General features: G+C 46.5%; 1 protein-coding gene across 1 annotated transcript; it reads right to left on the reverse strand.

The window, feature by feature from the left end:
* Positions 1–32,049: 32,049 nt before the first annotated feature.
* On the reverse strand, positions 32,050–109,018 carry LOC144772350 (immunoglobulin superfamily member 3-like). Its single transcript, XM_078656607.1, has 10 exons — positions 108,842–109,018; positions 97,018–97,395; positions 89,312–89,719; positions 62,181–62,570; positions 58,667–59,059; positions 54,894–55,286; positions 42,692–43,102; positions 36,630–37,022; positions 35,330–35,746; positions 32,050–32,544 (listed from the first exon to the last, which is right to left on the reverse strand). The coding sequence occupies exons 1-10, from the start codon at positions 108,882–108,884 to the stop codon at positions 32,279–32,281; spliced, it is 3,492 nt and encodes a 1,163-aa protein (XP_078512733.1). The 5' UTR covers positions 108,885–109,018; the 3' UTR covers positions 32,050–32,278.
* Between the last annotated feature and the right edge of the window lie 35,161 nt (positions 109,019–144,179).

Genomic DNA, 144,179 nt, shown 5'->3' on the forward strand with positions numbered 1-144,179 from the left:
GCACGCAGGGCTGCGAGCGTCGGGACCGGACTTCGCATCCCAGAAGTCCCGGTAACCCGAGCCTCCCGACACCTGGCCGCTCTCCCTGCTCGCCACGCCCCACCTCCAGCCTGAAAAGGACTCTGCCTGCTAACTGCCCGGGACATCCTTTGGACCGTGTAGTGGTTGCTGCTGCTGGCTCACCTAGCCTTCTCTGCCACAACTCGCGGTACCCGCTCCGCGGGTCCTGCAGCGCCGTGCCTGCCTTCTAGGAGCCTTGGACTGTTTCTGTGGGTGCATTGTGTGCACGCAGGGCTGCGAGCATCGGGACCGGACTTCGCATCCCAGAAGTCCCGGTAACCCGAGCCTCCCGACACCTGGCCGCTCTCCCTGCTCGCCACGCCCCACCTCCAGCCTAACAGCCCACGTATAATTACAAGTGTTCTTTCCGCGGCGCGGGAGCGCGCGGGAGCGTCCCGGGAGAAGCCCGGGACAAGGGCGGGACCGTCTGTGGCCGTCAGGGGCCGAGGGAGGCCGGGCTGGGCCCGGTCCCTAAGACTTTGCACTTTCCCTCAGTCGTACTCCGGTTAGTTTTTCTCTATATCTTCTATTACTGTAAAACTCTTCACAGAAATGTCTAACTCCTTACCATCCTGTGTCGGAGTCCCAATTTTGGGGCCTCTTGACAAATATTTTGAGAAAGCCAATAAGGAGATAGATAAACAACTCCTATTAGAAGAGAAACACGCAGAGCGACGCAGATCCATAGAACATCTGAAACAGAAACCCTTACCCTCCATGGTTGATAGAAATATTACTCAGGACACGGGAAGCTCTGGTAGGTCGGATAGAGATGCTGATCTTTTTTGTACTGACCACCTCCCTAGTATTTTTCGTGATCTTAATACTACTGTCATCAATTCAGGCAATAATAATGTTGACAATGGTACTAGTCCACTCACTGTCTCAAACAGTCTAATAGACTTAAATACCCCTGTAGCACCATCTATAGTGCCCCAATTACACTCTTCTCTGACAAACCAATCAACCGATAGTATAGTTCCAACTATGCCAATTCTTAAAAATAAAATAACCCCTAACTATAGCAAAAAAGCTATTGTAACCAAGCCTATGAATCTACGTCGGGTTCATCATTCCCCGCCTAGAAAAAGGAGAAAAACAGGGGGTGTTAAAAGGAAAACCCCTACAAATCAGGCCCCCCCATCTCCGTTGGGAGAAACACCTAAGATAAAAAAAGCGTCCCCTCAGTGAGGGTGGATTTACCAGGTTCTCTTATCCAATCTACTCCACCCGGCACTGTTGAACAACTACATATTACAAAAAAAGAGACCATAGATCTTTTTGATAAAATTTTAAAATCGTATATGCTCCACCTTATGGAGAGGGTTAGAATCTTGGGGGAGAAAATGGATAACCTCTTAGCAAAAGCTGATCCGATTAAAACACTCAATCCAACACATTTAAAGGAACAGCCACAACCAAAGGTACAACCACCCACTTTAATAATGACCCAAACTACATTGTCTAAAACAAATATAAATCCACCCAGTAAAAACTTAACACCTAAACCGTCATTAGCAAATAAATCAGCTAAAGCAGTGTTTCCCAAACTGGGGTCCGCGGACCCCCAGGGGTCAGTGACACATTCCCAGGGGGTCCGTAGGCAGCAGTTTTAAAAGCACAGAAAAGTTTCTTGTATAATTAGCAGCTTTCCAGCAACAATAAAAGTGTCAAGATAATGCCAGTGATTAATGTACCTGCTGGAGCATGAGGAGAGTTTTGTTCAGTGGCAGCTTTGACTGAACTAATGTAGCACAGAGGGTTAATGTGCCTACTGCAAAGAACATGTAGAATGCATTTTAAAAAGCAGTATTTCATGTGCATAGGTTCGTGGTTACTGCTTTTGTCACAGAGATTCTTTCGTTACTGTGCACTTCATAGGTGAAAATCGTAATGTAGCAGAGGGACCTATAAACGGTCATCAAAGAGCTGCTTGCAAACTGCATGGTACCAGTTAGTAACTTATATTTTGTCACAGTTATTCATTATCCTGATGCTGCTAAAAAGATTTATTTGGGTGGAAATACATTTTTTATGTTAAAGTCAGTGCTAGCCACTGTGTTATGCTTTGAATCCTGAGTTTGTGCTTTTCCAGACCAAGCACTCTTTAAACATTTAATATACACACTGATATACATGTATGATTCAATGTCTCTATATGTGCGTGATGTAAAGTGCTCTGACATCCTACAATGGTATGAGAGATGCTACAAAACAAATGAAATACATGTGACAGAGGGGCTATTCAATTTAAAATACTACGGGCCAGATGTACGATCTGTTTTTATATGCGCAAACGGGTTTGTGAACCCGTTTGCGCCTGCAAAAACCTATTGGGCCGTGTACATTGTCTATTTTGCAAGTCGCAATTTGTTTGCAACTCGCTAAATAGGTTTTGCAACTTGCTATTTGGAAGGGGCATTCCCTTCCAAATAGCGAGTCTCAAAACCATGTTTTGTTACCGCAATACAGTGTATTGCGGTAACAAAACACTCACAATTACCATCTACTTCAAGTAGATGGTACTGCATTCGCAAGTGGGAAGGAGTCCCCTGGGGACCACTTCCCCTTTGCAAATGCATGCAAAATTATTTTTTAAGGGCAGGCAGTCGTCTCAGGGACCTCTGCCTGCCCTTAGAAAATGAAACGATAACATTTCATTTTTGTTTTATTTAAATGCATGGTAAACGGGCTGCATTTTTTAAAAAAACTGCTTGATTTTAAAGCTGTCCCAGACTTGGTGGCCAGCAGAGCCCAGCAGGCCACCATACCTAAGAGGGCTGGCATTCCCAATGGGCTCGCAAATTGCAAGACGCTCATTAATATTAATGAACCTCGCAATTTGCAACCACATTGGGAATCCCAAACAGCTAACTGTCCCAGGTTTATTACTGAAGTCATCTGACTAAGGACTTATTGTGAATTTCTTTTAATTAACTTCAAAGTAGTCTTGTATAATGATTTAATCTGGTCTTTGACTGTTTTATAATTATTCTCTTTTTTATGGAATGTACATGTATTTTAGAGATTTGTTTTTTGTGTTACATGTCTTTTATGATTTAATTATCGAATAAAGACTTTTTGAAATTGAATTGAATTGACTCTCTGTATGTGTTTTGAAGACAGCATATGTGCAGGACTGTATGGGTGGATGAGTGTGTATATGTGTGTGTTAGTGAGTGAATGACTGTCTCACTAGTGTCTTTATCAATAACTACATATGTTTTAATCTAATATATGTGAATATTGATGTATGTAAGTTAAGCATGGGCGTAAAATCCGCTCCGCTCGCGGATTTTTCGGATTTTCGGCAAATCCGCAATCCGCGAACGCTCGCGAATTTGTCGAAAATCCGTGAATCCGCTCGCGGCGGATTTTTTGCTTGGTTGCGGCGCGCGGCGTGGTGCACGGCGTTCACTTTCCGTCATTTTAGCGTTTGCCGAGTTGTTTTTCTTTGCGAGTGACGCGCCATTTTAGATCTTGCTGCGTGTTCCCGCGGGAGTTTGTCGCCCGCGAATACGTACTCGCGGCTTGCCACCTTGCACAGCACACCTCGCGAGAGTTCGCAATTGCGAACACGTAGTTGCGGCGGAAAGGAACAATCTCGCACTTGCGAAATAGAGATTTTGCAATTTCGCACAAGAAAATCACCAGCAAACAGGATAAACCTTCAGAAAATTATGATTTTTATCAGAATCACTCCTCAGGTTGACATTTGCATGGCCTTTTTTTTTTGCAAGGAGTCCATTTTGGGGGGGGGGGAGGAAGGAAGTGCCCCACAGTCTCCAACTTCCTGTTCCTGTCCAGCAGGCTCCTCCCAGTGCTTTGTCCATCTCCTGGTCACTTTCATTTGGATCTGGAGCTGGAAGGATTACTTTTTGTGGGTGCTGCTGGATATTTGGATTTGAGGCCTTTTTGACTGTCTTTGGATCACTTTTGGATTAGAAATCAACTTTCACAAGTAAGTTTGTTTGGGGCATTACAGTTGCTGCAAGTAAAATTTTGGAACTTTTTCAGAACATTAAATAAATTATATTGTGGGTAGCCACAGTATCCAGTAGGACCAGGGTTGGTTAGGGGTGCATGATACAACTGTTTTGTTGAATTTAAACACCATTTAGGCCATGGATGGGCTGGGATTGTGCTGATTTTTGTCTTTTTTTTGGGACTGCTGGTGGGGCCCTTTGCCCAGGGGTGGTGAGTGTTGCATGGGCCTAGTCTTTCTGTGGGGTGTCTTCTTAAATTTAAACATAATTGAGGCCATGGATGGGCTGGGATTGTGCTTATTTTATTGTTTTTTGTCGTTTTTGGGGGGCTGCTGGTGTGGCCTTTTGCCCAGGGGTGGTGGGTGGTGCATGGACTGAGTGTGCCTGTGGTGTGGTCTCACTCTCTTTAATGTAAACATCATGGATGGCATTGGATTGTGGTGATTTCTGGCTGTTTTTCTGTTTTTTGGGGGTGTACTGTTGATGTGGACTGGCCATGTGGGTGGTGGTGGTGGCCATCTTGAGTGCTGGCTGCTACAGGCAACATGTGCTTGGGGTGTAAGGGGCCATTTTGAGGAGAGGCAGTGTCTGAGGCCTGCACTTATTTTGCCTACTTTTCATCCATTATGCCCAGGGGTAGTGAGTGTTGCATGGGCCTAGTGTGTTTTTGAGGGGTGTCTTCTTGAATTTAAACACCATTGAGGCCATGGATGGGCTGGGATTGTGCTGATTTTATTGTTTTTTGTCGTTTTTTTGGGCCTGCTGGTGGGGCCCTTTGCCCAGGGGTGGTGAGTGTTGCATGGGCCTAGTCTTTCTGTGGGGTGTCTTCTTGAATTTAAACATAATAGAGGCCATGGATGGGCTGGGATTGTGCTTATTTTATTGTTTTTTGTCGTTTTTGGGGGGCTGCTGGTGTGGCCTTTTGCCCAGGGGTGGTGGTGCATGGACTGAGTGTGCCTGTGGTGTGGTCTCACTCTCTTTAATGTAAACATCATGGATGGCATTGGATTGTGGTGATTTCTGGCTGTTTTTCTGTTTTTGGGGGGTGTACTGTTGATGTGGACTGGTCATGTGGGTGGTGGTGGTGGCCATCTTGAGTGCTGGCTGGTACAGGCAACATGTGCCTGGGGTGTAAGGGGCCATTTTGAGGAGAGGCAGTGTCTGAGGCCTGCACTTATTTTGCCTACTTTTCATCCATTATGCCCAGGGGTAGTGAGTGTTGCATGGGCCTAGTGTTTCTGAGGGGTGTCTTCTTGAATTTAAACACCATTGAGGCCATGGATGGGCTGGGATTGTGCTGATTTTATTGTTTTTTGTCGTTTTTTTGGGCCTGCTGGTGGGGCCCTTTGCCCAGGGGTGGTGAGTGTTGCATGGGCCTAGTCTTTCTGTGGGGTGTCTTCTTGAATTTAAACATAATTGAGGCCATGGATGGGCTGGGATTGGGCTTATTTTATTGTTTTTTGTCGTTTTTGGGGGGCTGCTGGTGTGGCCTTTTGCCCAGGGGTGGTGGGTGGTGCATGGACTGAGTGTGCCTGTGGTGTGGTCTCACTCTCTTTAATGTAAACATCATGGATGGCGTTGGATTGTGGTGATTTTTGGCTGTTTTTCTGTTTTTTGGGGGTGTACTGTTGATGTGGACTGGCCATGTGGGTGGTGGTGGTGGCAATCTTGAGTGCTGGCTGGTACAGGCAACATGTGCCTGGGGTGTAAGGGGCCATTTTGAGGAGAGGCAGTGTCTGAGGCCTGCACTTATTTTGCCTACTTTTCATCCATTATGCCCAGGGGTAGTGAGTGTTGCATGGGCCTAGTGTTTCTGAGGGGTGTCTTCTTGAATTTAAACACCATTGAGGCCATGGATGGGCTGGGATTGTGCTGATTTTATTGTTTTTTGTCGTTTTGTTGGGCCTGCTGGTGGGGCCCTTTGCCCAGGGGTGGTGAGTGTTGCATGGGCCTAGTCTTTCTGTGGGGTGTCTTCTTGAATTTAAACATAATTGAGGCCATGGATGGGCTGGGATTGTGCTTATTTTATTGTTTTTTGTCGTTTTTGGGGGGCTGCTGGTGTGGCCTTTTGCCCAGGGGTGGTGGGTGGTGCATGGACTGAGTGTGCCTGTGGTGTGGTCTCACTCTCTTTAATGTAAACATCATGTATGGCGTTGGATTGTGGTGATTTCTGGCTGTTTTTCTGTTTTTTGGGGGTGTACTGTTGATGTGGACTGGCCATGTGGGTGGTGGTGGTGGCCATCTTGAGTGCTGGCTGGTACAGGCAACATGTGCCTGGGGTGTAAGGGGCCATTTTGAGGAGAGGCAGTGTCTGACGCCTGCACTTATTTTGCCTACTTTTCATCCATTATGCCCAGGGGTAGTGAGTGTTGCATGTGCCTAGTGTTTCTGAGGGGTGTCTTCTTGAATTTAAACACCATTGAGGCCATGGATGGGCTGGGATTGTGCTGATTTTATTGTTTTTTGTCGTTTTTTTGGGCCTGCTGGTGGGGCCCTTTGCCCAGGGGTGGTGAGTGTTGCATGGGCCTAGTCTTTCTGTGGGGTGTCTTCTTGAATTTAAACATAATTGAGGCCATGGATGGGCTGGGATTGTGCTTATTTTATTGTTTTTTGTCGTTTTTGGGGGGCTGCTGGTGTGGCCTTTTGCCCAGGGGTGGTGGGTGGTGCATGGACTGAGTGTGCCTGTGGTGTGGTCTCACTCTCTTTAATGTAAACATCATGGATGGCGTTGGATTGTGGTGATTTCTGGCTGTTTTTCTGTTTTTTGGGGGTGTACTGTTGATGTGGACTGGCCATGTGGGTGGTGGTGGTGGCCATCTTGAGTGCTGGCTGGTACAGGCAACATGTGCCTGGGGTGTAAGGGGCCATTTTGAGGAGAGGCAGTGTCTGAGGCCTGCACTTATTTTGCCTACTTTTCATCCATTATGCCCAGGGGTAGTGAGTGTTGCATACTTGCATGTCCGTAGTCTTTCTGTGGGGTGTCTTCAATGTAAACATCAAGGATGGCATGGGATTGTGCTCATTTTTCTGTGTTTTGTCGAATTTTTGGGGTGTATAACTGAACTGATGTTCCTCTGTCTTCCATTGCTTTTAGGTGCACAAGAAGACTCAAGAGAACCACCAGTGCCAGGAAGAAGTCCTGCAGCGGTGTGTGCAGCATAACGTCACGCGACATCACGTCTGGACACAGAACCCTCTGCAACTCGTGCAACTGCTGCCTGCTGACCTGCTCTGAAGAGGATGGCCCCAAAAAAAGTAACCCGTAGCTCCTCTAGCAAGAAAGGTGCCAGTAAGGAGCAGAAGAAGCAAGTTACCAAGGAGACTGGTGTGCCGCCCGCCCCTTTTTTTGGGAGTAAAAAAAAAAGTATGCCTGCAGCAGCAGCAGCGGGATCTGCTGGGGACCAAGCTGGCAGCACCCCCCCCCCGCTCCATTGGGCTCAGTGCCACCACCACCACCACGCCAACTTAAGTCCAAGCCCTTGAGTGCTGCAGAGGCAGCCAGTATAGTTCTTCAATCACCATCGACCAGTGATGTTGGCTCATCGCAAGAAAGCAGCAGCAATGTCCCTCAATCAACACAGGTTGTTGTAGCTCATCTGACGAGTGTTGAACAACCACAGCCGCAACAACAATCACATGTGCAAGTACAAGCCCAAGTACATGTGGAAGGAGAGGCAGCGCAAGGAGATGCGCAAGCAGAGGTGCATGGAGGGTCACAAGTGCCCACAATAGTTGTTCCTCCCGAAGTAGGGGCACATCAGGAAATCGACAATCAAGGCGAGGTATCATTTGAGGAAGCCACTCCTCCTGCTGATCCTTCATTGTCTTCCACAACCCTAGCAAGGAAGAGATCAAGGGTGGTGTCTACATCCTCTTCAAGCACACCTCCTTCTGATGATACGGATCAAACTTGGGAACAAGCACCACAGCCGTCTGAGAGTGAGGCACACCATGATCCAACAAAGGTACTTAAGCGTAAAAGGAAGCTCGTCCAAAGTCTCAGACTTATGGAGTGTGATGAGGCTCAACAAGAAGTGGCGGATACTGCTGCTGATGAAGACTCTGCCAACGACGACCCAGTCATCATAAAGGTCACTGCAGCCCCAGCGGGCATGCAGCAAACAGACATTTTGACCCTAGCCCGAAGAGCTGCTGCGCGTGATGATGATGATGATGATGTTGTCGATGAGGAGGCAGTGGAAACACCACAATCATTGGAGTTAAGTAGTACACCAACTCGTCCCGCTTCCATATTTCTTTCTGGCAAGAAGAGACCTGCGTCAACCTCGACCTTAATTAGTGGCGGTGAAAGTGGAAAACGTACAAAAGTTGGGCAATCCAGATCCTCCACTTCATCTGGCATTAGCTTCATGACCACCACCACCAGTATCGCCGCCTCCTCCAGGTCCCACAGACACTTCAAGTCCCCAGTTTGGGACTTCTTTACTGTTTGTCCCAAAAATCCAAAGTTTGCCATTTGTACCCTTTGTAAGCTTGCAGTTAGTCGTGGTAAGTCAGGTACCAACTATGGTACCGGCGGCCAGAGTGGTCATCTTGAGAGAAAGCACGCTGTCAAATGGTTTGCGCACCTAGCTGCGATCAAGAAAGGCCAAAATCAAGGAAACGTTGATGTTTCATCTGATGTTGACGAGCAGGAAGAAGACGTGTCAAACACTTCCCTTACACCCAGTACCCCTGTCAGCAGCACACCCAATGTGAGGCACACTAAGAGTGTTGGAGCGAGTGAGACACCAACGCACAAAAGTTCACCAGCGAGCAAAATTGGGTCAACGAAGTCATTATCAGCCCGTAAATGCTTGGTCCAGGGCAACATTAGAACAATGCTTACTTCAGACGTGCCATATGAACGCAACCACCCACTGACGCGTCTGTATAACACTAAGCTGGCTAAAATGCTAGCTGTGGACCTTCTACCTTTTTCTTTTGTAGAAGCGGTAGGTTTTCTTGAATTAGTTGCAACGCTCTGCCCTAAATGGAAGGTTCCGAGCCGGTTCTATTTTGCCAGAGTTGCGGTTCCAGCACTACATGAAGATGTGCTGCAGGCGATTGGGGCAGCTTTGCAGAAGAGTGCTGTTCACACAATACATCTGACAACAGACATGTGGACCAGTGGCCCAGGCGATGATTACATGTGCATCACTGCACACTGGGTCTCTTTTTCAGGTGTTATAGCAAAGCTAAACGCAGGTGTTGACCCGGACCAAGTTTTCAAAGCTGCTCGGAAACATGCAACACTAGCCATGTTTGGCTTGGAGAAAAGTCACACAGCAGAAAACCTTTTGGAAGAGTTTGACAAAAAGGTCTTGACAATGCTATCCCCCCTAAAACGCAAGATTGGTTATGTTTCCACGGATAATGGCGCCAATGTAGTTAAGGCCATGTTCCTTGGTGACCATGTTAGAGTGCCGTGTTTGGCGCACTGTATCAACCTGGTAGTTCAAAAATTCTTGAGTGATAAAGAGAGTCCAGCGTTCGAGGTAATGGCCACCTGCCGCAAAATGTGCAACCATTTCAGCCATTCTTTTAAGGCCCGGAAGCATCTGCGGAGACTGCTACTTGAACGTGGAATGCCAGTGAAAGCACTCATCCAGGAGGTGGCAACACGTTGGAACTCAACCTTCTACATGCTTGAGCGTCTGTATGAGCAGTATACGGTACTCGATCACTATTTCTTGACAGAGGCTACATCTCAGAAGGAGGACCTGCGGATGAGTAAGGCGCAATGAGCCATAGTTAAAAGCCTGACAGACATGCTTCGTCCTTTTGAGTTCTTCACGCGTGCAGTCAGCCAGGAGGACTGTAATTTGGGAAAAGCTATCCCATTGTTGTGCATACTGGAGCACCAACTGATGGCGGTTTCTTCTGAGTTTGGAAAAGATGAAAAAAAAAAAAAACATTTCATTTTGTCTGAGAAATTATTACATCGCCTACGTGGTGATGAACGTCTTAAAAACATCAACTCAGATCAGCATTACATTTGTGCTACTATTCTGGATCCACGCTACAAAAAGGCGCTGGCAGACAACGCATTCTTTCCTTTCGCTGATGCAGATGTTCAAAAGTACAAACATTGGTTAGCCTGGTCAGCCAAGAGGTTTGAAAAAGAACGGCAGGTTATTGAAGGAGAAGCCAGTACATCAGCATCAGCATCAGCAGGCCATCCGCAGTCACAAGAATCCACTTCTGCACCTGTGGCTGGGGCACAAGTGACCTCTCAGCCGTTAAAGACACCGGCAACTGGATCATCTGCACCACACACAATGACAACACTAACAGTGGCTGGGGAGGAGGATTGGCTAAGTTTGATGGGGTATGGTTCTCGAAAAAATGTCACAGGCACAGCAAAAAGTAAGCAAAGTGGAGGAACAGTTGATGACCTTGAGTCGATGGTGCAGGACTATCTGAATGACTCAACAGAGGTCTTCCTTAATGATGAGCCATTGCAGTATTGGCATGGCAAAAAACAATTGTGGCCACAGCTCTTCAACCTGGCTATAAACTATTTGTCTTGCCCACTCGCAAGTGTGTCTTCTGAACGTGTTTTCAGTGCTGCTGGTGGTATTGTAACTCCCAAACGGAGCCGCCTCTTGCCCAAAAATGTGGAGCGGCTGACAATGATCAAGATGAATCAGCACCTCATACCACCAGATTACAAAGTACGAGAAAGCACGCCGCATGAAGACGAGGAGGACAGCAACGTAGATGAGGGGATTTTTTCTCTGTTCGGTGCCACTGACCTCATCTAGCCTGAATTCGCAGAGTATGATGACGAAATCTTGTTCTTATTCCCTGACACCGAGCCCTGAAAATGAGACAATCAATCAAGAACTTTCTTTTTCGTCCTTATTCACTTTTATTCCTGTGTGCTTTGTGTCTCTCTTTCTTTGTTTTGCACAGTTAATTTAATTCAAACTTTAATCACCTAATCCCAAAAACAAGACCATCATCAGAACTGTCTTCACTTGTTTGCTTATTGATTTGAAGGTGCCGCAGTCTACATTCCTCAGGTTCACAAGTTCTGAAGAACATGCTCCTCTATCCTCCTCCTCCAGACTGCGATTTCCCTCCAAGCAGAGTGCTGGATTACGCACAATGAAGAAAGACTCAGCACTTGTGGGGGTGTTGTACTTCTTTGCGGGTGAGTTGACGGTTTTGGGCCCATTGCTGTGAAGCTCTAATAATGGACAAAAGTGTTTTGGACCAAATATGAGGTGGAAATTTCTTGCCGTTTTTGCTGACTTGCTTGCCTTTGAGGTGCTCTTTGGCGGGGTTCCGGGGGTTTGTGTGTAATTTTTGGTGTCTGTCGAAGCACTGCTGCGACAGTCTAATCTTGATTGCATTTGCTTTTCAGGAAATCCGTGGTGGAAAACAGGAGTTATGATGATTGATGATGATGACGACCTAGCTGCACAGCGCCGCGTTTGGACCGAAGGCCGAGAGACATTGTAAGTATGAGATTTAGCTTTTCCGCTGTTTGGGGGTGTTGTGTCGGGTGTTTTTTTGCGGGTGGGTTGGCGGGTCTTGCCTGGGGCATTCCTGGGAAGGTCTAATACCGGATAAAAGTGTTTTGGACAAAATCCATAAGGAACAGCCTTTTTTTTGCCATTTCTTCAGACATCTTGCTCAATGTAGCGTTTTGGGGGGCTTCCTGCTGTTCGTGGGTGGGTTGCGGCCGGGGTCTCTGTCGAAGCACTGCTGCGACAGTCTAATCTTGATTGCATTTGCTTTTCAGGAAATCCGTGGTGGAAAACAGGAGTTATGATGATTGATGATGACCTAGCTGCACAGCGCGTTACTTTGGACCGAAGGCCGAGAGATATTGTAAGTATGAGATTTAGCTTTTTCGCTGTTTGGGGGTGTTGTCGCGTGTTTTTTTGCGGGTGGGTTGGCGGGTCTTGGCTGGGGCATTCCTGGGAAGGTCTAATGCCGGATAGAAGTGTTTTGGACAAAATCCTTAAGGAAAAGCCTTTTTTTTGCCATTTCTTCAGACATCTTGCTCAATGTAGCGTTTTGGGGGGCTTCCTGCTGTTCGTGGGTGGGTTGCGGCCGGGGTCTCTGTCGAAGCACTGCTGCGACAGTCTAATCTTGATTGCATTTGCTTTTCAGGAAATCCGTGGTGGAAAACAGGAGTTATGATGATTGATGATGATGACGACCTAGCTGCACAGCGCCGCGTTTGGACCGAAGGCCGAGAGACATTGTAAGTATGAGATTTAGCTTTTTCGCTGTTTGGTGGTGTTGTGTCGGGTGTTTTTTTGCGGGTGGGTTGGCGGGTCTTGCCTGGGGCATTCCTGGGAAGGTCTAATACCGGCTAGAAGTTTGTTGGACAAAATCCATAAGGAAACACCAGTTTTGGCACTTTTTGTAAGTTAGGGTTCGTTAGGGTTAGCCCTAGCAGCAGGATTGCATGTGTTTAGGGGGGTTCTATTGCAATGCGGTTCTGTTGTTGTAGAGCACTGTTGGAGCGATGCTGGCTATGGATACTTTTGCTTGCAGGCAAGTGGTTTGAATACAATCCACGGTCTGTATTTGGGTCTACTGTTACTTTCAAAGTATGTTTTGTAACCATTTTTCTGCTAGGCATCGTTTTTGGAGATATGATTGGGTTCTTCTACATTTTTGCGACTGGCTTTAGTAAGGGTCTTGGTGGGAGCATTGCTGGGAAGGTCAAATTTTGTTCTAAAACACAGTAGTAGTAGTACACCCACCTTGAGGGGAAAGATCCGCTATAATATTTTGGCCATACTTATTGATCCTTAAAAAGGTGACTCAGACAGAGCACGCAATTTCAAAAATATTGTACTGTCTATTAGGGAAATCAAAGTGTCACTTTTTGAACCACACAGCGTACATACCTTTTATTTATTTATCAGTGGTATTGTAATAGCACTTCCTGTTTTCCGTTCAATAATTACAGGCCGGGTTTCAGTCAACATCCGCCAGGCAGGCAGTGGACAGGGTGTCTCTTCTGTCAGTGGTCACCACCACATTGATGGACGAAGCGTCAGCTGGAATGGAGGAGTGCCGCCAATAAGAGGAATTGTTTGCTGCATGCAACTTACTTACCAATTTCAACAGGACAACTCCAACAACATACGCAATACAGATACAGTATCCATTGTTGTCTTTTATTCTATGAGTGTGACTGCATGTGCTTACCTTTAGTTTGTAACCAAAGATTGTCTGTAAACTCTGTATCTTCAATTATTGTTTGTCCATGCTCTGCTTTTTTTTTCTTCTCTCAACAAAACCTACCCAAAAAGAAACCCCCATTCCCATCCATTTTACAAACCCTAACCCTCTTCCCCCGGGCTGTGTTGTTTTGCTTGATGTCTGACTAAAATGACATCAATAATTCCACACACTTGCTGGGGAGGATAAGGTGATAGCAGCAACAGGCTGGTGAAGGAATACGAGGATATCTTCTAGACTTACTCAGCTTCAGTACTATATCTTCTAGTAGTAGTAGCCAATGTCAAATAAATTCAACGCAAGTACTAGTTATACTTGCAATACTTTACCATTTGTTAGGCTACATTATGGCACTGTTCTAGTGTACTGTCACCTGCTATTTTCTCGATCGTACCGTAACCGTTGTAATGCTACAGTAAGGAGTACAAACAAGGTTTCGTTTTCTTTTTTTCCATAGGCATGCAACTGCCACTGTGTCACACCACTAGTACCACCGCAATGAGGAAATGTCACCCGCCCAGGATTGACAACGTTAATCCCCATTTCACCTGGAGCCAGCCCTGGGCCTAGCCCTAATTTCTAACACAAATTACAGGTAAGATAAGCGTTTGGTGGGAGGTAGTATAATGGAGTATTATTTCGGAGTAGACAAGAGATTGACGGTTGTACTACTAAAGTCCTACGACTGTTCAGGAAAACAAAGTTACTGTTACACCCCCGCCCCCCACCCACCAGACTGAAAAGCAGTAAAAAACAGGTATGGTCAGATAAAGTTGAAAAATATATTTATTTAGCCCTAACAAAATAATCTCCCTCACCCACCCTAACCCCAACGATTGTCTCTGAAACGTCCCAAAACGATCCCAACTCCCAAATCCCACCCCCCAAAAGTCTATAAAAAAAGGGCAAGGGACACTCCACTACTGGAGGGTGCTGGTGCTGGTGCATGATGCGGCATGGGCATCATACTCCTTGCGGAGGGTGGCAAGCTCGGAGCGGAGGCCCTTAACCAAGTTCTTATACCTCAGGACCTCCTGCTCCAGGTTGGACATGCGGACTCGTAGGCGGCGTTGGCGTTCCTTGCAGCTCCTGTGGGGGGCAGCTGGTATTTCGGTTGCTTGGCGGTGGCGGTCGGCTTTCTTAGCCCGGCTCGGTCCCGCTGGCTTAGTCACGGAGGAGGATGCAGTGGTCACAGTCGAAGATGTTGCCCCGCTCGACTGCGTGTCCTCCTCCTCCTCCAGGGCCACCAGCCGCCGATACTCGGCGACTGTGGCCTCCAGCCTCCGTTGCCGGGCCAATCTAGCCTGCTCCCTCCTTGTTGTTGATTTGGAAGGAGCAACTATATGAAGAAAGAAAGACATAGTCTGTAACCAATGCTCCTTATTAATAACACAAAGTGATTGAGCCGAAAGTTGGGTCACAGAGTACAAGTAGCAAATTGAAAGCACAGTACATAACTATTGAGGACAGTATCTATGTAACCTCCCACTTCTGCATCCTTGCTCTAACAGTAGTGGTAGTTTAATGAACTAATTCTACGACCACTATGGACTTCCATTACAGTCGACTATGACAGTACACCAGTCTTATTCTTCTTCTTCTCTCTTGTTTAGGGAAATGGGTACGTTATCTTATGCAAGCCGGCAGAATGACATGGACACAGCACAGTGAAGTTGCACCCGAGAAAAAAAGTTGCACACCATGATGATGGAGACAGACTTGCGTTACTGTACCGGTCCAGTACATGCAGGTGGTGAAGCTATTACTTTTCTATTACGGGTGGCACTGAGAATACTCTGTTACAAGGGCTACTGCTTAATTAATTTACCTTTCACCCTACAGTGCAAATGAGTACTAGAAAAGGAAACTGAAGAAGCTAACTAATTTGATTATCTATCACTTCACATGGGACGTATTTAATGACAGATGAGATGACTTTAGGTGCTTTGCTTAATATTGAGTGAACAGTGATACACCCACACATGAATGACGTACTACAAGTAAACTAAAGTTATTAAGAGAGGTACGGAGTGTCCACCGTAATAACCAGATATATGCTGTGAATGCAAACGCAATACAAAGTACTGCTACTATTCATGGTAGTATTGGACACATTTACAATTTCTTTTCCTTGCCTTCCCTGCACTGGGACGGACGTGCGGGTGCGGTGGTACATGCTCTTCAAGGTAACACTTACTTCACCTGGCGACCATCTACTCTCTCTAGATACACATGTGCTATGTAAGAGTCAGAGAATACCATGCTCCAGGCATCCATTCAGTCAAAGTATACGCACACATACAGTTTCTGTTTCACCCACCCAGGCTGCTGTCCTTCCACCCATCCTTGCTTCATCATTGACCCAGCCATGCACCATACCATATTCTTTCCTTCCCAGCCACCTCTGGGTCCAAGCAAACACATATCGTTCTTCTTTGCCAGCCATCATACAAGTTCGCGTCCCACTTACTTACACCCTTCTTTCGCTTTTCGTTCATTCCATCCATCACGTTCGTCTAAGAACTTATTGGGATTCTTCTCACCAAAAACTTCACAGCTAAGTCGAAGTACATTTCGAGGAGGCTACTACCTGGTTGATTTGTAATTGTAATACACCCGTGCAGAAAGCACACTATGCAGTCTTCAATCTCAATAAGTAAGGAATATATAGCTTACCTGTTTCCGCCACCACCGTTTGATCCCCCACAGGAACGGCCACCAGCTCTTCTACCGCCGCCTCCTCCCCAGAGGCCTCCGAGTCCAAGTCCAACACAGCCACCTCCGCGCTGGCCCAGTCACCAGATGTTACACCTACAAAGTACATTTAAGAATGTTAGAATACACCACTCACTACTATATAATATTTGGTCTAGGAGAAATGTTAAAAAAACAGAATACAATGTAATAATTTGTGACTGTCTACTCCATAGTAAAAATGTCCCATTTTCCAGGGAAGGCTGTTGTCTTGCTGCACTTTTATGCACAACTGATGAATGCTTGCTTTTGATTTTTAACACGCACCACTTTTTCTCCTAACAGACAGAAGCTTGACTCCTGAGTCCTAAGAACACGACCAGGATCAAGTTCAAACTAGGTGAGAGTTCGGCTCGACCACAAGAAATGTGTCCAATTAATCGTCAGCACTAACCACTTTTCCGTTTACAGTTAAATAGTTTTATGACAAAGTAGATTTTAATAAATGTGTTTACTTTTAATAAAGCTTTTACACTTAAATAGACTCTGTGGTTTTTGTTCCTCTAGACTAGAGTGGATGAGCTAAAGGTTTTGGAATTTTTGCAAGCATGAGTGCCTCTGACACTTCTTGACTGTGCTGTGACTCCGTACTACTCTCTTGTCCTGCGTACGATAATCTAGAGATCATTGGGGATCTATAATCGGTGACTTCGGGAGCTGAATGACTCTGCCACACTATCTAGTCAGTAAGGAGACAGTGCATAGAGGTATTGCTGAATATAATGGGAGTCCAATGGAATTGCCAAATGTCCAATCTTAGTTAGCTACACAGACAGACTAATAAGAATAGTCTAGTAATACCACAGGGAGTCATATTCGAGGCAGGATAAGAATTTATATCCAGTCTACAAGAAGATCAAAGACGATTTAGAAAAAATCGAATGAGGAACGCTAGGAAAAAATATGTACTGTTTATTAAAATGTAAACTTACTGGGGCCAGCAAAGGAGCCCTCGCCTGCCCGATCCTGGCCTGCATCCTCAGCACCCTCCTCCTGTGTCCTCTTGCCCTTGGGGGGAGCTGATGTACAACATGAAAGAAAGAAAAACCAGAAAACATGGATGAGATTTTTCAACCAAATCAAACATTTCAAAAGAACAATAACAACATATTTTGGAAAAATAGCAAATAGATAGACAACTATTCCACGGGATCTATCTCATGTGGTATACTACGTTATTCGTATTGCCTGATTTGCGGAACGTTGACTTAGAAAGTTCCTATGTAACTCAATAAACAGACTACTAAAGAGGTTTGCCTAGGCCTGGCACTGCAGGCAGCAGTGCGCAACACGTGACAGACAAAGTCCATCCTGCTTGCAGATCAGTGAATACTCAAACTATCAATCCACCCGCCACCACCGCCACTATTTCTTCTGATAGCCATGTGACTGTCTAAAGGAAGGACTGGACTTCAGTCTGTTGGGGCTGATTTATAAGTCCCTTGCGGAAGTTGCGGCTGATTTTCCTCCATTGTTGCGTGCCTTTTCTGACGCAGCGGCAGAACAAAAGACTCGCCATGGTGTTGGTGCGGCGTATATATTAAAAAAAAAAAAACATATGGGCATATGGGCGATGCATCACGTTGTAAAGCCCTGCGCCATCAGGGGGCGTTCCGGCGCAAGGGAGGGCGTACCTGCGCAGGAACGAATCCTAAAAGTGGCTGAGGGAAATCTACAAGATGTCAATCAGTCACTTTTAGGACAATGATGCATGACTCAAACCCTGCGCGCTTGAAGCCGACGTACGGCTTGATGCAGCATTGGGGAGATAGGGTACCCCAGAGCATTGCTGGAGCTGCGCCATCGTTGGCACGCAACTCCAGCAATGCGCTGCCTTTACGGCACAGATGCGTAAGGCTTCTGTGACGTTTTGGGCCAATGGGTGGTGGTGGCATGGCACACAATTACTGCCGCATCCCTGCTACTTTGCAGGGATGCGCCGGTAATTGAAAATATGACCCTTACTGTCTAGCATTACGCAGTTCTTTTCTTTACAGTACACTCATACATAATTTCTCAGGCCAATGAAATGCTTCTGAACACAACATACAAAACAAAGAAGCATAGTAGCAAGCAAGGCTACTGAGAAGGAGAGCAGTGCACCTGAAATGCATAGAAGATTTTGAAATATAATTTACCTCAATGTAATCGGCAGCATTATTGCCCTTGGTAAAGAACAAAGATTTGCAAATAACAGAGCAGGATAAAACAGAGTAGTAAATGTACTACTACTACTACTCACCAAGCCCGGGGACCTCTACGCCGAGCGCGTCCAGCAAGTCCCGCTCCCGGTCCATGACATCGGTCCAGCGGTGGGTGGCCTGGTTATATGTGCGCCGGACCCCAGAGATCTTGTACATGGCCCGGCACACCTTCTCCCACCGCTTGCGACGCTCCCGGATGCCATAGCCGGTCGCGATCTTGCCGCCTCCCAGGATCGTCTTGGGGAGGCGGCGCTGGACGTGGAAGATCAGTGCCGCCACTTCCTCCGCGCTGAAGATCTCCCTCGGGACCACTTGCTCCCCCCTTAAACGCCCGCACGGGAGCCGGGCACGGGGTGCGGGACCCTTCCCCTTCTCAGGGTGCTTCCCGGCTCCCTTTACCATGGTCTGGGCAGAAATAAACTTAAATGATAAAGAAGAAATAGAATAGTGAAGAAGAAAAGAAAAGAGTTTTAAAAAGTAGTTTAAAAGTAACTAAAAGCTGCAGAAAACACAAAAATATAGAGCTAGAAAAATAGAGGGTTAGATAATAAGTAAAATTAGATCAAAAAAACTTCAAACAAGCAAAGGATGGCAGAGATTGAGAGAGGATAGAGAAAGCATGCCCAGAACCATAGCAATGAATGAGAAACAAGATGGCCGCGCCCGTTCACGACCGCGTGGGTAAGTTCGCGCGAGATTTTCCTTGCGAGTACGCGCGAAATTGTACTAGCGAGCAGCACACTTTGCGAGATTACACATAGCGGGCGGAAACGGAAGTACGTCACGCCAACAAGATGGCCGCGCCCGTGTACGACCGATAGGGTAACTTGGCAAACGTATAGCTAGAAGCGCCTCGCGAACACGCGCAAGATCACGCGAACATACACGTCGCAACAAAAACAATTTTATATTCGCACGTATTCGCGGCTTCCAAAATCGATCTCGCACGGATTCGCGCCCCAAAAAACGCGCAAAATTGCAGAAAAAACGATTTTAGCTAAACTGAAAGCAATGAGCAGGTGCAAAAGTTCAAACTTAACATTAGTAACATTCAAGGTAGTGCTTCCTGATGGGCCCCTCCAGAGTTTGCAACTATTCTATGACCCTGCTATGACCCAAACAGCAGGCTCATAGAATAGCACCATAAAGGTCCTGTGAAAAAAAAATTTCACTGCAACAAAAAGCAAATTACAGATAAGGAAGGAAGCAGGTGCCAGCCAGACTGGAACTTTCAAAATTACTGACACATTAATGAAACACAAATTAATTGATGGCAGTTGAAGAAGGGCAGGTGTGCTTGCTTTTTTCAACCACCATAATCTACAGTGATAAATAAACCTAATAGGTGCCAGTGAGGATGTACTAGAGGGTGGCATGGGTGTCCCAGAGGGTGGCAGTGGTGAAACAGAGGGTGCTGTGAACATGTGATGATAAACCAGACGTAGAAACAACATAGTCGCGGCCGTTGCAAGCCGAAAAGTAAGTTCGCAATTGCGAACTTGTCCCAAAATCGGCGCGAACACGCGCCAACACAAAAAACGGAAAAATCCGCAAATCCGCTAGAGTTCGCGGATCTTCGCGGATTGCGAATCCGTAAATACGCAAATTCGCGGATTGCCAATCGCAAAATCCGCCCATGCTTAATGTAAGTGAGTATATGTGAGAGTATGAGATTGTAAGAGTTCCTGTTTAAATAAGTATGTGTTTCTATAAGTGATTGTTTAAGAGAGTAAGTATGTGTAAGTTTCCTTAGAAGTAAGGTGGTAGTGTGTGTATAGCTGTATATGTAAATAAATGGATGTTCAATAGTTTATTTGCATGTGTGAGTATGTGTGAGAGTATCTTTTGGATGACTGTCGGTGTGTAACAGGATGTATAGGTGTATCAGTACATATGATGATTGAGTATATGTATGAGTGACTATATAGAACTGTTGGTGAATGAGTGGATGTGTATATAGATGGTGGAATTACTGATTGTTGTAACTGATATGGGTATCTCAATTTTTTGGGAAATTTTAGTTTCTATTTTTGAATATGTGTTTCAAGGGTTACATTACAGTGAAAAGAGGTCTGTCACTGTGTCACAAGGATGGTGTCATCAGTGATGTCATGAGTGATGTCACTGACCATGTCATGAGTGATGTAATATCTGACGTCATCAGCAGTGCATTGCACGCGCAAGTTATAGTGAGTACAACTAACTATAACGTGGGAATTTCAATGGTTTTATGCGAGTAAAATTTCCAGCTAACTATAACTGGTGTGAAACCTATGTTTTTTTCAGTGAATAGATAGATAGATAGATAGATAGATAGATAGATAGATAGATAGATAGATAGATATAGATATAGATGGGAGTGATAGACATATATATCTATATATATAAAGTGGTTGCCAAGTTATTTATGTCAGGAAGGAAAAGAGCATCACTATTAGTGAGGGTGGTCAGAAAGAGTGTTAGGGTGTCTGTAAGGCAAGAGGTTGTTGGGGGTGGGTCTGCTGTACAGGGTAAAGTATGACCAGACAAGTTTTATTGGCACAAGAGAATTTGATGGTTATCTGTTGTTGTTGTTGTTTCTACAACTGTTAGTGCAATGGTGAGGATAAGCAGGCCATTAGTAGGAAGGTACTGTCCTTGTGATTAGTGATTTGAAATAGTGCTGTTTAATATAGTTTAATTAAAAAAGGAGATTATAATATTGTAGATTAATCATAGGAGATATGTCTTAGTGTGCTAGTACAGATGAAGAGGGAAGGTGGTGGCAGTCTCTGATAATAGGGCATTAGTGCATCTGGAAGGTCCTTCATAAATGTTTCCATCCCCATTGGTTCATCAAAGATTATTGGTCTCAGGCTGTGTATTATTTTAAGTTTTGCTGCACCTATGAAGGAAATCGTCCGAGATCTCTGTTAATTTCTAAGAGCCAAGAAGCCTTTTCTGCGTGTTATTGTGGGTTTTGAATAGTCTTGGAAAGTGCCAAGTTTATGGCCTTTCCAGAGATTTAATTTTTCTCGTATACCCTAGTATTTTTTACAAATGATCATCATGAAGTGCTCTGAAGCTCATTGGCCTCAGATTGTGGGGACACGTTGAGCTTCTGGAGAAGATTCTGTGGGCCCGTTCGATTTCAAAATCCTTGTCAAAGGATGTTCCGAGGCTTGCGGGATCTATGATTCTAAACATGCAATGTACACTTTCATCACTTCTTGCTCTATATTTTCTGGGAGGCAAAGGATTCTCAAGTTTTATTTCCTGTGTCTGCCTTCAAGCTCTCTAATTTGCTTTTCAAGGTCATCCATATTTTTGGGTATGATATCTATTTTCTTCTATAAGGCATTTTATTGTTGTCTGCTTCCCCAATTCTTGCTTCCGCTTCTTCTATTCTGCTTGTTAGAGCTTTAATGTCACCACTTCAGTCCCTTGTCTCTGATTGCAGGAATTCTATGTTGCATTGGTGCTCTGATTGGAATGAATTTAAGCATTGTAGCATCACTTACACATTATTTGTATTCTCTGATTTCCCTTTAATAGGGGTGTCAGGCAGCAGTGGTTTTTGTGTGGATCTTTTATATCCAACCTTTGTTCTTTCTAGTCTTTGATTCTCTTTATGGGCCTTCTCTTTCTCCTTAATCTCTGCAATGTTGGTTAGTAGAGTGAAGAAATACCACAGTGTTGGAATGGTAAACTAGGACTTTAATTGTGTCCCTTATAGAAGGCATGGAGTCTTCGAGAGCCGAACATGTTGCCACAGTTTTGATGATGTTGATGCCGTTGTTGAGTGAATGGGGCCTACAAGATGTGGAAATCACTTGTTGAGTATGACCAGTGTTGAAACCTAACAAAACACTGTTGAGTGTCACCAGTAGTAAGGGCCATCAATTTTTCGGGTACTATTGGCCCGAGTCAGTGGTATTATTAATTGATGAGATAATTCTGTATGAAGCTCCCGGAGAACGTACCTGGTGTTAATCACACGTCTTATGCGCCATCAGGGAGCTGTTGCCGCACAAAGGATGCCCCATGGTCTGAAGCGTTTGGGGAGATCGGTGTTTAACCATAACAGTAATTACCATTGAGGTTATAACAAGAGTTTATTTTCCCTGACTTTAAAGGTAGATGGAGCCTTCTACATGTCTAGCTTGTGAAGCGTTTGTTGTCTAGATTCAGTTCGGCTTGAAATGAAAATAGAACTTGCGTGGTCCTCTACACCCCGCAAGCGGCATGTGGCGTGCTCTGGCGTGTACATAATGATTGCTGTGATGGAGGAATTGAGCATTGGTTAAGGTTACTTTTGAGAAACACTCCAAATTCTACAGGTAGTGGGCAAGGAGAGCAGTCAGGTGCCAGCCATTGTTGCAGGCGGCGCCATGTTGGGTTACTTGAGAGCCGGTAAGTGAAGCACTTGGGGGCATATTATCAAGCAGGGCGATAGGCAATTATTGCCGCTTTAGCGGCCGTTTTCGGCCGCTAGGCGGCGATAATTCTATCGCCCTATTAGCAAGCTGTCGCTAACTGATGTTAGAGACAGCTTTTAGGCGATAGCGATCGGTTTGGGGCCCGCTTTGCATGTCAGTGATGTTTATCGCTAATGACATGCAAAGTGGGCGTACCCAACCAGTTAGCGAATGAAAGCAGCCGCTAACGTCGCTATCGCCTATTAGCAAGGCAGGCGTAGCGATGGAAATATTCGCGCTAAGCGCGAATATCTCCAAATACTAACACCTGCCCAGACCAGTTCTTTGCCATGTTATCCAATGGGAGGTGGATAACATGGTTAAGAGCATTTCGTCGCTAATGCGTGAATATCGCTGTATTCTCAGCGATATTCACACATTTCGCCGCTATCGCTGGATATTTTAGCACAATGTTTTGCGATAAATATCGCTATTCCTTGGTAATATGCCCCTTGATTCTACATATTTTCCATATCAGAGATTTACTATTCTTCTTTTGCAGCTTTAAGAGAGAGAGAGAAAGAGAGAGAACGAAAGAAAGAGAGAGAGAGAGAGGAGAGGAGGAAGAAAGAGAGAGGGGGAGAGAGAAAGAGAGAGAGAGAAAGAGAGAGATAGGAAGAGAGAGAGGGATGGAGAGAGAGAGGAGATGGAGAGAGGGGGGAGAGAAAGAGAGATGGAGAGAGAGAGACCCCAAGGAGAGATTGTGCACTATAAATCACCAGCGTTATATATATCTTAACATCTAAGCACTCAACAGACTCTTCATCCTTTCTTCCAGAAGGAATTAAATTTAATAACAAAATAGAAGCCATATTTTGTGTTTTATCTTGTTTAACTTGTAGAAAGGAATCATGTAGTTCATGCACCTAGTCCTCTTCTGGTTGCAAATGTCACAAGCTTAGGAACTTCACTCACAGAGGCTAGGTATTACCAAGGTAGCCCTCCCAGGCTGCCAGGAAGTGAAGAATGTATAAATATAGTCTCTGCACATTTTAATCTCACAAAGAATCACCCAATAAATGCCTGTGGGACTGAGTTCCACATGAAACCACTGACATTTGGATGCTTTTCGCTTGTACGCAGGGCTTTCACTTGATAAAACTATGATCTCCTATTGTACATTCTGTACCCATCTCTGTCCTTCCCCAGCCAGGGCTGGTAAGTAGTTTGTAGTCAATATTGGATTTTCAGCTGAAACAAGCTTTCCTAGCTGACATTCTGAGGCACCAGGAGACAAAGTCTAAAAAAAAAAAAACTTGACATAAAATTAAAAAAAAGATCAGTCAAAAGAGAGTGGGGGTGGCTCTTTTCCAGATCTGGGTTGACTGGCACGGAAAGATGAGACTTGATGTTAGCCCTCTGGGGCGGCGCCTGTTTAGACCCCGCCCACGTCATCTCTGTCATACGGAGATGCAGCTCATGGGAAGTTCTGTTTCCAGTCTGATGCCTGGTGATTGTTCTGAGGTGGGGATTCTGCAGCTAGAAGTCTCTATCAGATTCAAAGATTGTACATCCCCTTTAATGAACATGTACCTTAGGGTCTGATTTTCCCCTCTCTCCAACAAGCAAATGTGTCTCCAGGCCTGGGAAGGATTCTCCCTCCCCCACAATGGCGCACATGGGGATAGGAACAATGTCACGACTTGTCTTATTGTAAAAAGCATTTCAGACTTTTTCCTTTAAGGTTTTCAATATAAAACAAGCATTTACAATGCAACGGTTTCGCTTGCTGCTATCTGCCTCTATTTCCATTGATGCTGACAATTTGAGATCACTAAAGGACAAGATGGTTTTTAGTGTTAAGACGTGTGTAAAAAAAAAGCTTTTGCATGATGTGCACCAGTGTTTTTTAACCTTAATTTTCCCGACGGCGCCTAGAGACCCTTACGGGTGATTGTTTGCGCTTTACAAATGTGGATTATTTAGCAGACATATATGTTGAACTGAAGGCCAGCTAAACAAGTCTCTGTCCAATTAAGATTGAAACACGATGTGCTGGTGGACTGTGCACTAAATTATCGTTGAAAATTAAGAACAGTTGTTTTGCTGTAAGCAGTTTTTAAAAAACTACCCTGGGAGCACTTCCCAACGCTCCTGACCTGCCGCTCCAGGAATAAGTCACCAGGGAATCGCTGCTTCAGGACACTCAGTCCAATGCCTCGCCTCCTCTTTGCAAGCCCCGAGCGTTTCTGGGCAAACGTGAGTTTTAATAGTATTGAACACTCCTTGCCACAGGAACGCTGCACATCCGCAGCACACCAGACACTTGGTTAGTTCTGTATTCTTCCTTGGGAACGCTGCCTATCTTGTAGCACTCACTAATCACTTTAGGCAGTTACCATATGCGATTAGCATGACACATTTTAACATGGTTCTGTACCCAGTATTAACTCATGACCTGCCAGTTATCTTTACTACGGTCTAGTCTGTAGGTCTGCGTTTCTTAGTGTGTGAAATGTGCGTGTTATGAATGTTTCCTTAACTTGCTGTGGGACTTTGTGAATGCATTCCTGTGAGGTGGACTGCCTGTGTTCTACAGTTTATGCCCTTTGGATTTAAGTGTCAGCGGTCTAGAAGGCCTAATGCACATCGCGACTGATCAATGCAATTTGCATAAAACACACACTTCAATGTCCGACGAGAGACAGGGGTCTTAGCTGGTCTTGTACATCACATATAAACGATCACAGTGATGTAACTAATAAAACAGCATGTTATATATAATTTCTAGGGTGCCCGCGCACTGTAGCGTCCTGAAATGTCAATATGTGATTATAATGACTTAAAGGCTGTGTTTGTGATGTCTAAAATGACAACATAAGGGGAGGTAACGGGCATCAATCACCCAGCTCTTGACCTAATTTCCCCTATAGAAGGCCGTGTTTCAAGTAGAAGCATAATAATAGCTTCTACTGTAGCAAAGATGCGAGTGCGGTGTGTCATCCTATTCCAGTCAATCACAAGGATAGAAACACTAGGATGTGAACTTTCTCATGAAGTCCTGGGAGCAGGTGGGGTGTTATTGAGCCTTGTATCATCCCAGACACTTGTTAGACAGCATACAAGGAGTCAGAAACAGGACATTTGCCAGCACACGAACAGGTTGTGGTGTATTTGGTACCCCTTGCTTTGAATAGAAAACACAGCTAGCTTAAAGTATCAACTACAGATGGCTAGGGTGTCAGTTTACACACAAGAGAAGAGATGGTATACACCATTTATCAATTCATACTGTGACAGGAGCTCGTGCCAGGACCACACAAGAATAAAATAAACAGGTGGATTCAATAAGGTCTTTCATTACTCATGCTATTTTAAGGAAGCGTTGTTATAATGAACGCTACAAAGTCAACCATATTTGGGGGTTTAAAGAAGTGCTGGTGAAAGGATGCTTTCTTTAAGCAATACATACTTTCACACACTGCCAGCAGTCACCAACTCAGTATGTCAAGTAAGGAGATCGTCCACAATCCATGTTTTCTCCAAACTAGGCTTCCATGCAGAGACACCTTTCATCCAGAAGTAGCACTAGGAATGAACAGTACAAGAGGCACGTGATGTGGTAATCTCGGGGACAAAGTGTTACTGGACTGTCTGTATCTAAGAGGACAGAAGAGTGAACACGGCGTCACCCAGAAGATACTCATATTCACATATACATACATGCATTTATAAAAACGAATTGTACCTAGAACACAAGGTGTCAGCCTGTACATGAGCACTTGGTTTGACATCCCTGTCCACTCTAGCACAAACCTCGACGTATATGGCAGGGTTTTAAGCCTTTGGTGAGAAATGTTCGTCCAGTTACTTAGTTGTCCTTTATTGACCTGTTAGCCCTCGAATCAACATTGTGGGATGCTAGAATTGCTTCAACAATCCTGTTGATCCTCAAATTGTCGTTGATCAGATAGAGCACAGTTCTGCTCTTTCCTGTTTATTTGGTAATGACAGGCCGGAACTGATACTGAGAGGGGCAGTAAACTATAGATACGAAAACAAAACTGGATAAACTACTCCACATCACATACTGAGGTTACATGTTAAGAGTGCTAGAGAGGACGTACAATTATACTATTATACTGAGTGGAAGCGCCTTACAAGCCTCCTCTCACTGCACAGTACACGGACAAGTCCCCTCACCTCGGAGCTGCGGCAGTGGTGAGAGCTCCACCACACTGCCCTAACATCTGAACTGCGACGAGCCTTGGGAGCGCTTCTGGCGCTGCGCCTTGCGCACAGATTTGCGCATGAATCCGTCCACCTTCTCCGCTGCAGAGATAGCCGACATGGCTGCGGCTATGCTGGCGGCTAGGTCACCGGCAGGGGGTGGCGCTCAAAAGCTGCTCTCCACCCCGTTCTCTCGGTCACTTCTCATCCCGCACATGCCCGGGGTGCGTTGATGTCCACCGAGAAACAAGGGAGCAGCGAGGGAAATTCGACTGCTGATGAGACAGGGGCAGAAGGTAGAAAGCGGAGCCTACCGGGGCGGCGGTGGGGTGAAAATTCGGAGCGCAAAAAAACTGCAGAGGGGATTAAGCGACGGGTGTCCTAAAGAATTAGGAAGAGCAAAGGATGCCGGCTTTAAGGAAGCTAGATAGGGAAATGGAGGGAGAGATTTAAATAAAGCAGTAAAATAGGGACACAGCAAAGCAGATAACATGCACTTTTAAGAAACAGAGGACGTACAGGGAAAATTGGGAAAGAGCTGAAACTGCAGAGGAGAAGGAGCGCAGAGACAGACAGAAGCTGAACAGAGACTGAGGAGAAAGCAAAGAGTAAACAAGTCAGGTCCCGGGCCGGCCAGCCAATCACAGCGCGGCCCGGGGAATGACGTCACGGGGGTGTCCCGGGCCGGCAGCCAATGACAGCGCGGCCCAGGACAAAGGGGCGGGACTTAAAAAAAGCCAGAGAAACGCCCCCGAATCGCGTTTTCACGAGAAAGCGTGATTGACAGCCTCTGTCTCCCAATGGCTAGCCTCCATTTATGGAGCTAGCCAATGGGAGACAGAGGCGGAACCAAAGCACATATGTAGGATCATGAGGTTTCGCCGTGGGCGGAGCAACTGCTATGCAGTTGCAACGCCCAGGGCGAAACCTAAAAATGAGTATAGTTTGACCATAGCTGTACATGTATACAGTGAGCATGTTTTCCTTTAGACCAACAATCCTACTGTACAGTAGTGCTTTGATGTATCACAAAGTTTACACTATTAGTAATAAAAATTCACTCTTGTTTACTACATTTACCTAGAGATATCAATTACTATCCTTTGGTCGACTTCTGTGAACTAATTGCAGAGTTGCCATTTTGTATCACTTTTCCTCTTTAAGTGTATGGGACATCGTGGGGCTATACTGGGTCTAACCCAAAGACTCTTAGGGCTTATAACAATGTCGGTCATAGTTTCCTCCGACCGACACCGTGGCGGAAATGGGACCAACGACCTCCGTCCGGCGTCCTGACCGCCTAATTACGATGCGACCGCACCATTCCCACATTTCTCTATGGGAGCATGTGTTACTGCCATAAACCAGCCGTAGCACAAGCTCCCATAGGGAAATGGGAGTTTGTGTTAATCCCTGCAGCCCTTGGCAGGCACCTCAAGGTGCCTGCCACAAGGTGCAGGGATTAACAGGGGGGCACCATAAGTTCCCCCTCGACCCACAACCAGAGGCCGCAAGGAAAAGGGGGCCCTGCTAGGGGTCCCCAAACTTGCTTTCTGAGAGGCTTTCCATGTCGGAAAGCCCGATATGGAAAGCCTGTTGGAAACCCAGCATTGTAATCCCGAAGGCGGAACGCCTTCCTATGGGATTACGGGCCGGTCTCCAACTGGCCGACTGACTCCTGGAGCCCATCAGACGGCAGCCAGAATGAACAGCCGGTTTCAATTCTGACTGGTTGTATTGTAATCAGGCGTCGGTATTGAAACTGACGATCTTGATCGTAAAGCCTCAGACTGAGACCAAGATCGTAATAGGCCCCTTAATAATTAGCTTTCGTTCAGGCCTAATCTAAGTGGTTTTGGTTGTTTTGCTTTTCTCAGGATATGTAATGACTGACGGGTCCTGATATATCTTTTGGCGTGACCGATTTGGGAGAGTCAGCGCATAATCATCCCTTGCATTAATACATTATATTACATCAAGTATCCATAGTTTTGTGCTCGGTGCAGGTCCACATCTTCAGTAAAAGCCAACAAATAGAACTGAAGATGCCAGTCAGTGTTTCAGGACTTTTCAATGACCGGTGTGGGTGACTCCTCGAAGGGTGTTGGGGAAACTTCTGAGATACATGACTCGCGTTTCTAACAGCTTGCTACCCAGAGGTGAGGGAACATCACCTGAAAAAGTCTCCAGCTATTTAATGGAAGCACCAGTGGGTTTGGTCTAGTATGGAGCCTGCCTGCCTCTGAGAGAGGCCTGCTGGAATTATCCCTGAAGTTGGAATATGCCGACATGAAGAAGCCCACTTAACCTCCGAGGGAAATGCCCAGAACAGTGGACTGGCAAACTGATGAGATGTCAAACTTGGACCAACAATATAGCAGACACTGTGCCTGCAACTGTGGTAGCTCCAAGTTGCTAAGGTCAGTGTCTGTGGCTACCCTCATTCGGCGCTTCAGAAGTTTTTCATCCTCTTCTCTAGCCTCGGATCAATCAGGGGGGTGGTCAACACAGGGCTTCATTTGTAAACAAATAAGTGTCAGGGCCCTCGTCAGAAGACCACTGCAGCGTGAACCACCTAATCCCACTTCCAGCACTGCCAATGTGTACATACACAACTATTAAATATCATACAGCTACAAGGGTGACAGTTCAGACTATTCAAGGTCCACAAAGCTATAAGAATGGCTTAGGCAGCAGGTATTAGTGGTTTTAATGTACATTGAATTAATAAACAACTGCTGTTCTGCTCATCTCTAAATTACATAAACAGCGCCACCATGTGGCAGTTGTCATAAGTGCAGGTGTTGACAATTAAGGGCCGGTGCCCAGCACCGCAAACCACCGGCTCAAATTAAGCATTGGGTCAGCATGGCTGTAAGAAGTCACACTGCTGGAGCCGATCCTAGCTTGATCAAAATGAGTCTCCTTGTACCCCCTGATGAAGGTGTGCTACACTGTGAACAAATGCGGCGACATCCCACGGACAGAAGTGAACTGTGGTCACAAATTGTGTGGCGCAAAACGGACATAACAAACCAACATCTGCAGACGTTGCTGCAACCAGACTGTGCTGACGCTGCTCTGTGTACCTTGTAATCTTTGACCCCCCCCAAAGATCCTTGAGCATGCGTCAGAGGGATCAACTCCCCCCCCTCCATTTGAACCCCCATAAATGTCCCTCAAGATCCGTCGCTGGGTTGTGTCGCTTGGTTTGGTCCTGGGTGTTTTGCTTTGGGTCTGAACAGCGTCATGAATGGCGACCGCTACTCTGCAGGACTGCTGATTATCTGAAACAACCGCTTGTGCCTGGAGGAAGGTGGGGCCAGACATCAGGGTCGGACTGCAAAATACCAAGTAAAACAGTGGGCCCAACGCCCTCCATGGAGCCTGAGTGAGACTGCGGATATTATCATCATGTCCTTCGGGTTCTAGTTTTCCGGCTGCGACGCTTGGCACTCTGTTGAAATCCTGACAGATCCCTGACAGGCTAATTTTTGCTGCAGGCTTTTAATTGACGGCATAATCTCTTAGAAACGTGTGAGGGACATGGTTTAAAGTCGACAGTGACCCTTGATGCTGTGTATATACGAGGACATCAATTTGACTGTTGGGTGCCAACTATCGTGATTGATTTAAGCTGGTGGAAGGAAGTGCACATTTGCTGACATGCTCTGGTCATGACTAGGAACATGCAGCATTTGGATTAGATCTAATTATATTTTAGATCTCATTATGGACCGCTCCCGAGTAGGAACTTGGTATAAAATTTTGCTGTCTATCATCTTTATGATTGGATTTATACGTCTGCCCAAGCATTATTACTACTCTTCATATCTCTGGAGGAAGTAGTGCTGTACCTTGTTATTTAGTTATCCCAATACAGAATGGGGAACCACTAATGCCCTGAAGAAGTCCGTTTCAGGGACGAAACGCATCGGCTGTGCCGTTGTGAACAAGTGATGCTCATGAATTTGTTTTTTAGAAAGTCTTTGATATTGGAATAAAGGAAATTTTGGAAGAACACTGTTGTTGGAAATAGACTTTATATCTGTTCTTCCTGGATACTGATAATGTGGTGCACCTGTGCTTTTGTTTAAAATTGCTGGGTTCCGTAGGGACTAGCATTGTGACAGTGGGTGCAATACAGTGTGCAGACACAACCTCACAAGTATAGATGAGGTCAGAATAACAGAGGGATAGCAACTCAGGTGCTGCCGATCAGAGGGTTCCACTGTCGGGCGCATTGTTTTTGCATTGGTGAAGGTACTCAGCCTTGGGTTTTGCAAAATTCATATATCGGACTTCAGTCACTTCCAAATTTACCTCCTGAAAGTCTAAAACCTAAAACTAATGCTCGCCAAAATGTTTATTTGAAAGAAAAACATAGTGCAAATTAATGAATTTAAACTATTCAGTCTTGAAAATGTCATGTTTCTGTTTAATTAATTTTTTTGCTTTAGTATGCAATTTATGGTGAACAAATATATGATGTATACAAGAATTGTGGGCACAAAAAATAAGGATAAATTGTATTACTTTAATAATATTTTTTTTCGTAATTTGGCTTGTGTTTGGCTTCGGTCGGACGCTTAGCCAACTATATGGCAATGCGCTGTACACCCAATACAACTGGTACACTTCTTAGGCACATTACTAAAACTGTGTCCCCTCTGAGGGGACACAGATTGGTAGTTCATGGGGCCTTAGGTGGTTGCAGTACGCGGACTGCAGGACTCTCCAGGTTTGGAAGCCTGGTGCTGGCTCTAAGAAAGCAGGCGCGGTGGCTCCGCTGCACAGGCAGACACAGCACCCTTATGTGCCTGCACTGGGGGACATTGACATTCATTGTTGAAAAGGTTATCCAGTTATTGGATAACCAAATGCATCCAAAAATGATACTGGTGCAGCAATTTTATGTGAATAAAGTGCATGGTACTCCTGCACACACAGGTGAGCGACTATGCACCACTGTGGACTCTAGTCTTGTGCACCAACATGGCCAATATATGCCATAAAGTGCAGGAGCCCTAGGCCCTTGTGTCTCTGCCAGTACCTGGTCTCCTTCCCCCCTCATATTCACCCTTCCACCTTGTTGTATTAAGCTTTTCTAGAAGTGCATAGACGTCTACCCCAGGGGTTTTGGTGGAGAAAGAGCCAGAGTCAATATGGATTTGTCATCATCAGAGCCATAAAACTTGAGAGAGCTAGGAAACAGCATTGTCTAACTCAATACAAATAAACAAAATTGAGTGCATCCTTCCTATACCACCAGACTCTACAATCAGCATTTTGAAAATGCATCTGTAGCAGGAGTGGACAGTGAAGCCGTGCCTGGCTTGGAGCTTGCTTTGGCCCCGGCCACGCTCCGCAGCTGTGTCCTCTGGCTTGTCCAATAATAAAGGTTTGCAGACAAAATTCCAACACATGAGCATCCTCAGAGGACACTTTTTTCTTCTGCTTCTCCTCCTTCATCTTCGTCTTCATCATCTCGCTTCGACCGGACACTGATGGACCGCACTGGCTCACCCGAAGCCACCCACAGATCTTTTTTCTGATGAAAACGTTGATGGTCAGAGCGCCTTAACTTCATCCACAGGACTACGATGACGATGACCAGAATGACCACTAAGATGATGGCAACGACCAGGATGTAGGTGGCCAACGAGGTTGAGGAACAGACCGAGGAGGAGACAGTTTTCTCTGTAGGAACAAAACGGAAATTGGATTTAATACAAAGACTGATCCATTTGTCAAATCTATACATTGTAAAAACAATAAGACAATTACTTAACTGATAACTCCTACAATAAATCACACTGACCATGTGGATTGTGAATTAGCCTTAGAGCGCTGTTGCTGCTAGAGCCGGCATCTGGATAGAGGCTTGATTTAGATCATGGCGGATGGGTTATTCCACTGAAACCAGGAAGACGGTCGCCCAGGCACTCGCCACCAGCTGAATGGACTACGGGAACACCCTCTACGCGGGAACCACAGCCAAACTTCAGAAAAGACTTCAACGCATACAGAACACCTCCGCACGACTCGTCCTGGACATCCCCCACCACAACCACATCTCCGCCCACTTGAGAAACCTGCACTGGCTCCCCGTCAACAAGAGGATCACGTTCAGACTCCTCACCCACGCACACAAAGCTTTCCACGACCTGGGCCCCAAGTACCTCAACGACCGCCTGACCTTCTACACACCCACCCGTCAGCTACGATCGACCAGCCTCGCCCTCGCCACCGTACCATGCATCCGCAGAGCCACCGCCGGAGGAAGATCCTTCTCCTACCTGGCGGCCAAGACATGGAACTCCCTCCCCATCCACCTACGGCTGACCCAGGACCATCTCTCCTTCAGGGAGCAACTCAAGACCTGGCTTTTTGAGCAATAACTAACCCCTCCCCCCCCAGCGCCTTGAGACCCTTCCGGGTGAGTACCGCGCTATACAAATTGTTCTGATTGATTGATGTATATCCTGTCTGCTGAAATATAAATCCCATTATATCCTATGGGATTTATATTCGGCGGACGGGATATCCGTCACCGTTGTGACAGAGTAACCCGTCCGCTGAGATCTAAATAAAGCCCTTAGTTTTATTTTAATCAATATATGTTTAGTCTTTTTACTAAGTAGTTTGGGAACTTTACTGTTTGGTTGGTACTAATTGTATCATTATGCTGATTTTGCAGAGGAAAAGCTTGACCCTTCCCAGCTTTCAGAGGTAACCTCGGATTGTCTCTTTAAAAACAAATTTACAGAGCAAGGCACTGGATTATCACGATGGTGAGAACATCTCTATCCGAGTACTTCTCTGGTTTCTTAAAGGAACTAAGGGGCATATTTACGAGTTCTGGCACATCTCTGCATATCAGCAGAGATACGCCAGAACAAATGCGTCACGCAACACTACCCTTGGACACGGCAGATGCGCCGCATTTACAATGCGGTGCGCGGTGGCGCAAGGGTAGGCAGATGCGTGACGCATCTCCTGACGTAAGGGCGCCGCATCGCTGGAGTCGCGTCGCAAGCGCGATGCAACTCCAGCAATGCTGACGGCCGCCCAATACTTAACATGCTGTGTCAATCCTTACGCCTGCTTCAAGCAGACGTAAGGAATTGACGTAGCAGTGCCTGCGTGAAATCTTGCAGATTTCACGCAGGCACTTTTGCGAGGCGCACAGGCGCCGGAACGCCCACTCTGCGTGGGAACGCCCCCATTGTGGCGCTGGGCATTATAACGTGACGCATCTCCCTTGATGCGTCACGTTGTAAATGCCTCGCAGGGATGCACCCCGTTTACGCCGCTGTTGCACCATGCAAGGCGGCGTAAACATGGCGCAAGGGGCTTGTAAATCTGCCCATAAGTGTGAATACACCTACAGGTGACCATAGGCGAAAAGAGGTTAACAGAGGCCCAGAGCAGTGTTTACCACAAGAGACAAACAAGGACCCTTCATGCTACTCAGGAATGGTTGTGTGCTTGTAAATCAGGGAGGAAGAGCCTCTAACATGCTTGAGGGATAAAATATTCATCTGAGTTGATCTATGTTCAGAGAGGTAGCCTGTTAAGAGCTACATCCAGGTGCATTCTGTACAGCAAGGCTAGAACCTCGCCCTACAGATCTATAGGGACAGCAAAACTGGACATCCTGTGATTCCCAGCTACAGTAAGGAAAGTCTCCCTCCATCAGGAACATGAAAATGGACATTGGGCACCAGAGCTATGAAGGCCTCCTTCTAAAACAGAGAATAGTGTATGTCCCTTTTACACATATACTACATCATCTCCTCACATGGTAGATTCAGCAACAGATCTTCAAACAGAGACCACTAGTACCGGATGCTCACACAGAACACTGGGGGGGGGGTGATTTACTAAGAATTTACGCCATGTTTGCATCACAAAAGAGACGCGATTCAGTGCAAAATCACGATTTACTTTCTAGTGCTAAATTTGTTTAGAGCAGGAAATACCGTGAAAGTAACGTGAAGCAGGGCATAGCGCTGCTTTGCATTTCTTAGCGCCAAGGGGGCATACTGTGGGTGCTGCATGGCCGTTCCCATGCAACCAGTCAATATTGCTGATGCTAAACCCAATTTACTCAACAAAGTAGAACGGGTTTAGAGTCAGAAAACTGCCCTTTTCAAGTTGGTGCAAGGAAGGAGAAATGCTTTGGGCTAAAGTCAGTCTACGCATAGTATTTTGTGCTGGAAGGGTACCCTTGCAGTGCAAAACCTATGCGAGACTCACTGATACACCACCCTTGAACTATGGCGCAAAGGTGCCTCCGTGGCGCACGGCAGCTGATTTCAGCGTCACACTAGGGAAAGGGGAGGAGAGTGTCATATTTCTGTAAATATGGCGCTCTCCTCTCTCCTTTTCACGCAGCTCAGCATTTACGGCTGCTGCACTGCATATTTACCACCATGATGCATAACAGTGACCAACATTGACCGAAAGTCCATATATTTACCTGCAGGTTGAAGGGTGACGTTGAAGTTCCCAGACCTCTTTTTGCTGATCCTGTACAGACTTTCTGCAGGGCTCCTCATCCACTCCTCCACCTGGCAGAAGTATATGCCACTGTCGGACGCCTCTGGCCTCATCACAGTGAGCTGGTACCACATCTCAGATGGCCTCTCAAACCTCAGCCTGCCTTCCCTTTTCTTGTCACTCCCATGGTTACTGGTGCGACCAAACTGGAAGACCAAATCCTGCCCAACTCTGAAGACCAGCTCCTCCCCTGTGCCTGAGACTTTCCACCAGGTCACAGAAAAGATAGAAGAGGGGCTGGACCTTGAGGTGATCTCACATGGTAAGATGAGGCTGCTGTGGTCCTCTTCTGACAGGAGAAGAGCCAGCTCAGTGGTGTTTATCCGCAGATTATCGGCTACATAGAAAGAGAAAATCTGTCATAAGTTTATCTTATAAACATACGTTTTACAATAACAACTCGCTCAATTATCCATGAAAGAACCACATTAAGGTGAATGAAAACACTACATGGATGATTGGAAGGGGTTATAATCTTGAATGTTACAATTAAGTAACTGTGATAGGAAGAAAGTGTGAGTGAGAGAGAAAATGCAATGCAACAGTGGTTGCTAAATGCCACCAAAGACAGATGATCAACAAGGGCCTCTGTGATCAAACAAGCATTTCAATCAAACTCCTCAGCAGTGTTTTGAGTTAATTGAAAATAAATTGCTCCCAGAATTCCAGGGGGACATCTATCCTGTGAGACTGCCCACAAGCCCCTTGGACCCCACTGATGTCAGGTGAATTTCATTGTCCTAGTAGGGAACGCATGCCTATTGCTAGGTGGAAACAACTAGTTTCACTGCACATCAGTGAGGATGGAGCACTGCCATCTCTCAAATTAGGAATTGTAACCTTCCTCCTACTCACCGATGCTGGTGACCACCTAGGGCCCGATTCACAGAACTAATTTAAGACAAAATCCTAAACTTACTACCATTTTGGTATTCACAGAAGGCACTTACTCATTTCGGTATTCACAGAATGCACTTACTCATTTTGGTATTCACAGAAGGCACTTACTCATTTTGGTATTCACAGAAGGCACTTACTCATTTTGGTATTCACAGAAGGCACTTACTCATTTTGGTATTCACAGAAGTCGCAGCTGATTGGCTAGGAGAATGTCAGTGAGTATAACTTACAGAGTAGTGGACTGTACCACCTGACTTAGTCCTAGGTGTCAGATCTGTAAGAAAAGAAGTTGCATACAAGAGACTGGATTGCAGCATTACCTGGTCGATGCACGGTGAGGTGTGTGAATCCTGAAAGATCTGCGCCTTCCTTTACCCATGAGCCCGTGGGGTCCAGTAGCCACTCCTCCACCTGGCAGTAGTACAGGCCTCCATCTTTCTCCTCCAATGCCTGCAGAGTCAGGCTGTAGTTCCCCCGGGAGGGCGTGTCGAAGCGTATCCTCTGCCCCTTCTCCTTGTCAGGATATTCCACCAGTATATGGTGGCCCATTTTAAGCAGGGTCCTTGATCGGCCGGGGTCTCGCTTGTAGAACCAGGTGACGGAGAAGAGTGAGTCGGGCCTTGCGGAACTCTCCAAGCCACAGTTCATAGTCACCTCCTCGCTTTCAGTCGCCACGATAGTGCTGTTGGCCTTCGCGAGCTGCAGGTTATTGTCTGTTGAGAAGGAGAAGGCAGGCAAAAATAATAATAGGTGACAAAGTCACATCTCTGTTCTTCCATAATTTTTAAAACAATATTAATAAAATATATATATTGTGAGCAGACCTCGCGACAATAGGCTGAACTGGGATTCATAACATTATAATACAAAACTAAAGTACATTTTAAGTATGTCCCATGAGGTCTGCCCTTTGGCGAGAATTGTGATTTTATTCTTACATAGGTGTGTGGTTGTCTAGATTGTTGCCACATTTTGGGGCAGATTTAGAAGAAAGTGACGCATCTGTAGAGATGTGTCACTTTCCCTGCGCCACCCTGAGAAACCCTTGCGCCACCATGGATGCACCATATTTACAACACGGCACACGATGGCGCAAGGATTGACAAATGCGCAAAAGTCATGCATTGCTGGAGTCGTGTTGCAAGCACGGCGCAACTCCAGCAATGCATGTTAACGCCTATCCTCATTGTGCTGCATCACTCCTTTTGCCTGCTTGAAGCAGGCGTAAGGTTTTGACGCAGTGGCGTCCTAGAAGTGGAGCTGTGAAATCTTTTAGATTTCACAGCGTCACTTTTACGAGGCTTTCCTGCATGGGAACACCCACCATGCATAAATTACACCTGACGCAGGTATAATGTGACACAGAGCTGTACAACATGACGTATCTCCCCAGATGCATCACGTTGTAAATGGGCTGCATTTTTACATCGCCGCTGCATCACAAAAAGTGACGCAAAAATGACGCAAGGGGCTTGTAAATCTGCCCCTCAATGTTGTGTTTTATGTTGCATTGTGAAGTTAAGGTTCTACGTTGTGTTGTTTTATTTTCTGCTGTATTTTATCTTGAGATGTGATATTTTATGTTTGGTTGTTTTTGTCTTGTGCTGCAATTCATGTGCTGATGTACACTGTGTTGTGTCCTGGGTTGTATTTTATTTTGCACTGTGCTTTATTCTGTGTGTGTCATGTGCGACTGCCTTCAGTGTGCTACGTAGATGTGTCACCACCCCCGGTAAAACACCACCGCCAGCCCTGCGGCTATGATCTTGTTTGCACCCAGACACCATCGTGTGTAGTAAGAAAGATGGTTGCGTAATAACCTTGTAATAGGAGGGATGGATGCTTAATATCACTCCCTCAGATCAGTGTAATAAGAGGGATGGGTGTTTCATTTTACTTCATAAAATTACATTAAAAATGGGATATGTGACTACTAACACCTTGGATTACAGTAATAGGATGCTTGTTATTACTTCTTCAGGTAAGTGTAATAAGAGGGACGGATGTTTCATTTTACTTCCTAAAATTACAGTAATAATGGGATGGATGGCTAATAACACTTTGGATTAGAGTAATAGGATGGATGGATGTGTACTACCACCTCCTCAGATTAGTGTAATGAGAGGGACTGGTGCTTATTATTACACACTTAGATAGGTGCAATAAAAGGGATGGATGCTTGTTATTACCTCCTCAGATTAATGTAATAAGAGAGACGGATATTTAATTTCACTTCCGAAGATTACAATAATAATTTGATGGATGGCTAATAACACCTTGGATTAGAGTAATAAAAGGGATGGATGCTTGTTATTACCTCCTCAGATTAATGGAACAAGAGGGGCGGATGTTTAATTTTACTTCCTACAATTACAGTAATAATGGGATGGATGGCTAATAACACCTTGGATTAGAGTAGTAGGAGGGATGGATGCTTGTTATTACTGTCTCAGGTTAGTGTAATAGGAGGGACGGATGCTTCATTTTACTTTCTAAAATTACAGCAGTAGGGGTTGTGGGAGCCTATTAACTACTTGCATAAGAGTAATAGGTGGGCTGGATGTTATCTAGTAACCCCTCAGAGGGATTGAAGTTTATTATTTCACCATTATATAAATCTAATACAAGAGGTGGGTGCTTATTATTATTATCACCCTATCAGATTAGTGTGATAAAAGGGATGATTCTTATTACCCCCTTAGATTATTGTAATACAAGGGATGGATTATTATTATTACCCCATCAGATTAGTGTGATAAAATGGATGATTCTTATTACCCCCTTAGATTATTGTAATACAAGGGATGGATTATTATTATTATTACCCCATCAGATTAGTGTGAATAAATGGATGAATTTTATTACTCCCTTAGATTATTGTAACACAAGGGATGGATTATTATTACCCCATCAGATTAGTGTGATTAGAGGATTGGATTATTTTTATTAGAGTTTAATATAGCGCAAACTAGACCCAAGACATTGGGTATCAGAGCGCTTTACATAGCACCAGTTTCGTTACATGAGAACACATTAATTTTTGTTAGGCAGGTGGAGATTACCTGATTTGCCCAGAATCACAGGATGTTGATTGTCGTTGCCGAGACTTAAACCCGGTTCCCCAGCTTCAAGGCCGACCTCTCTAGCCTAAAGGCAACATCCTCTTCCCTCTTAAATTAGTGTGATATAAGGGATGGATTATTATTATAACTAATCCTGGGTGTAGTTTGCGTAGTGGCGCTCTGCGTAGCTACGCGAAGTGCGTCGTGCAGTAGGGAAAATGCTGTTCGCACTGATAGCACAGTGCTGGATGCTTGTCCGCACTGTGCAATCATTGCAAACGGCATCTTGCACAGTGCATGCGGTCGTTTTCTGCAGCTTGAGTAGATTTGTACTCGCGCAGCAGCTTTCTCAATGCGGACTGGTAGTTTCTCATCATGAGCGGACGCAGAGGACCGCGAGCAAGCAAAAAATGCCTGTTACGCTACACGGTTTTGCACAGTGCTACGTGCAATTCGTGTAGCGCCTAGTAGCGTGAACTACGCACTCTCCACGAGCGGAGCGTAGTCCTACATCCAGGGTTAGTTATTACCCATCAGTTTAGTGTGATTAGAGGGATGTATTCTTACCCTCTTAGATTATCATAATACAAGGGATGGATTATTGTTATTACCCAATCAGATTAGTGTGATTGATTCTTATTATTACTCTCTTAGATTAGTGTGATACAAGTAATGGATTATTATTATTACCCATCAGTTTAGAGTGATTAGAAGGATGGATTTGTATAATTACCCTCTTAGATTATAGTAATACAGGAGATGGATTATTATTATAACCCCATCAGATTAGTGTGATTAGAGGGATGGATTCTTATTATTACCCTCTTAGATTTGTGTGATACAAGGGATGGATTATTAATATTACCCATCAGTTTAGTGTGATTAGAGGGATGGATTCATATTATTACCCTCTTCGATTATCGTAATACAAGAGATGGATTATTATTATTACCCCATCAGATTAGTATGATTAGGGGGATGGATTCCTATTATTACCCTCTTAGATAATTGTAATACAAGAGATAGATTGTTATTACTCCATCATATTGGTGTCATAAGCGAGATCGATTTGTGTTATTAGCCCCTCAGAATAGTGTTGTAATAGGGATGTATATTTATTATTACCCCCTCAGATGGGTCTAATACAAGGTATGGATTATTATTATTACCCCCTTAGATCAGTGTAATCCAAGGGATGGATTACTATTATTACCCCATCAGATTAGTGTGATAAAAGGGATGATTTTTATTACCCCCTTACATTATTGTAGTACAAATGATGGATTATTATTATTACCCCATCAGATTAGTGTGATTAGAGGGATGGATTCTTATTACCCCATTAGATTATTGTAATACAAGGGATGGATTATTATTATTACCCCATCAGATTAGTGTGATTAGACGGATGGATTGTTATTATTACCCTCTTAGATTAGTGTGATACAAGGGATGGATTATTGATATTACAAATCAGTTTAGTGTGATTAGAGGGATGGCTTCTTAATATTACCCTCTTAGATTATTGTAATGCAAGATATGGATTATGATTATTACTCAATCAGATCAGTGTCATAAACAGGATGGATTTGTGTAATTACCCCCTCACTTAAATGTTGTTATAGGGATTGTATATTTATTATTACCCACTCAGATGAGTCTAATACCAGGGATGGACTATTATTATTATCTCCTTAGATTAGTGTAATACAAGGGATGGATTATCATTACTACATCAGATTAGTGTGATTAGAAGGATGGATTGATATTATTACCCATCAGATTAGTTTGATAACCGAGAATGGATTCTTATTACCCCCCTTAAATTAGTGTAATCCAAGAGATGGAATATTATTATTACCCCTCTTAGATTAGTGCGATTAAAGGGATGGATTATTATTATTACCCTCTTAGATTAGTGTGATACAAGGGATGGATTACTATTATTACCCCTTTAGATTCGTCTAAAGCAAGAAATGGATTATTATTATTACACCTTATTAGGATGAGAATCCATTTTAAGGTTCTATGTTTGGCTTTTAAAATCTTGAAAGGTACTGCCCCTCAGATTTTGTCCAATCTCTTGTCTTTTTATGTCCCGGCACGCTCTCTCCGTTCCTTGGGCCAAGCTCTCGCTGTGGTCCCCCGGTATAAGCTTTGTCGTGCTGGTGGCAGATCCTTTCGAGTGAAAGCCGCGGCTATCTAGAACTCTCTCCCGGTTGAGATTCGTCTGTTGGAGGATCTCCTGCAGTTTCGAAAAGCCATCAAAACGTTCTTGTTTTAGCCTCGCCCCTTAGCTGTTCCTTTCTTTCCTTTTGTGTTGGTAGTGTTATGTTTTACCTTGTCGGGCGCCGGGACGCTCCTTTGCTGGAGCAGCTGTGCGCACAATAAATAATATTAACATAACACCCATCAGATTAGTGTGATTAGAGGATGGGTTCTTTTTATTACCCTCTTACATTAATGTGATACAAGGGATGAATTATTATTATTACCCCTTTAAATTAGTCTAAATCAAGAGATGGATTATTATTATTACTCCATCAGATTATTGTGATAAAATGGATGATTCATATTACCCTATTTACATTAGAGTAATACAAGAGATGGATTATTAATATTACTCCATCAGATTAGTGTCATAAGAGGGATGGATTTGTGTTATTACCCCCTCAGATTAGTGTCGTAGTAGGGATGTTTATTTATTATTACCCCCTCAAATGAGTCTAATACAAGGGATGGATTATTATTATTACCCCCTTAGATTAGTGCTATAAAAGGGATGCATTACTTTTATTACCTCATTAGATTAGTGTGATAAGAGGGATGGAATCTTATTATTAAGACCTCAGATTAGTGACGCAATAGGGATGTATATTTATTATCACCCCCTCAGATTAGTGTGGTAAAAGGGATGTATATTTATTATTACCACTCAGACTAGTGTGCTACAATAAATAGATTCATATTCATTCATCGGGGTTAGCTTTAAACAAGGGCGATGGGTTCCTATTAAGCCCTCAGACTAGAGTTTGAAGAGTAGGAGATGACCATTGTAATAAGAGGGTGTAGAGCTGTAACTGCGTCAGGTTAGGATAGTAATGATCACAGATTACCAATTATCTCCTCAGATTGTTGTAATATTTTTTAATGCTTAATAACCACGCAGATTATGGTGGTAGAGGTCAGAATGCCTATTTGCCCCCAGAATTCTCCAACAGCTGAATATTAACCCTTCAGATTAGTGTGTATGTGGGGAGCACCTTTGCTTGATAAGTTTCAGAGCTGGAAAAGACCCCAACTCATTTCAATGGCTTTACCTGAGCGTTGAAACTCCACAGTGGTTTTCCCTGATTCACGCCTTCCTAAGAAGGTCCAACCATCATTGGCCGGCCACGCCCATTCCTCCACGGCACAGTAGTATGCCCCCTGGTCACTGTGGTCCAACCTCAGGACATGCAGCTTGTACATGGTCTTGGAGACTCGTTCTGTGTGATATTTCGTCTTCACATCCAGCAACTCAACCTCCGGGCTGTATTGCACCACCCCGTCCAAGTCGGTACCCAGGAGTCTGCTGGGCTGTACGTTGCCTGATGGTGGGATAAGGAACCACGTCACATTGTATCGAGAGCCATCCTGCAGTTGTGTGAGCCGGCAGTCAACCTCAAATGTGTCCGTGGCGGGACCTATTTCGACGTGCCTGTTGGTGGTGTCGACGATCAACGTGCTTTCTGGTGGTGGAGAAATAGAGAAATTCAGTTACTTTAGGCTAGAGGTTACATATTCAATGTTGTATGAGCTCCAGTAATGACTGGTTCCTACAGTGGCCATGAGACGCACTGAAATAACTATGTGCTGTGGTAGAATTTGTTTTCAAAATTACATTTGGACGTTTACAAATGCACAATTTTGAGCACCCAGACAATAACAACATTACAGCAAGCAGATTGGAACTGAAGGGTGCATCTGAGCCAAGATTCATGAACTACTGGGAATTCCTCTGGGTAACATTCCATTCCATCATTTTACCTTATTTCTGCTCTTATACATGCTCTTATACATGAGAGAGATGCTCACTGTCCCATGTAAACCAGACATTAAATTGTCCCATGTAAACCAGACATTAAAATTGCATCCTGATCTGAGTGAAAGACACCCACTAGTCCCCCGTAAACCAGACATTAATGTGCCCCATGATCTGAGTGAAAGATGCCCACCAGTTCCTCTGAAAGAGACATTAATCAGAACCTGGTCTCCTCTACGAACCAGGTATCACTATCTTCTCTGGTCTCAGTGAGAGCTGCCCATCAGCCTTCTCTGGACATTTCTATGCGCCCTATTCTCAGTGAGAGAAATCCACCATTAATGAAACAGACATTCCTGCGCCACCCTGCTTCCTGGTGAAAGCATTGGTGGATTCCTCTATTAACTCCTGATTTTCGTGACAGTAAAACACCAGTGCTCCAAAAAAGAGACATTTCTCCCCACCCCCAATCTCAGTGAGAGCTGCTTGTCAGTCTTCTATGAACCAGACATCACTGAGCAACCTGATCTGAGCGGGCGATGCAACCAGTCCCCTGTAAACCAGACACTAATGTGCACACTGGTCTGAGAGAGACGCCCACCAGTTCCCTGTGAACCAGACATTATTGTGTGCCCTGATCTGAGTGAGAGATGCTCACCGTCCCTTGTAAACCAGATATGAGTGTGACCCTGATCTGAGTGAGAGATGCTCACCGTCCCTTGTAAACCAGATATTAGTGTGCCCTGATCTGAGTGAGAGATGCTCACCGTCCCTTGTAAACCAGATATGAGTGTGACCCTGATCTGAGTGAGAGATGCTCACCGTCCCTTGTAAACCAGATATGAGTGTGACCCTGATCTGAGTGAGAGATGCTCACCGTCCCTTGTAAACCAGATATGAGTGTGACCCTGATCTGAGTGAGAGATGCTCACCGTCCCTTGTAAACCAGATATTAATGTGACCCTGATCTGAGTGAGAGATGCTCACCGTCCCTTGTAAACCAGATATGAGTGTGACCCTGATCTGAGTGAGAGATGCTCACTGTCCCTTGTAAACCAGATATTAGTGTGCCCTGATCTGAGTGAGAGATGCTCACCGTCCCTTGTAAACCAGATATGAGTGTGACCCTGATCTGAGTGAGAGATGCTCACCGTCCCTTGTAAACCAGATATGAGTGTGACCCTGATCTGAGTGAGAGATGCTCACCGTCCCTTGTAAACCAGATATGAGTGTGACCCTGATCTGAGTGAGAGATGCTCACCGTCCCTTGTAAACCAGATATTAGTGTGACCCTGATCTGAGTGAGAGATGCTCACCGTCCCTTGTAAACCAGATATGAGTGTGACCCTGATCTGAGTGAGAGATGCTCACCGTCCCTTGTAAACCAGATATTAGTGTGCCCTGATCTGAGTGAGAGATGCTCACCGTCCCTTGTAAACCAGATATGAGTGTGACCCTGATCTGAGTGAGAGATGCTCACCGTCCCTTGTAAACCAGATATGAGTGTGACCCTGATCTGAGTGAGAGATGCTCACCGTCCCTTGTAAACCAGATATTAGTGTGACCCTGATCTGAGTGAGAGATGCTCACCGTCCCTTGTAAACCAGACATTAATGAGCACCCTGATCTGAGTGAGAGATGCTCACCGTCCCTTGTAAACCAGATATTAGTGTGACCCTGATCTGAGTGAGAGATGCTCACCGTCCCTTGTAAACCAGACATTAATGAGCACCCTGATCTGAGTGAGAGATGCTCACCGTCCCTTGTAAACCAGATATTAATGTGCACCCTGATCTGAGTGAGAGATGCTCACCGTCCCTTGTAAACCAGACATTAATGAGCACCCCGATCTGAGTGAGAGATGCTCACCGTCCCTTGTAAACCAGATATTAATGTGCACCCTGATCTGAGTGAGAGATGCTCACCGTCCCTTGTAAACCAGATATTAGTGTGACCCTGATCTGAGTGAGAGGTGCTCACCGTCCCTTGTAAACCAGACATTAATGTGACCCTGATCTGAGTGAGAGATGCTCACCGTCCCTTGTAAACCAGACATTAATGTGACCCTGATCTGAGTGAGAGATGCTCACCGTCCCTTGTAAACCAGATATTAGTGTGACCCTGATCTGAGTGAGAGATGCTCACCGTCCCATGTAAACCAGATATTAATGTGACCCTGACCTGAGTGAGAGATGCTCACCGTCCCATGTAAACCAGAGATTAATGTGCACCCTGATCTGAGTGAGAGATGCTCACCGTCCCATGTAAACCATACATTAATGTGACCCTGATCTGAGTGAGAGATGCTCACCGTCCCTTGTAAACCAGACATTAATGTGACCCTGATCTGAGTGAGAGATGCTCACCGTCCCTTGTAAACCAGACATTAATGTGACCCTGATCTGAGTGAGGGATGCTCACCGTCCCATGTAAACCAGATAATAGTGTGACCCTGATCTGAGTGAGGGATGCTCACCGTCCCTTGTAAACCAGATAATAGTGTGACCCTGATCTGAGTGAGGGATGCTCACCGTCCCATGTAAACCAGATATTAGTGTGACCCTGATCTGAGTGAGAGATGCTCACCGTCCCTCATAAACCAGATATTAGTGTGACCCTGATCTGAGTGAGAGATGCTCACCGTCCCATGTAAACCAGATAATAGTGTGACCCTGATCTGAGTGAGGGATGCTCACCGTCCCATGTAAACCAGATATTAGTGTGACCCTGATCTGAGTGAGAGATGCTCACCGTCCCTTGTAAACCAGATAATAGTGTGACCCTGATCTGAGTGAGGGATGCTCACCGTCCCATGTAAACCAGATATTAGTGTGACCCTGATCTGAGTGAGAGATGCTCACCATCCCTCATAAACCAGATATTAGTGTGACCCTGATCTGAGTGAGAGATGCTCACCGTCCCATGTAAACCAGACATTAATGTGCACCCTGATCTGAGTGAGAGATGCTCACCGTCCCTTGTAAACCAGATATTAGTGTGACCCTGATCTGAGTGAGAGATGCTCACCGTCCCTTGTAAACCAGATATTAGTGTGACCCTGATCTGAGTGAGGGATGCTCACCGTCCCTTGTAAACCAGACATTAATGTGCACCCTGATCTGAGTGAGAGATGCTCACCGTCCCTTGTAAACCAGATATTAGTGTGACCCTGATCTGAGTGAGAGATGCTCACCGTCCCATGTAAACCAGACATTAATGTGCACTGATCTGAGTAAGAGATGCTCACCGTCCCATGTAAACCAGATATTAGTGTGACCCTGATCTGAGTGAGAGATGCTCACCGTCCCTTGTAAACCAGATATTAATGTGCACCCTGATCTGAGTGAGAGATGCTCACCGTCCCATGTAAACCAGACATTAATGTGACCCTGATCTGAGTGAGAGATGCTCACCGTCCCTTGTAAACCGGACACTAATGTGCACCGTGATCTGAGTGAGAGATGCTCACCGTCCCATGTAAACCAGACATTAATGTGCACACTGATCTGAGTGAGAGATGCTCACCGTCCCTTGTAAACCAGATATTAATGTGCACCCTGATCTGAGTGAGAGATGCTCACCGTCCCTTGTAAACCAGATGTTAGTGTGACCCTGATCTGAGTGAGAGATGCTCACCGTCCCTTGTAAACCAGACATTAATGTGACCCAGATCTGAGTGAGAGATGCTCACCGTCCCATGTAAACCAGACATTAATGTGCACTGATCTGAGTGAGAGATGCTCACCGTCCCTTGTAAACCAGACATTAATGCGCACTGATCTGAGTGAGAGATGCTCACCGTCCCTTGTAAACCAGACATTAATGTGCACCCTGCTCTGAGTGAGAGATGTTCACCGACCCTTGTACACTAGACATTAATGTGACCCCGATCTGAGTGAGAGATGCTCACCGTCCCACGTAAACCAGACATTAATGTGCACTGATCTGAGTGAGAGATGCTCACCGTCCCTTGTAAACCAGACATTAATGTGCACCATTGATCTGAGTGAGAGATGCTCACTGTCCCCTGTGAACCAGTTATTATTGTGTGACCCTGATCTGAGTGAGAGATGCTCACCGTCCCTTGTAAACTAGACATTATTGTGACCCTGATCTGAGTGAGAGATGCTCACCGTCCCTTGTAAACCAGTCATTAATGTGCACTCTGATCTGAGTGAGAGATGCTCAACGTCCCTTGTAAACCAGATATTAGTGTGACCCTGATCTGAGTGAGAGATGCTCACCGTCCCTTGTAAACCAGATATTAGTGTGACCCTGATCTGAGTGAGAGATGCTCACCGTCCCTTGTAAACCAGATATTAGTGTGACCCTGATCTGAGTGAGGGATGCTCACCGTCCCTTGTAAACCAGATATTAGTGTGACCCTGGTCTGAGTGAGAGATGCTCACCGTCCCTTGTAAACCAGATATTAGTGTGACCCTGATCTGAGTGAGAGATGCTCACCGTCCCTTGTAAACCAGATATTAGTGTGACCCTGATCTGAGTGAGAGATGCTCACCGTCCCATGTAAACCAGATATTAGTGTGACCCTGATCTGAGTGAGAGATGCTCACCGTCCCTTGTAAACCAGATATTAGTGTGACCCTGATCTGAGTGAGAGATGCTCACCGTCCCTTGTAAACCAGATATTAGTGTGACCCTGATCTGAGTGAGAGATGCTCACCGTCCCTTGTAAACCAGATATTAGTGTGACCTTGATCTGAGTGAGAGATGCTCACCGTCCCTTGTAAACTAGACATTAATGTGACCCTGATCTGAGTGAGAGATGCCCACCGTCCCCTGTGAACCAAACATTTATTGTGTGACCCTGATCTGAGTGAGAGATGCTCACCTTCCCTTGTAAACTAGACATTAATGTGACCCTGATCTGAGTGAGAGATGCTCACCGTCCCTTGTAAACCAGTCATTAATGTGCACACTGATCTGAGTGAGAGATGCCCACCGTCCCATGTAAACCAGATATTAGTGTGCCCTGATCTGAGTGAGAGATGCTCACCGTCCCTTGTAAACCAGATATTAATGTGCACCCTGATCTGAGTGAGAGATGCTCACCGTCCCTTGTAAACCAGATATTAGTGTGACCCTGATCTGAGTGAGAGATGCCCACCGCCCCTTGTAAACCAGATATTAGTGTGACGCTCACCGTCCCTTGTAAACCAGATTAATGTGCACCCTGGTCTGAGTGAGAGATGATCACCGTCCCTTGTAAACCAGACATTAATGTGACCCTGATCTGAGTGAGAGATGCTCACCGTCCCTTGTAAACCAGATATTAGTGTGACCCTGATCTGAGTGAGAGATGCTCACCGTCCCTTGTAAACCAGATATTAGTGTGACCCTGATCTGAGTGAGAGATGCTCACCGTCCCTTGTAAACCAGACATTAGTGTGACCCTGATCTGAGTGAGAGATGCTCACCGTCCCTTGTAAACCAGATATTAATGTGCACCCTGATCTGAGTGAGAGATGCTCACCGTCCCTTGTAAACCAGATATTAGTGTGACCCTGATCTGAGTGAGAGATGCTCACCGTCCCTTGTAAACCAGATATTAGTGTGACCTTGATCTGAGTGAGAGATGCTCACCGTCCCTTGTAAACTAGACATTAATGTGACCCTGATCTGAGTGAGAGATGCTCACCGTCCCCTGTGAACCAGAAATTATTGTGTGACCCTGATCTGAGTGAGAGATGCTCACCGTCCCTTTTAAACCAGACTTTAATGTGCACCCTTATCTGAGTGAGAGATGCTCACCGTCCCTTGTAAACCAGATATTAGTGTGACCATGATCTGAGTGAGAGATGCTCACCATCCCATGTAAACCAGATATTAATGTGCACCCTGATCTGAGTGAGAGATGCTCACCGTCCCTTGTAAACCAGATATTAGTGTGACCCTGATCTGAGTGAGGGATGCTCACCGTCCCTTGTAAACCAGATATTAATGTGCACCCTGGTCTGAGTGAGAGATGCTCACCGTCCCTTGTAAACCAGATATTAGTGTGACCCTGATCTGAGTGAGAGATGTTCACCGTCCCTTGTAAACCAGATATTAATGTGCACCCTGATCTGAGTGAGAGATGCTCACCATACCTTGTAAACCAGATATTAGTGTGACCCTGATCTGAGTGAGAGATGCTCACCGTCCCTTGTAAACCAGATATTAATGTGCACCCTGATCTGAGTGAGAGATGCTCACCCTCCCTTGTAAACCAGATATTAGTGTGACCCTGATCTGAGTGAGAGATGCTCACCGTCCCTTGTAAACCAGACTTAATGTGCACCCTTATCTGAGTGAGAGATGCTCACCGTCCCTTGTAAACCAGATATTAGTGTGACCCTGATCTGAGTGAGAGATGCTCACCATCCCATGTAAACCAGATATTAATGTGCACCCTGATCTGAGTGAGAGATGCTCACCGTCCCTTATAAACCAGATATTAGTGTGACCCTGATCTGAGTGAGGGATGCTCACCGTCCCTTCTAAACCAGACATTAATGTGCACCCTGATCTGAGTGAGAGATGCTCACCGTCCCTTGTAAACCAGACATTAGTGTGACCCTGATCTGAGTGAGAGATGCTCACCATACCTAGTAAACCAGATATTAGTGTGACCCTGATCTGAGTGAGAGATGCTCACCGTCCCTTGTAAACCAGACACTAATGTGCACCCTGATCTGAGTGAGAGATGCTCACCGTCCCTTGTAAACCAGATATTAGTGTGACCCTGATCTGAGTGAGAGATGCTCACCGTCCCTTGTAAACCAGATATTAGTGTGACCCTGATCTGAGTGAGAGATGCTCACCGTCCCATGTAAACCAGATATTAGTGTGACCCTGATCTGAGTGAGAGATGCTCACCGTCCCATGTAAACCAGATATTAGTGTGACCCTGATCTGAGTGAGAGATGCTCACCGTCCCTTGTAAACCAGATATTAGTGTGACCCTGATCTGAGTGAGAGATGCTCACCGTCCCAAGTAAACCAGATATTAATGTGACCCTGATCTGAGTGAGAGATACCTACTAGTCCCCCGTGGACCAGACATTAATGTGACCCTGATCTGAGTGAGAGATGCTCACCGTCCCTTGTAAACCAGAGATGAGTGTGACCCTGATCTGAGTGAGAGATACCTACTAGTCCCCCGTGGACCAGACATTAATGTGACCCTGGTCTGAGTGAGAGATGCTCACCATACCTTGTAAACCAGATATTAGTGTGACCCTGATCTGAGTGAGAGATGCTCACCGTCCCTTGTAAACCAGATATTAGTGTGACCCTGATCTGAGTGAGAGATGCTCACCGTCCCTTGTAAACCAGATATTAGTGTGACCCTGATCTGAGTGAGAGATGCTCTTCGTCCCTTGTAAACCAGATATTAGTGTGACCCTGATCTGAGTGAGAGATGCTCACCGTCCCATGTAAACCAGATATTAATGTGACCCTGATCTGAGTGAGAGATGGTCACCGTCCCTTGTAAACCATATATTAGTGTGACCCTGATCTGAGTGAGAGATGCTCACCGTCCCTTGTAAACCAGACATTAGTGTGACCCTGATCTGAGTGAGAGATGCTCACCGTCCCTTGTAAACCAGACATTAGTGTGACCCTGATCTGAGTGAGAGATGCTCACCGTCCCTTGTAAACCAGATATTAATGTGACCCTGATCTGAGTGAGAGATGCTCACCGTCCCTTGTAAACCAGATATTAGTGTGACCCTGATCTGAGTGAGAGATGCTCACCGTCCCTTGTAAACCAGATATGAGTGTGACCCTGATCTGAGTGAGAGATACCTACTAGTCCCCTGTGGACCAGACATTAATGTGACCCTGATCTGAGTGAGAGATGCTCACCGTCCCTTGTAAACCAGATATTAGTGTGACCCTGATCTGATTGAGAGATGCTCACCGTCCCTTGTAAACCAGATATGAGTGTGACCCTGATCTGAGTGAGAGATACCTACTAGTCCCCCGTGGACCAGACATTAATGTGACCCTGATCTGAGTGAGAGATGCTCACCGTCCCTTGTAAACCAGATATTAGTGTGACCCTGATCTGAGTGAGAGATGCTCACCGTCCCTTGTAAACCAGACATTAATGTGACCCTGATCTGAGTGAGAGATGCTCACTGTCCCTTGTAAACCAGAGATGAGTGTGACCCTGATCTGAGTGAGAGATACCTACAAGTCCCCCGTGGACCAGACATTAATGTGACCCTGGTCTGAGTGAGAGATGCTCACCATACCTTGTAAACCAGATATTAGTGTGACCCTGATCTGAGTGAGAGATGCTCACCGTCCCTTGTAAACCAGATATTAGTGTGACCCTGATCTGAGTGAGAGATGCTCACCGTCCCTTGTAAACCAGATATTAGTGTGACCCTGATCTGAGTGAGAGATGCTCACCGTCCCTTGTAAACCAGACTTTAATGTGCACCCTTATCTGAGTGAGAGATGCTCACCGTCCCTTGTAAACCAGATATTAGTGTGACCCTGATCTGAGTGAGAGATGCTCACCATCCCATGTAAACCAGATATTAATGTGCACCCTGATCTGAGTGAGAGATACCTACTAGTCCCCCGTGGACCAGACATTAATGTGACCCTGGTCTGAGTAAGAGATGCTCACCATACCTTGTAAACCAGATATTAGTGTGACCCTGATCTGAGTGAGAGATGCTCACCGTCCCTTGTAAACCAGATATTAGTGTGACCCTGATCTGAGTGAGAGATGCTCACCGTCCCTTGTAAACCAGATATTAGTGTGACCCTGATCTGAGTGAGAGATGCTCACCGTCCCTTGTAAACCAGACTTTAATGTGCACCCTTATCTGAGTGAGAGATGCTCACCGTCCCTTGTAAACCAGATATTAGTGTGACCCTGATCTGAGTGAGAGATGCTCACCATCCCATGTAAACCAGATATTAATGTGCACCCTGATCTGAGTGAGAGATGCTCACCGTCCCTTATAAACCAGATATTAGTGTGACCCTGATCTGAGTGAGGGATGCTCACCGTCCCTTGTAAACCAGACATTAATGTGCACCCTGATCTGAGTGAGAGATGCTCACCGTCCCTTGTAAACCAGATATTAGTGTGACCCTGATCTGAGTGAGAGATGCTCACCGTCCCTTGTAAACCAGACATTAGTGTGACCCTGATCTGAGTGAGAGATGCTCACCATACCTTGTAAACCAGATATTAGTGTGACCCTGATCTGAGTGAGAGATGCTCACCGTCCCTTGTAAACCAGATATTAATGTGCACCCTGATCTGAGTGAGAGATGCTCACCGTCCCTTGTAAACCAGATATTAGTGTGACCCTGATCTGAGTGAGAGATGCTCACCGTCCCTTGTAAACCAGATATTAGTGTGACCCTGATCTGAGTGAGAGATGCTCACCGTCCCATGTAAACCAGATATTAGTGTGACCCTGATCTGAGTGAGAGATGCTCACCGTCACATGTAAACCAGATATTAGTGTGACCCTGATCTGAGTGAGAGATGCTCACCGTCCCTTGTAAACCAGATATTAGTGTGACCCTGATCTGAGTGAGAGATGCTCACCGTCCCATGTAAACCAGATATTAATGTGACCCTGATCTGAGTGAGAGATGCTCACCGTCCCTTGTAAACCAGATATTAATGTGCATCCTGATCTGAGTGAGAGATGCTCACCGTCCCTTGTAAACCAGATATTATTGTGCACCCTGATCTGAGTGAGAGATGCTCACCGTCCCTTGTAAACCATATATTAGTGTGACCCTGATCTGAGTGAGAGATGCTCACCGTCCCTTGTAAACCAGATATTAGTGTGACCCTGATCTGAGTGAGAGATGCTCACCGTCCCTTGTAAACCAGATATGAGTATGACCCTGATCTGAGTGAGAGATGCTCACCGTCCCTTGTAAACCAGATATTAATGTGCACCCTGATCTGAGTGAGAGATGCTCACTGTCCCTTGTAAACCAGATATTAGTGTGACCCTGATCTGAGTGGGAGATGCTCACCGTCCCTTGTAATTCAGATATTAATGTGCACTGATCTGAGTGAGAGATGCTCACCGTCCCTTGTAAACCAGACATTAGCGTGACCCTGGTCTGAGTGAGAGATGCTCACCGTCCCTTGTAAACCAGATATGAGTGTGACCCTGATCTGAGTGAGATATGCTCACCGTCCCTTGTAAACCAGACATTAGCGTGACCCTGGTCTGAGTGAGAGATGCTCACCGTCCCTTGTAAACCAGATATTAGTGTGACCCTGATCTGAGTGAGAGATGCTCACCGTCCCATGTAAACCAGATATTAATGTGACCCTGATCTGAGTGAGAGATGCTCACCGTCCCTTGTAAACCAGATATTAATGTGCACCCTGGTCTGAGTGAGAGATGCTCACCGTCCCTTGTAAACCAGATATTATTGTGCACCCTGATCTGAGTGAGAGATGCTCACCGTCCCTTGTAAACCAGACATTATCGTGACCCTGGTCTGAGTGAGAGATGCTCACCGTCCCTTGTAAACCAGATATTAGTGTGACCCTGATCTGAGTGAGAGATGCTCACCGTCCCATGTAAACCAGATATTAATGTGACCCTGATCTGAGTGAGAGATGCTCACCGTCCCTTGTAAACCAGATATTAGTGTGACGCTGATCTGAGTGAGAGATGCTCACCGTCCCTTGTAAACCAGATATTAGTGTGACCCTGATCTGAGTGAGAGATGCTCACCGTCCCTTTTAAACCAGATATTAGTGTGACCCTGATCTGAGTGAGAGATGCTCACCGTCCCTTGTAAACCAGATATTAGTGTGACCCTGATCTGAGTGAGAGATGCTCACCGTCCCTTGTAAACCAGATATTAGTGTGACCCTGATCTGAGTGAGAGATGCTCACCGTCCCTTGTAAACCAGATATGAGTGTGACCCTGATCTGAGTGAGAGATGCTCACCGTCCCTTGTAAACCAGATATTAATGTGACCCTGATCTGAGTGAGAGATGCTCACCGTCCCTTGTAAACCAGACATTAATGTGACCCTGGTCTGAGTGAGAGATGCTCACCGTCCCTTGTAAACCAGATATTAATGTGCACCCTGATCTGAGTGAGAGATGCTCACCGTCCCTTGTAAACCAGATATTAATGTGCACCCTGATCTGAGTGAGAGATGCTCACCGTCCCTTGTAAACCAGACATTAATGTGCACCCTGATCTGAGTGAGAGATGCTCACCGTCCCACGTAAACCAGACATTAGTGTGACCCTGATCTGAGTGGGAGATGCTCACCGTCCCATGTATACCAGACATTAGTGTAACCCTGACCTGAGTGAGAGATGCTCACCGTCCCATGTATACCAGACATTAATGTGACCCTGATCTGAGCGAGAGATGCCCAAAAGTCCTTTATGAAAGACAAATTCCCCGATCCCGGTGCCACCAGGTCCCAGTCCACTTTATAACCGAAACCCTTGGGTCTGGTTCCTTACTCTTTAGGGTCACTTCTATGGTCAGGCGGTTGGATCTGGTCATCGCTGCAGCGACCCACGTATTCTCCGGACTCCTCCTCATCGCCTCCACCTTGCACCTGTAGCTTGTGGCATCCTTCCAGCTCGCCCTCCGTAGGGTCAGCCGAGAGGAGGTGGCTGTCCCGGTGACCACACCCTTGTCCTGGAAGTACTGACTCATCCACTCAACGCCACCGCCGTGTAGGACCCGAACCAGGGGGCGGAAGGAGTCATCCGTGGCGCCAGGGGGCAGCACCTGCCAGGTGATGGACACGGGGGCCTCTACAGGCGCTGAGATCATACACATGAGGACAATGGTGTCCCCAAGCTGGACAGTGTGCGTGCGGCTCTGTAAGGTCACCCCCAGGCCAGTACCTGTAGAAATAGAAAACATACTTACACACTGCAAGCAATGAGGTCTGCAAGAAATATCTGACACATTGACTGCAAAAATATACAATACATGTACACAGCAACCTAAACCACAAAGAAAGAAACAGGGGCAGTACTAATCTACCCCTGCCCTAAAGCAATGGCAAGAACTCGCGCAGCCCCATCACCCTCCCGCGGTATGGAACCTCGCGCCTCCACCATGACCACTTAAAGGAACACTTGGATCCTTCCCACTCTGCTCTCAAACCCTGGCACCATCCAAACTGCCTCGCTTTAGCTTCATTTATACCTTGTTTTTAACCGCTTAACCACGGCGCGATTCCACCACGGTGCAGCGGTTTAAATGAGTGGGCAGGCCCATATCAGCAAATGGCGTGTGCAGCACTACCGAGGTAGTGCTCGCGACCACCGTTGGCCGACGCCCTCAGCAAAGGGGTTAATGAATTAATGTAAATAGAGCACAATTCATATATGAATGATTCTAGGAGATACTCCCTCTACCCACAGTGAGCGAATTCACCCTTGGTGAGGAGATGGGTGCTGAGGTCACACTGTACTCGTCAACGACAAAGAGAGACACCCAGAGTATGGATGTCCATTAATTACACAGAAGTGACATTATACTTCCTTTGACCAATGATGACATCACTGGGGAGACACCCAGAGCATGGATGTCCATTCATTACACAGAAGTGACATCATACTTCCTTTGAGCAATGATGACATCACTGGGGAGACACCCAGAGCATGGATGTCCATTCATGACACGGAAGTGACATCATACTGCCTTTGACCACCGATGACATCACTGGGGAGACACCCAGAGCATGGATGTCCATTCATTACACAGAAGTGACATCATACTTCCTTTGAGCAATGATGACATCACTGGGGAGACACCCAGAGCATGGATGTCCATTCATGACACGGAAGTGACATCATACTGCCTTTGACCACCGATGACATCACTGGGGAGACACCCAGAGCATGGATGTCCATTCATTACACGGAAGTGACATCAAACTCCCTTTGCCCACCAATGACATCACAGGGGAGACACCCAGAGCATGGATGTCCATTCATGACGCGGAAGTGACATCATACTCCCTTTGACCACCGATGACATCACTGGGGAGAAACCCAGAGCATGGATGTCCATTCATTACACGGAAGTGACATCAAACTCCCTTTGACCACCAATGACATCACAGGGGAGACACCCAGAGCATGGATGTCCATTCATGATGTGGCAGTGACATCATACTCCCTTTGACCATCGATGACATCACAGGGGTGACCACTTGTCACACCCAGTCCCTTAATAGCCTCCTATTTCAGCACAGAGGTTAAGGTAAGACAGTAAGTGAAAGGTGCAGATAGTGAAACCGGTTTTTAGAGCCCTCTGGACTTTTTGTTGGTCTTTCTGCTCCTGTGGTCCCTGGACCCAGAGATAGCAAGGGCTGGCTGTGCGTGGGGTACCAAAGGCTGAACTAGGGGCAGCAACTGCCCCCTTCCAGCCTCTGAGGATATCTAACCCTAACATAACAGGTGTATTGGTAAAGCGCACGTTCACCCGAAGGTATCTTGGCGCTGAATAACAGATGTTCATTGTTACCCAACTCAATGACACTCATTTTATCAACCTCAGTTGGATGAAAGGCTGAGTGAACCCACCAGGGTTTGAACCTGTGACCATGAGGTTGAACACAGGCCCCTGCAATGGATGCATTAGTCCATTGAGCCACCAGACCCTCTGACCTTCAATGCACTCAAACCCCCTTGACACAGATGGGCTGTTTTGAGCTGTAATTCTTGACACTAGTAGGTTTAGCTCTCTTGGTCTGGGAGGAATAGTGCACTAAGCATTCTAGGCCCCCCAAGCCATCACTATTGCACAGTGTGTGTCACGCTTCATCCTTTACAGTTCACTCCACAGGTGACTTTACATGCTATTAACATTGGTCATAACAGAAACTTAAGGAGCAAACTCTTGGCCAACATTAGAGGGTCTCGTGATGGTGCGGACTCAGGCTTGCGGGAGTAGTGGGGCTGTATAGCCTCAGACACAGCAAAGGTCTTTGACAGAGCTTAGGGGAAGTTATTAAGTGACCTGGTCCTGAACCCCGTTTTACATTATTCAAAGACAATGGAGGCATCCATGTTGAGGATGGTCCTCTCTGCATTGGTCTTGCTTAGAAGCATGAGACAAGGAGTCCTCCAACACATCTGCTGTCCACCATGGTGTCAAAGTACATCCCCAGCCTAGACACCAGCCAGCAGGGAAGCAAAGAAAAGTATTCAGATCCCAAAGGGTGAGGGCCACCACTCGGGCCACCTCACCGCGTGTTGTGCCAACCCCTACACTCCTCACAAAACTACACAAGGTGAACCAGCTCAGGTGAGCAGCGTCCGAAGTAAGGGGTCAAATGAAAACAGTCCATAGTGACCTCTTTATATGTTCCCACAACTATTAACAAGGCTCTATGCCAGGGGTTCCCAACCTTCCCTATGCTCCCACCCCTAGGAAATGTTTGATTAATGTTCACACCCCCTACAAAAGTCTCTCTAGATTCCTATTATGCATACAGTGCATACTTTCCCTCTTTGTCGCACCCCCTGAAATGCTATCTTGCACCCACTGGGAGTGCGGGCACCCCAGGTTGGGAACCGCTGCTCTATGCTAGACTCTGGAATAAACAGCGGGAGAGGATCTTGAACTTATAACGAGAGACCTCCAGTAGGAGACATCTCGATAGCATGCAGTCAGAAGCATGATCCTTCTGCTGACTTGTCCCCAACCACGCCTGCTGCCGTGAGCTCACCACATACCTATATATAAGGCGCCCACCTCTGACGGAATTAAAAGAGCACACCGTTTGGCCTTTGATCAAGCTTTAGCGATGATCCCTGTGGACCATTAAATTATTTCCATAGGATTACTAATACGTTTTATTACGCCTTATTTGCCCGGTTCTGACACACCCAGAGGAGCACTTCTCTCTCAGCTGATTCCTACTCTATCTGTCATTTCTTCTCCCCATGTCTCTAGTCTGAATTTTTGATCTCTTTTTCTTCTTCTATCTGTATGCCCCCTGTTCTCCCATCTTTCCCATTCTCTGACCCTTTACTCTTCACTTCCTCAGTTTGTGAACTGATCATTATCATCAGTATTGCACTTCCATGCAAAGCTGACTATTGTAGATGTCACCTGTGACCCTCAGAGGAACCCCCTCCTCTTCCCATATTAGTGTCTCCATCTGCAAAGACCTATCTTTCTCGGTTCTTCAGATTCAGACAACATTGCAACCCAGTTGGCTTTACGGAAACAAAATGGCGCCATGTTGGCAACCATTCACACATACCTAGCCATGTGACATTGAGAGATGTTTCCTGGTGCTTCTCGTCCAGTGCGGTCCACTTGCCATCGGCTGCTTGTGACCACTCCTTGACCTGACACCCGTAGAGTCCGCTGTCGTTCATCAGTGCATGGTCCAGTTCCATCTCGAACGAGGTGGGCCCTGTCTTCTCCAGCCTGAGGGTCCCATGGGTCCAACGCCCCTGGTAGGAGGGTCCGACCCTCAGCGAGCCGTCCCGCTCCAGTCGTGCTATCTGCTTTGTGTGTTCCTGTTCTCGGATGTGATACCAAGTCACCGACACATGGTTGGTGGTCCCACTTGCGGTGCAGTGAAACGCAACGGATTGGCCTTCCATTGCAAGCGACTTGTTGCTTCTGATGGACACTTCCAAGTTGTTCTCTGTACCAAAAGTAAAATGGAAAGTTTATTGATAACATTCATGGTATTACGAGAAACCTCCTTAAGTAGAGAGTATTCCAAGGAGGTGGCTGATACCTGAAATAATCATATCCCTGTGGGTAATAGAGTCTTACAATGTAAGGCCTGGTTCACAAAGGTAAAGTTACACTTTTGCCTAAATTTACAAAGGTTTACAATTAACAAAGCAATTTTATGAGTAGTATCTTTTGGATAGCCTAACTTTTTATGTGTGAAGTCTTCGCTAGGAGTGTGGAGACTTCAGTCAGAAATATAGTACTCGTAACATTTCTTTGTGAATTGCAAAAAATCGTAAACTTACACAAAAGCATAAGTTAATCTTTGTGAATTAAGCACTCAAAATGAATCATTATCTGCAGCTAAGTTTTACTCTTTCAAGCCACCAAGCAAAATGTATTCTCTCTGCTCTTTGGTGATAACCATTTCTCGTTAGGAAATGTACCTATGGAGACTTCTTGATGACATTAGCTACGTATACTTGTGAGAAAGGCGTAACAGTTGAAACCCGTTACGTTAGAGCGGAATAAACTACCTGAACTTCAAATGGATAGTGTCTTGAGAGGGCACTTATTTTGCGGTGCGAAACGAAGTTGGTTATATATATATATATATATATGAATACTGCACTTTTGAATTAGCAGTCAGGTTAATGTATTATGTGTGTTATACTGCCTTTTCTTTGATTGTACTCCTTTACCTGAATATGGACCATTTATGTGGCATGTTTTTCTTGTATCTTGATTTTAGTCTCTGCTATACGACTGGTTTTATGCATTTTTCCATTTATTTATATTTGTATGGGTGGATGGTTTTTTGCATTCTAACTGGCGTTATTTGCACATACTTTTTACAAGTGTCTTCTGTTTGTCATCACCGCTAGGAAAGTGATATAGTGGGGATTGTTCTTTCACGTTGCTTGTCTGTCTACATTTCGAACTAAAGGGATTTCTTGGGATCTTTAACTTGGGGGGCTCGCCAGGTGACAAATTTGTTTATTCAGGGATGATCAGAACGATCACCTCCAGTGTGTCCTGTTCGAATAGCATATTCTATTCTAACAATATGTCTGAAACCATTCGCTGCCTTCTCTCTAGCAACATGCATGAGTATAACCATTTGCCCTTAGCCCAATTGTGGGTTTTTGGTAACTTTTTTTAGCACTGTGCACTTTATTCACTTTCTTGGGCCGTTAACCGTAGGTAGGGTTAGTTTGCTTAGCAAATGTGTATGATGAATACCCGTGACCAAAATACCACAGGGGAGTATTTTACTGTGCAGCGGTGTTCTATTGGACAAGTGTTCATCTATGTATATGCCCTGCAATTTATTATCACAATTCAGAGTATTTGTACCGCTATTTATATATTCATTATTATTTTTTAATAATATATTGTGTAGATTATTAATAATTGCGTCACAGATGCTGAGTATTTGTACCATTATCTATTCTATCATTGCTGCTATGTTTAAAATATGCTATGCTTTGCACATTACCAGTTCCCTATAGTGAACTACAAAATAGTATTTTCTCTATGTTCATTATTAGTTTGGGGTCGGCCCATCACATGACTGTTGGGTGGGTTTAAATACCTGATGTATTATGTGAGCAAGGTGACCGGGATTGCCGAAACGCGTCACGATTTGCACTGATGCAAGAATAAAAAGCACTTTATATTGCACCAGCAGCCAACGTCTGAAGTGTCCGTTACTCTCCTACTTGGTGCCCGTTACAAGCATTTGGAGTATTACCTGATATATATATATATATATATATATCAATTTCATTTAGAAATAATAATGTTCAAAGAATCATTTAAAAAAATCCCACCTCAAATGCATGTTTATTTTTATTTAGGATGTATTTATTAAAAAAAAACATGTTTAATTCATTTATACTATTTTTTTAACTGTTATGAGATTACTGCGGGCCAGCTGGAAGCACTACTTGCGTGCAGCTCTCATAATATAGCCTGACTGCGTGTATCTCCTAAGAGGGTCCTAGGGAGGGGCTCTTAGCGCTGTTTTATTTTTGGATTTTTATTAAAACTTTTAGCAATTTGATTATGACCATCTGGTAATGTGATTTTTTCAATGTAATGTAATGTTTTTCATAGATGTCTCATCATTATTCCTACTCCAGAACTGTCTGCGCCAGTGCAGATTCATGACCTCTGACACTTGAGTGCTGCCTACAGTGATATTAAATCGACACTACAGCTTGCAGTGCAGAATTCACTTGCTAAGTTTTAGGACATCTTTCCTCTCCACTTGAGAATGTTTTTCCATGTGGAAAAATCCAATGTTATGTTATATTAGGTTGTCTTGTAAAGCGCATGGCTACCCCAGCAATGGGGCGTCCCAGCGCTGTAGACCACAGGGGAACCCGTCCTGGCTTTCCCTGTGGGATGGTCCCTGCTGGGTATCTCCAAGGTGAAACCAGGCATCCCCGGCGAATGTGGGGGGCCGTTGTAGAGATGAGGCAAGCTAATGCCCAGAGTTGCCGAGTGTGATCCCTGGTTAGAGTTGGCACCGAGGTGAGAACTATAGAGTCCGCTGACCCTGGTCCACGACCCTGCCGCGTCGGGAATTGAACCCTGGTCCCGGGCCGTCCTCTGCTTCCGGGTCTGCCGCCTCTAACCAGTGAGCCACACCACTCCACTCCAATCACCTGCACTCCACGAAAATTCTACTTTCTCACTCAACATGTAACTGAAGCAACATGTTTTTGGAACTCAATTTTCCTCTCATTTGGGGAGGGGAAAAACACTTTAAATGTTTGTGAACTCCCACAATGGTTAGACTGTTCCAGGTGACCATCCTGTGAGCCTCCCAAAAAACCCTTTTTCCAATCCTTTTCTAAAGTTACAACAATGAAAAATCGACCACCTGGTGAACTGTCTGCCTTTGTAAGTGACATTTATAATCGTAAAATACTGTAAATCCTGATATTGTGATCTATTATATGGGAATTACAAGCCAAAATTGAACTTTTGTCCCTTGGATAGAATAGCAAGTGTAGTGAGCTGAGACAATGGTGTGCAACTTCTTGGTGGACTTTCAGAGATGTCTCAGACACACTCACCTGCTGGTGCTACCTGAACAGAGACTTCTGCAGACCTCTTGCTCTGAATGACCACCAGGGGTCCAGCAGAGCCTCTGTCCATCTCGGAGACCTCACAGCTGTAGACACCTCCATCGACTGGTGTCACGTGGAACAGCGACAGGTTGTACTCCTCCAAGCTTCTCCTGGCCACCTGCAGCTGCCCCAGGCTTGCTCTAGCGCCATACTCCTTCAGGAGAGTGGTTACACCATGAGGATCCATGGCAGCGACCTCCGCACCTTCGAGGAGCCAAGACAGGTGAAATAACCGGCCAGCAAGGTTTTGGGCTCGTATAGAGCAGGTGACATCGAGCGAGTCTCCCGTCACTAGGGGATTTTTGTTGGTTTTGATGCTCGTTGTGAAATTTCGACCTGGAAAGAAAGCACAAATTAGCAGAAAGATTATGAATTTTTGGGAAAAATTGGAAATGATTAATAATAGTGTGGGATCAATCTATATGATGTTGTTGGTGTCTCCAGAAGTTAAGAACCTACTTCCAGAAAGCTCTATTAAATACAAAGGCTATGGGAATTGTCCCACCTCCCTTAGAGCATACCCTCAAGAACCATAGACAATAGATATACTCTTTTGAACCAGACATACACAATACTGCTCTGTGTACAACAACTTATCTTCCAGATGTTACAACAGCAAGAATATGACTTGGCTGTATGTCAAAACCACGCAGGAATTTACCACGCCTGCCTTAACAACCCGGTTTGAACCACGAATGCATCTTTACAACGCTTCCTTTACCACGCAAGTTGTTGCAACGACTTTCCTTAGGCAAAGCTCTGGAGTTTCAATAATATAATTTACTATTCCATCTCCAGTGTGCGCAACAGTAGGGAAAGTGATGGGCATCAGTCCAACATCAGTCCAACAATGCGTTCCAACATCCAAACATTCAATTCCACTACTCAATGTGAGCACTCATGTTCTGTTGATGTTTTGACATAGCCATTGAGCCGCATTCCTCATGCTAGCTAGTGAGTGGACCAAATGGAAATTATTTTGGTATTTATGTTTTATACATGGGTAGGACCAAAATGAAATTTCTCTTGTTTAAGGTTGAGGGTTATCTATTTGCATATAGACAATAGTTTACATTTAAGTACATACAGAGATGCATAATGGGTAACTGTGTAATCTGGTCCAATATTACCATTGAGGGGTTCTGGTGATATTTTTGGCCTTGTAGTTTGGAAATGTCTCCAGACATCTGAGATGGCAATGACAAGACATGTATTGTGTATTTTCTATTTTACAAGCTGTTTTATTCAAAGCGCAGCCAACAATGGGCATTGACTGGAATTAAAATGTTGAGTTTTTTTTACCTGTCACAAACAAATTCTTGATAGAACAATAGGCAATGGGAGATCAGTGGATTTATGTGACCCTGTGACTGCAGAGTTTACAGCATAATCATGGATTTACTGAATTTGCCACGTAATTTCCAAAATGTCCAGTTTCACCAAAATTGTTGTTTTCAGCTCAAACAGAGGAAAATAATACCGCCAGACAAAGTGCCACATAATTTGCATTTTTTGTCGCATAATTTCGATAACGTTGGTCCCACAAGCTGCATAATCTTATTAGCCTGGACAATGTAAAACCTTTGCCACAGTGGCAACAAAATCTGTATTTCACAAGTAACCGTAAAATATTTTCCATATTTCACTGTTCCTTAAACAGCATTTTGTGCAATAAAAGCCCCAAAACATTTAATACATGCATTTTTCCCCGAAGATGTAATGACTTCTCAATAATCTCCATTGCACCCAGTGTGGAGCAGAGAGGTGAGGTGTGGCACAGCGGTCAGCGCGGCTGACTCCGGAGCGGGGGCTCTCGGGTCGATCCCAGGAGCCGGAGGCAGCTCGGTTCAGCATCATGTGATTCTGCGCAATAGCTCACTTAATCTTGACGGCCCCCAGCGCCTTGAAACCTTAAGGGGTGATATGTTCACACTTTACAAATAGGAATTATTTATTATTTATTTAGTAGAGATCATGGAAGGGATAGGTATATTTTTAAAGTGGTATTTTCTGTCATCTAAGGCAGGGTTCAAACAGTTGATAAATCTTTTTTCAGTTTTTGGCCCTGCAATACTTCTTTTAAATGGCTAAACTGCTGTGAGAGAAATTAGGCTATATTGGAAATTACAACTATCCAGCCAGGTCTCAATCTGTTAGCTCTAGACTAATTTATTAAAATACACACTCACACCTAAGCCAAACTTTCACTCAGTCACTGTTTCTTCCTCTCCAAATGAAAGAAGGTTAGACAAAGATGCACAGATGTAAGTGTGTGAGTGCTGCAACATAAATTCATCATGGGAAGTAGTGTTGGCTACCATTTTAGTGAAGGAGCTGAATCCATGTAAATATTACATTTATTCTTGTTATGGTGAGCATCAACACCACAAGACACTTCTGCAGGATTACTTTGAGATAGCCAGAAGGAGACCTGTGAGTAGCCCCATGCGTGTGTGAGTATGTCTGTGCATGCCCCTACCCTGCTGCACCGCTCTCAAAGGGCTCCTGTAGCGCCAGCCAGTGCACAACGCCTGCACCCTCAGCCAGTGCAGAGTTAACAGATGCCTGGTGCTCTCTCGCAGGAACATGGAAGGTATAACTAGCAGCATAGGGGAGTACGAGGAGCTTTTGTCCACTGAGGGGAGCATGCTTGAGGGCAGCATGATTGGAGTCCTCCCTTTGTTTGTGGTGCCACCAAGCCATACATTAACGATTAGCGCACATGCACTAACAGAAGATCCTGCAGGAATCCATCTTATTGCACCATTGAAGCTGACCTGTCCTCACAAGATTTATGCTTTACCCTCCATACACTCACTTTGGGGTTTGCCTGCTACAACCAAGCCAGGGAAGTGAATATATGAAACGCCAAACGCCTTCAGTAAGTGAAGGGTTTACCATTGATGTTCCACATGAAACACAGTTTAAAAATTGACTGGACCACCTTTTACAAACAGTAAACATGGGTGAAATATGCTGTAAAGTTTGCTTTATTCAATGTAGTCCCTGCCTCCTGCTTCCACACCCTCTAAATACTCAATGTAAACTTCATATGTCTACCAGTCAGCACATGCAGAATGGTCACCCAGCCCTCACCACCAGCAAGCTGGACTACGGCAATGCACGCTGTCGGAGTCACCATCTATCTGCTAGAAAGACTTCAGACCATAAAAACCCAGCAACCAGACTCACACTTCGGCTTTACCCCGTGTTCGCATCACGCTGCCCGACAAAGACCTCAACTGACTCCCATTCACTAGCCCACACGCAGCACACCCACCAGACACTTCCGCGCAGCCAGAATCCTGCTCACACACATCCCCCACCTACAAAGAACCAAAGTCGGCTGTCGTGTTTTCCCCTACCTCGTGCCCAAAGCCTGGAACGACCCACCCCCACACATTTGAGCTGCCGCCACAGTACTTGAGCTCCGCAGGAAACTGAAAACTTGGCTCTTCACCTGGACAAGTCCAAGTCGCAGCCAACAGAATGGCTGCTTTCTCAGCACCAGGATACTCTGCAGTGTGAGCTGCACAGTTCGTAAATTCCCGTAACATAACAAAGTTTGCCCTAGCGTTATTGTTGTGGTGTTGTTCACACATCGCTCACTCTGGTATCTCGTGTTTCTCACTCCGTCTCTGTTCTTTTCCATCTGAATCACACTCCCCTCATTTCTTTCTCACCGTTATGTCCATATTCGCACAAATGCTTAATTCTCCTTCGCTACTATCTCCACCATGTCTTTCTCTCTCTCACTCTTTCTCTCTCTAATCGCTTCTCTCAGTCCCTTCTCTCTTTCTGTCATCCACCCTACCACCGTCCCCTCCTCACTCCCTATCAAGAAGATTAACCTGGGCGAGAGATGTGTGATACATCCACGGAATATCAGCTGGTCCTGGTTTCTCAGTTCCCACAGAACCTCTGGGTTAACATTATAGGAATGAATGCTGAAAGAGCTCAACTCTGGCTGCGAACCATCGCACCTCGATCTGTGTCGACGCAGGGTCTCACCACTGCATGCAATCGACAAAGAAGGTGTCTTGTCTGGTTATTGCTCTAGGAGAATGCTGTATGGGGGAGGGGAGTGTTTGCCGATATTGGCACTTTGCAGGCTGCCCGGGGTCCACGAAGGAGACCCGCTAAAAGGGCGGCCTATTTAGTGCCACAAGAGGCACAGGAGGCAGCCTCCCAGTGTTTGGGACCCTCAGGAGTCCCGGTGTGCTGCGTCACTTCTGGGGAGAGGGGGGTGTGGAGGGGGGGGGGCAATCGACCTCAGTTGCATACTTGGAAGAGCTCAGCTCTGTCTGTCCAGGGTCACAGTGCTATGTATGAAGGAACTCAGCTCCACCTCAATGAAAGAAATTACCAATGTGTGCACAGTCTCTGCTCTGTCTGTGCATGGGTTCAGGACTATGTATGCAGGGACTTGGCTGCATTTGTACCGGAGCTCAGCTCTAGCTGCATAGGAGTGAGTTCAGCTCTACAAGACGATAAGGTACATTTGAAGCAGAGCTCCACTCTCTCTGTATGTCAAGAACCTACTTTTCTTTGTGGAATGTATGTCTTCTAAGTGTTCAGCCTATCTCCTGAAGAAGAACCAAGGGGCATATTATCAAGGCGGGCTATAAGAGATTATCGCCGATTTAGCTGCCTTTTTCGGCCGCTAAGCGGCGATAATTTTATCGCCCTATTAGCAAGCTGTCGCTAACAGCAGTTAGCGACAGCTTGTAGGCGATAGCGAGCGGTTTGGGGCCCGCTTTGCATATCAGCGATGTTTATCACTAATAACATACAAAGTGGGCGTACCCAACCTGTTAGCGACTGAAAGCAGTCGCTAACACAGCTATCGCCTATTATCAACGCAGGCGTAGCGATGGAAATATTTGCGATAAGCGCAAATATCTCCAAAACCTAACGCCTGCTCAGACCAGTTCTTAGCCATTATATCCAATGGATATTCTGGCTAAGCCCCCATTGGCGAAAATGCGTGAAGATCGCTAGATTACCAGCGATATTCACGCATTTCGCCGCTAACGCCGGATATTTTATCGCTTTGGAGATAAGTGTTGCTAATAGCACGTTATCTCTGCGATAAAAGCCGGCGATGCTTTGTCGCTAAACCTATTTAGCGATAAATATCGCTAGTTGTTGATAATATGCCCCCAACTTCCTTTCCTCAATAAAATAGGTACCGAAATGAGCTTCTTGATATCGAGCAGACATCACTGTTTTGAATGGTGATTTTTTTTTTATTGTGTTTGCGCCCCAAGAATTTGGACACCTGCCGCTGATGTCTATTTACCCTGTCTACTTATTCCTTCTCAATAGAAAACCCTTTTCTCTGCCGGAGTGTGATTTGTTGTGAACGTTTTCTTGATGTTTATTGCTTTTGTGTTATTTGATATGTCCTTTTGATCTACATTTGTAGTGAGGAAATTTAGAAAGAACAGGGAAGATCAGGCTGAGACAAAGAGACAATGTTAATTATGAAACGAGACAAAGGTGAAATGTCTGGGGTGGTGGGGGGGCAGGTTGAGAAGAATGAAAGGGGAGGAAGGCAGGGAACAGGAGAGAAAGCAGTGACATGTGGAGAGAGGAACAAGAGGAACATAGGGCAGGATGAACAGTGCTGAGGTCCAGGCGACTACCCATGGGTAATGCAATAGAATTTAAACTGCACTCTAGCACATGGGAAGGTAAGAGTGGGACTGAGCAGAAAAGCAAAGTTAAAGAAAAAAATTAAACTCTTGTCCTCAGTCAGGTACCTAAAAAAATCTGATTTTGTGTAATTGTAGGAAGGTGGCTACCTGACTATGGTTACCCCAGATTTTTTGCCTGTGTTTAGCTGGTTTTTTGACTTAGTTGACCTGGTTCCCTGCTAATCAGGGCCCCAGGCCATCTGCTCTCTCTGTAAAATGGATTCCATGTACCCTAGGTACATACCAAGTGGAAATGGACTCCTTGTCAGCCCCTGTAGAATGCACTATAGGTGCACAGGGCACAGGAGCCACTAAGGCCTACCAGGGGCTGCAGCATATCTTTTGCCACCCCTGGCTGGTTCTTAAATTGACACAACTGGCTGATCACTCAGCTGGGGTAAGGTGGTGTACACACCCCTTGCTTAGATATAGTATACCTATGTCTAAACCTATATCTGGACACATGTAAACCTGTGAGCCACTCCTATAGACAGGCCTCACCAATCCTGGAGGCTGGGTGCATGGTTTTTATGTGAGATGGAGCTCTAGCATGAGCTGAGCCTGTCTGCAGCCGTCGGGAACAAATCCCTAAGCTGTTTCAGGATAATGCCATACCATATACTATTAAGTGCCTTATAATCCTCGCGGTTATTTAGCAACTCTGGTTTGGCTTTATCAAAACATGTCGTGTAAGGTGTCATACGCTTTGGAATACCATCCCCTCGCCAGTTCTGGCGACGGGGATGGCATTCCACCCCTCTAGAGGGGTAAGACATGTTACTTCACTTTAATGCGGTTGATTTCTCCAAAGGCCTTAAGATCCACAAAATGGATGCCTCTGCCACAGACAAATGTCTGGACCCCTGGAGCTGACCGAAACCCAGTCAAGGGGGTCCTGGACAAAGGGTTTCCTGTCACAGGAGGGTGTCACCGCCCTCCAGACAGGAGATAGTGTATTGTAGCAGGGAGGTTTGAAAGAAACCAGACACTGCCTGGGGCGCACAAGGCTGCCCCTTGCATAATCCGGCCAAACCGGTTCTGGGGCACTCCAGCCCTCGTGCCAGGGCGGCCTGGATCAAAGGAAGGGGGTGTATCCACCCACTTCCTGGGTCCCACCCATAGGAGGGGACCTAGCAGGTAATCACGCCCACCAGATTCGAATAAGAGTGGGAGCAGTGCCAATGCACATCAGATTTCCTGGAAGAAACATTTGAAACGATATTCTGGACCCTTCGCCCTCCATCTCAACGTGGAAGCCCGAAGAATCTCCCTTGTGGTCAAGGAGTGACCACCCTGCAGCAGCAGGCACCATCCAGCCCTCGACGTCTACTTAGTTGCAGTTCCCGCCGGAACTCGAGCGACTGAGATCGACGAGATCAAGCCTGCCCAGCTTCTAACAGCCCGATCCACAGTCCCTGCAAAGCTGAGACCCGTGGAGGCGACCGGAAGCGTGGGGCACGCCATCTTGAAGTGACCACGAGACGCTGACCGTGCAGCCCACGAGTGACCCTCGAAGCTGTACACCGGGGTTTGAGAAGCCCCCACCCTGAGCTACTCCTGAGCCGAAGTTCAGCCCTCCACACTCGACGAGTGCTGCGTGGGGCCCTTTGGCACGATTTGGCTCAACGCGTTGGCCCGGTCACTTGCCAGCTGGCTTGTGGTCCCTGTGCCGACGAACTACAAAAGAAGACTCGTGATTCTGGTTGCTCCAGATCCACACCAGCTCCCCTGAAAGGGAGCCCCGACTCTGACCTTCCTGGTCCGAGTGAGACGCCATCTTCCAATCCCGCGTGGATTGCTCTTACCAAGGCTTGTTTGCTCCAAACCGGAAGCCGACTGCACCGACGGTGAGAGCCTGCGTGGGACAGATCGTGACCTGCTCCTGGACGTCGCAGATGCCCCAGAGCCCACGTGACAGCGAAGAGAAGCGCCTCGACGACCACCTGATTGCGCCCGACATTGCCTGGTTCCGTCCTGGTTCCACCCTGGTCACTGCTGAGTGACCCAGACTCTGTCCCCTCTGCTTTCAGGTACTCTACAACTTGAGTCCACCCTTGGACTCCACCGGACACTTCGTCTTCACCCTGCCTGCAGCCTTTTCAGCTTCAAGCACCAAGAGCCTGCGTGTCAAAACCCGACGCCACTTCGACCCTGTGCACCCACTTCCTGTGGGTGAGGTAACTTTGCTCCGCCGGTGTTCCCACACTGGTGCACACCTCTAGGGTCTGTGTGTTAAGTTTTGTTCCTCTAGGTTCAGCGGAAGTGTCCTTAAACTTTAACTATTTGACTTTTACGCACCATTGGTTAACATTGGTGCATGCGTGCGCTTTCCGCACATCTCCCGAATCCCGAGGGCCATTCCCGACTTCAGCATTGCTTGTCCTGACTGCTCCCAGCGATTCCCTAGGCCCTAGGCCTAACCACTGTTCGAGTGGCCTCTCTTATACCACTTGTTTAGTATATGGTTTGAGTGGCCCCCCGCCCTCATCCATAATTGTGCAACTTTGTATGTTTAAACAGTGCTTTTGATTTAACGCTTGTGCCCCTTTATTCATAAAGAATACTGGGGATTGTTTTTAGTAATAAACACATATATTTTTATAATATATACTTGTGTGGTGTCCTTTCATTTGGTATTACAGGATTGTATGTGGTAAAACAGCTCGCTTAACACGACCTCTTAAGTTAAGCCTTTAGGCTGCTTAGTCCATGCTACCACTAGGATAGCTTGTCTAATAAGGTTGACTTACAACCAGACACCATAAGGGGATTGTTTGGTCAGGTAGTAGGTGGTTCCAGAATTGGAAACATCCCCTACCAGGCCAACTTCTCACATTGGTGAGCAGCGGTGCGGATTTGAGCTTGCTGTTGTTTTACCATTGCAATCTTTATATCAAATTGAAAGATCACATCAAGTACCTCTAGGTACATATAAAATCAAAAGCTTAGCATATTAAGTTCTACTGAACTTAGTAGTTGTAGGTTGAAGGGAGTAGCACACCCCTGACTACAACTCACTAGCAAGGTCCAGTAGGAAAACACTTAGTGTAGGTAAGTGCACCACTTACACCTCACTAGTAACCATGTCTGACACAGGAAAGGCCTCAGGGTCTAGTCCTGTGACAGTTGACCCTACCCAGGCAACTTCTGGATATGACAAACTAACCCGCAGAGACTTGATTGTCTTGTGCAAAGCAAGAGGGTTAAAAAGGGGCAGAAGCCCCACCTGCCTAATCCTGATAGAACTCCTAGAACAGGATGACTTAGAGAAGGCAAAAGCAGCTTCCCTAGATACAGGAACTGGAGGGAACCCCCCTGCAGTTGATCCCCCTGAAGAGGAGGATGATGATGACTTGGATGAGGACTCAGAGGTTGAGGACTTAGAAGTACAGGATCAGGGTAGCCAGGTTCCAGTTGGTAGGCTTAGCCAGGCCAACTTGGACCTACTGGGGAATGGAGAGGGCCAGCACCTCCCCAGAACCCAACATATGATTCCCCCAGGCAACAGAAGAGTGAGATCTCCCTCAGGGGACTCTCATCTTTCTAGTGCCTCCAGGGAATCACAGAGAGGCATGAATGCTTCTCAAAAGTTAGAGCATAGGGCCAGAATGAGGGCTGTCAAACTCCAGATAGAGAGGGAGGAGGTAGCCTTGGCTCAAGCTAAACTTGCCTTGGCAAGAGAGCAGAAATTGTGTGGCTTAGATGCCACTGGTGGCAGCAATATTCCTAAAGAGAAACCCAGGTCCTATGATAGTAGAAACCTGACAAAGATTGTGCCCCCCTTCAAAGAAGGGGATGACATCCACAAATGGATGACTGCTCTTGAGAGAGCCTGCATGGTACAGCAGGTTCCTGAGGAACAGTGGGCAGCAATCTTATGGTACTCCTTTTCAGAGAAAGGGAGGGACAAGCTCCTCACTGTCAGACATGAGGATGCAAACAATTACAAAGTCCTGAAGAGTGTTCTGATAGATGGGTTTGGCTTAACCACTGAACAGTACAGGTTCAAGTTCAGAGACACCCAGAAGACACAGACTCAGGACTGGACTGATTTTGTAGATTGTGCTACTAAGGCTCTGGAGGGTTGGCTACATGGCAGCAAAGTACATGACTTTACAGGATTGTATAATTTGATTATGAGGGAGCAGATCCTAAGTAATTGTCAGAATCAGCTCTTACACCAGCACCTGGTAGACTCTGATCTGACCTCTCCCCAAGAATTGGGAAAGAAGGCAGACAAATGGGTCAGAACCAGGATTAGGCCTAAGAATCAGGACAGTAACCAGAAGAAGGAGTCTACCAAGCCTCAAGATAAGGGTGGGGATAAAAGTAAAGAAAAGACTTCCCCAGGGCCCCAAAACTCCAAGGATGGGGGTGGGTCCCAAGACACTTCTTCAACTGAGAAAAAACCCTATTGTTATCCCTGTAAACAGGTGGGGCATTACAAAACAGACAGCTGTTGTCCCAAGAATAACAATAAAGAAAATATACCTCCAAAGCCAGCTTCAACACCTCCTGTTACTGTCAGCAGTAATCCCCCAGGAAGTGGAAGCACACCCAGGAATCTGGGTGGGTTTACTTTTGGAAATCAGGTGGACCCTGGCCTATCCAGGTCCCCATCACCCAATGATCTTGTTTATGAGGCTGGCATGGGGTTTGCCAACTTCTCTGCTTGCCCAAATACTTTGAGCAAGTATAGACAAGAACCCATCATCAATGGTTTAAGAGTTGAAGCTTTTAGAGACACAGGGGCTAGCATCACCATGGTGGCTGATGGCATAGTCCCCTCTAAGCAACTTTTACCTGGTGCCACATACCAGGTAATAAACATTGATGGCATCCAAACAAATCATCCCATGGCAGTAGTAAGTCTCAGCTGGGGAGGTGTCACTGGCCCAAAGAGAGTGGCAGTGTCCCCAAACTTGCCTGTAGACTGTCTACTGGGTAATGATTTAGAAATCTCAGCCTGGGCTGGGGTTGAACAGGAAATCCATTCTAGAATGGTAAATTCCAATGGAAAGGTTAGTGGGGCTGTAATGGCTACAGCCCCAATTCAAGATGTCCTTCCTGAAAAGGTTGGTAGGGCGGAGATACTCCCTGCCCCATCTTTAGCAAAAGCTCTTCCTGAACAGAATAGCCAAGCTGTTATGATAACAGCAGAAACCCAAACTGAGTCTCCTCCTGAAAAGGTTGGTGGGGCTGTGATGGCCACAGCCCAAACTCAAACTGACACGTGTGTTGTGAAACCTGAAATGATGGATAACTCCACACAAACTGAGAGCATGGAGGAGGAAGAGAAATCTCCCCCTCACCAGACTTTAGGACAGGATCAGCCTCCTCAGGGAACTGATCTTACCCCTGATGAAGGAACTGCCCCAGAGGTGGTTGGGCCTAGCCTGACAGAACCTCTGATGTCAGTGGACCCTTCTCAGGTGGGACCCAGTCTGGAGCAGGTAACCTGCCCCTCTCTCCCTTGCCTTAGCCAGCCCAGGGCTGCAGAGGACAAGAAGGACAGTGAGACCCAGAGGGCCCCCTGTCAAATAAAGCACCCCCATCAAAAGATTAGGTGCACCAAAACTAGTAGCCCTAGTAAGGTGAAAACTTTAAAAACTCCTGAGGGAGCCCCCTTAAAAACAGTTAGGGACCTCCCCCAGATGGATTCTGTTGGGCACAGCCAAACCTGGGACCCAAAGGGCCCAAACCTGAACTGTCCCTCCAGCAAGCCAAACAGAGGGACCCAGCCTCCAGCTTTAGGTAGCCAGAGGTTGACCCTGAGAGCACAGTGCAACTCAGTTAAAGAAAGAAAGGCACACATGGTGGAAGATAATTGGAGGAAGCTAAGCCCTAAATTAGTAGAGCCTCACTTCAATACTCCATATCCAAACCAGCCTTTAACTTTGCATAAACACACCCAAGGTAGTGATTCCCTATGGTGGAGACCCTCTAATACCCAAAGGGTGAGGGACTGCTTAGTGGACCATGAGACAGGGGGTACCCATGCTAGTGCAGGTACTTCCTTATATGGCCACTCAGGCAATATAGGCTTACCTGGCCAAGGATAGCCTTATCTCCTTTCGTTTGGGGGGGGGTTATGTAGGAAGGTGGCTACCTGACTATGGTTACCCCAGATTTTTTGCCTGTGTTTAGCTGGTTTTTTGACTTAGTTGACCTGGTTCCCTGCTAATCAGGGCCCCAGGCCATCTGCTCTCTCTGTAAAATGGATTCCATGTACCCTAGGTACATACCAAGTGGAAATGGACTCCTTGTCAGCCCCTGTAGAATGCACTATAGGTGCACAGGGCACAGGAGCCACTAAGGCCTACCAGGGGCTGCAGCATATCTTTTGCCACCCCTGGCTGGTTCTTAAATTGACACAACTGGCTGATCACTCAGCTGGGGTAAGGTGGTGTACACACCCCTTGCTTAGATATAGTATACCTATGTCTAAACCTATATCTGGACACATGTAAACCTGTGAGCCACTCCTATAGACAGGCCTCACCAATCCTGGAGGCTGGGTGCATGGTTTTTATGTGAGATGGAGCTCTAGCATGAGCTGAGCCTGTCTGCAGCCGTCGGGAACAAATCCCTAAGCTGTTTCAGGATAATGCCATACCATATACTATTAAGTGCCTTATAATCCTCGCGGTTATTTAGCAACTCTGGTTTGGCTTTATCAAAACATGTCGTGTAAGGTGTCATACGCTTTGGAATACCATCCCCTCGCCAGTTCTGGCGACGGGGATGGCATTCCACCCCTCTAGAGGGGTAAGACATGTTACTTCACTTTAATGCGGTTGATTTCTCCAAAGGCCTTAAGATCCACAAAATGGATGCCTCTGCCACAGACAAATGTCTGGACCCCTGGAGCTGACCGAAACCCAGTCAAGGGGGTCCTGGACAAAGGGTTTCCTGTCACAGGAGGGTGTCACCGCCCTCCAGACAGGAGATAGTGTATTGTAGCAGGGAGGTTTGAAAGAAACCAGACACTGCCTGGGGCGCACAAGGCTGCCCCTTGCATAATCCGGCCAAACCGGTTCTGGGGCACTCCAGCCCTCGTGCCAGGGCGGCCTGGATCAAAGGAAGGGGGTGTATCCACCCACTTCCTGGGTCCCACCCATAGGAGGGGACCTAGCAGGTAATCACGCCCACCAGATTCGAATAAGAGTGGGAGCAGTGCCAATGCACATCAGATTTCCTGGAAGAAACATTTGAAACGATATTCTGGACCCTTCGCCCTCCATCTCAACGTGGAAGCCCGAAGAATCTCCCTTGTGGTCAAGGAGTGACCACCCTGCAGCAGCAGGCACCATCCAGCCCTCGACGTCTACTTAGTTGCAGTTCCCGCCGGAACTCGAGCGACTGAGATCGACGAGATCAAGCCTGCCCAGCTTCTAACAGCCCGATCCACAGTCCCTGCAAAGCTGAGACCCGTGGAGGCGACCGGAAGCGTGGGGCACGCCATCTTGAAGTGACCACGAGACGCTGACCGTGCAGCCCACGAGTGACCCTCGAAGCTGTACACCAGGGTTTGAGAAGCCCCCACCCTGAGCTACTCCTGAGCCGAAGTTCAGCCCTCCACACTCGACGAGTGCTGCGTGGGGCCCTTTGGCACGATTTGGCTCAACGCGTTGGCCCGGTCACTTGCCAGCTGGCTTGTGGTCCCTGTGCCGACGAACTACAAAAGAAGACTCGTGATTCTGGTTGCTCCAGATCCACACCAGCTCCCCTGAAAGGGAGCCCCGACTCTGACCTTCCTGGTCCGAGTGAGACGCCATCTTCCAATCCCGCGTGGATTGCTCTTACCAAGGCTTGTTTGCTCCAAACCGGAAGCCGACTGCACCGACGGTGAGAGCCTGCGTGGGACAGATCGTGACCTGCTCCTGGACGTCGCAGATGCCCCAGAGCCCACGTGACAGCGAAGAGAAGCGCCTCGACGACCACCTGATTGCGCCCGACATTGCCTGGTTCCGTCCTGGTTCCACCCTGGTCACTGCTGAGTGACCCAGACTCTGTCCCCTCTGCTTTCAGGTACTCTACAACTTGAGTCCACCCTTGGACTCCACCGGACACTTCGTCTTCACCCTGCCTGCAGCCTTTTCAGCTTCAAGCACCAAGAGCCTGCGTGTCAAAACCCGACGCCACTTCGACCCTGTGCACCCACTTCCTGTGGGTGAGGTAACTTTGCTCCGCCGGTGTTCCCACACTGGTGCACACCTCTAGGGTCTGTGTGTTAAGTTTTGTTCCTCTAGGTTCAGCGGAAGTGTCCTTAAACTTTAACTATTTGACTTTTACGCACCATTGGTTAACATTGGTGCATGCGTGCGCTTTCCGCACATCTCCCGAATCCCGAGGGCCATTCCCGACTTCAGCATTGCTTGTCCTGACTGCTCCCAGCGATTCCCTAGGCCCTAGGCCTAACCACTGTTCGAGTGGCCTCTCTTATACCACTTGTTTAGTATATGGTTTGAGTGGCCCCCCGCCCTCATCCATAATTGTGCAACTTTGTATGTTTAAACAGTGCTTTTGATTTAACGCTTGTGCCCCTTTATTCATAAAGAATACTGGGGATTGTTTTTAGTAATAAACACATATATTTTTATAATATATACTTGTGTGGTGTCCTTTCATTTGGTATTACAGGATTGTATGTGGTAAAACAGCTCGCTTAACACGACCTCTTAAGTTAAGCCTTTAGGCTGCTTAGTCCATGCTACCACTAGGATAGCTTGTCTAATAAGGTTGACTTACAACCAGACACCATAAGGGGATTGTTTGGTCAGGTAGTAGGTGGTTCCAGAATTGGAAACATCCCCTACCAGGCCAACTTCTCACAGTAATGTAATCTGGTGCTCAACCTTTGTTCCAGGTTTGCTCTATATAAAAAATGCACAAATAAAAAACAACAATTAGCCAAGTACATTTTTTCCAGAGGATTGGGACTGCTACGCACGGGCCCTCTTTGCTATCCATCCTCCCCATCCCCATTTTGCCAACATCATTTTACATGTTCTTATGTTTTAGTCAGTAATTTTAGAGCCAAAATCACAATTCCCCCCCCCAACCCCCCCCCTCCCCTGCTATTGATAGAAAAGTCTTGACTGCTGGATGGTCAATGCATTTGAAACACAACAGAAAAAAAACGTTCTTCACATTTTAGCATTTATTTAATGCCAGTGCCTAATTTGTAAAATATTAAGTCCAGGTGCTCAAATTTGTGTAGGGGGCCGCACCCACTTCCCCAGGCTCCACCCACTTACTCTATTGGCTCCACCCACATCCTCAACCAGTACTGCTGAAAGCCAGATGTAATACCCGATCTGAATTTTAGCAGGGGAGCCTTACTCAAGTAATACTATGATAGGAGGTTCCCCAGGCCTTGTGAAAATTTTGAAAAAAAATAAATCAAAAGTGGTTCTCTCTATCTAAGGAAGGCAGAAAATAAACATATTCTCTCTGCTTGCTTTTGTAAACTATTAAAATAGAGCAGAAGAAAGAAAAGCAAAAGCGGTAATCTGCTGCTCTAGGTGGACTTGCTGCAGCTAAGCAACATTGCGTTTCTGTCGCACCTTCACCTTTGCCTGGGAGAGGTGTGAAGAGGCATGAATGGGACACACATCTGAGGCTGTCTCAGGCGTCCTCAGCTTTTGCTCTCTCCATGTTTACACCAATAAATAAAAGGGAGAGTCAATGAAAGTATATATCAGCCTAGGATCACACAATTTGGCTAAGCAGGGAAGGCGGCGGTGATCCCAGGTTTTTGATATTCACTGCAATTCAGCCACCAACTGGGCATGTTTTTCTGACATCGAAGGGTAACGTCTTGTCCTGAAAGACGAGATGATATTAAATGTGACAGGCAGAAATAATTTTTTATTTTATTTTATTTATAAAGTTTTATATAGCGCGAACTTGATCCCAAAGGATATCAGAGCGCTTTACAATTTGAGGCAAAGGTAACAAATCAGAACATTAGTCTAACATTGGGAATCTAATAGGCATTGAATCAACTAATGCTGCTGCACGCGTGAAGACAGCTTTCTGCACATATTTTATGGCTGACCTGACTGACATCAAAATTAACAGAGGGTCTTCATAATCAAGTGTATGCCCGAACTCTCGACTGGTCTGCACATTATAAAACATGTTCAAGTCTCTGGCTTGTGAACCATCCTGCTAGCTGTACAGGAATACCACCACCAGCGATACAAATATACATTCCACATTTTACTGTGTGACCGCTGTGTTCTCACATATGCCGTCGTGCTGAAATGGTGAACTATAAAGGAGCCCAGCTCACACGTGTCCCCATCTTCCACGCTCCACAATACATCAAGGAAAAGAAGCGTTATCGTCCTAGGGCCTGCTCCCCCTTGGACAGATCTCCTGTCCAGCTTGCCTGCAGTCCACTGCCCTGTCATCTTTTGGTGTCCCCTCTGCTCATTTCTTGCTTTGATTTTCCTTTTTCTGCCCTCTGTTTTGGCTTTTCTGCTCGTTTTTTTCTGCACTTTGTTTCCCTTCTCTGTTTGTTTTCTGCCCTCTGCTTTGCCCTCTTCTGCTCTGTTTTGCCTTTCTGCTTGTTTTTCTGCCCTCTGTTTTGCCTTTTCTGCTCATTCTCTCCCCAATGTTCGGCTTTTTCTGCTTGTTTTTCTGCCCTCTATTTTGCCCCCTTCTGCTCTGTTTTGCCTTTTCTGCTCGTTTTTCTGCCATTGTTTTGCCGTTTCTGATCGCACATCTTTCTGCCCTCTGTTCTGCCTTTATCTGCTAGTTTCTTCCCGCAGTTTCCTTAAGACCTGGCTTTTTAACAGAGACCTCGCACCCCAGTGACGGCACCTTTGTGGAGGAGCCGCCACTGCCACAAACCTCAACTCTTAGATTTGAAGAGTTTCCAGAATGTTGTGTATTTTTTACTTTCAGAATTTTGTCTCACTTCCCAGTGGCAAAACGTCCTCCACATCCTCTCCTGGTGAGCCCCCGCCCTCCTGCCATCACTCCATCTTTTTTAGTGGGTTGCGGTGCATTGATTGCTGGAAAATCTCAAGCTCCCCATTTGTCCCCCCCCCCAAACTCATGGAGAAATACATGCCCCTATGACTGCTCTACTTCCCAGGCCCTGGGGGAGACTCCCTCCCTAGTAGGGCTTGGTATACCATGCAACATGACTTACTTCCTGCATGGCGCCCAAGCTAGAGTGGGTTTTGAGCACCCTGGTTGTCTTGTAGAGGTGAGGGCGCAGTACTGAAAGTCAGCACACACTCCACTCCTTCACTTAACCATTTGAGAAAATATATGCTCTGACAGGTAATGAGAACACCTGTCATTCAAAGGCCCCCATGTAGTTAGCACCCCCTTTCCGCACGTACAGGAAGCAGCAGGGTGTGGGTGAGAGACTGAGACAGGTGCCCATGTGGGTTCCCCCTTGCCAGCACTGGCACTGCAGCTTATCTTATATTTATATATATATATATATATACACACACACACACACATGCATGCATGCACACACACACACGCAGGCACCCCCCCCCCTCACCAGAGCTCTCTCGAGCAGTGGTCGAACTGGGTGGGATCTGAGGGGTACGACGTGCCCATACATTTTTTCCATTTGGGGAAAACAGTTCCCCTACTTTTTGTGAAAAGACAACCGTCACAGCACTGTTAATTCCGGGAGTTAAAATGCTTCAGGTCCTGTACTGTAAAACCGAAGGCTGGCAGACAGCTAAACAAGCCTTCTTGCCAGGGTGCCTGCTGCCTGAAAGAAATATAAATGTCTGCAACTGGTCAATATGAAAATGTAAAAGGTGCCTGGAAGCCGGTATTGGCTTTATTTGAGGGAGTCACTTGAAGCTAACCATAATTGGTGGTGCGCCCGTGAGGTGTTATCACGTTTTTCACACATTTTTTCACATATTAAGGTGTGGGTACTAGAACTGTTGTAGAGAATGAGACAGGCTTTTTTAAGATGGGCCATTGACTGGTATACCGCCAACCCTACACAGCATGGAATGGGTGGTCATTGTTAAAAGAATATGACAATAGGGAGCCAAGTCTAAAGAAATTTATTGCGTGCCCTTGGTCTGGATCATTATTGTTTTGATTAAGTCTGTCTTAAGTCTGTCTTAAGTCTGTCTTAAGTCTGTCTTAAGTCTGTCTTAAGTCTGTCTTAAGTCTGTCTTAAGTTTGTCTTAAGTTTGTCTTAAGACAGACTTAAGACAAAATCCTAACTTCTGTGAATACCAAAAGTAGTAGGTTCATTCTGTGAATAACAAAATAGTAGTAAGTTTAGGATTGAGTCTTAAGTTCATTCTGTGAATCGGGCCCAGAATATATATTTTCTAGCCACACCTTTGACCACACCCCCATGCATTGCAGCATCAGAGTTCCCATACTTTGGTTAATGCACTTCGACCACAGCTATCAAATGCCTTCTAAGTGATAATGTATCGGCTGTCAACTGGGACTTTATAAAAGCAGAAGTCAAAGCTGAGGATGAAATGTAGAAACAGAACCCAAGAATGAGTCACTAATAAATAAATCCCTTGGAACCGCAGCCTGTCTGTGTGTTTCACAACACCGAGACAAGTCTAGAAGAAAGGGAAGTGTGTAACAACATCTAGACTCAAACCCGGCTTCCGGGCAGTGCTTAATTTGTAAAATAATAAGTATCAGGGCCTGGACCAGGAGTCCACAGCAGCTTGCACTGCCCTTGTCATTTCTACCAAAACAACTACTAACCATCTCTCTAGCATGTAAATGCGACAGTTCAGATTATTCCAGGTCCACAAAGCTAAAGGAATGGCTGGGGAGGCAGGTATTAGCATTTTTACTGTATATTGTATTCCTAAACTACCATTGTTCTGCTCATCTCTAAATTAGATGAGCAGCACCACCATGTGGTGAACTGTTTGAAGTATGGTGTTAACAATTAGGTGCCGGTGCCGAGCACCGGAAACCAATTAAGTGCCTGTGCTTAGCACCGGAAAACCCCGGCTCAAATTAAGCACTGCTTCTGGGGAACCCAACTCTGCAGACAGGGGTTCGTTCACACACACACACACACAAACATGGCAATCCTCTTACCCACCAGGAGTATCTGATGTACACCAAAGAAGAAAGGTTAAGGGCTAGGACCAGCCCCCCAAAAAGAAGGGGCGGGCAGAGGGGTCATCATTCCCAGGCCCCACAGCTTTTCAGGTTCAACACTAATGCTGCAATATTTATTTATACATTTTAAAGCAAGCCTGTCCTGTTTGTTACCAACGAGGCAGCTAACATGGCTAATCAGGGCTTAAGTGGGATGAAAAAACTGGGGGTGGGGGGGTCTCTCAAAGAGGCGTGGCCAATGAAATTAATGGCCTGGCTTAAAACACGTAAGCTAAAAATCTGTGCTTAGCATAGCGTGCCGCTCGACTTGTATTTTGCTGTTTCTGGCTCTGCATCCAGATATAGGATACAACAAGTAACATCATACCTACAAGAACCAAGGACTATTGGTTTTGCCAATGGTTGTTAGTTGCATAAGATAAATAAGCAGCAGCTATGGCTTGTATATAATATTGAAAAAACCTCCACTTGAAGCCCTGGTGACACCACAACAAAGTTGCTGCTCCTGAGTTTCAAAAAAGAGAAGGGAAATCCAGTGAGAAAATGACACTCTTTAAAGGATTTCCCTCCCCCTACAACGCTCACCTGGCATGACGTCATGACGTAACTTCTCCACTAGTGAGCAGTGAGCAGTGTGAGCATGCGCACATCGATATGTCACTGTCACTGCAGTTCGTAAAAAATTGGACTGCCTGTGCCAGGGCACAAAACAGAGTCCCCTTTAAAAAAGCATTTGCAATGCAATAGGTCTCGCATTTGCGAGAGCTTGAGCTATTGGAATTGTAAATGACAATGCCTTTTATTTATGCGTTTGAAAAGCTGCAAGCTGTGCGTAAACAAGCACTTTGTACTTATAGCCCTTGCTTATGAGAAGCAAAGCTGGCAGTCTCTTTGTCCTATGAAGGCCATTTTACTTGCTAAGTTTGGACTGAAACCTGAAAGGTACCACTTTAGGCTTTCAGAGATCCACAAACTCCCAAACCAGTCTTAGGTGGATATCTCGGACTAGTCCAGGAAGGCACCGAGTGGTCGGGAGAGGGGCAGCAAAGTTAATGATTACATTGGGCTGTACAGTCTGATTCTGAAGGAGCGCATGCTTAATACTTGTGTTACAGAGCTGCGCCAACACCTAGTGCACAGTAAGCTCACTGACTACAGGAAGCTTTCTAGGGAGGCGGACCTCTGGGTCAGTATTAGAGTCTGCAAGAAGGTACCTGGGAGCGACCCCACGTTTCAGGTTCCTCCCAGCCGAGTGACGGGGATGGCCAGGGTAACAGAGAAAAGTCCCAGAGTAAAGTAGGGGAAAGGGTTCCCATGCCCCTTCCGATAAACAGGGAGGAGGATCTGGTGGGCAGTGGCCCAGGGCACCCCATGCCCAACCTCGCTGCTTTGAGTGTTCCCAGTTAGGACACAAGCAGGACGACTCTGTCCTAAGAAACAACCCACTGGTGGAACCTTTGCAGCGATGGCCAATGTGACTTAATGGGCAAGTAGTCCCCCATGGACAGGTGGTAGACTATGCACTAATCTCCTCAGCTGGGAGACAGATTCAGAGGTTGAGCTTGTGATCCCCGAGGGTGGATGTTGTCACTTCCACCTGGTGAATGTGAATGGAATCCCTGTCACTGCTCTGAAGACCGCTGGGTCCACCCAGTCTATGGTAGAAGAAATACTGGTTTCCCAAGAGCAGGACACCGTACAGGTGTGTAGGGTGATTCAGGCCCAGGGGCAGAACTTTTTCTCCCCCATGTCTCTGGTATCTATGATATAGGGTCCCTGAGGTGGGACACTAAGGTGGACCATAGTTATATGCTCTATGACTGCATTTTCTCAAATGAGTTGCCCCCGGTGTCAGGGGAGCTGGCAGCCACCCATGGCACCCTAAAAGTTCAGGGAGTACCAAACCCAAACAGAGGGTACAGAGTCCCAGATGGAGGGGCAGGAGGAGGAAAGGCTCACCTCAGACTCCTGGTCAACCTCAGGGTACTGAACCTGAGGTGGTGAACCAGTCTCAGGATAACCCCCAGACTGGTGAGAGAGAGAGAGAGAGAGAGAGAGAGAGAGAGAGAGAGAAAAAGGGTGCCTAATACCCAGGGTTGTTGCTCCCACCAATCTGAGACACCTCAGAGGTCAGAGAACCCTAGATGGCCCGGGCCTAGCTCATGACACTGCAGCTGTCAGTGGCCTTTGTTAGTTGCTGTCTTTATGGCCAGAGTTTTCCTTGGGTTCTGGACAGAAGTCCTAACCAAAGGGCAGAATGAGCCACATCACCTTACTGGCCATGGCAGTCCTGTCTGCCTAGTGGGATGCAACTGTGAACAAATTACGGTTAGGTGCTTCACACATGTGGTCCACAAGTGAGGAGTGGATTCCCAAGTGACTTTTGTCAGGCCTAAACCTTCCTTTTTAATATATATAAGTCACCAGTTGGGTAGGCCCTTACCAGCCCTAAACAGCCCATAGGACAGGGTGAAGTGTATTAAAAAAGTTTGGGCATGTACCTTTAGGTTTTACAAGTCCTGGTAGTGAAAAACTCTTGAATTTGTTTTCACCATGGCAGGACCTACTGCTCCCACAGGATACCATTGGGTTACTTTTTTACATTTAATAAGTGATAACTTTTGATTGGGAGTAGGTAGGAATGTCAAGTTTAGTTTCTAAAGAGTTGTAATTTAAACCTTCCTTAATGGTAAAGTCAGATTTCAAGTCACAATGCTGAAAATAACACTTTTAGAAAGTTTACATTTTCTTGTCTTAATAATTTGGTGCCTGCAGCCTGCTCCTACGTCACATGACTAGGTTTGAGTGGCAGTTGGCCTTTGTGTATTTCTCCCAGACAGCCACACAATAGAGAAACTGGGTTGTGGTAACTTGCACTTCAAAGGGGTTGCTTCAGCACACTCACAAAGGGCTTCACACTAAGTAATTGTGCCCCAGACAACTTGTGACCACGGCAGGGAATTCCAGGCACATCCATGGGGTGAAAACTCCAGAAGCTTCCCTCACTTCAAAGGGGGGCGCCATGTATAAAAATAGGACCCTCAGACTAACTCTTCAGTTCATTCTTGACCTTTGGAAGGACTCCCAGTGGACTGCCCTGCTGACTGTGTCCTGCTTTGTACTTCATAGGACTGCCATGCTGCCTGAAGGCTGCCTTGTGCCTCAGAGGACTACCCTGCTGCTTGAAACCTACTTTTCTACTTGAAACCAGGACTACCAGAATGACTCTAAGGGCTAGTTGGCTGGCCTCCTAACCAGACCCTCAGGGACATAAAAGGCTCCAACTATTTAGAACCTGGACACATCCTGACTGAATTCTGACCTTCCAAGTGGTGCACTCCAGTACTGGACCCTTGGAAGTGGGGTTAAAGTTACTGTACCAGTATAACTGAAGGTTCAGCCAAATCCGGCGTAAAGTGATGCAAAGCCCCACAAGACAGCGTTGTGCAGACCACGCACCGAGAACATAAGGTACAATCCTCAGTGGCTCAAACTTGGTCCTGTGCCTAGCTTGAAATCCATTAGGGTGGGCCTAAACCTGTGACTCTGTCCTGGTCCCGCGTCAATAGATACTCTCAGTCAGCACTTAGCGCCTTTTGATGCTACTTATAGCTAAATCTTTAAAATTGCATACCTCCATTTCTACTGATTTGGATTTTTATTGTTTTGGTGTCATTTTATTTACAATTTACTCTAATATTCAAAATAGGTGGGGGATTTTCCTTGTGTTTTCACTTGATTACTGTTTACGTGCTGCATAAATACTTTACAGATTGTCTCTGAGTTAGGTTTGAGTGCTTATGTACCAAGCTACCAGAGGGTTAAGCGCAAGTTAATTTTGTGGCTTTTGTGGTTCACCCTGACAAGGATTGTGGCTTTTGCTTGGGAAGGGCTCACACCCCTCCCAAACAACAACCCAGTTTCTCACAAACACTTACTCCTGTCATGGGACGGAACCAATCTGTTTACAGGGACAAATGGAACAACCTCAAAGTGGGCAACGCAACTGGCCAGTGTCTTCCACATTTTCAAATGTGAAAATGATGCATGTTTAACCGATCATGACTTTGGATTCAGTTTCAGCTTTTCAGGAGTACTCCTGGAGTTTACAGAGAATAAATAAAATATGATACATCAACTCTCTGAAATAGGTGCAAAACTACAGTTGTAGATGTATGTGTTTTTGATGACCCTGGTCACATGACTCTGAAGCCTTTGTGCGTATGGTACTGGACCTTTCTAATAAAATGCACAATCTAAATTAAATGTTCAATATTTCAATTAAGATCTTGCAAATTACATAGGTAGAGCAGGAGAATTAAGTATGTCATTAGTGCAGAATAAAATGTATTTACATGTATTGTTACGAAATGTAAAGAAGAAAAGACATAGGGATGGGTTAAAAAGAGTGTGAAAAAATGTTTTCCTAGAGGTAAATGTCAAACGAACAGCACTGAAATATAAGTGCTCAAACGTCAGGGTTCTTGCTTCAACAGATCATGTCAATAAGACTTGGATTCCTCTTTGACATTGTTCCCACCTGGAACCTTTGTGTCAAGTTCAGCAATACAGCCCGCACTCTCTGGCTTTAAGCCCCGCCCCAAGAGCCTTGGCGCCTCTTAAGCCCAAATGCAAGAGCTGCCGTCTGTGTGCTACAGCTGTTCATTTGCTTGTTTTTGGTAAAGATATTGGAATGTGAAAACTGTACAACCACATGGAGTGAAAGAGGGTTCCCCTTATCTTTCTCCTAAATTAGTGAAATGAGTGCTGGCATGTTCTCGCAATCCCTCCGCGACCACCGAAAGGAAAGAGACGGGTCAAGCATGTCTCTCCGTGTATCACCTTTCTAGCTCTGCTGGAATAGTGACCTCAACACACCCCATCGTTTTGACCCACTGCTACCAATGCAGCAAACCCAACACTCCCCAGGCATCCCGTTCAATTGTAACTTCATGCTTCCAAAACAGCCAACCCAACACTTCCCATTCTTCACGCTGCGAAAACAGATAACTCAACACTTACCATTCTTCAGTCCACAGAAACAGCCAACTCAACACTTACCATTCTTCAGTCCGCCGAAACAGCCAACTCAACACTAACCATTCTTCAGTCCACCGAAACAGCCAACTCAACACTTACCATTCTCCAGTCCACCGAAACAGCCAACTCAACACTTACCATTCTTCAGTCCACCAAAACAGCCAACTCAACACTTACCATTCTCCAGTCCACAGAAACAGCCAACTCAACACTCACCATTCTTTAGTCCACCGAAACAGCCAACTCAGCACTTACCATTCTTCAGTCCACCGAAACAGCTAACTCAACACTTACCATTCTTCAGTCCACCGAAACAGCCGACTCAATACTTACCATTCTTCAGTCCACCGAAACAGCCAACTCAACACTTACCATTCTTCAGTCCACTGAAACAGCCGACTCAACACTTAACATTCTTTAGTCCACCGAAACAGCCGACTCAACACTTACCATTCTTCAGTCCACCGAAACGGCCGACTCAACACTTCCCATTCTCCAGTCCACCAAAACAGCCGACTCAACACTTACCATTCTTCAGTCCACCGAAACAGCCAACTCAACACTTACCATTCTTCAATCCACCGAAACAGCCAACTCAACACTTACCATTCTTCAGTCCACCAAAACAGCCGACTCAATACTTACCATTCTTCAGTCCACCGAAACAGCCAACTCAACACTTACCATTCTTCAATCCACCGAAACAGCCAACTCTACACTTACCATTCTTCAGTCGACAGAAACAGCCAACTCAACACTTACCATTCTTCAGTCCACCGAAAAAGCTAACTCAACACTTACCATTCTTCAGTCCACCGAAACAGCCGACTCAACACTTACCATTCTCCAGTCCACCGAAACAGCCGACTCAACACTTACCATTCTTCAGTCCACCGAAACAGCCAACTCAACACTTACCATTCTTCAGTCGACAGAAACAGCCAACTCAACACTTACCATTCTTCAGTCCACCGAAAAAGCCAACTCAACACTTACCATCCTTCAGTCCACCGAAACAGCCAACTCAACACTTACCATTCTCTCCAGTCCACCGAAACAGCCAACTCAACACTTACCATTCTTCAGGCTGCCGAAACAGCCAAACCAACACTTCCCATTCCACACACTACCAAAACCGATAACTCAACATTTACCATTCTTCACACTACCAAAACAGCCAACCTAACAATTCCCATTCTTCATGCTACCAAGATAGCCAACTCAACACTTCCTGTGTTTTTTTATCTGCAGTAGCAAAACATGCAACATAATATTTCCAAAAAATCCACTCTAACCAAAACACCCAACACAAAGCTTCTGATACTTCCGACTCCATGCTACCAGAGCCACACAAATAATGAGATTCTGTGGGCGTGACATTTTCTGCATAATTGTGGATTTGCCACTACACGTACTGCCACCCGGGGCAGCCCCTAAGTTTGCCACCTGGGTGCAGGTAAAAAGGGGGGTGGGGGTGGCAGCCGACAGGCGACTTGTTCTGGGGGGGTGGGTCAGCCCCGATGGACAACTTGTTCTCAGTGCTGGGAGGCAGGGGGGTAGTCAACAGTCACGACTCTCGCCGCCCCCAAAAGCGGACCAGACCAGCTACACCAGTATTTGCCTCATTTGCCACACGATGCATCGTTTGCTGCATAATCTGCAGATTTGAACACAAAAAGGTGGTTTCTATGACAAAGGGTAAACACATTGTGTTGCCATGCAGTGAAAGGTTGACTGGTCATTTTTAAGCTTCTTATTTCTGTAGTAGGATGTTAAACTGGTACTAATAAAGTGAAATCTTTTCCCAATGTTACCATTGGTCAAAATGACAAAATAATCAAGTAATACTATCACAAAATGTCCCACATTATGCCGCATAATTTGCCTTTTCTTGCCACAGAATGTATTTAACTCTGCCACATAATTTGGTCCTCCCCTGCCACAGAATTCCAGTGGCCCTGACTAACTACCTATCTGGGAAAATAAGGATTTGAATTGCTTTTGAGGCACTACTGCTGGAAGAGTAAACTCAGCTCTCCCATATGCTTCTACTCGTACAACTAAAGGCAAATCATCGCTTCCACAACTTCTGTTTTTTTTCAGTGTAGAGTTTTATCAATAAAACCTTCTTAGAAATTAGATGTTTGTCGACAAAGGCACAACAATTCTGCAGAGCAGCCTGAAGATAGGAAGCAATAGCTACACACAGACATACTTTACCAACCCTGCTCCTAATCCACCACTACAAACCACTTGTCCTGTGGCTGATTCAGTGATCCAGTGCAACTTCTCAAGAGCCAAGTCAACAGGGCCGAAGTGTCTACCCAACAGTCAAACACCCATGTTGCACAAATCCATCCATCATACACCACAGCAGCCAGATCAATGCTTTTGTCTTCTGAACCACAAAAAAAACCAACTCAACAAATGCCCAAGTGTTCCATCCACTGTTAGTGTTACATTGTGAACAGTGAGTTGACAGCGTCACTGTTCAGGTGTTAAGTTGCCATGAATATGGGCAGTTGACTCTTAGGTATGAATTTGTGGTGGTGATAACCTGGCAACTGTGGCTTTGTGGAACTGCAGTGTTGGATTAACACAACTGGCAGAGGTTATTGTGGGTTTAGTCTTAAATCATGGAGCAGGTGCACCGAATGTATAAACCTTCAAGATTGGTAATTGATGGGTTTGTCATGTTACTTTGGGAGTTAGATTAATAGTCTGGGTTCACCCAGTCACCTGCGAATACTGGAAACATTGTCTGGTTTTGCTGTACTTTCTGATAGCAGTGAATGGTTACCAATGCTTACAGCTGTGGCCAGGAGTTTTGGGAATCTCAGGTTGTCAGTGTTGCTGTTTACGACTGTAGTTGACCTTGTTGTGATCATTACTTTTACATTTTAGGGAGTGTTAAGCTGGAAGTGTTAAATCGGAAATGTTACACAACCAGAGATGGGATTGTCGATTCCGCATTGTCAGAGGCTATTATGCACTAAGTGGGTTGAATTGGTAATAAAATGGGGGCTTATTTACAACCCCCTTGCTCCACCAGTACATCACTTTTTTCCATATTATAATTGACACACCAGCGGCGAAAGGGGCTTGTAAATATGTCCCATGGTGTCAATAGTGGATAAGCCCAGCCGGATCAGTGGCACCAATTGATTTTCTGCTTTAGTGAGATGTTTGTGAAGCTTAAGTATCTCTAAATCATGTGAAGATCACACTACTTACCCAATCTTTCGACAGATACGAGCGTAGTCTCCGATTGTTTCTTTGTGATATCCTTCCAGCTCCCATCTGGATCTTGGATCCATTCAATGGCCTTGCAGTAAATGCCCCCCTGGTCCGAGGGCTGCAGTTTGGTGATGGTCATCTGGTAGATGGTGCCCCCCGTCTTATCCATTCGAAGATCTCCTGACGTGAACCTCTGTCTGTATGAAGGTTCCGACGATAAGACAAAATCCCTTGACAGGGAGAGTATCTCCTTGCTGTCAGCGCCGGAGCTCAGGTGCCAGGCGACAGAAAGGTGAGTGTGCTGGGATGTGGCTTTGGACACTGTGCAGATTAGCTCTAGCCGGTCCCCTTCAATTTTCTTCAGAATTTGAGGCGTCATGGTGACATTTAGTGTGTCTGGTATCACTAAAATCAGAAAACAACAGTAATAGTGAGTGCAGCTAGCAGACAACACTGTGGGCAATTAGAACATTGGAATGTTGAGTGCTTCATTGAAGGCAATGGAATGCTCTGGGCTTCTAATGGCTGGTAGAAGCCCGGGGCATCAACATTCCAATGTTTGTTCACAGCAACAGCTGTAAACAAAGGCCTCACAGAGCCCGAGGGGCTTTTAATCCCCTCGGGCTCCGTTAGGCCTTTGTTTTGCAAATTAGAACATTCTGCCATCTAGGGGCAGAATGTTCTAATAGACCTATCGGCTCTACTGACCATTAGAACATTGGAATGTTGGTGGCTCCAATTAAAAACAATGGAGTGCTCCGGGCTCATAATGGCTGGTATACACCCGGAACGCCAACATTCCAATGTTTCTTTGTTCACAGCTCTGGCTGCGAACAAAGGCTTCAGGGAGCCTGAGGGGATTTCACTACCCTCGCGCTCCCTGAAGAATTTGTTTTATTTGTTAGAACATTTTGCCCTCTAGTGGCAGAATGTTCTAATAGCCTTATAGCCCTTCGTAGCAGGGCTATACAGGCTATTAAAGTCCAGCTGCCTTGTTAAAGTCCCTTGCCTTCGGCTCAGGCCTTTAACGCTGCAGCGGCCCTTTAATACCCAGTATAGCCCGCTACGGCTGGTTATAAGACTGTATTGAAGACCTGCTCCCCTGTTAAAGGCTTGTTAATGCTGGAGCTGGCCTTTTGTGGCTGGTAGAGCCCTGGAGGCCGGGCTCTAAGGCTATATTAGAACACTGGAAAGCTGAGAGCTCCTTTGAAGACAATGTCGAAACACGTCACAGCAGATTTTTTATATAAAGAAGCATTATGACGCAGCCTGTGGTGTCGGCTCCCTGTCTGTGAAATGTCGGGAGAATTTAATAATAGCTAATAGGACTGTGATTACTCCTACAACTGCCGATACTCTCCTTCGATTTGGAGTGCAACGGGGTGTCAGCTACAAAAGAGAGTGAGAGGGAGACAGAGACAGGGAGACAGAGAGAGAGAGAGAGAGAGAGAAAGAGAGAGAGAGAGGAGGGAGAGGGAGAGAGGGAGGGAGTTAATTTTGTGAATTCCAATGGTATTACTACGTTGTGGGTGTGCTTTTATTGTTTGCATATCCTTCCCTAAATCCCTCCTTAATTTTCCCTTAATGCACCTGTTTTTGAAGTAATTATTCCCCATTTTCCTACCACTGCCCCTGGCGCTGGAGTTCTGCTTCAAGTACTCCACAATGCAGTTTTTGACTCGAGCCCTTCACGTCTTCTCAGCTCTCAATAAAGCAGCACCAGTGGCATAGGAAGGGGGGTGCGGGCCGCCCGGGTGTCATCACTGAGGGGGGGTGACAAAATGGCAAAAATATGTGTTTTAAAGAAATTTTCCGCACCGGGTACCACCTGACCTTGCTACGGCACTGGGCAGCACGAGGCGGTTGGAGTTCAGGTTTCCTCATGCAGAGGGCTGTGGCAGTCACTTAACATGCATATATCAGGAAAATCTGAAATTAAAATGCCATCTTTCAAGGTTATGTGCCTAATTACGGCAAAGTGTAATGTTATTAAAATGCACCGCGCCGCCCTCTCCAGGGCCCCAGGGTTGACTCCAACAGCAGGAGTAAAAATCACAAATGGTTCTCTTCACCCTCCGGGGCCCGATGGTGGATCACTCATAGGTTGAGGGTTCAAAGCTCCACCCCTCAGGGTGGTGAGAGGGTCATGGGCTAAGGGTTCAAAGCTCCACCCCTCAGAGTGATGAGAGGGTCATTCATAGGTTAAGGGTTCAAGCCTCCACCTCTCAGGGTGGTGAGAGGGTCATGGGTTAAGGGTACAAAGCTCCACCCCTCAGGGTGGTGAGAGGGTCATGGGTTAAGGGTACAAAGCTCCACCCCTCAGGGTGGTGAGAGGGTCATGGGTTAAGGGTTCATGGCTCCACCCCTCAAGGTGGTGAGAGGGTCATACATGGGTTAAGAGTTCAAGGTTCCACCCCTCAGACTGGTGAGAGGGTCATTCTTGGGTTAAGGGTTCAAGGCTCCACCCCTCAGGGTGGTGAGAGGGTCATGGGTTAAGTGTTAATGGCTCCACCCCTCAGAGTGATGAGGGGGTCACAGGTTAAGGGTACAAAGCTCCACCCCTCAGGGTGGTGAGAGGGTCATGGGCTAAGGGTTCAAAGCTCCACCCCTCAGAGTGATGAGAGGGTCATTCATAGGTTAAGGGTTCAAGCCTCCACCCCTCAGGGTGGTGAGAGGGTCATGGGTTAAGGGTACAAAGCTCCACCCCTCAGGGTAGTGAGAGGGTCATGGGTTAAGGGTACAAAGCTCCACCCCTCAGGGTGGTGAGAGGGTCATTCATAGGTTAAGGGTTCAAGCCTCCACCCCTCAGGGTGGTGAGAGGGTCATGGGTTAAGGGTACAAAGCTCCACCCCTCAGGGTAGTGAGAGGGTCATGGGTTAAGGGTACAAAGCTCCACCCCTCAGGGTGGTGAGAGGGCCATGGGTTAAGGGTTCATGGCTCCACCCCTCAAGGTGGTGAGAGGGTCATGGGTTAAGTGTTAATGGCTCCACCCCTCAAGGTGGTGAGAGGGTCATGGGTTACGGGTTCAAGGCTCCACCCCTCGGGGTGGTGAGAGGGTCATACATGGGTTAAGAGTTCAAGGTTCCACCCCTCAGACTGGTGAGAGGGTCATTCTTGGGTTAAGGGTTCAAGGCTCCACCCCTCAGGGTGGTGAGAGGGTCATGGGTTAAGTGTTAATGGCTCCACCCCTCAGAGTGATGAGGGGGTCACAGGTTAAGGGTACAAAGCTCCACCCCTCAGGGTGGTGAGAGGGTCATTCATAGGTTAAGGGTTCAAGCCTCCACCCCTCAGGGTGGTGAGAGGGTCATTCATGGGTTAAGCGTTCAAGGCTCCACCCCTCAGGGTGGTGAGAGGGTCATGGGTTAAGGGTACAAAGCTCCACCCCTCAGGGTGGTGAGAGGGTCATGGGTTAAGGGTTCATGGCTCCACCCCTCAAGGTGGTGAGAGGGTCAAGGGTTAAGTGTTAATGGCTCCACCCCTCAAGGTGGTGAGAGGGTCATGGGTTAAGGGTTCAAGGCTCCACCCCTCGGGGTGGTGAGAGGGTCATACATGGGTTAAGAGTTCAAGGTTCCACCCCTCAGACTGGTGAGAGGGTCATTCTTGGGTTAAGGGTTCAAGGCTCCACCCCTCAGGGTGGAGAGAGGGTCGTGGGTTAAGGGTTCAAGGCTCCACCCCTCAGGTTGGTGAGAGGGTCGTGGGTTAAGGGTTCAAGGCTCCACCCCTCAGGTTGGTGAGAGGGTCATTCATGAGTTAAGGGTTCAAGGCTCCACCCCTCAGGGTGGTGAGAGGGTCATGGGTTAAGGTTTCAAAGCTCCACCCCTCAGGGTGGTGAGAGGGTCGTGGGTTAAGGGTTCAAGGCACCACCCCTCAGGCTGGTGAGAGGGTCACGAGTTAAGGGTTCAAGGTTCCACCCCTCAGGGTGGTGAGAGGGTCATGGGTTAAGGGTTCAAGGCTCCACCCCCAGTGTGGTGAGAGGGTCACGGGTTAAGGGTTCAAGGTTCCACCCCTCAGGGTGGTGAGAGGGTCATGGGTTAAGGGTTCAAGGCTCCACCCCTCAGGGTGACGAGGTTGTCATGGGTTAAGGGTGCAAAGCGTCACCCCTCAGGGTGGTGAGAGGGTCACGGGTTAAGGGTTCAAGGCTCCACCCCCTCAGGGTGGTGAGAGGGTCATGGGTTAAGGGTTCAAGCTCCACCGTCAGCATGGTGAGAGGGTCATGGGTTAAGGGTTCAAGGCTCTAACCTTCAGAGTGGCGAGAGGGTCATGGGTTAAGGGTTCAAGGCTCCACCCCTCAGGGTGGTCAGAGGGTCACGGGTTAAGGGTTCAAGGTTCCACCCCTCAGGGTGGTGAGAGGGTCACAGGTTAAGGGCTCAAGGCTCCACCCCTCAGGGCGATGAGAGGGTCGTGGGTTAAGAGTTCAAGGGTCCACCCCTCAGGGTGGTGAGAGGGTCACGGGTTAAGGGTTCAAGGCTCCACCCCTCAGGCTGGTGAGAGGGCCGTGGGTTAAGAGTTCAAGGGTCCACCCATCATGGTGGTCAGAGGGTCATGGGTTAAGGGCTCAAGGCTCCACCCCTCAGGGTGGCGAGAGGGTCACGGGTTAAGGGTTCAAGGCTCCACCCCTCAGGGTGGTCAGAGGGTCATGGGTTAAGGGCTCAAGGCTCCACCCCTCAGGGTGGCGAGAGGGTCACGGGTTAAGGGTTCAAGGCTCCACCCCTCAGGCTGGTGAGAGGGCCGTGGGTTAAGAGTTCAAGGGTCCACCCATCATGGTGGTCAGAGGGTCATGGTTTAAGGGTTCAAGGCTCCACCCCTCAGGGTGGTGAGAGGGTCATTCATGGGTTAAGGGCTCAAGCCTCCACCCCTCAGGGTGGCGAGAGGGTCACGGGTTAAGGGTTCAAGGCTCCACCCCTCAGGCTGGTGAGAGGGTCACGGGTTAAGGGTTCAAGGCTCCACCCCTCAGGGTGGTGAGAGGGTCACGGGTTCAAGGCTCCACCCCTCAAGGTGGTGAGAGGGTCACGGGTTAAGGGTTCAAGGGTCCACCCGTCAGGGTGGTGAGAGGGTCATGGGTTAAGGGTTCAAGGCTCCACCCTCAGGGTGGAGAGAGGGTCATTCATGGGTTAAGGGTTCAAGGCTCCACCGCTCAGGGTGGTGAGAGGGTCATGGGTTAAGGGTTCAAGGCTCCACCCTCAGGGTGGAGAGAGGTTCATTCATGGGTTAAGTGTTAATGGCTCCACCCCTCAGGGTGGTGAGAGGGTCATGGGTTAAGGGTTCAAGGCTCCACCCTCAGGGTGGAGAGAGGGTCATTCATGGGTTAAGGGTTCAAGGCTCCACCCCTCAGGGTGGAGAGAGGGTCATTCATGGGTTAAGGGTTCAAGGCTCCACCCCTCAGGCTGGTGAGAGGGTCACCGGTTAAGGGCTCAAGGCTCCACCCCTCAGGCTGGCGAGAGGGTCATGGGTTAAGGTTTCAAGGCTCTACCCCACTGGGTGGTTAGGGGCCAGGCCAGCACTGTGAGGAGTCTGCTCCTAGGGGTAGAACTCGGGCATGGCACGTGCCCCTCGAGGTGTCAGTAAAGCTCTCTCTGCCTCACCACCTTCTTGTCTTCCTTCCCCATCACCCCTCCCCCTCCAGCACCGCCCAGCACAGCTCCTCGGTGCAGGGCGTCTGCAGGCTCACCGCAGCCTCCTGCAGCGCCCCCTCTCTCTGTTCTTGCAAATACTTCCTGTGTCCCCCCCCCCCCCTCGCTCGTGAAGTTCAGAATTATAGAGGCATTGCATTTTCAGCAGATACAGCCCCCGACTCGTCTTATTCAAGGCAGGCCGGCTCTGCAGCTCTTTACATTCGGTGCGCCCGCATCACGACCACCTGGTGCCTAAAGTTACCAATATTAGCATTGAGGTATTAATGCTGTCCCAATGGCAGAGCAGCGAATCCTCCTCTGGCTGTAGCACTTAACTCACAAAATAACTCTGAATGCATTGAGGAACATATACAACTGTTGAAAACAAAAGACAAATTGACTGCATGGAAGTGAAAATAAAAGCAGAATTTATATTTAAAATCTATTCCCAAACCTATTCAGGTTGTACAAACTAACAAACCCGCAAGGGTACTAAGGGCTAGATGTACAAAGCCTGTTTTTGGTTGCAAACAGCCTGATTATTGAACGCAAAAAGGCATTATTGTACAAAACCCTAATTGTGACAATTTGGGTTTGCGGACCGGTATTTCAAAGGGGCGTGTTTAGTGCGCCCCTTCCAAATATTGATTCACATTGGTATGTATGACTATTTTGCGACCGAAATGCGGTTTCAAAGCATTCACGGTTTACCGCCAGCTTAAAGTTGGTGCTAACCCACTCGCAAATTGGAAAGGGTCCTACCTCATTAATATTCATGAGGGAGGTCTATTTGTGACCCACTATGAATCGCTATTATAGGCTAAATATCCCCTTTGTACTTTAGTGATAGTGGGCCCGATTCACAGAACTAACTTAAGAGAAAATCCTTGGTATTCACAGAAGGCAGTTACTCATTTCGGTATTCACAGAAGTTAGGAGTCCTAACTTTAGGACTCCTAAATGCAATCTGTGAATACCAAAAATCTTAAAATTAGGATTTTTCTCAATTTAGTAGTAGTAAAGTTAGGACTCCTAACTTTAGGACTCCTAAATGGGGAACATCCTTTACGATGCGGATGTTACCCCGCAGTACCTTTACAATGCGTATTTTAGAACGCAAGTCGTAACTACGACTTGCGCTGGAGGACGCTAAAGGACAAGGAATAGTAGATTTACTATTCCAACACCTTTCCTACTGTATGTAGGCTGGTGTTGGAATAGTAAATTAAACTATTACTAAGTCCGCACCCCTACAGCGCAAGTCGTGGTAACGACTTGCGTTGTAAAATACGCGTTGTAATGGTACGAGTGGTAATACCACGCGTCGTAACAACGTACATCCCTTCTAAATGCCTTCTGTGAATACCGAAAGTCTTAAAATTAGGATTTTTCTCAGTTTAGTAGTAGTAAAGTTGAGAAAAATCCTAATTTTAAGACTTTCGGTATTCACAGAAGGCATTTAGGAGTCCTAAAGTTAGGGCTCCTAACTTCTGTGAATACCGAAATGAGTAAGTGCCTTCTGTGAATACCAAAATGGTAGTAAGTTTAGGATTTTGTCTTAAGTTAGTTCTGTGAATCGGGTCCAGTGATTATCAAATAGCAATTCGCAAAAAATCGCTATTATTCTTCCTCGTACATCGAGCCTTGCTCTTGATACACAGGGAGAGGGTGAAAACATTGAATGACCACCCTCTAGTGACATCCATGTGGGTGATGATAACGGCTTTGTCCCTCTTTTGCAAGTCACGTTGTTCGCTTTAGTAATCTCCATTGTTACTAGACAACTGCTCAACACACACTAACCTTTAAGTAGTATTTTGATGTAATTTAATGAGGTGCTGTTTTGGGTTCCACCCTCCCCATGAGAAAGTAACTCCTCCCTAGCAATGTAACAACGGCACTCTACTTTCCAGAGATGCTGCCCTGAGTGTTCTACCACAAGGTACACGTAACTTTCAGAGACATTTTTCTGAGCCACCTCATCCCTTGTGTCAAACTGCACGGTCAATCTCATCCAGTCACTTGGGCATTGCTATCTTCCAACATACTCACAGCACACCTTTCCACCAGTATCATAAAACAAATTCTTACCCAGTAAATTTGTCTTAGCGCTGTAGTTTCCAAGGTAGCTCGGATCAGTGTTGGGCGTGTGGCACTCGTACTCGCCGATATCGTTGGCCTGCAGGTCAGTGATGTGCAGCAGCACGTGGTCGCCGGTGATCCGCTCCACAAAGATGCCTCCACTCTTGACGCGTTCCGCGTACATGCTGTACGCAAAACCCGGACCTTGGGTGCTGACTACCTGGATCTCTTGCTCAGGAGCAGAGGGAAGGTAGACGGACCAGTGGAAGGTCTGCTCTGAAGGCCCCTGGTACCCACTCACTCTGCACCAGATGGTGATGTTGTAGCCCTTTGCTCGAATCAGAGGACCTTTTGGAACCATGACACTCCTCTGCGCAGCCGAGAGCCCTGTGGACAAAGGCGACAAAAAGAGTCAGTTCACACTAGGAATCGGAAAAGATTTTGTGTATTTGAACAATTAGATTTTACAAAGAAATTGAAGGGGGGCTAGGGACTGATTTATATCTCGGCAGATGGGTTACTCTGTCACAACAATGACGGATAGCCGGTCTGTGGAATTATGAATCCTATAGGATATAATGGGATTTATATTTTGGCGGATGGGATAGCCGTCACCGTTGTAACCTGTCTGCTGAGAACTAAATCAGGCATTTACTCTCAAAAAGGTATCTGAAATAAGCCAATTCATACCAAAAATATATCTAAGAGGTGTCAGTCCATCTTTGTAAACTATCTCGGAACAATCATTCACTCACGTAGCAGGAAACATGTAATCACCCAGGGACATTTAGGAGAACCAGGAAACATTTCCTACATGGCCTGAGTTAATTTCAAGGCAGATCTGTCATGAAAGGTCACTACGGAGAGATAAAAATAGGATACACAAAACTTTACCCTGCAGTCAGCAACCTGTGAACAGGGCCTCGCCTCAACCTGCAGAGACTAAAAATTAAGGGAGAGCAACTTCATATTCAGAAAGGACCCTACATACTCCCAGACCCTCTGAATTACTCTGGGGCATATTAGCAAGAACCTTGTTAAAATAATCGCCATTTAAGTGGCAGGAAACTGCCGCTAAAATAGCAGTAATGGGCTTGCTAGTATGCGTTATAGAATTCCAATAGAAGCCCAGGTTAGATGTCCTTCAAATCTAATCTGGGCTTTTATTGGAATTCTATAACGCATATCTTCAAGCCCATTATCGCTGTTTCAGCGGCAGTTTCCCGTCGCTAAAACAGCGATAATTTTAATGAGGTTCTTGCTAATATGCCCCTGTATTTCTGTTTTGACCTCAAACGCGCTAGTACTCTCTCAAAGATCACCGTGGTTCAGATGAAAGCAGTGAAACAAAAGAACAATGAAAGACTGTTTTATTTCTTGATTACTGTGAGAAGTTGGCCTGATGTGCAGTGCTCACTATTCTAGTGATCACTATATATCAGTCCAAACAACCCTTATTGATGATTGGTTGTAAGTCAACCTTATAGACCAGCTATCCTAGTAGCATGGATACGAGCAGTCTAAGGCTAAGACTCTAGAGGGCGTGTTAAGCCGGCTGTTTTACCATCACATTACCCCTTGAACACCCAGTGAAAGGACACCACACAAGTGTTATGAAAATAAACAGTGTATTTATTAGAATCACAACAACCCTGTACTCTTTATGAGGACAGGGTGCTAGGCACACAACAAAACTCTTACGAAAATACTTAAGTTAGCACGTTATACACAAATGCCCGAGGGGCACGAAAAACCATATACTTTAAAAGTGGAATGCGAATTACTAGCAGGTAAGTAACAGTTCTAATAGGCTTTGGAATCGCTAGGACTGGACTAGGGAATCGTTAGATTACTACTAGGAGGCCCAGGGGACTCGGGTGCAGAGTGTGCACTCTCACGCGGGATGCGGGACAAAGTCTATGGAGGCTAGAATTCACAAAGTTAGTGTTCACGGGCGAACCCGACCTGGTAGGGAGAAAACGACAGTGGATCCTGACCCTTGGATAGTGAGGCTATGCTGGGACACCGGAGTGCCGGAGTTACCTAGCCCAGGGGCTGCAGCTGCATAGGTCTGAAAAGACGTCGGGGATCTCGTTGCCGGACCAGGCGCCTGGAAGGAAGAAGTTGCTGGCAGGCGACCAGTGAAGGAAAGTTCGATGGATCCAAGCCTGGATCAAGGAAGAAGAAAACCTGAAAGCAGAGGGGACCAAGTTCTTGAATCACTAGCCAGTGATTAAGTGGGCACCAGGATGGCACCGGGCGAAGTCACCGCAGTCAGGTGAGTGGGCGCTGCTGGGCTCTGCAGTCTCTCGGACCAGGAGGCGTTGTCGGCGACCAGGATGGAGGTGCGAGCTGTCCCACGAAGGATGAAGTCGTCGGCGTCGAAGTTACCCAGGAGTGGGCAACAAGCCTTGGCTAATTCAAGCCCACGCGGTGGACTCAAAATGGCGTCTTGAGTGGACCAGGAGGGTCCGGGGTGCTCCTCTTCTGGAAGGGAGCAAGGGCCAGTCTGGAGCAACCAGACCAGCAGCAGAAATGTCGTCGGGCGTCGTCAGGAAGGCCACAAGCCAGCGGGCTAGTAGCCAAACAACGCGGTGAGCAGTAAAAAGCAGAAGGGCCCCACGCAGATCGTGGAGATGCTGGGGGGCTGCTCTTCGGTGCTGGAGCTGCTCAGGGTGGGGGCTTCTCGGACCCCAAAGCACTCACCAGGAATTCACTCGGCGGGCTTGCTGGAAAGAAGTCGTGCAGTCTTGCAGATGGCCGGTCCCTCGAGGTCTCGTCGCACCCACGGTTCTCAGCTGGGCTGTAGAGGTGGGTAGAGGTCAGAGGTGCCAGGGAAGCCGGTTCTCGTCGAGCTGGGCAGTCGGATTCCGGAGGAAGGACTTGCAGCAGACCGCAGTGTTCTTAGATGGTGCCTGCGGATGCAGGGTGACTACTCCTTAGTCACAAGGGAGAAATCTTAGGAAGAAGTCTTGAGTTCCTTTCGCAGAAAGTAGTTTCAGGATTCAAAGATGATCTGATTTGGAAGGGGGCCAGTCTCTACCTTTATCCTGTAAAAAGGGGCTGGCACGCGACTAAGTCCTGCCCTATGGGTGGGACTAGGAGGGGGGTGGTTACACCCACTTCCTTGGCGGGCTTTTCCCCAGCACAGGGTCTGGAATGACCCTGGAACTGGTTCAAGCCGGCCTATGCATAGTGAGCACCGGGGTGCTACTTGCAGTCACCTTCCTCTAAAGCCCTGCCTACCTACAATACACAAAACCCTGTCTGGGACGGTGCTGGCACCGCCCCTGGCAGGAAACCCTTTGTCCTTATCTCCTGCTCTGGGAGGACTCCCAGCAGCAGGAGGGCAGACTTGTGTCTCGGTGGCAGCATCCATTTTGTGGATGCTAAGGCTCTGTCTGACTTTTAACCGGGTTATAGGTTACAGGCATGTCGTGTCCCTCTAGAAGGGTGGAATGCTAACCCCGTCGCCAGAATTGGCGAGGGGTTAGTATTCCAATTCGTATGACACCTTACTCGACATGTTTTGATAAAGCGATACCAGAGTTGGCACATAACCGCGAGGATTATAATGCACTTAAGAGTATATGGTATGCGATATCATGGAAACGGCTAAGGGATGGATCCCGAAAGCCGCAGACAGGCTCAGCTCATGCCAGAGCACCATCTCACACGATTCCAAGCACTCTGCCTTCAGGATTGTTAAGGCCTGCCATAGGAGTGACTGATAGGAGATCTGTGTGTCCATTTTTAGGGTTAGATATAGGTATACTATATCTATAGCAAAGGGTGATTACACCACCTTGCCCCAGCTGTCAAGCAGCCAGTTGTGTCAGATTTGGATGGCCATCCAGGGGTGGCATAATACATGCTGCAGCCCCTGGTAGGCCCTGGGTACACCTAGGCCCTGGGTACCTAAGGTACACAGTACAGGGACTGATAAGGTGACTCAGTATCCAATTTAGATATGTACCTAAGGTACATGGAATCCATTTTACAGAGAGAGCAGTGGGCCTGAGGTCCTGAACAGCAGGGCCTCAGGTCAACTAAGTCAGAAAACCAGCAAAACACCAGGCAAAAAGTTGGGGGCAACCATAGTCAGGGGTCAACCTTCCTACATAACCCCCCCCCAAACGAAAGGAGATAAGGCTATCCTTGTCCAGGTAAGCCTATATTGCCTAAGTGGCCATTTAAGGAAGTACCAGCACTGGCATGGTTACCCCCTATGTCATGGTCCACTAAGCAATCCCTCACCCTAAGGGTGTCTGAGGGTCTCCACCATAGGGAATCTCTACCTGTGGTGTGTTTTGTCAAAGAAAAAGGCTGGTGCTGAAATGGAGTACTGAAGTGAGGCTCCACTAATTTTGGGCTCAGCTTCCTCCAATCATTTTCCACCATATAGGCCTTTCTTTCCAAGACTGAGTTGTTTTGGGCTCTCAGGGTCAACCTCTGGCTACCTACAGCTGGAGGTTGGGTCCCTCTGTTTGGCTTACTGGAGGGACAGGTCAGGTCTGGGGCCCTCAGGTCCCAAGTTTGGCTGTGCCCAACAGTGTCCATCTGTGGGAGGTCCCTAACTAATTTTAAGGGGGATCCCTCAGGAGTATGTTTTATTTTCACTTGGCTAGGACTACTAGCTTCAGTGCCCTTAATCTGCTGATTGGGAAATTCTTTTGGACAGGGGGCCCTTTGGGGTCCAACACTGGCCTCCCTGACCTCTACAGCCCTGGGCTGACTGAGGCAGGGTAGAGAGGGGCAGGTTACCTGCTCCAGACTGGGTCCCACCTTGGAAGGGTCCACTGACATCAGGGGTTCTGCCAGGCTAGGCCTGACTACCTCTGTGGCAGTTGCTTCACAAGGGGTCAGATCAGTTCCCTGAGGAGGCTGATCTGTTCCTAAAGTCTGGTGGGAGGGAGATTTCTCTTCCTCCTCAATGCTCTCTGTCTGAGTGGAGTGATCCATAGTTTCAGGCTTCACAACACTATCATCTGTCTGAGTTTGAGCTGTGGCCATCACAACTCTCCCAACCTTTTCAGTAGGGGGCTCAGTTTGGGTGTGGGCTGTTACCATGACAGCCTTGACAACCTGTTCTGGGAAGGAAGTTGTCTGAGATTGGGTTGTGACTGGCACAACCCTCCTGACCTGTTCAGGGAGGATATCTTGGACTGGGGCTGTGGCTACCACTGCCCCACTAACCTTACCATGGATGTTTACCATTCTAGAATGGGTTTCTTGCTCTACTTCAGCCCAGGCTGAGAGCTCTAAATCATTCCCCAGTAGGCAATCTACAGGCAAGTTTGGTGACACTGCCACTCTTTTGTGGCCAGTGACACCTCCCCAGCTGAGATTGACCACTGCCATGGGATGATCTCTCTGCACTCCATCAATATTGGTCACCTGGTATGTGGCACCAGGTAAAAGTTGCCTTGAGGGGACTAGACTCTCAGTCACCATAGTGATGCTAGCCCCTGTATCTCTATAGGCCTCAACTTTTATACCATTGATGAGGGGCTCCTGTCTGTACTTGCCCAAAGTGTTGGGACAAGTTGTGAAGTTGGCAAACCCCATGCCAGTCTCACAGACAAGAGTATCTAAGTTTGGGGACCTGGTTAGGCCAGAGTCCCCAGGAACTCCCAAAGTAAATGCACCCAAATTCTTGGGGGCACTCCCACCACCTGGGGGATTACTACTAGTAGTAACAGGAGGTTTGGGAATGTTACTTGGGGGTATGTTTTCCTTATTGTTATTCTTTGGGCAACTGCTGTCAGTTTTTAAATGACCCACCTGTTTACAGGGATAACAATAAGGTTTCTTCTGGTTATTGGAAGGATTCTGGGACCCACCCCCCTCAGAGGATTTTTGGGGCCCTGATGTGGTTTGGTCTGTAGATTTATTCCCACCCTTCTCTTGAGGCTTGGTTGATTCCTTTTTCTGGTCACCACCTTGGTTCTTGGGCCTAATCCTGGTTCTGACCCATTTGTCTGCCCTCTTACCCAATTCTTGGGGAGAGGTCAGATCAGAGTCTACCAGGTGCTGGTGTAATAACTGGTTCTGACAATTATTTAAGACTTGCTCTCTCATAATTAGATTATACAATCCCTTGAAATCAGTAACCTTACTACCCAGTAGCCAGCCTTCCAAAGCCTTAGTGGCACAATCAACAAAGTCTGACCAGTCCTGAGACTGAGTTTTCTGGGTGTCTCTGAACAGCAACCTGTACTGCTCAGTGGTTAAACCAAACCCATCAACCAGTGTATTCTTCAGGACCTGGTAATTGTTAGCATCCTCCACTCTTGTAGTGAGGAGCTTATCTCTACCTTTACCATCAAAGGAGAGCCACAGTATAGCTGCCCACTGACTCTGGGGAATGTTCTGCACAGTGCAGGCCCTCTCCAGAGCAGCCATCCATTTCTGGATATCATCCCCTTGCTTAAAGGGGGGCACTATTTTAGTCAGGTGTTTAGTATCTAAACCCTTCTCTCTATCTCTTGGGAGATTGCTGCCACCAGTGGGAGCTAACCCACTCATCTGCTGCTCTCTTGCCAGGGCAAGCTTCTCTTTGGCCAGGGCAATTTCTTCCCTTTCAATCCTCAGTTCAGCTTGTCTCATCCTAGCTTCATGCTCCCTTCTCTGAGTGGAAGTAAATCTCCTCTGTGGAGGATTCCTTCTCCCCTGAGAAGAGGCATTAGAGTGCAGAGATCTATTGGAGTCCCTAGAAAGAGATCTATCTCTCCTAACTCCAAGGTTAGGCCCACTTCGGGTTAGTACTGGGGGTCCCCCAGATCCTAGCCCAAGTAAGTCTAAGTTGGCCCTGGTTAGCCTTCTGACTACCTCAAGACCTTTGTCTACCTCATCCCCAGAGAGTTCCTCTTGATCCTCCTCCTCAACTGCTGAATCAGTGTTGGGGAGATCTGGATCCCCAGAGGTTCCCTCTAAGGCTGGCATGCTCTCATGTAACTGAGAGAGCTTTCTGGCATCATATGTCTCTAAGAGACCTATCAGAAAGGGAGTGGTGGGGTTAGACCCCTGCTTCAGTTTCCTGGAGACACAGATTTGTCTCATCTCCTGAAAACTGAGAGCTGCATATCTTGAAGTGACCTGTGGAGGGTCAACACTGACCAGGGGAGTCTCAGTAGAGTCCCCCTGAGTCGACATGCTTTTCTAGTGAGGTGTAAGTGGTGCACTTACCTACACTATATGTTTGCCTACTGATCCCTTGCTAGAGTTGTAGTTTAGGGTGTGCTAGGCCCTAGGAGCTACAACAGCTGGTTCAGTAGAACTCAGAGTATTCTAAGCTAAGTTATATGTACCTTTAGTACTTATGTGATCTTTCACAAGATATTCTTAGGGCATGTGTGGTAAAACAACAGCAAGCTCAAATCCCAACCGCTGCTCACCAATGTGAGAAGTTGGCCTGATGTGCAGTGCTCACTATTCTAGTGATCACTATATATCAGTCCAAACAACCCTTATTGATGATTGGTTGTAAGTCAACCTTATAGACCAGCTATCCTAGTAGCATGGATACGAGCAGTCTAAGGCTAAGACTCTAGAGGGCGTGTTAAGCCGGCTGTTTTACCATCACATTACCCCTTGAACACCCAGTGAAAGGACACCACACAAGTGTTATGAAAATAAACAGTGTATTCATTAGAATCACAACAACCCTGTACTCTTTATGAGGACAGGGTGCTAGGCACACAACAAAACTCTTACGAAAATACTTAAGTTAGCACGTTATACACAAATGCCCGAGGGGCACGAAAAACCATATACTTTAAAAGTGGAATGCGAATTACTAGCAGGTAAGTAACAGTTCTAATAGGCTTTGGAATCGCTAGGACTGGACTAGGGAATCGTTAGATTACTACTAGGAGGCCCAGGGGACTCGGGTGCAGAGTGTGCACTCTCACGCGGGATGCGGGACAAAGTCTATGGAGGCTAGAATTCACAAAGTTAGTGTTCACGGGCGAACCCGACCTGGTAGGGAGAAAACGACAGTGGATCCTGACCCTTGGATAGTGAGGCTATGCTGGGACACCGGAGTGCCGGAGTTACCTAGCCCAGGGGCTGCAGCTGCATAGGTCTGAAAAGACGTCGGGGATCTCGTTGCCGGACCAGGCGCCTGGAAGGAAGAAGTTGCTGGCAGGCGACCAGTGAAGGAAAGTTCGATGGATCCAAGCCTGGATCAAGGAAGAAGAAAACCTGAAAGCAGAGGGGACCAAGTTCTTGAATCACTAGCCAGTGATTAAGTGGGCACCAGGATGGCACCGGGCGAAGTCACCGCAGTCAGGTGAGTGGGCGCTGCTGGGCTCTGCAGTCTCTCGGACCAGGAGGCGTTGTCGGCGACCAGGATGGAGGTGCGAGCTGTCCCACGAAGGATGAAGTCGTCGGCGTCGAAGTTACCCAGGAGTGGGCAACAAGCCTTGGCTAATTCAAGCCCACGCGGTGGACTCAAAATGGCGTCTTGAGTGGACCAGGAGGGTCCGGGGTGCTCCTCTTCTGGAAGGGAGCAAGGGCCAGTCTGGAGCAACCAGACCAGCAGCAGAAATGTCGTCGGGCGTCGTCAGGAAGGCCACAAGCCAGCGGGCTAGTAGCCAAACAACGCGGTGAGCAGTAAAAAGCAGAAGGGCCCCACGCAGATCGTGGAGATGCTGGGGGGCTGCTCTTCGGTGCTGGAGCTGCTCAGGGTGGGGGCTTCTCGGACCCCAAAGCACTCACCAGGAATTCACTCGGCGGGCTTGCTGGAAAGAAGTCGTGCAGTCTTGCAGATGGCCGGTCCCTCGAGGTCTCGTCGCACCCACGGTTCTCAGCTGGGCTGTAGAGGTGGGTAGAGGTCAGAGGTGCCAGGGAAGCCGGTTCTCGTCGAGCTGGGCAGTCGGATTCCGGAGGAAGGACTTGCAGCAGACCGCAGTGTTCTTAGATGGTGCCTGCGGATGCAGGGTGACTACTCCTTAGTCACAAGGGAGAAATCTTAGGAAGAAGTCTTGAGTTCCTTTCGCAGAAAGTAGTTTCAGGATTCAAAGATGATCTGATTTGGAAGGGGGCCAGTCTCTACCTTTATCCTGTAAAAAGGGGCTGGCACGCGACTAAGTCCTGCCCTATGGGTGGGACTAGGAGGGGGGTGGTTACACCCACTTCCTTGGCGGGCTTTTCCCCAGCACAGGGTCTGGAATGACCCTGGAACTGGTTCAAGCCGGCCTATGCATAGTGAGCACCGGGGTGCTACTTGCAGTCACCTTCCTCTAAAGCCCTGCCTACCTACAATACACAAAACCCTGTCTGGGACGGTGCTGGCACCGCCCCTGGCAGGAAACCCTTTGTCCTTATCTCCTGCTCTGGGAGGACTCCCAGCAGCAGGAGGGCAGACTTGTGTCTCGGTGGCAGCATCCATTTTGTGGATGCTAAGGCTCTGTCTGACTTTTAACCGGGTTATAGGTTACAGGCATGTCGTGTCCCTCTAGAAGGGTGGAATGCTAACCCCGTCGCCAGAATTGGCGAGGGGTTAGTATTCCAATTCGTATGACACCTTACTCGACATGTTTTGATAAAGCGATACCAGAGTTGGCACATAACCGCGAGGATTATAATGCACTTAAGAGTATATGGTATGCGATATCATGGAAACGGCTAAGGGATGGATCCCGAAAGCCGCAGACAGGCTCAGCTCATGCCAGAGCACCATCTCACACGATTCCAAGCACTCTGCCTTCAGGATTGTTAAGGCCTGCCATAGGAGTGACTGATAGGAGATCTGTGTGTCCATTTTTAGGGTTAGATATAGGTATACTATATCTATAGCAAAGGGTGATTACACCACCTTGCCCCAGCTGTCAAGCAGCCAGTTGTGTCAGATTTGGATGGCCATCCAGGGGTGGCATAATACATGCTGCAGCCCCTGGTAGGCCCTGGGTACACCTAGGCCCTGGGTACCTAAGGTACACAGTACAGGGACTGATAAGGTGACTCAGTATCCAATTTAGATATGTACCTAAGGTACATGGAATCCATTTTACAGAGAGAGCAGTGGGCCTGAGGTCCTGAACAGCAGGGCCTCAGGTCAACTAAGTCAGAAAACCAGCAAAACACCAGGCAAAAAGTTGGGGGCAACCATAGTCAGGGGTCAACCTTCCTACAATTACACAAGCACGTTTAGTTTATTTTATGTTCATTGAGACATTGGGTCAATTTTGGAGTGTTATTTGAGAGAGTACTAGCGCGTTTGACTACATGAAAGTGCAGTATGGGAATTGGAGTGTTCGAAGGTTTGACAACAGGTGGAAGCAATACTGACACGGGATAGAGAGAAACCCTCTTTCAAATAATTTTTGAACCAATCAGGGACATGGGTTCGGAGGTGAAATACAGGGAGGGATTGTGGGATGCAACAGGTTTGATGGAGTAAGCAGCGATGATTCTGTGTGTTCGTTGTTAATCAGTACGGAAGGTATGTGATACCCGAGGGAGTAGTATAAATGGAGGGCGGTATTTGTAGCGAATGTTGGAAGGTTTTCAGACCGCCAGTAGATAAACGAGTAAATAAAATGGATCACCGCATGAGGTTTCCGTCTTGATTATGAGGGGAATGAATTCCTGAGGAAGTACAATGTTGTATAAACAAAGAATTTTAGAGCCACGCAGCAAACGCATTGGCAAAGAACATCAATAAGAACGGGGAGGCATAGCATAATTCCTAGGTCGGGAAGAGTAGATTTTGAAAAAGAGGGTAATAACAAGGGTACATTGTGTTGGTTCACCAGATAATTATAACACGGTAATTAATTTTGAGCAATGGGCATAATATGTTTTTACAACAGTAGATTATATTGAGAAACGTGAAAGTTGTGCATGTACAGTCGTGTAATTGCATTGTTTTGTGATTATTTACAGTAACCCCCGAAGAAGGGCATAACAGCCCGAAATGCATTGGGTGATTTTATTTGAATAAACACTGCGTTGGAAGAATTCATGTGTCAATCATGTTCTTGGTAAAAGTCCGAAGAGACACCATTTGAGCAGTAGAAAATTGGAAATTACATGTACACGGAGCGTGTGGTCCCGCCTTCAGAAAAGTGGATAAAATAGGATAAAATATGATAAAAATGGATAAAATGGACTTACATGATTAAAATTGGAGAAAAGAAAAGCCAAATGTGGCAATTCGCTGTGCATTTCGCTGGGGACTGGATGCAGTCCCACTTCTGATGTTGTATCATGAACTTAAACAGAACTGTAGTCTATATGCAGCATTATTTGCTGAAGATCTTATAACAACAAAGTCTATTCAAAATTAAGTCAAACTCTCAAATCTCTGGTTTATAATCCACTTTAACCTTCAAATCTCTGTTTTAATGACTGCCAGGTTTTCTTTGGTCTTTGCTTCCAGTCCTTCTAACCTAGTGCAGTCTTCCATTTTTACACAACCTTATACTGTGGAGTTGGTGTCAATACTCCAGAGTTAAGGAGGGCGTGCACCAAAATCTTACTCACCCGGTTCTCCTACGTCACATTCCCTACCACACTCAGTCCATTTTCTATTCTTAGGTTGGTGCAACTACTCAATCCCACCCAAATGTTTCTTGTTCTCCAGTGTTCGCCTTCTCTATTCGCAATCATGAGTTTTGTCTCATGGCTTAGCGCGTTGGTCCGCACTCCCTTGCTCTGCAGCTAGAGTTGACTGTATGGACGTTGTTAGATGGATTGGTCTAGCTGACGTTGGTTCATCTCCCAATGGTGCATTGGTTCCATAGGACAAGGTGCAGACCTTGGAAGTTAGACGGTTCCTGGTAAAGATTAATGTGGCCAACTAGATCCTGTGAGAAGCAAAACTCACCCAGTGCCATCAGCGAGACGGCGAAGTGCAAGACGGAGGCCATGGAAGGAAGAATGCATCCGCTAGTCCTTCACCAAGTGCAGACAAGTCGCTCACAGCTGCTCTTCACCGAGACTGCCAGGCAGAGACGATCTCCTGCAGACACTGGTGTCTCAATGTGGTCTTCTCTGTGGCTTCCTGTTTCAAGATCATTGAGACACATGTTATGGAAATGAAAAAGAAAACAGCTTGTAGGATGCTGAAACCAATTCTGCACAGGAAGTGGTGTCAGACTGAAAAAAATAGCAAGTCACAAGGCCTGAGAGGTGTTGTTTTAACAAGGGTACCACCAGAAGTAAGTGGTTGCTGGGTTGAGGGCTGGCTGCACTGGGTTTTGTTGCTCAGGAGGCAGCCCAGTATAGAGTTTTTAGTGTAGGATTTGGGGCTGGTGGGACAGGGGCACTCTAGTGGTCAGATCTTTACTGTTGTGACACCTAGCAGCTAGAACTTGTATTTACCACTTTCAAGCAATGTGTGACATCTCTGAGATTTTACCATACACATACAGGCCCTCTAGAATTGTAGGAAAATCATGAAAGTCTTTTCACATTATATGAAGTTTAATTTGATAAAGCTATACATAAAGAAATTAAATAATAAAATTTACACTAACACCGTCAGCACACGGTACAGTGTTAAGACATAGGCACAGTAGCCTTTTGTAGGTGCAGACAGTGGCGGCTGGTGATCTTTGAAAGTGGTAACGCATAATAGCGGCCAGGAGTGCACTCGATTAAAAAAAAAACTGCCTCACTCATACTCACTCCCTCTCATATTTACTCTAGTTCACCTCATTCGCCCTAACTCACATTCTCTCACTTGCTCATTCTCACTCATACTCACTCACTGTCACTCACACACAAACGTACTCATCCTCACTGGTTTTCATTCTCACTTGCTTACACACACTCACTGTCTCTGGGCACTGGTGCAACTGCACCTGCTACACCACTGATAGCTACACCCCTGACTCACTTCCATTCCCTGTTTCAATCACTTGATTTAACACACTCATAATTCTTCACTCACTCCCTCATACTCACTCCTGTGTATTCATACATACTCTCAAACTCAGATTCCCAATGAGGAGCCCGACAGAGCCGCAAGGGCGGGATTGAACCTCAATCCCTCGCCCAGCGTCCTGATAGGACGGAAGCTCAGCCCTATCAGAAGCTGGGACAGTGCTCGGGATCCTGCCCCCGCTGCTCTGTGTGGCTTTTCATTGGCCGCAGGGATGCACTGATGTGTGACCGGACAGACACATTTTAGCAGATACACTGTGCTTCCTGAGGCATGGGTAGTATATCTGCTCAAGAAACTGGATGGTGCCTCTTTGAGGGGATGGGTGTTGAACTACAATCTACCACTCAATCCAAACATCCAGCGACAGTGTCTTATTTTGAAACAACACTCCGTGGCTGCATCATGCCTCTGCCCCCTCCTCCACCAGTCACAGGGAGCCTGGAAAAGAGGAAGGCAGGGCTGGCCCTCACACTGGCACTGTTCATGGAAACACAAACTGTATTTTCATGAAACCACAAACTCATATTTTCATGAACACTGCTAAATTGAAAAATGCACAGGGGGTCTCAAGGAAGGCTGGGGGGCTGCACCCTGAAGACCCTAATAAGGGGCCAGCAGCCGCTGAAAGTGATCTGACTTGTTTCGCAGAGCAGGAAGATGATTCCAAATTTTCCAAACTGGTTCCTCAAGGGAGCGCCCACCTACTTCAGATTGTACAGCAGACTGCCACTAGATGGCGCACACGCCGGGGCATGGAGCGACAAATGGAATGTTGCTGAAGCACAGGTAACTCAGCAAAGTCATCACTCAGGAGCAGCAGCGGAGACCCAAGATCACATGAAGATCAGCAAATCTGTCATTTGGAGACGAGGCACATGGTGGATGGAATACAAAATTTTCGAGCTATCGCAACAAGAATTTTAGATTCTATTAAGGACACGGAGGCGAGGATTATGCTTTCTCTATTTCTTTACTGCAAACACAGCAGCCAATTAGAGTAAAACTACAACAATGAGAAACATCAATACCCATGAGGCTTTGAACCACGCCTCCTTTGTAACAGCCAATCACAGCATTATCAAGTATACAAAGTAGAGAGACACTAATCTGTCTTCCTCTTTCTTTGCGCCAACTCAATCAAATAAGAACAAATCAAAGTCTTAACTCTCAACGGAGAGATAACAGTTCCTTTTCAAAATTCTTAATGGAGAATAATCCACAGCAAAAAGCAGAACTCCTCGTCTGTCAGGAAGGGACGATGGCTCCATCCGGAGTACCCAATCAACTCTTGTTGGAATCATTTCCTAAAACAGAAAAACAAGGTTGAGAAAGGGAGCCCACAACATCATTTCTCATCGGGTGGACAGAAAGTTGTTATATAACACTTATAAACTCAAACAACTTACAGTTGCATAAACTGTCCCAACGGGTGGGATAATCCTCCCCTTCGTGTCCTTAATAGAATCTAAAATTCTTGTCGCGATAACTAGAAAATTTTGTATTCTATGGCAGGACCGGAGGCTTCTGATTATGCTGGTTCAAAGCTCATCAATCACAGCATCAGAAACATGAGGAATTGATTTATAATAAAACACTTTAAACATGGAAGCAGAAGACCAGTCAGCTGCTTTGAGAATGTCCTCCAACCTAGAGCCTAACAAGTAGGCTTAGGAGGCCATAGCCACTCTGGCAGAGTGGGCACCATAAACAGAGATGTCAATACCTGCCTCTGACATCACCCATCTCACCCATCCAGCTAAGGTGGCAGCAGAGACTGGCTTGAACGGTTTGTGGACGGAAATCAGCAATTGACCCAAAGGATCAGTCCTATGTGAAAGCGTACGATCTTCATAACACTTCCAACATTGCAAAACACATAACTTGTTATTATGCGGAAAAGAAGGATACTCCACCGAACGAGACATGGTCTTGGTCCTTCTTGAGATCACAAAAGATACCCCTTGAGGAGAGAATATCCTACCAGCCAGATCTAAAGCTCGCACATCAGGCACTCTTCAACATGAAATGAGGCAAAGTAACATAGTAAGCTGCTTTAAAGACAAATCAATATTATCCGGCCAGGATTCCAGAAGGGAGAGCACTTTAGAAACATCCCATAAGGTGGGATATGGGGGCCGAGAAGGATTGGCCACCCGGACACCTTTAGGTAATTTACAAACCAGGGGGTGCATCCCCACAGGTTTACCATCAATCTGGTCATGTCCAGGAGAAATGGCAGATCTAAAATTATTAACCGACCTGTAAGCGAGGCCTGATTCTGCGCATTTAGACAGGAATTTCAAAATCTCAGTTACATTTGATCCCACGGGATCCACCTGCCTTTGAAGGCACCAACCCACCCATCTCTTCCTTGAAGCTGAATACCGTTTTCTGGTGGAAGGAGCCCACACTTGTTGCATAAAGCTGGTGGCGGCCTGTGAAAGGCCTGCAATGCGCTCATGTCTCCTGAGAGCGTACATACTATTAGTATTAACTGGTTCTGAAGGACCAGTGGATGGCTTGACACCACTGGGTACTGGAGGAGAGTCAGGAAGACCAGAAGTCGGAACGGAAGATCCACAGACAACTCCAAAAGTGTGGGAAACCAAGACTGAGTCTTCCACAAAGGTGTCACTAACACTAATGAAGCTCTCTGTCGACGGACAAAGGCCGCCACCCTCGGGATCAGGGCAAACGGAGGAAAAGCATAATTCCTCTGAAGCCCCCAATGGTGAAGGAACGCATCCGTTCCCATCGCCATTGGATCCGGTCTCCAATTGAAGAACAGTGGAAGTTGGGCATTGAGGCGAGAGGCAAACAGGTCTATCTGAGAAGAGCCTCGCATATCCATGATCTGAGCAAACTGCAAGGGATGAAGCCTCCAATCGCTGAAATCTCGGAAAAATCTGGATCTTCAGTCCGCCACCTGGTTGAGCTTCCCCGGAAGATATTCTGCCACCACTGAGATCTTGCGGGCCAGGCAAAAATTCCAGAATTCCTTCACTATGTTTACAAGCATGCGGGATTTCGTTCCCCCTAACCGATTGATGTATCTCACCGCTGAGACATTGTCCATACGAAGCAGGATGCAGCAATTGCTCTTCAGGAGTGAGATAGACCTGATGGCAAAAGAGCTGGCCAGCAGCTCTAGGCAGTTTATGTGCAATTCTAATTCTTCGGCTGACCACCTTCCTCCTGTGGTAAAATCCCCACAGCGAGCGCCCCAGCCCCATTGACTGGCGTCTGATTCGACAACTAAGTCCGGGGCTGCGCCGAAAATTGCCCGGCTGTTCCAGGCCGTCATGTGTTCCAGCCACCATTGGAGCTCCTCCCGGGCTTCCGGGGATAAGGGGATGAGATTATCGTAGTGAACCTCTTCTGAATATAATAAATCTTTAGCCTCTGTAAGGCCCTGTAGTGTAAGGGACCCGGAAAAATGGCCTGAATTGATGATGCAAGAAGCCCCACTATTCTTGCCAGGACTCTCAGAGAAATCAACTGTTTGGACAAGGTGGTTCTGATCTCCCTCTTTATGGATCTGATCTTGGAGACTGGAAGGAGGAGCTGGGCCGAGATGGAATCTATCAGGAAGCACAGAAACTTCATCCGTTGACTCAGAATCAGCACAGATTTCTTGGAGTTGATAACGAAACCCAGATTCTGTAACAGGGACATTGTCCACTCCAAATGATTGAGAAGCAGAGTCCCATCCTGGGCCAGAATCAACATGTCGTCTAAATACACAATGAGTCGGACCCCCATCTCCCGAAGACGGGAGACCACGGGACTCAGGAGTTTGGTGAAGTCACGGGGGCAGATGACAGGCCAAAGGGGAGAGTTTGATAACGGTACCAACGCTCTTTCCATTGAAATTGCAAGAATTTTTTATGAGAGAGGCAAACTGGGACAGTCAAATACGAGTCCTTCAGGTCCAGTCGGACCATCCAATCCCCTTCCAACAGGAGATCCCTCAAAAGATGGATGCCTTCCATCTTGAAGTGTCGATAAACTACGTAAGGGTGGAAATCTCTCAGATTTAACACCAGGCGTTGGCCGCCGCCCTTCTTTTGAACCAAAAAGACATTGCTGCAAAATCCTTCGGAAATGAAGGGTCCCACGGCAATGGCCTGTTTGGCCAAAAGCTCTTATAGTTCTGAGTCGATAAAACTCTGTTCGTGAAGGGAAAAAAGGAGAGGGCGGGGAGGGAGCGCTTGACGGGGACAGTCTAACAGCACTATCAGGTAGCCCTGCACAGTTTGAAGAACCCACATATCTGACGTGAGACTCGTCCAGTTGACCACAAAATGTAACAATCTGCCCCCGAGGGGGATTGACGGACACACAGGACTTACCAGAGGATTGGGTGTCAAAATTATGATCTCCTCGGTTGACACCCCAGTTGAAGCGACCTCTGTAGCCGCGCGACCTGGAAGGGTAGAAACCAGCCTGTTCGGGCTCTTGTGTGTAACCTCTGCCGCGTCTTGGGGCATATCCTCGTTGAGGACTAGTATTCGAGTAACCTCTGCCACGCCCGGCCTGACCAGAGACCTGGTGCAGCACTCTTTTCAAGGAAGCCTGGGATTTGTCGAGTGAAGCGAAAGTACTAAGGAACTTGGCGATATCTTTTACAAATTTGTCGCCAAAGAGCTGGCCCTCCGCCAAAGGGCCCGGTTCCGATTAAGCCAATTCCACCAATTGTGGATCAATCCGGAGTAGAACGGATTTGCGTCTTTCTGAAGCCAGGGCGCAATTTGCGTTTCCAAGCATGCAAATTGCCCTTTGCGCCCAACCAGCTAGGACCTCAGGGTGAACAGCATTACCCGTTTCCTGAGCTTGAAGGGCCAACTCTAGAATCTTAGCTAGCGGGCCGGAAAGGTCGAGGACCTTATCCTGGCGCGCCCGGAGGGCGGGGTCAATCCCCTTCTTGGGGTCTTTTTTATATTTCTTTAGAAAAGTAGTCATCGATGTGTCTAAAACGGGAGTGACAGCTACCTTGTGGGCAAGGTCTGGGCGAGGGCATTCTGACTTTAAGTGGGCCCGAACCTCTTTGTCAAAAGTTTTGCGCAGGTGGGTCTCTAAATATTCAGCCACCGCAGGAGGGGGAACCCAATCAGAGGATCTAGGATGCACAATGTCAGATGGGTCAAACAAGAAAGGCGAAGGGGTGACAGGGGAAGAAGCATGCTTAAACTTCTTGGTGCGCTTACGAGGCTGGGAGGCCTGCGAGGAATCAGTATCGGTATCCGTGTCAGTGGTTGTATCATGCACCGGGATGGGAGAGGAATGGGGACGGGTCGGAGCAGGCGCTTCACCTGTGGAGTCCTCTTTGGATTTATATAATTTAGCATAGGAGTGGACATGGGGCCAGGAGGGACTATCGGGAACCTTCTTTGAAGGGAGGGGGATGGTTGGATCCGGGCTAGTGGTAGAAAGGGACTTGGGCTTATCAGGGACCAACAGTTCTAGTTTTTTGGCCAGGGGTAGCAGGGCTGAGGAAAGGGCCTTATCCAGTTTAGCGTCTAGCTTTTTGTCAATAATGTCCTCCAAGGACTCCTCTTCATAATACTCCTCTTCGCCCTGTTCACCACACGCAGTTACCTCCTCTTCGCAGTAGTCAAACTCTGCCATAATCAAAAATAGAATTACAAAATTCTAATCAAATCCCCAGAGGGAAGCTCGATTCTCAGCCTAGGGAAGGGCGTCGGTTGGGAGGAGTGCCAGGCGCAGGAGCCAGGAAAAATCAATACAGAAGTCACTGAAAGAGCGTAGAAAGTCCAATTCTAGGACTAATGGAGGCAATAAGCCCTTATCTTCTCTCAGAAAGGGCCTCCAAAAATTGTACAATCTTCCCCAAGCTCAGGGAAGGCAGGGGTTAATATTTGCTGCACTCGTTGGCAAGATGGGGAAAAAAACGCTGCCTCTTTCCATGCAAAAACGGCCTCACTGTCTCCTGGCCAACTGCGTGTATGTCCCCACTTCAGCCGGGGGCAGAGTATCTGTGAGGCACTGAGATCGGGGCTGCGCGCGTACAGAGATGCGCGCGAGCCCCTTAGACGCATGCTGAGAGCCCACGAAGGCCTCGGCGTGCGTCTCACTCCCAGAGGGGGGCCAAGTCCCTACCGATCGCACATCGCGATCACAGGCCGCCGCGGCTGCCAGCAGCATAAGGGGACATACGAGGGAGTTCGAAGCGCAACACAGGCTGGAACTAAGCAAAGGGGAGAACACGGAGCGGGCCGTGGAAGCCGCGCTCCGACTGAAGGGAGAGAGGGGCGTGTCGCGAACAGCGCGCGCGAGCTACGAACAAAAGCTTCTTCCTAGCAAGCAATAAAACAGTGCATGAATATAAGCACAATGACATCAATAAATAAACATCATGAAACGATATTAACACTGAATTGAAGCCAATTACACAGTGCAAGTATACAGAGTAGAGAGGCCCTTATCTGGGCTGCCGAGCAGCAAAGAAAGAGTGTAGGAAGGTGGATATCTGACTATGGTTACCCCCAACTTTTTGCCTAGTGTTTTGCTGGTTTTTGACTTAGTTGGCCTGGGATCCTGCTATTCAGGACCCCAGGCTTCCTGCTCTCTCTATAAAATGGACTCCATGTACCCTAGGTACATATCCAATTGGATACTGAGTCACCTTATCAGTCCCTGTACAGTGTACCTTAGGTATCCAGGGCATAGGTGTACCCAGGGCCTACCAGGGGCTGAAGCATGTATTATGCCACCCCTGGCTGGCCATCTAAAACTGACAACTGGCTGCACGACAGCTGGGGCAAGGTGGTGTAAACACCCTTTGCTGTAGATATAGTATACCTATATCTAACCCTAAAAATGGACACATATCCTCCTATCAGTCACTCCTATGGCAGGTCTTATCAATCCTGAAGGCAGAGTGCTTTGAATTATGTGAGGTGGTGCTCTAGCATGAGCTGAGCCTGTCTACAGCTTTCGGAACCAAGTCCTTTAGCTGTTTCCATGATAACGCTATACCATACACTCTTAAGTGCATTATCAACCTCGCGGTTAAATGCCAACTCTGGTATAACATTATCAAAACATGTCGAGTAAGGTGTCATACGAATTGGAATACTACCCCCTCGCCAATTCTGGTGACGGGGGTAGCATTCCACCCTTCTAGAGGGACACGACATGTATGTACCTGAGAACCCCGGTTAAAGTTAACTCGACCCTTGGCATCACAAAATGGATGCTGCCACCACAGACACAAGTCTGACCTCCTGCTGCTGGGAGTCCTTCCAGCGAGGGCGGCTGGGACAAAGGGTTTCCTGCCTTGGGAGGTGCTAGCACCACCCCAGACAGGATTTTGTGTATTGGGTAGGATAGGCCTGAAAGGAATGAGACATGCCTGGGGCACACAAGGTGCCCTGTGCATACACCGGTTCAAACCAGTTGCTGGGGCATCCCTGCCCCAGCTCTGGCGGGAAACCGGACAAAGGATAGGGGGTGTAACCACCCCCCTTCCTGGTCCCACCCAGGGGAGGGACCTAGTCAGTAGTGCAGCCCCCTTTAGCAGGATAAAGGTAAGAGCTGGTCCCATTCCAAATTAGATTAATCCTGAACTACTCTACAAGAAGAAACTCTGGACTTCGACGTTCTGCTCCACAGAAGACTGAAGAAATCTCCCTTGTGGGCAAGGAGTGTCCACCCTGCAACTGCAGGCACCATCAAGCGTCCAGCGGCTTCCCTTTGTCGTCTTCCTTCCAGGATCCAGACTTCAGAGCCCGACGAGACCCGGATTCCCAGACCTCTCCGACCTCTACCTACATCTGCAGCACAGCTGAGATCCGTGGGTGCGACGAGACACGTGGGACCGGCCATCTTGAAAGAAACTGCACTTCGCTTCCAGCACGACTCCCGAGGTAAACTCGACCAAGTGCTTTGGGGACTGAGAAGCCCCAGCCCCGAGCAGCTCCTGCACCGAAGATCAGCCCTCCAGCCTCCACGAGATCTGCGTGGGGCCCTTCTGCTTGTTTGCTGCTCGACGCGTTGTCTGGTCACTTGCTGGCTGGCTAGTGACCTCTTAGACGACGAACCTTCGAATCTTTGCTGCTGGTCTTGTTGCTCCAGACTGGCCCTTGCTCCCTTCCAAAAGAGGGGCACCCCGGAATCTCCTAGTCCGCACCAGACGCCTTTTCCGCTCACCGCGTGGGTTGCCTTTGCCAAGGCATGTTGACTCCAATCCCGGATCCGACACCGCCGACAGCGAGAGCCTGCGTGGGACAGCTCGTGCCTCCATCCTGGTCGTCGAAGACACCTCCTGGTCCACGTGGCTGCAGAGTCAAGCGTCCACTCTTCACCTGATCGCGACGACAACACCTGGTTCCTTCCTGGTTCCACACCGGTCACTGGCTAGTGACTTTGAACACTGTCCCCTCTGCTTTCAGGTCCTCTTCTTCACCGATCCACCCTTGGATCGCACCGGACATCTTCCTCCTGGTCGCCTGCAGCATCTTTTCTTTCAGGCTCCATTGACTTCAACGCGAGAACCCGACACACTTTGGCACCTATGCACCCGCAGCCCGTGGGTGAGGTAACGAGAGCATTTCGGTGCTCAAGGGTAGTTTAACTGTCCTAGTGTCCCGTTCCACAGTCGTTTTAGTCCTACCTAGTCAGGATTGTCCGTACTCACCTTTTTACTTGAACTGTACTGTCCATAGACGTTGTTACGCATCTCGCGTGTGAGTTCACACTCTGCACACGCGTTCCGTGGGCCTCCTATTACTTACCTAGAGTTAGTGTAGCGTGGTCCCATCAATCCTACAGCCTCTGGGCAGCTCCATTCCTTTTATCGACTTTCACATTCCACTTACTTAGTATATGGTTTGTCGTGCCCCTATGGCACCATTGTAATTTTGTGCAACTTGTCGTATTTTTCGTAAGAGATTGTCATGTGCTTAGCCCTCTGACCTCATAAAGAGTTCAGAGGTGTTGTTATTAATAAATATACTGTTTATTTTCATAACAACCTGTGTGGTGTCCCTTCATCTGGTATTTAAGGGGTTATATTGTGGTAAAACAGCTGGCTTCACATGCCAAAAGAGTTTAGCCTAAGACTGCTTTGTCCATGCTACCATTAGGATAGCTGGTCTATAAGGTTGACTTACAACCAATCACCATAAGGGTTGTTTGGAATGATACAAGGTGATCACTAGAACTAGTGAGCATCATATATCAGGCCAACTTCTCACAAAGAGGAAGACAGATTAGTGTCTCTCTACTTTGTATACTTGATAATGCTGTGATTGGCTGTTACAAAGGAGGCGTGGTTCAAAGCCTCATGGGTATTGATGTTTTTCATTGCTGTAGTTTTACTCTAATTGGCTGCTGTGTTTGCAGTAAAGAAATAGAGAAAGCATAATCAGAAGCCTCTGGTCCTGCCATAGAATCCTAAATCGAATTTCCGTAATCTAGCATAGAAAGCATAATAGATTGGCAAACTGTTTTCAGGCATTTATGGGGACGACTTTAAATCATCTTATAAAACACTGGGATGTAAAAAGAAAGCAGAGCGCAGAAAAATAGGTGATTTGAATAGGGAATAAAAACAAAATTTGTACTGCTCGTCCACTGTAATCCTTATCCTGTCCGATACCAACAACAATATTGATTTGGTATGAAGTGGCCTGAAGCTGCCTCTTTGGGCCGCAGAGACAACATTATCGCCTAGTGTCCACTTCCTGGAAGATGTCCAATGATGACATGGCAGCTTCGATATACAAAGATCTAAGAACTAGCAAAAGAAGGGCCAGATGTATCAAGCGTTATTGCGTTCGCAAATGCTGAAATTCGAGATCACAATTTAGCTGTGTGCTATGTAGGTAGGCAAAAACCTACTCGCAAAACAAGGAATCGCAACAATTGCAATCCCTATTTTGCGCATGCATTTAGAGAATCGCAATTTGCGATTCCCTAAATGCTATGCAAGTAGGCATTGCAAATTGCGATACTGCCTTAAAGAATTGCTAATTACCACCAACTTCAAGTTGGTGGTAATTTGCAATTTGCTGTAAAAAAGCACGTTTTTGCTTTTTTCAAAGTGCCATGTGGCACACAAACATGCCCATAGGGAACGTATGTGCGCCACATGTGCACAAATGCACATTTCAGGGGTGCAACAGGGTGTCCTTTTGGAACGCTTGCACCCTTGCACCCTTGATATTGCGTGATATTGCGTGCGCAATATGCAAGAACCTATTGGGTACTCGCAATTTGCGCAAGCAATTCACACTCATTTCTAAGGGGCCTCTTGGCCCGTAGGAATGAATAGGCAGGTATTCCTTAATTGCAAGTTGCAATTAAGGAATGCGTAGGAATCGCAATTATTATTGCGATTCCCACATACATAGCAGTTTGCTAGGGGAATTCACTGCCCAGGGTTACTTAATAGCGATTCTCAAAAAATCGCTATTAAGGACTATTAAGGACTGGCAAATCTGTTTTTTTATACATATGCTCTTAAGTAAATAATTCTAGCAACAAGATACAGCTGAACAGCGGCCCCTCCTTTTCAGTAAGTAAGAGGAGGCCCGAAAAGGCAAATGTGAATCTTACATTTGTGGGATGACCAATATCAAGGAGGAGCTGGAATACCAAATAAGGGCCTGATTTAGATGAGATCACAATGGAGACGATATCCCGTCTGCCAAAATATAAAGCCCATGGGATATAATGGGATTTAAATTTCAGCGGACGAGATATCTGTCGCCGTTGTGACAGAGTAACCCGTCCGCCAAGATCTGAATCATGCTTTAAGTCACCTTAGGGACAGAGTTAAGGCTTGAGCGCCTACTGCTCGGCCTCCTTCCTATCAACTCCCCCAATAACAGAACCAGATGAAGATCCAGAGGAGAGTGAGCATTTGCGAAGGAGGGCTTGTGGGGTGTTTTCCCCCTGCCAGCTGATAGTGCAGGGGTGCAGGAGCAGTTTCACCTGGAAACAGGGCTTTAAGTAGGGAAAAAAACTGGGGGTGCTCTAAAAGGGGCGTGAAATTTCCTAAAGGGGTGTGGCCTATCCGAGTAGGGGCGTGGTCTTAATCAAGATAACTAGCATTGTGTGCTTAAGAAAATCATGAAGTCGTATCCAGCAAAGGATAATAAAATAGGCAAAAAAGTATATTTATTAGGTATAAGCCATAAAATACCAAAAACTTTTTAAAAAAATGCAAAAATTATTTACATTACTTAGAAATCTATTACAGGATTTCCCAAAACCCTTGAAGATATTCACTGTGTCTATTTTGCTGGAATTTCTCACAACACTTTTCTTCAGCAGACCTTCTACCTTTTGCCAGCCAACTCTTTACATACAGCTTTGCATCAAATGTTTCAAATGGAGGACCATTGAGTTTTATCCATAAGCATGAAGAAATGGTCTCTACAAGAAGAGAGGCCCTTGTTGGACTAGCAATTAAGTTCATTGCGCTGAAATCTCTCTCGCAATCCGCATTACTTGCTGGCAGGGTTTCCATGCAAACGGCTGGCTATAAGTTCTTTCTCAGAATCCGGGGCACATCGTTTATTGATATTTACAGATAGACTTTGGTAAAAACTGATTTGGATTAAGGGCAACAGAGTTACTTCTACCATGGAAAAGAGGAACATTCTTGAATTTTCCCTCGTCAGCTGCTCTCTGAGAAGCAAACTCCCCTGGTGAGTCCTTCATTGCTCTAAATGTACGTACTTGACTAACCAAAAGTCTGTGGGTATTAACAATCGTAATGTCCCTCCTCTGTAAGGAGAGTGATAAGTCTTTGAGCTCTTGAAGTGCATCACACATTACCCCCAAATCTCTGATAAAAGAATAGGATGTGAGCTTCCTACAGAGACCTTCATACTTACTCCGGTCTCTTATGGGTCTGGATGGGTCTTTAAAAACATTCTCAAAATGTTTGCACAAGGCAGGGAAGCAGTTCCAAACAGCTTTCACAGATCTGTAACTGGATTCTACCCATCTAGTATCAAGTATTTTCCTTATCTTCTCAAGCTGTACACATAGCTCGCTTGCAGCCAGATTTAGCTCTCGCTGGTTTTTGGGTGACATGCTGTATGTGGCATACAATGAGTCCATGAAAATCTTGAAGTGATTGACCCCGGCAACCTCAATGAGCAACTGCGAGGGCTGCCAACCAGATGTGAACTGAATTATAAACTGAAAAGCGAGGGTAGCTATTGGGCTAAAGTCCAGAAGAAGTCTTGAATATGGATCTCCCCCCAGTGGTGTAACAAAAGCCCCCACAGCCCCCATGATGCAGGGCTCTCCAAGCTCCTGAGTGTGGTCAGAGGGGGCCCCCTCCAGGTACTTTGCGGGGGTCCCCTCAAGTTTTGTTACGCCACTGACAATTAAGTAGCAACAGGGCGACCTGTAAAGAGAAGGCAGGCCCGCCGGTAGCGCGTGTGATCATAATCTTCACCCCCTGTGCAAACTCCAGTTACCAGTTACCTTAGGATGTGAGGGGGCTCTGCGGTCCACGCTGATCTCCGGTAAGCCGCTTTCGCCGGTGGGACGCGCCTCGGCCTCAGGTTCAGGCAGCTCCTCTTCTCGATGACGAGCATGAGGGAACCCTGGTTGCTAGGGGACGCCTCGCGCCTCTCCAGATGCAATGTAGCTCCGCCTGACGAACCTCCGATTGATAGGGGAAATCCTCATTACTGTGACCAATCCGAGCGCGGCTCTGAAATGACGATCCCGTGCTGGTGGTGGTGAATACTGGCAGGGTGTTTTCAAGGCTCCTTCTCAGAGTGGCGAACCCGGCCTCGGGCACACAACAGAGCTCGAGGGGCGGCGGTGGAGTCAATGCGCACACAGCACTCGGGGGCAAAGCAGGCGCTCCAAAGTTCCTCAGCGGTGCGTTAATCCGCACACACAGAGCGAGAGGGACTCGATCCTGGGGCAGATCACGTTAGAGGCAGAGCAGGCCTCACAACCTTATGCCCCAGCTGTGTGCCGATGAGCACACCGAGACAGATTTCACAGGGAGGCAGCTTCACGAAGGCACAGCGCAGAGACCCATCCAGCAGCTGGAAGGGTGGGTGCTGGAGAACTGTTGTATCCCTGAGTTCCCAGCTCTTCTTAGGTCCTTGGAGACAGGCAGGCTTCAGAGGGGCAAAGCACACAGCACAGCTCCTCTTCAAGATAGGGGGACACAGCACACAGCAGACAGTCCCTTCCTCAGCAATCACAGCAACTGTAGGTCAGCTCCCAGACACTCTGCACGGATTCCTTCTTGATCACAAAGTTTCCTAATCTATTGTTACTGGGGCTCCAGTCCTACTTTTATACCCCAAAAGTCTTTGTTCTTCTTGTGTGAGGGGTCCTGGACCCAATCTAAACCAGTTCTGGTGCACTCTGCTAGTGCACCTCTTCTTCCTTTGTGAGTGTGGGCCAGGGCCATCAGGCTCACCACAGGAGGTGGAGCCAGCATTGTGGCAGGCAGGCACAGCCCTACTGAGACCCAGGTGCTACTCCTCCCACCAGTCTACATGCAGATGGGTCTATTCAGCCTTGTGCTGACTCAGCCAGCCTCCTGGAGCCGCCCACAGCCCCTTTCACTCACAAACCAGACAGTCAATACACAACCAGGCAGAGGCACACAGAAAGGTTGAACAGGAAATGGCCACTTTCTAAAAGTGCTATTTCCGAACTTAGAATTTAAAAACCATCTTCACTAAAGGATGTGGTATTAACTTCTGAGTTCAGGGATACCAGATTCCATATGTCTATCTTGCCATTATGGGAAGATATGCAGGTAAACATGTCACACAGCATTCCCCGTGTTATCCTATGGGCAAGATAGCCTTTCAATATTGAAAAACGAAATTGGCAGTATTTCACTATCAAGACATGTTACCCACATTAGTAACACCAAACAAAAACCAAAAACCGAGACATCTGCTCACCCTACCTTTGACCTTTGAGACCCGAAAATAGAGCCCCCGTTCAAGGCCCCCCCCACCCCACTTAAAGCCCTGCCTGTAAATGGAGCAACATCAGTGGGAGAACCGGCAGATGGCACACAATGAGATAACGCGTGAGCGCTGCGATGCGAGCAACAAACAGAAGAGCCCCCGACACAACACACAAGTAATCAGACAAAATGCACACTCTGCTGCTGTGGCGTGATCTAGACCAGGAGAGCGTTCAGTCTCAGGTAGGTCTAGAGAATGCCAAGAAAGCAGTTCCACGATCACTCAAGAGCATCTAAGGAGGGCCAAAGAACGACTGGCTAAGAAGCGCTTCCGCTCCCATCAGCCTAGCAATACCGACCCGAGCCCGCCCTTTCCGGACGCCCTTCTTCCATCGAGCAACAACCCCGTGGCCAGGGGTAGAGTCGCTGTTCATGTCCTTTCGACCAATTCTGATTCAATGAGCATTAAGTAACTGTTCGTTAATATTGAAGAAAACCCAACCAAGTAGCATTTGAAGTGTACATACAAATTGGGAGGATGTGAATCAATTGTTGTGTTTGGTGGTACCCAGCCAAGTGGGAGCCCAGCAGATGGAAAAGTCATCATGGCCCAGGCAGTGGTGCATGTTGAATGCTGGAGGAGATGTGTGCCCAGTGAAAATGGATTAGAGCAAAATTTCACATTTCAAACAGAGTAAGGGAGAGTAGGCAGCAGGTTATCCAGACAGATTAGGATATGTTTGAGAGGTACTCAGGTCTTGCCCATCAGATGCAGATGGCTCAGGAAATGATGCAGCGATGGGTACCGAATGTGAGACGTCAGCTGATAACAATATGTAATAGATGGCAAATTAAGAATTTATGACCATCTCAAATCTCTATTTGGCTTTACAGAAAGAAAACAGAAAGTTGCATCCAATTTGATGTCTTTGAAAATGTAACACATGCAGCAAAGTGTGAAAAGAAGGGAAGGGAGAGCAGAAAAGAGGAATGGATGGGGCATAGGCGATGCCCTGGTGTGGCAGAATCACATTTTGCCTCTAATCAACTAGTGCACAGCAAAAAAAACTCCCTAAACGCTGTTTCAAATGCACCCAGTCTTTGCAACCCACCCAAACTCTGATTTGCACCACATGTTTTATGGACACAAGTGATAGCCGCTCTGTTGCAGAACTCTAAAACATCGCTTCATGGCCTCCTTCGAGCTTGTCCACACACACAGTTGGTGCTTGGAACCAGTATGTCCCCACCGTATTTCTAACCCTGTGTCTATCACCCTTGGAACCATCGTTGACAAACACACTTCCTTACTAAGCTCTACCTCACCAGCCAATCTGTTGGGCATAATATACTTTGCAAACTTGAATGCACAGTCTTCTGTACGCCCACTGGAGTCTACCTCAACATACCCGAGCTGCACGAGAATGAGGGGCCGGTGATGCTTTGTGAGAACACATAGTGTTTACCTGTTACAAATAGAAGTGAACTGATGTCAGACATAACAAATGTACTTTCCCAGGTACCTTCCACTTTGGGGTCCACAGAGGACAATGATGTGGGATCCAACTCTAACAGAACCTGTGAAAATCAAGAGCAACCGGCAAAACAAAGAGTCTTGGCTCCCTCAGTGCCCCCTCAAACCCAAGGACGATGGCAGGAGTTTGTCGTGTGTTTGCAGATCTTATTAAACAGGGAGAGTTAGTATGGAATGTTATTAGGTGTAATACCGGAAGATCCACCTCATCAAAAACAGCGGGAAAGACCAACATGTACAGATTCGGTAAATATCTGAGCCATCAACATTGTGCTATCCCTAGTTTCCCTGTGGCCCCCAACTCATCTAACATGTTTCTTGCATGTCTGCTAGTACCCAGTGCTTTATCATGGTAGACCTTTGTTCTGCTGTCTTCTCCATCCCCATACTTAAAGGGACTCAGTTCTCATAAGACGGATCCCACTTTCAATCAATCAATCAACCAGGAGTTTGTAAAGCACAACTACTCACCCATGAAGGTCTCAAGGCGCTGAGGGGGGCGGGGGTGGCTGCCGATCCGTCTGGGCGTGGGGGTTCAGTCAAAGAGCCAGGTCTTGAGATCCTTCCTAATTTGGGTGGCAAAGGCTCACACAAACATTTACAGAATCTGTGTCAATGTTTTGGCAAGCTTTATAGAAACATTTCGACACTTTGGTCTTTCACCGGGGTTCTACACTGGTGTTAACAACTTATTGTCGGCAGATATTACTTTAGATAACTGCATGGCTCATTCGGTCTCCTCACCGAATTGGCTAAGAAGCGGTATAAGGCTACAAAGGAGAAACTGCAATTTTGCCTGCCCCGAGTGTGATACCCTGGCTATGAGATCTCAGCTGGAGAGTGGCAACCATCACTTGAGAAAATTGGAGCCTTCTGTAAATGCCTGGTCCAGTGACCGTCTCCCGGGTGTACACTTTCTTGGGCATGGCTGGATACTGGATCCTGGGCTTGATGCAGCGCTACTCCGGGAAAGTTTTCTAAAACCATCTCACCTTTCCCTGATGTACCAAATCATACATTACTCATCAGTGGGGCCCATGAGACTGCGAGTCACTCACAAACACTTCCATCCTACTTCATGGATCGGTGAGATTCAAAGGAGAGCTGCTGTATCATAGCGGAGTGTCTAAATCAAAACTAAATATTTATACTATTTACACCTGCAGTTTAAATGAGTTTTACCATGGTTTTATTAGCAAGACATTTTATTCAGACACACCACCATTATAGTTGATGAATCTGCTAGTAAAAATTTAGGCTTAGGAAAATACAAGACCAGCTTAATTCTCCATTTATCTCATTTTTATTCAAAGCAAGATTTAGCATGTCTATCAGTTAATTCGCTTTATTTATTTCTTTATTCAAAGTAATTTAAAAAAAAGGAAAAGTTATCTCAGACAGTTATATTCATTTTATTTCAGAAATTCAGAAATAGACATTATTTAGATTTCAGAACACAAGTATTAGCAAAAGACAGATAGTTCCCAAAAATTCATTTTCTCCTAACTTCCCTAACTAATAACCTCAACTAAAGCTCAGTTCTCATTCATAGAAATAAAACATTTATAAAAGATCTTACATCTCAGGAAAATCAGCATACCGACAGCATCTCGGGAGGAAATCGAAAGAGAGTTTTTTCTATAGGAAAATCATGACCTTTATATCCTTTTCACTAACTTTATCTACAAAAGTAACTGTCAGCACAAACTCAAGTTCTGATTGGACAATTTGAGGGTGGACGAGCATCACCTCACCATCCTAAAATTCAATTTCTGTAGCATCAGCTGAATTTAAATAAAGAGTCCTTTGTTTGAGAAAGTCTTTGGCCTAGTCACATCCTCAACTAGCTACTACAGGATCCTTTCCCATGATCAGTAACTCAAATGTTCACTCTGTTGGCAGTCATCGGACTTCCAGGGTACGCCGTCCTTGAACTGCTTTCGTTCAGGCACAGGCAGCTCATATTCATTCTCGTTTTCAGCTGCGTGTGCGCAGTATCTTTCACTGTCACAGTAATCGAAAGCCTCCATGTTTTGGTAGGCCTCATGACCCAGAATGGGAACTATCATAGAAACAAACACAAATAAATGTTAATTATTGAAATATAGCCCTTCTGTTTACCTCCCCCCCTTCTAAGGTTTTCCCTATTAGTTGTTACCTAGCAAAATAAGCAACATGTATGCGTGATATAGTCACTTATCTCCATGTTTTTGCCACAAAACACATACACAGAAAGCACATTTATGCCGCTTTTGATTAATTTAAAGCTTTGCATTAGTAAACAACATGACGTCATTACTGAATTCAGTTATAGTTCTCCATGCAAGGAGATTAGTATTCCCACGTGTACTTGTGTGTGCATTCTATACTATGTTGATTAGTTTACCAAAGTCACACAATTAATAAAGGTTACAGTTACGAGGAAATGACTTCACGAGGGGTGTACAAAATGTTGTTTCTCCACCTCGCTCCATCAGGCTCAATACCAAAGAACTTGCAAGTTTATGTAATAAAAGAAACCGTTAATCCTCGCAGTGGTCTAAAGAGGTGGAAATGCATTTGTAAAAATAATCCAATCACCAGGTTGTTGCTGGTAGAAATCTTTTGAGGGCTTCTAAACAGACCTTGTTCATGTGGACTCTTTGCTCCATAACAAAAGCGAGGGAAACGCATATATACAAAGAGGACTGGGAAAAGTAGGACAAAATACCCCTATGTTCGCAATCCTGTGGCGAACCATTGCTGAGTACACAATGACACAGATCTCTTCCATTCCAGTTACTATCATATCCTACCATACCCTCCTGATTGGTCGCCTAGACTTTCTTAGTACAGAAATATATCCCTCAGAAACCTTTAGATATGTAAATGATACGTCCAGGAGCCATGCTGCTAAGATCTGTGAATTGAGGTACAAATGTGTGGTAGTCCCATGTCACGGTTGACAACATCTGATGTGCGGCAGCTTTATATGAGGTGTAGTGGACACCTCTATCAGGAGAGAGTACCAGGTGTGTCTAGCATATGTGTGTACTATTGAAATCATTGTGAAGGACAATTTGTACATCTCCCTGACAGGCACGATTAAGAGTTGTTGAAAGAAGATTCAAATGCCTTGAGTCAACTTGTTAGCCATGCACCACTCATCTCTGTTGGTGAGTAATGCAAAGTCAGGGCATTCTTTGTTGCCAATGCATCAACTGTAGGGGCTCGCAAACTGTTAATTCTTACTTCCACAGTGTTCTGCATATGTAAGCATGTAGAAGTAATTGTATAGCATAAACCAGGCTGGGAACCAACAGAGCTCTAATACAACCTCCTGTCTTGTGGCTCATGTGTTTGGGCCCTGGTCACTCGGCCACCTCACTTTTTACCCACACGTGTGGTTCGCTTCCAACACTTCCCACCTTGCTATGACCAAATGAGCTTCTCTGGACAGTGTAGACATCATCCCCTTGTTTGATGGGTATAACATTATGATTGCACTGTTATCTGGGCCTGTGTCGCCTCTCAGGGTTACCTTGGTGTTAGAATGGAGTTCTGCCCATCTAAGCCGCCCAGATTTTTCGCTTTTTGAACACCTAATTGTTGAGCTTTTACTGTGGGAGAGCCTCATAAGTTGGAACTCACCCACAGTGAACTCATGAGACAAGAGACTGCATGTGGATTTTACCGGTGTCCCCCTGGTGAGAATAGGCCGCTGCTCTGCAGCCAGAGTAAGGGGCACCGGGCTGGTTACATGCAGACACGTGTGTACATGCATGTGCACAAGTGTAAGGGCTGCGCATGGGAGATTCCTGGCATGCGCAGCCTAGGAGCAGCTTTAAATTGATTGGTGTGGCAGGACTTACGCAGAGCTGGGTGGTGACATGGAATAGGCTGTCTACAATGGAAAGAAACATTTGAGGGAAAGTCAGTGTGCTTTACTGTTTTCACTCCATCACTCTTCTATGAGGAAGGGGTGCACATGGGCTAGTTTCACTTTCCTAGGGCCTACAAATTCCAGGCAAGCTCTAAAGTCCACTGTACCTTATGCGAGAAGAAGTATTCTGCAGAGTCCAAAGTCATATTTGTACCACTTTAGAGTCATCTAGAACTGTCATATTTCTTTGAGTCAGCTCATAACCAGGTCCTGGCTGGGGCTGACCCTGCCAGGCTGGATTAATGACCTTCCTCCCCAAACTGTAGCATCAGAGGCCTAGCCCTTCACGACAAGCATTCCAATGGCAAAGGTCTCCCCTCCAAGAAGAGAGGATGGGTGGAGCTACAAGTTAATCAATCAGCAGCTGTCACCTGGTGCCAGGCACCGAGCTGCTCTGGAGAGAAGGCAGCTAGGAGGGAAGGGGCTTTCAGAGACCATGTGGCATGAGACCCCTGGACAATGCCATTTTGAACTAACCCAGAGGAAGGAGAGAGCAGGGGCAGAGAAGTGATGTGTCGCTGTTTGATAGGGCAAACAGAGACTTCCTGCCAGCCCCCTCCCAATTCTTTAAAAAGAGTTTGCACAGGAAGAGGAGCTCTCTCTGGGGTGTGGTCTGCTGTGGACGACTGGTGCAGAAGCCTGGCACCATGGGCAGATGGAAGAAAGAACCTCCAGACTGGCCCAGGACCCTGACTTGCACGACAAGGGGAGACCAGGAACAGTGAGCAGAAGCCTGGGCCTCTGCGCAAGAAGAGGTCCAGGAAGAGAGCCAGGCGAAAGGCTGGCGCAGGGAGCCAGTGAAGACCACTACCTGCTGGATTCACCCTCCTGGAGATCAAGAGGGCAAAAGAAAGTGCACCCAGTGGCTGGGGCACACCACCAGGAGCAAGAAGAGGCCAAGATGGTGAAAATCGGCAGCCTGGGGGCTGAGCTACGCCCCCCCAGAAGGTAGGTGACCTTTGACCTCCCAGGGGACCGACAACAAATTGCGTGGGGATCTGCTGCAGGTCCTAGATGTGCCTCCAGGGATGGGTCAGGTCCCGGGGGCAGCCCCCACAAGAAGCTAAGTCGGGGAGCGCCATCGCGCTCCCTGTGAAAAATGCCCCAGCGGTGTGCCAGGAACCCACCATGGCCCCGACGAAGAGAAAATTGGGGAGCCCAGTTGCGCTCCCCGGGAAGATGCCCAGGGGGTACCAGGAGTCTACCCTGGCCCCTCGAAGAAGAGGAAGCCGGGGAGCGCCTTCGCACTCCCCGTGAAGTGAACTGCAGGGGCCTGGGCCCCCCAACTCCGGGCCCCACCGAAAATGAAGCCGGGGAGCGCCGATGTGCTCCCCGTGAATATCTGAGGGGCCGGGATCCTAACTCCGGGCCCGATGGTGCCAGTGCAGTAGCAGGGGATTTTTTGCCCACACTAACCATGCCTAAAAGAAGTGCACATCTACGACGCTTTGAGCCTCGCTTTCACATAATAGCTCCAGAGATGAGAGAATGTTGGCTACTTTGCTCAGCTGAAAACATTTGCATCATTTTTTAAACACATTTTATTAAGATTATTACATCAACAATTAAGAACTCCCGTCTTATCCACATCAATAATAGCTTGCAATGCATACATTACATCATAGCTATATATCTGTCCTCAATACTTCACTCTTCAAACATCTCAGACTCCTCCCTTTCCCTCCATGAGCCGCATCCCCTAATCATACCGACAAACCTTTCACAGGATTTCAGATCCGGACCTGTCCACTTCCTTTGCTTTGGCTATGGCTTACTGGGTGGCCTACCCTCCCTAGATGAGCTAAATATGTAATTCACAGATATATATGTATTTTTTAGTAGACACTTTCAATCTTCGATTGGTGTGTGTACAGACTTACTTCGCCAGCTCTGCATTGCCCGGGAGGTGCATGTACCTGATCAGATGCAGACAGCACAGCTGGGCCAGACTCCACACAAACCCCAGGTGTCACAAAGTAAGAGAGAGAGGTCAAACAGTGCTACAGGGTACAAATCAAATTCTTTTGTAATGCAAAGTCTGACAGTATAAAAGGTTAGTAATCAATCAATCAATCAGTCAATCAGGAATTTGTGAAGCACGCTACTCACCCGTGAGGGTCTCAAGGCGCTTGGGGGGGAGAAAAGGGGATGGTGTGCAACTTAAAAACAGCAAAAGAGCCAAGTCTGGAGGCTCTTCCTGGAGATGTGAAGTGATATGTAAATTTTTGTCTAGGCAGGAATAAACCTGTTTTTTACTAGGTTGGAGAGTTCCGCGATATTATAACTGTCTAGAACCCCTGGCACAGACCCTAGCGGATGAATATGTGGAGAAAAGCAGTGCACTGATCTAGCCAGCAGAGAACCTCTGCAAACCCAAAAAAAGCTGTGACCGGGTGATGAAGGGGGTCAGTGTGCAGTCTGGAGATATCCAAGTGCGCATGTCGGTTTGGCTGTCTGCGGCCGGCCAAAAAGTAATGCGCACTTTCAGTGCCTACCACTCCTCCTCCCGCTACTGTGTGAAGCTGCCACATGGCCCCGCCTTGCCCTAGACCCCGTGGACGGGAAGTAAAAATAAAATGACAATAATGTAGTTTTATTGTCATTAGATTTTTCATCTGACTGCTGCATTTCCGCAGTGGGGCAACCCTCCACCGCCATAGCGAAAGAGCTGCTTCAGGCTCTCTGTTGCACATGATGAGGTCTGCCCGCCTTACCCTTCTGATGTCGCCATGCATGACCTACTGTTGGACTTGCCCGCCACCTTATCCGATCTCACATGCATTGCTCCACCTTGGCCCCTCCATGCATGTTCTGGCTTCAGCTGAGCTGCTTTGTAACCGGCCCGGCTCCAGGAATTTTTATTTGGGTGGGCCAAGGGTACATTCGGGTGGGCCCCTACCGTCCCAATTTGTCGCTTTTGGAGGTAGTCTACAAGCCATAGATCACATCATATCTACTTGCCAACAGTCACTATGATACAAGGATTGCTTATGTGTGTACACGTAACATGAAGAGAGTTATTTATTGGTGCCCCACCACTGACTTCTTTCTCTGTAGATACCTTTACTACAACAATCCAACAGTGTGCTACATCTCTTTGTAGCCCCTGCCCCTCATGACCTCCTCCTCAGACTCCCTCACTACCGCCTTCAACCCGTGCCCCTCATCTCTGTATCTCCCACCATCCCCCCTGACCTCCTCCTTGGATTCCCTCACTGCCACCCTCCAACAGTGCCCTTCATCTCTCCAAAGCCCCTCTCCCTCATGACCTCGCCCTCGGATTCCCTCACTAACACCTTCCAACAGCGCCCCTCCTCTCTCCAAAGGCCCTCCTCCCCATGACCTCCTCCTTGGATTCCCTCATTGCCACCCTCCACCAGTGCCCCTCATCGCTCCATATCCCAGCCCCCCCCTGACCTCCTCCTTGGATTCCCTCATTGCCACCCTCCACCAGTGCCCCTCATCGCTCCATATCCCAGCCCCCCCCTGACCTCCTCCTTGGATTCCCTCATTGCCACCCTCCACCAGTGCCCCTCATCACTCCGTAGCCCAGCCTCCCATGGCCTGCCCCTTGGATTCCCTCACTGCCACCCTCTAACAGTGCCCCTCGTCGCTCCATAGCCTCTCCCCCTGATGACCTCCTCCTCGGATTCCCTAATTGCCACCTTCCAACAATGCCCCTCATAGCTCCATAGCCTCTCCCCCTGATGACCTCCTTCTCGGATTCCCTAATGGCCACTCTCTAACAGTGTCATCTCTCCGCAGCCCCTCTCTCATATTCGATTTCATTTGTTGTATAGCGCTACTCATAGTGTAGGGTGTCATAGTACTTTACATCATGCACACATTATGCACAGACAGTGAATCATACAAGTATGTAAATCAGTGTAACAAATAAGGTTCTTGAATCCAGTATGTAAAGTAAATATAATTTATTGTAGATTAATTCAAGTTAAATGATCAATAGATATAATGATAAAAACCCCACCAGGAGCAGTTCTTCTCTCGCTCAGCCTGTCTGCCATCAACTTCCTCTACTCAGAGCAGACTGTGAAACAGTAAAGGTATCGGATCCTACATCTGACCAACCCGGATCTCAACAATAGGAAAAACAGAACAAGGTGGCTGGACAGGATTATTCGTGAAACAATTCCCCAGACACACAGTCAATCTGTACCATGTGACCACTGGATTTAATTTTCCAAACAAGTTTATTTTTCTTTTTTACATTTATCAGCAATTTTTTGAAACACAAGCACAAACAAAACCACTGTCAATTCAAAAGGTTCATATATACAGTATCTACAAATGCACACATTTACAAATTTACAACAAAGAATCAAACAAAAAATTGGTTAGACACACCAAAAGACAATCACATATGTATAATAATTCAAATAAATTGCAATTATATACAGTGCAGAGATTAGTCCATAAGCAAACAAACGGGCACCAGTCCTAGAGATTGAAAAAACCAAGTGACAGGCGGGGTTGAGATCGAAAACAAGCCTGCCTGTCAACGAAAGCCTGTGGTGTAATGTTAAATAGGGTTGCGAGGCTAGGATACAGAGTGGTGGTATGATTTACATCCTAGCGGCACCCTTTGTTGTAGCCACAGGGTGGTATTGTCGACGCGTTTCGAACCTAAGTATTCAAGGTTCTCTTCAGGACAGGGACTGGGAAACAGATTCTGCACGCGGGCACAAAGATTGCCGTGGCGTAGGTATATCGTGTTCACACCTGCAATAGGCGCAGAGCAGGACTTAAGGCGTGGTGTCAGGCTTCAGAAGCTTGCGGGTATCAGGGCGGCTCACATTATTTTTGCGCGTGTAGGTCTGGCTATGCAGACCACGGGGAGGGAAGCGGCCGGTCACTGGCCTCAGTTCAGGCCGGCAGTTAAAATTGGCCCGTTTTCTGAATGAAGTAATCAATCCACAGTAAGGTCCGTGTTCCTCACTCTCTCCCAGGGACAAGCTGTCTGTAGGACCTACAGACAAGCTGTCTGTAGGACCTACAGACAAGCTGTCTGTAGGACCTACAGACAAGCTTTCACGAATAATCCTGTCCAGCCACCTTGTTCTGTTTTTCTACTCAGAGCAGTCAGGTACCAAACATTCTAGTGTGTCATCAAACATTCTATTAGATGCAGTGGCTAAGCAATGGGGAAATCTAAGTAAGGGAAATGCAAAGCATGAGCAAGATGTAACACATCCCCCTTCCTTAGAAAACAACAAATAAAGATAATAGAATAAATTGCATTGCATTCATAAAAATATATCAATTGAAATATAAGATGGATTGCATTTTCATTTTAAAATATAATGACCAAAGGAACATATTACATTGCATTCTTAATTAACAATTGAAATGCAAGAAGGATTTCATTTTCATATTTAATGACCTTTCAAATCTAAAGGTCCCATCCCCTTTCCTAAGAAAAATTATCCACTAGAATGAAAAATATGGATTATATGCATAACTTAATAAAATTCACTAGAATGGAAAATTTGGATGTATTACTCAATAACATCCATAAGAATGAAAATGGATGGGTCAGATAAATAAATACATATAAGCCAGATAGAGTAACCTGCGGCTCTTCACAACAAAATAAATACAATATGAACACCTCTAAACATTAGAGCACTTGCGTGGTTCATAACAGCCAATAGAGTAACTTGCGGCTTTTAACAACATTGAACAATGGAACTCCTCAGAGTCCATAACAAGAAAATTGAGCAATTTATTGCTCTCCATAACAATAGAACAATTGAACTACTCAGAGTTCATATCGAACAAATGGAGCACCTCAAAATGAGCACAGATGTGGCTCCTCAAACTACACATCTAATAAATCCCAACTCCTCAGAGTTCATGAAAGAAAATGGAGCGCCTCAAAATGAGCACAGATGTGGCTCCGCAAATTACATATTTAATAAATCCAACACTAGGACAAATAATTCTCTGAAAAGAAAAACTCAAAATAATTTGAGCACACAGTGGTTCACAACAATAAAAGAAAATGCATGACTCTACTCAATAACACATGTGAACTCTTCTAATATTTTAGAGCACTAATTAACCTGGTACATCAAAAACAAGAAAGAATAACATTGAACACCTCAATAGGAATTGAGCACCAAAATGGTGGTTCAAAACAGCATATATATATAAAACATATCTGCAAATAAACACTAGCAATAAACAAATTGAGCATCCCAATAAAAGTTGAGCACATACTTGGCTCAATCCGATAAAAGTAAACATACACAAATTTGAGCACCACAACCAAATGTTGAGTAAAATAATGTCTCACTCCATAAATAACTAAAACCAGAAATTTGAATAAAATTGATAGGGCACCTCAACATACGTTGAACATAAACATGGCTCCCACATTCAAAATATATCATGCAAAGTACACACATATAAAGTACACTCATGCAAAGTACACACTTGCAAGTCATATGAGAAGAAATACATTACAATTAAAGTGATGTGCAGCCCTCCCAATAAAACCATAAATGAAACTTCCCTCTGAAAACAAGTTACAAATAAGATATTAATATTCAGAAAAGCACCGGTGAACGATTTATCACCCGAGGACTTCACAGAATGGCTTCCTTTAAACAAATGGAAAGATTTGCAGTACACAGAAATACGTTGAAATTTTCTGTTTGAAAACAGTTTAGAGGTTATGGATGAAACACCGGGAAATTGCAAAACTTCATAAGCATCATCCATGCAACTTCCTCACAGGTGACAATAGTTCATTATGTTAATTAAAATTGCAAAAACGGCTCCAAAGCTGGCAAAAATACATGCGTGCAAAACAATAAATCGTCCGTTGAGTTTCAATGGAGCAGAGTTCCACAATGAAGTTTATGACACAGTAAAATTCATTCAAGAGTAGGCAAGAAAACGTCATCCAAATACCTTCGGTCTTCACAAGTTATTGAAGCAGAAAATTTCCACCGGTTTAAGGACAACGTGAAATATAATTGCCGATGACACAATGACGCTACGTTGCGTCACGTACGACTCATTGCGCACGCATCCTTGATGATATCAGCGGTTCCCATGGACAGAGCGAAGACGAAAAGTTAAGCGTTGTCAAGGAGATGACCACGCTCAAACATCGTTGTGAGCGCATGAACCATTGCACGCGTAAGCTGACGTTTTTCTTTATTTTTGAATTTGCTTAAAGAGTTGAAATGTAAATTGTTGAAATGTGTTCAAAACTGCGGCTTCGTAACACAGAAAGAGTTGCATTATCCAAAATAAAATTGTATAAACTTTGCCGATGTTCTCGCAGACACCGCACTTTGTGCTTTATACAGCAATACCAGCATTTCTCCTCCAGGGGCCATGGCAAAACTAACTGTTCCTTTCCGACTGCTCACCGTCTTGAAGCGTCGATTACCAAAGAATGTTGCACAGCAGAAGACAGAAGAGTGTTTCTCTCCAAACATGACAGACATCTTCTTATGCAAATATTTGGCACTTAAAACAAGTCTTCTTTAATCCAAAAGGAAACAGTGGGTGACACTTTCTTTAAAACACAGAAGGCATAATTTAGTAGTTCACTCCAAGTTCTCTTCAGATTCAGGTCAAATCACGCAGTCAGAATTCTTACACCCTAAGAAAACAGGCTGTCTAGATCACATAAGACACTGGTGGGGTAACTAGGGTGCTCACATAAAATACCTTTTCTTCCTTGGCTTGAAAATAAAAATTCTCCAGTTGCAGTAATTCCAATAGTTTTTAAGTTCCTTAGTTGTAGTAGAAATACATTTAATCCGTCTTCTTTCCACGCATAAGTTCAGTCCTGTACCTCGTCGCCAATTTGTAACAAATAAGGTTCTTGAATCCAGTATGTAAAGTAAATATAATTTATTGTAGATTAATTCAAGTTAAATGATCAATAGATATAATGATAAAAACCCCACCAGGAGCAGTTCTTCTCTCGCTCAGCCTGTCTGCCATCAACTGCCTCTACTCAGAGCAGTCAGGTACCAAACATTCTAGTGTGTCATCAAACATTCTATTAGATGCAGTGGCTAAGCAATGGGGAAATCTAAGTAAGGGAAATGCAAAGCATGAGCAAGATGTAACAATCAGCCTATAGGGAATGTCACATAAGCCAATGAGGATTACAAGGTGTACGTTTTAAGAGGGTTTCGTCTGGAGAAGCACAAACGCAGGATTGAGGCATACCCCAGTGTTTGTGGGGTTGGCTTTACTGATTAAAATGTATATCTGCCAAAACAAACTCTTTATAGCAACATTAGAGTAATGAAAGAGTAGGAAAATTCTAACTATATTGAAACACACAAAAAAAGTTTTAACTATACCATTCAGGTTTGTATGCAGCTCTTTGATGTCAGTTTATAGATCACTGTCCTATTTTAGGATTGTAACTTCTGTACTGCAAGTAACCCATTGAGCTATCCACAACCACATAACATACAGTTTATCTGCATTTAAAAATTATGAACAGACAAAATATTGATTTTTAGTAGTTGTGTCTTGCTTCCGTCATGATAACGATACAACAATATGAATTAAATATACGCAGCATACAGGAAGTATGGGGCCGATTCACAGAACTAATTTAAGACAAAAACCTAAACTTACTACTTTTGGTATTCACAGAAGTTAGGATTTTGTCTTAAGTTTGTCTTAAGGCAAACTTAAGACAGACTTAAGACAGATTTAAGACAAAATCCTAATTTAAGTCTGTCTTAAGTTTGTCTTAAGACAAACTTAAGACAAAATCCTAACTTCTGTGAATACCAAAAGTAGTAAGTTTAGGATTTTGTCTTAAGTTAGTTCTGTGAATCAGGCCCATTGTGTCTTGCTGGGCCCTCACAGACTTTTAGGATATTAAATAATATACACACATCCTCGAAGCATACACAAAGTATATATCTAGCTGGGCCTTCGCAGATTATAGTTTAAAAAAACAAAGCAGTAGCCACACATTCTCTTACCTGCACTGTTCAAACTCTGTGCCACAAGCGGATCTGATAAAAAGCTGAAGGGGTCAGCCTGACATCACTGCGAGGGCCAAAGTTCATGTTTGGGTGGGCCTGGCCCACCCTGCCCACCCTCTAGAACCGGGCCTGTTTGTAACTAAATGACTGACGGCGCAATTATCCAATCACAAAGAAACTCAGCTCGTGAGGAGCAAGAACGGCCCACTCTGCTGACAATACAGCCTGCAAATGTAGACCAAAGTCAGCACTGTTCCCTTGGTGCCAGCTGTATCAAATGGATTTACCCATTTTGTGTGTATGGAAAAAGTTGTTTATAGAAATGGCCTTTAATGCCTTGGATAGTGTGAGTACCTGCCAATATTCTTTCCATGATCTCCCAGTTCAAAAAATAAAAGTGAAATACAGAGTGAGAACCCAGGGCGAAGTAGACCCCAAAAAAATGAAGAAATGGGAGGGGCGGTTCAATAAAATAAAAGCAGCCAGTCAAGGGCAGACTGGGCACCCTACTTTCTGAGCCTTGGTGCCACTGAACCGGCTGCACCACTGATAACTACACCCCTGTCATTCACGCCTGTCTTAAAGCAATCACTGCAAACTCCTCCTGTGTCCTGCTTTGCAGCTCCTCTCCGGCTTTGAGGCCCTTCAAAGTAAATTGGTGAAGTGGTTGGAAGAAAGCTGCTGTGCAGAAGGACAACTAGTTGGCCTATGCTCTTTGTTAGGTTTCACCTGGAGAAATCTATTGTTTTTAATATAAACTTAAAAGAGACTTACATCGCGCCTTCTGTCTTTCCTGGCTTTTCATTTGTTCCTGTGTGTGCCACTAAGCTTTCCTCCATTTCTATTGGCTGTAACATATTTTCCTGCATATGCCAATGCTTGTTCCTCGTCTACTTCTCGTATCAGTTTCCCGCTGCCGAAATACTGTTAACATCTGCTTTGGTGGAACTATATTTTCATAAAGTTTTGCCTTTTACTATTGCAGCATATTTATATAGCAATGTGTCACCCGTAGAGATTAAGTGATTTGCATAGAATCGCAGGATATTGCACAGCGCTGCTGAGACTCAAACTGAGATCCCCAGCTCTCAAGCCAGCAACTCTGGCCGCTGTGCCACATCCTCTTCGCTCCCTGTTATCTGTCAGGAAGCTCTTTCCTTCTTCCGGATGAGGATTGATGAATACAGCGCTTTATTCATTAGATAGGCGAAACTGATGCATTACTAATGCTTGTTTAGGTCTCGCCCAGCGTTGCAGCGCATGCGGTGCTTGCTGGCGAGAGATATTGCGAGAGAGGGATTTCAGAAGGGTGCTTGAAGTCCTACCCCTCATTTCCATTGGCTGGCGTCACCGTTAATGCTAAATGGTGGCCTGCAATTGGAAATGAGGTTTTTTTTGTTGCTGCCCTTTCTTCTTTTGGGATGGCCCCTCCGGAATGGATTGCTTGCTTCACGGCTGTCGTGAAGCACTTTCTTATCTTCATGAGGCGTGTTATATAAACAAGTCATGATCCAGTCCAGATGGGCCGTCCCAAAAGGAGGCATGGCTGCAGGCAGGCACAACGCGCCCCACCCGTCCCTTTACTCCCTCTCTCCCTCCCTCTCACTTAATCCGCTCGCTCTGTCTGAGCTCTACCGGGCATCGTTGGCTCTCGGAGGCGGCAAGTGGTCCTCGGAGCGCTGGGCCTCCGCAGTCCCTTCCTGCACGCCGCGGTTTGAGGGAGAGAAGCCTTGCTGCCTCAGCGCCAGACTGGTCTCGCCCACAATGTCGCAAGATGGCGGAGCTTGCGGAGCTGAAGGTAAGGGGAAACCGAAAGCCGCGGTGTGGGCCCTCTCTGCCTCTCTTTCCTCATGTACTCCCCCTCTCGCCATTTCTTTGACTCTGTCTTTTTCTTTATTTCTATCACTTTCTCTATCTAAGACCTTCTCTCTCCTACTCTCTTCTTGCCCACTTTTTTTTCCTCATCCTCTCTTTTTTGTAAGATTGCTTAATACCGTTTAGTTACTTTTCTCGGAGGCTGCGAGTGGTCCTCGGAGCCCTGGGCCTCCGCAGTCCCTTCCTGCGTGCCGTGGGTTGGGGGAGAGAAGCCTCGCTACCTCAGCGCCAGACCGGTCTCTCCCACAATGTCGCAAGATGGCAGAGCTTGCGGAGCTGAAGGTAAGGGGCAACAGAAAGACGGGGTGTGGGTCCTCTCTGCCTCTCTTTCCTCATGTTCTTCCCCTCTCGCCATTTCTTGGACTCTGTCTTTTTCTATCGTTCTATCACTTTCTCTATCTACTCTGTCTTTTTCTAAATTTCTATCACTTTCTCTATCTAAGACTGTCTCTCGCCTTTTTTCTTCTTGCTCACTTTTTCTTCCTCATCCTCTCTTTTTTTTAAGATTGCTTAGCACCGTTTAGTTACTTTAGTTAAAGGGAAACCGTCATCTAACCCTTACAACCTTACCTTAAATGTTACATACCCCCAAAACATCCACTGGGTTGCTCACATCTTCCTTGAAGTATACGCATCTTAAGAACGAATTCCAGTTCTTAATTTACCTAGCTGCTGTCTGTGTGTAGCATTAAATGTGTCTGCGTTGTCTAAACATCAGAAACAAGTTAGCAAGCAAAATACCAACATGACGTGTTTCTTTCTGTATGAATTCCATTTTTAACCTCTTCAGCGTGGCGCAAATTCCTGCGCTGTGCTGAACGTTCCATTGGGCTTATGGACTCATGACGAAACGGTTCCGTCATGAGCACAGGCCAACCGACGCTCATGATGGAACCGTTCCGTCATGAGCACCAAAGGGGTTAAGGAAACGTTGAATGAAGTGAAATGGGAAGCTCCCGGGGCGCCACATATATTCATAAATTCGTAACGTAAGTTAAGAAATCTGTTATATTAATTTGCACCGTTAAAAACAAACGCAGTCATTCGGAGTTCCCTTCTGATCTGCCATCCCCTTCTTTCCCCAAATGCTTTCCCCAGAGCCAACTAAAAACAAGCATTTGCAATGCAATAGGTCGCGCATTTAGGCGAGTTTGAGCTATTGACATTGCAAATGACAATGCCTTTTATTTATGTTTTAAAAACAAAAATAAAAATAAAAGGCATTGTCATTTGCAATGTCAATATCTCAAACTCGCGTAAATGTGAGACCTATTCCATTGCAAATGATTATTTTTATTTAGTCACCACAAATGATAGACCTTTGCGAGACTCTCTCTCTACCCAAATTTTTATTTTGTATCCCTTTAAATCATTTGCAGCTGGTCTGCTGGAGCTGTGGGGCCCCCTCTCACATGTAAAGCGAGGCCCCTCCTGGGGTGCCTCCGTTACGCCCTTGGCCAAGCTATTAAATACTGCTCCTGTCTGCAGCTCATATAACATTGGTCTGATGGCTTGTATTGCTTCTCTGGTGTCTCATTTGCTTCTCTGGTAACCACCCACCTAACCCACCCTCATTTGGTTCTTACACCTAAAAAACTGTGATCTTGTGCATTGTGTTGATGGTTTATATCTCAGAAAAAAAGTGACCCAGATGTTTTGACTGTATATTATATTGTTGAAAGTCAATGCCTGCCAAACCTTCCTTCTGTTCAATAAGCTGAACTAGTTGCAGTTACTGGTGCATGCATTTTAGCATCAACAATGACTGTAACCATATTCAAAGATTTAAAATACTCCTTCAGGGAAGAGTGTTTGATTAAAGTAGGACTTTAAGAGGGACCCTGAAAGGATGGAGAAACAAGCAAGGAATAGTGTTTGCTTCAAATACTAAATCGTGCATGTCTGTACTATCATGCCCCCCTGATCCCCCCACAACCCCCCCCCCGAAACACACAAGCTGAGATGGCATGATTCGTGCTGCAGGTACTCCATCATTGCCGTTCATGAGCCACTTGCCAAGCCCAAAACTCTGGGAGGGATGTCAAAGCCACCCCAGCTGCCGTCCCACTTCAATGGTGCCCATTTGGCCATATTAAAATCAACTTCATTCAGATGTCTTGCTGTTGTCCCTCTGTTTATGTTCTAGTCTAGTGCACATTTTTTTCCAGGTATGTTGAAACCTGTCAATGTGCCGAAGCTGATGCAATCACTGTAGCCATGAAACTGCTCAGAGAGTTTATCCCTGGATTTGGAATTCAACTTCAGAAAGGAAGTGACAAGAGTACTCACTTGGCATTATCTGTAGTCCAAGAACTATGTAAGGCCTTCATAATAAAACATTTTCATTGTGCTTACCAGCCCCAATCTTCAGGGAGAATAGAAAGATTTAATTGAACTTTGAAGAACAAGATAGCTAAGATTTGTAGTGAGACAAGTGCCTTGACGCTCTTCTTTTCAAACACTGGTCAATTCAAGCCACTCCTAACCTAATGAAATAATGTGACACCCCCAATGTCTTCAACTTTGTTTGATTTGCACCTGAATGATGATGTGACTCTGCAGTATTACAAACAACTGATTTACTCAGCTTCTGTTCCCAGGTTCAACCTGCCCTGCCTACTTGCCCAACTGTAGTCTATCACAATTTGAAGCCTGATGATTGGGTTCACGTGAAGGCTCCTTAACTAATGTTGATACGCCATTGGCCACGTCCCTACAGGATCCTACTCACTATGAGCCCAGCCAGCACTCACGGGAACCACCAAAGTGAAAGACGCCGGACCTGAAGAACAAACTACCCATGCATCTGTACCGATCAGCCAAGCAGGTACTGCACCTGCTGTGCAAAGTGTTACTGCTTTGGCACATCACTGTGGCCCAATGCTTGGAGTTGCTGCTTCTGCTGCTCAGCTCTACAGATCTCATTGCAATGCAGCCCCTCCTGCTGCCCACAGCTACCCCTGCAGTAGGAAGCCTCTCAGTTACCTAATCCCTCAAGGAGTCTGTTCAGTCCTCTTTACAGAGAATCTTGTTGGTTGGCTCACAATGTAGCTTTCCTTGGAAGTGTTGGGTAGCAGGCGTGAAAAAATCAACAGCATCGACCGTCCTACCGGCTACCAAGACCGATGCTCACTCAGTTGTGCCAATTCAGTTCTGACGTTTCTTAGAGCAGTTCAAGAACCTCAATCTTTCTTCGTGCTGCGTTTCTAATGGGGACGTGCCCATACTTCCCATACATTGCAACTAAGAGCCATGCCTTGAAAGATGCCTACACAGGTTCTGCCCCACCCGACTGAATGGATGCCTCTGTCCACTTTACCGTCACAACTGGAGGCTTCCATTTTCTCGACCAGCAAATCTCACCCCTGATGTTTATTTTTCTGACACTGCTTATGGACCGGGCTCTGAGACCACAAATAGCAGTATCTTTATCGACCATAGTGAATGTGACTTTTCTTACTCTGTCTGCCATGATTCTGAGCTATCTTCCTATTACTTCAAAACCCCATCAGGGGTACCCTATATCGTGAAGTGCCTGGGACAATTTTGGTTGTGGCAACAGGGCCTATGTCTGGTTACTAAAGGATAAGCCCAGATCCTGCTAACCTGCTTATGTTGTGCCTTCTTTTAGACACACTCCAGCCAAACTTCATCCTCTCTTTAAGAGACTGCCCGCTTCTCTACGATTCTTTGTTAGGTCTCACCTAGGCAGCGCATATGCTGTCTCTTCAATACATGCTGTATATAGAATATGGGTTTTAAGCACCACCCTTTTTTTAATTGGCTCCTTTTAATGTCCTTCCTAAATGCCTGCTTTTCATTGGTTAATTTGCTTAGCAGTCCCTCCTTTTCTACTTTTGTAACCTCCCATGAGGACTGCCCCTGTTACATGTGCTCTTACTCTTCATGTTAATTTATGATACTTGGAGAGCACTCTTTTCCTTTTTGTTGGCCTTCATCTGCTCAAGCGTGTTATCTTTACTTTGCGCAGGATGAAAGGCTCCTGGCCAAATCAT

Source organism: Lissotriton helveticus, chromosome 8 (genome assembly GCF_964261635.1).
Source record: "Lissotriton helveticus chromosome 8, aLisHel1.1, whole genome shotgun sequence".
NCBI classification, from domain to species: Eukaryota; Metazoa; Chordata; class Amphibia; order Caudata; family Salamandridae; genus Lissotriton; species Lissotriton helveticus.

Coding starts and splice junctions, on each gene's coding strand:
- LOC144772350 (XM_078656607.1), bottom strand. CDS start 108,884: ATGGCCTCCGTCTTGCACTTCGCCGTCTCGCTGATGGCACTGG. Junction 89,720..97,017: donor CGCTAAGACAAATTTACTGG/GTAAGAATTTGT, acceptor TTCTGATTTTAG/TGATACCAGACACACTAAAT. Junction 62,571..89,311: donor CGTATCTGTCGAAAGATTGG/GTAAGTAGTGTG, acceptor CTTTCTTTCCAG/GTCGAAATTTCACAACGAGC.